The 144,179-nt window shown below is 40.2% G+C and overlaps 3 protein-coding genes across 18 annotated transcripts; 2 read left to right on the top strand and 1 right to left on the bottom strand.

The window, feature by feature from the left end:
- Window positions 1-48,445: 48,445 nt before the first annotated feature.
- NXF3 (nuclear RNA export factor 3) lies at window positions 48,446-74,792 on the top strand. 14 transcript variants are annotated; one of them, XM_078363834.1, is made up of 21 exons: window positions 48,446-48,681; window positions 63,436-63,509; window positions 65,705-65,873; window positions 66,091-66,241; window positions 66,884-66,967; window positions 67,074-67,178; window positions 67,301-67,375; window positions 67,501-67,555; window positions 67,712-67,800; window positions 68,188-68,297; window positions 69,927-69,963; window positions 70,314-70,382; window positions 70,462-70,517; window positions 70,660-70,767; window positions 70,888-70,946; window positions 71,063-71,178; window positions 71,275-71,317; window positions 71,908-71,980; window positions 72,898-72,984; window positions 73,945-74,005; window positions 74,247-74,792. In XM_078363834.1, the coding sequence occupies exons 2-21, from the start codon at window positions 63,506-63,508 to the stop codon at window positions 74,316-74,318; spliced, it is 1,623 nt and encodes a 540-aa protein (XP_078219960.1). In that variant the 5' UTR covers window positions 48,446-48,681; window positions 63,436-63,505; the 3' UTR covers window positions 74,319-74,792. The 14 variants fall into 14 exon arrangements, with proteins under 14 accessions (XP_078219960.1, XP_078219957.1, XP_078219959.1 ...); XM_078363831.1 differs by having other exon boundaries at window positions 72,802-72,984; XM_078363833.1 differs by having other exon boundaries at window positions 67,301-67,381.
- Window positions 74,793-81,361: 6,569 nt separating this feature from the next.
- BEX1 (brain expressed X-linked 1) lies at window positions 81,362-82,912 on the top strand. Its single transcript, XM_008989669.5, has 3 exons — window positions 81,362-81,437; window positions 81,831-81,909; window positions 82,287-82,912. Exon 3 carries the CDS (start codon window positions 82,292-82,294, stop codon window positions 82,676-82,678), a length of 387 nt encoding a protein of 128 aa, XP_008987917.3. The 5' UTR covers window positions 81,362-81,437; window positions 81,831-81,909; window positions 82,287-82,291; the 3' UTR covers window positions 82,679-82,912.
- Window positions 82,913-90,303: 7,391 nt separating this feature from the next.
- Window positions 90,304-139,896, bottom strand: LOC144581169 (uncharacterized). Of its 3 annotated transcripts, XR_013531698.1 has the most exons (8): window positions 127,957-128,039; window positions 127,506-127,593; window positions 124,353-124,508; window positions 122,820-122,906; window positions 113,383-113,530; window positions 113,075-113,161; window positions 112,800-112,957; window positions 90,304-91,955 (listed from the first exon to the last, which is right to left on the bottom strand). XR_013531698.1 is itself a non-coding variant. In XM_078363823.1 (4 exons), exons 2-4 carry the CDS (start codon window positions 136,813-136,815, stop codon window positions 124,265-124,267), a joined length of 474 nt encoding a protein of 157 aa, XP_078219949.1. In that variant the 5' UTR covers window positions 136,816-136,852; window positions 139,768-139,896; the 3' UTR covers window positions 124,134-124,264. The 3 variants fall into 3 exon arrangements, 2 of the variants coding, with proteins under 2 accessions (XP_078219949.1, XP_078219950.1); XM_078363823.1 differs by lacking the exons at window positions 90,304-91,955; window positions 112,800-112,957; window positions 113,075-113,161; ... (1 more) ...; window positions 122,820-122,906; window positions 127,506-127,593 and adding exons at window positions 136,640-136,852; window positions 139,768-139,896 and having other exon boundaries at window positions 124,134-124,508; window positions 127,957-128,010; XM_078363824.1 differs by lacking the exons at window positions 90,304-91,955; window positions 112,800-112,957; window positions 113,075-113,161; ... (1 more) ...; window positions 122,820-122,906; window positions 127,506-127,593 and adding exons at window positions 136,640-136,852; window positions 137,836-137,955 and having other exon boundaries at window positions 124,134-124,508; window positions 127,957-128,010.
- Between the last annotated feature and the right edge of the window lie 4,283 nt (window positions 139,897-144,179).

Genomic DNA, 144,179 nt, shown 5'->3' with positions numbered 1-144,179 from the left:
AGCACTATTCAGAGAATGAAAAGACAAAGCCACTGACCAGGAGAAAAATATTTTAAAATCATATATTTGATAAAGGACTTGAATTCAGAATATAGAACATCTCACAAAACTTCATGGAACAAAACAGACCTTCTCCAAAACAAATATGCAAGGGATTTTAGTGGTTACTTTATTAAGAAGATCTAAAAATGTCAAATAACCACACTAAAGTATGCTCAACGTCATTAGTCATTAGAAAGTTGTAAGCTATAATTAGATACCATTATACTCCTATGAGAATGGCCAAAATTAAAAATACTGACCACATGAAGCATTGGCAAGATTGTGGAGATTAGAACTCTCATAAACTGCTGGTAAGAATAAAAAAATGGTGCAATGATTTTTGAAAATAGTTTGGCAGAACTTAAAACTATCATATGATTCAGCCATTGGACTCCTAAGTATTTATTTTAGAAAAAAAACATGTATCCATGTAAAGATTTATGTTCATGTCAGCTTTATTTGAAAGAACTCATTGGAAATAACTCACATGTTTATCATTAAGTAAATAGATAAATTATTATTTATCCGTATAATGGAATACTATTTAGTAATAAAAAAGAAACTTCACACAAGCAAAAAATGGATAATCTAGACATAATTATGCTGAATTAAAAATGTCCAAAAAAGGAGCACATTCTGTATTATTCCATTTATGTAAAACTGTACAAAGGAAAATTAATTGCAACAGAAGTTGATTGGCTGCCTAGGAATGAGCAGGAGTTGAGGGGAGGGAGTCAGAGGCTATAGATAAATGAGTGGGGAGATTGTTATACCAATGCACATGAGGAAGCTTTGAGGGTGATAGATATGTTTATTATTTTGACTACAGTATTAGTTTCATAGTATGTGTGTATATATACATGTCAAAACTTACTAAAACATACACTTTAAGTGTGCACATTTGAAATGTATTTGTATTTTTATGTCTTTAATGCAATTAACTTAATCATTAATAAGAGTCCCATTAATATGCTCTAATCATATTAACAGGTCCACACTATGGCTTACCAAATTAGTTCACATTACATTTGACTGAAATCAAAATAATTATTTACAATGCAGTGTATCTAAATATTTAGGGAAAGTTGATACACGTGTCCTTTGAAGGACATAACTAAAAGTATCATTCCTGGAAAATAATCATAATGATGTTTAAGGATATATGGTTATTTTAGGGAACATGGCTGAGTAACATTATAATAGGGTAAACTGTAGGGTAATTATTATTTTTGAAAATACTGAATTATTGTGCCTGACATTTTTTACTAACACTTGATAAATTCCTGGATTCTTAAAAATGTCATTATAGGGTGCATAAAAATGGGACAACTGTAAAAGAATGCATATTACAATCTCAAATTATTAGGAAGCCCTTTCCACAAACTGTGTATTTCAACATCCATTGGAGAGAGACATAGAGTCATTTACTGTTATTTATACAGCCAGAAACATGTATGTGAATTTATTGCAAATTTATGTTAAACATCAGGTTCTTTCCTCAAGCAGGTGAATTCATTGCTTTCAAATAGTGTATCTATAAGATGGGCACAAAGGGCTACTACAAAGCATGTAGCTGCCGATGGAATGAAATTTCACTTGCTAAACCTTTTCTCCAATGATAAGATTCAAGAAGCTGCTCTACTTTTAGAGTATTTTAATATTTTCTAATCTGATATCTTATTTTTGGAATGTTAGGTTACTTCTCATTTTTCTCTATTATATTTCTGTATAAATGGCATAGTTCATATTTATGCCACAGAATATATCTTGAAATAATTCTACAGTTTGAAAACCAACTTTGATGACTATATGTGTTTATGCTGCATCTTATTTAAGCAAAAAATGTGGGGCCATGAGAACTTCATACACTGCTGTGAGGACAAATTGGTACAACTAGTTTGTAGAGACCTTTGCTAATATTTATGAGATAAGTAAGTGAGGACCTCATTAGTTGCTGTATGCTTAGTGGCAGACTGCAGAGAGTCTCAGGCACATGTGTCCTAGGAAACCTGTGCAAGATGGTTATAGCAGCATGATTCATCATGTCAAAACAGCCCCAAAGTCACCTTATTAGAGAAATCTCAGAAATACTATTTTCAGAGGAAAAAGGTATGAAGGGGCACTTACTCTATAATAGCACAAATATTTATAGCCAAAAATGTGCAATTACATATTTTGCATAATTATCTCACAACAAGGCTGCGAGGAAGGCATCATTATTTCCAGTTTACAGATGACCAATTCAGATTCACTGATGGAAAATTAATTTTGCAGAGGCATCTAGTAATGATCCCGAGTGGAGATGTAACTTTTACTCAAAGGACAACACACGGTCTCCTTTTATAGATAATGACCATCTAGGACTTAAACACTTGTAGTTTTTTATGGTGATAGAATTGCGTCCTTATGGGTTCTCACTCAACAATCTCTCTCTCTCTCTCTCTCTCTCTCTCTCTCTCTCTCTCTCTCTCTCTCTCTGTAGATAGAGTCTCATTCTGTCACCCAGACTGGAGTGCAGTGGTGCAATCTCGTTTCACTGCAACATCTGCCTCCCAGGTTCAAATGATTCTCCTGCCTCAGCCTCCCATATAGCTGGGACTACAGGCACGTGCCATCACACCAGGCTAATTTTTTTACTTTTCATAGAGAGGAAGTTTCACTATGTTGGCCAGGCTGGCCTTGAACTCCTAACCTCATGATCTACCTGCCTTGGCCTCCCAAAGTGTTGGGATTACAGGCATGAGCCACTGCACCCGGCCCAACCTCTCTCTCTTTGAAGAAACTGATACTGCAGATGAAATCCCAGTGCAAGGTCCTATAGGTGGTAATGGGTCTGGTTTGAGGGTCAAGGGCTTGTGACTCCTGCCTCCTCTTCATCTGCACTCTTCTCTTCATTAGAGACTCAGTGGGAAACTGCTTTTCCAATATCAGTGTAGAAGATCAAGTGAAGGGGCAGAAAATGATAGGGGATTGGTTTGATGATCTTACCTCACCCCAATACCTTAGTAAACCATCCTGCAACATAGAAATGGCCCCAAAGGTTCACGTATAATGCAAGTGTGAGCACATCCTCCATCTTCCTGCTCCACTGCCAGGTGGTTTCTGTGGCAGTTATGCTGCTTGGTTTAGATAACAGTCATCACTTCTCTGGGAGGGTGGAAAAAGGGAGGCCTTGATGACCATTCACTGAAGTTCTACTAGGTGCTATCTACTCTGTATGGGATTTCTCATTTACCCCACAGAAAACTTGTCTAAGGAAGGAATTGTGAGTCACCTTTTACTGATGACTGAGTGTAGGCTTACAAAAACTGAAAAAGGATTCCAGTGTCACACATGAAGTAAAGGATCGGAATGGGATTCCAGCTCTTGCCCTTATCACAATATACCGTGTCATCTCTCTAGATTCAATATCACCCATAAGGGGCTAAAAATTGCTTTAGGGTAGAGGAGTGGGCAGTAGGCATTGCAATGGCTTGTGGCTCTGCAAAGGTCCACAATACATAAACAAATATACACTATATTTGTGGTATTAACATTTCAAATTAGGAGCAGAAGAGGGTTGATAAGGAAATACATCTAAAATGTTTATTCAGAGGGGCAATTATGGAAGAAGATTGAGAAACCCTGCATATAGTTCTTCTGCAGACGATGTTCCACCAAGGCTTAGGGACTGGTATTTTATACTCTCCTGTAGATACTTAGTCAGCAACCCCTCTTGTATGATGGGGTTGCTGAGTAAGTATCTACAGGAGAGTATAAAATATAATAATGATGATAGAAATGAAATCCTTCCCTTTGGTCCAAGAGACCTGAGCCTGGGCACCATGCTAATTGACTGGATTTTAAGGTGGCAGATAGGCGCTCAGTTAGAACAATAGGTGTTTCCTCTGGGACACATTATCTAAGAAGATAGGACTCAGTCAGGAGGGAGATTCAGGTTAATTTTAGTTTATAAATATAAATGTCTTTATTACTTGAAATGCTGTAAACAGGAACATTTATTAAAATAAAAATTTGAAAACACAAAGTACTTTTAAACATATAAAGAAATAATGTATTCATGATTTTATTGTTTTGGAAATATATTCAAAGAACACCAATTAGGAGAGAAAAGAAACCGATTACAATTTGTAACAATGGATCTGTATGTGTAAGTGCATATTAGTGTGAGTTTCTGTGGCTGAAATTTGATAATATCTGTGTGCTTCTGTGTTTCAAACTCTATCACCCTAAGCAGTCATGGACTCTGGAACATGTTACTTGGGTTCAAATCCATGATGTGTCACTTTCTAAGTGTTCATGGTTAAGCAAAGTACTTTACCTCCAAGCTCTTCATTTTCTTCATCTGTAAAATTAGAATGAAAAATGTTAGGCTGTAGTTTTGAGAATAAATATAGTTACTTGGTGCAACAATGTTAGCTAATTTTAATACTTGCATATTTTACTGTCTGTAAATAAATAAATTTTGCATATTTATTTCGTATTCTTGCAAACAATGAAGCTATGATATAGATGGTTGTTTATTGATGTTGAATGATATTCAATATGTGTTGCTCGTGAAGAAAGGCAGGTTATAAAATTTTAATTAAGATATTTTATTTTAAGACAGAAATATCATGACTCTACTTGCAGAAGAAGAACAACAGAAATGGTAAATATCTGGGCAAATATAATAGACTATTCTCCTTTTGTTTTTTAAAATAAGTTTGTTGAAAGCAAAAGTATAACATTGTCTGATAGGGTTTTCAGTGACTGTAGACATAGTACACGAGATTTATAAATTTTTATGGCATAAGCGGGAGGGTATAGGGACTTATAAGATGATAAGATTTCAACAAATCAATTAAAATGGTAAAATTTTGATTCTAAAATTCTAAAAGACTGTGAAAAGTTAAGACAGTACTTTATATTAAATAGAGTGACCACTCAAAGTGTTAAAGAAACTGTCAAAATCATCACAGAAAAACTAAAATGGGCTATAAAAGTGTACAAATAAACCGAAGGAAGGATGGAAAGAGGAAATAGCGAAATTAAAAATGGAGGAAATAAAGAGAAAATAAATAATTAAATGATATAGGTAAATACAAATATTTGAAAAATTACATTAGGCCAGGCGCGGTGGCTTAAGCCTATAATCCCAGCACTTTGGGAGGCCGAGGCGGGTGGATCATGAGGGCAAGAGATCGAGACCATCCTGGTCAACATGGTGAAACCCCGTCTCTAATAAAAATACAAAAAATTAGCTGGGCATGGTGGCGCGTGCCTGTAATCCCAGCTACTCGGGAGGCTGAGGCAGGAGAATTGCCTGAACCCAGGAGGCAGAGGTTGCGGTGAGCCGAGATCGCGCCATTGCACTCCAGCCTGGGTAACAAGAGTGAAACTCCGTCTCAAAAAAAAAGAAAGAAAGAAAGAAAGAAAAATTACATTAAATGTAAAAGGCTTTTTGGTATAAGAAAAATAAATACTGTATTTAGTCTTTGTCCCCAGTTCTTGGCACAGAGCTCCTAAAATCTTCAAAATGTTTCATACACTAATGAGATGGCTCTTGCAGGGTGAGGGTGTAGAAACCTTCAGGATGCAAGCTGGTTGTAAGAAAAACCAACCAGGTAACTAAAGTTTTAGAACTTTCAGCCCCACTCCCTTGACATCAATAAGGTGGAGAAAGTAAGTGCAAGTCGCCAATGGCCAGTGATTTAAATCAGTCATATCTATATAATGAAGTCTCCATAAAAGCCCTGAACAATGGAGTTTGGGGAACTTCCAGACTGGCAAACATATTGACCTGCTGGGAAGATGGTGTCCCCCAGAGAGGCCATGGAAGCTCCACATCCATCCTCCCCACCCTGCCTAGCCCTATGCATTTTTTCCATTTAGCTGCTCCTGAATAGCCTTTATGATATACCAGTAATAGCAAGTAAAACATTTTCCTGAGTTCTAAGAGTTCTTTAGAGAATTATCAAATCTGTGGTGGGGAAACCTTAGGTTTCCCCAAAAACCCTTGAATTTGTAGGTAGTTGGGCAGAAGGGTGAGTTGCCTGGAGACACTACTTGTTTGTGGCTGACATCTGAACTCAGACAGTCTTACAGGACTGAGCCTTTTAACTTGAAAGATCTGAAGCTAATTTAGGTAGATAGCATCAGAATTGAACTTTATTATTGGGCACTGAGCTGCTGTTGAAAAATTTAGAACTGGCTGTTGGTTCTAAACAGACACTTGACACACACTTGATGTGAGAAAACACCACACAGGTCTAAACGTACAAATAACGTGACAGAAATTAACTTGTTGTTGCATCAATTGTACAGGGAGGAGTGTTGAAGTCTCCTAATAACATCATGAATTTGTCTATTTTTCCTTTCCTTGCTACCAGTTTTTGCTTTGCATATTTTGTAACTCCGCTGTTTTCTGTATATACATTTAGGATTACTATATCTTCTTGGTGGATTGACACTTCTATTTTATAATATTCCTCTCTGTATCTAGTAATTGTCTTTGCTCTAAAGGTTACTTTATCTTAAATCAATATAACCACACTCTTGCTTTCCTTCATTTTCATAATGTACTTTTTTCATTCTGCAATAGTCTGAATGTGCCCCCCAAAATTTATATGTTGAAACTTAATTGCCAGCGTGAGCCTATTAAGAGGTAGGGCCTCTAATGAATGGGTTTAGCAACCTTATAAAAGGGCTAGAGGGAATTAGATTTGCCTTTTTGCCCTTCCACCTTCTACCATGTAAGCATACAGCTTTTCCCCCTTTAATTACGTGAGAATATAGCAAGATGGCCCTCACCAGGCAATAAATGCCAGTGCCTTGATCTTGGACTTCCCAGCCTCCAGAAGTGTGAGAAACAAATTTGTGTTCTTTATAAATTACTCAGTCTTAGGTATATTTTTAATAGCAGCACAAACGGACTAGCACACATCCCTTTGCCTTCAACCTATGTCTATAATTTCATTTGAAGAGAGGTTCTTATAGCAGCATCTACATGATAGATAATAAAAAGATATTTAGATGATTTTATTTGCATTCTTTACATAATTAATGAGTTAGAACACATTTTTTCATGATTATTGGCCGTTTATATTTCTCTTTTTTTGAGACAGGATCTTTCTCTGTCTCCTAGGCTGGAGTGCAGTGGCACGATCATGGCTCACTGCAGCCTCGACCTCCTGGGCTCAAGCTCCCCTCCTGTCTCAGCCTCCTGAGCATCTGGGATTACAGGTGTGAGCCACTGCACTGGGCCTTTTTTTATTCTGTAAGTCAGATAACCTTGTTGGATCTCAATTTCCTACTTTATAATGACAAGGGAGGGTGTTTGGATCAGTGCTTTAGAAAGTAGAGTCCCAAGACAACTGATATTAGGAGGAACATGCATTCTCTAATAAAGGGACACATGTCACGCTGAGGATGAATATTTGAAGGGACAGTTTCCAAATACAGATCAGAGATGGACAGACTATTTAATAGATACCAACAAATCAACCTGGGAAGAGGTTGTACTAAGTAACACCCCCACCAGCAATATGAGACAGTGATGTCTCCGCATGCACACCTCGCTGGAATACTCAATAGTTTTTTTTCTTTTTATACTTTGATAACATGACAGGTGGAAATTCTCTCACCATAATCATATTTAAGTGAATATCAAGGTAATTTTTAAAGAATTCCCTAGTAAACAAATACTCTGTTAATCATCATTATCACTATTTTTCAATGCAAAAGGGTCCAGTTACATATGCAGCCAAACAGACACAATAAGCAACAAGCACATGAAGTTGCAGGTTCTCCTAGGGCTACTGCTGACATGTGAGTCCATGACAGCGTTCAAGGCCTTCCCTCTATGATTGGATGCTAGCATTATGAGTTTCTTCACTCCTCTGTGGCCTTTCTCGCAGGACTCTACTTGTGGAGTCTAAATGGCACTACCTCTCCGGGTATCAGTATGGCAATACTTATCAACAGGATACATAATTGCACACCCTTTGCACCAACAATGTTTTAGAAGGTTATCTTCAGGATATAGGGAAGGATATTGATAAGGATTTGGTTAAAAGGATTGCCATCTTTTTTTTTTTTTTTTTTTTTTTTTTTTGAGACAGAGTCTCACTCTATCGCCCAGGCTGGAGTGCAGTGGCATGATCTTAGCTCACTACAACCTCCGCCTCCCAGGTTCAAGCGATTCTCCTGCCTCAGCCTCCTGAGTAGCTGAGACTATAGGCACATGCCACCATGCCTGGCTAATTTTTAAATTTTTTGTAGAGATGGGGTCTCACTATGTCACCCAGGCTGGTCTCAAATGATCCTCCCACGTTAGCCTCTCAAAGTGCTGGAATTACAGGCATGAGCCACTGTGCCTGGCCAGTAACAGCATTTTGAATTCATTATGTTCAAATAAAATTTTATCATTTACCAGAGTTTTGAAAGGACACTTTCAAGACTTTATTATAAAGAAATGCTTACTAAGATATTTTCAGGTATATTAACAAGAACATTAAATATGTTATTGTTTGTAATAGAAAATGTGGTAAAATGACTATATTTCCATTGCTAGGGTACTGGAGAATAAATTTTGAGAGTATTTTTTACAATGAAACACTTGGTCCTTGTAAAAAAATTAAGTGAAATTTTGTTGCAAAGTAATTTAAAGTGCTAGCATAGAAATGCATTTACATGGAAATATAATTATATTAAGTGTGAAAGCAAGTTTCAATGGTCACAAATAACCGGGATCCATTTTTGTTTATATGAGTCTCTACCAATTTATCCAGAGGTCTAACAGCATAAAAATAAAAATTACCCTTTTGTTCAACCTACAAAACATAGAAAGAGGCTTCACTTTTTGTCTGGATACCCAGGGTATGTGTACTTTCTTCCCAGACTTCCAGAAAGCTGTCTGGCTTCTTGTTCATGGACGTTCAAGCAAAAATTACAATACTTCCTTTGCGACCCAGCTTATGAATCTTGGTATAAAATATTCTAATACTCTCCGAAAAAAAATGGATAGGCATAAAATAAAGGTATAAAACCATATAATGAAACACTGGGTAGTAGCAGTGAACCTTGGTTGTGGCCGGTGGGCAGGCACAGAGCAGCAGAGGGCAGGCAGGAGGTGTCTGAGAGAGGATCCGGAATCATTGAGGGGTCTGGGCAGCTGTGTCCACAGTGTCCTGGAGAGGGGATGATTGAAAGGAGATGGGCGAAGTTCTGAGAAACTTGCATAGGGATGGGGTAATGGACAGTGAATGTCCTGCTTTCTGGGAGGGAAGGCCTGCCTTACAGTGTGGACATCTCAACCTATACTCAGGAGGGAAGAGATAAATCAGTGAATGTGATGTAGATTTGAAGTCAACAGCTATTGGAGCTGCTTTAGTATACACATGAATTTTCCAAACAGAATTTTCATTATAGTAAACAAAACATTCCAAATCATTTCTGACTCTCCACAAACCGTATTGTTCCCTCCCTCCCTCCCTCCCTCCCTCCCTCCCTCCCTCCCTCCCTCCCTCCCTCCCTCCCTCCCTTCCTTCCTTCCTTCCTTCCTTCCTTCCTTTCTTCCTCTCTCTCTCTCTCTTTCTTGACAGAGTCTGGCTTTGCTGCCAGGCTGGAGTGCAGTGGAGTGATCTAGGCTCAATGCAACCTCTGCCTCCCATGTTCAATTGATTCTCCTGCCTCAGCCTCCCAAGTAGCTGGGACTACAGGCACCCACCACCACACCCAGCTAATTTTTGTATTTTTAGTAGAGATGGGGTTTCATCATGTTGGTTAGGATGGTCTTGATCACCTGACCTCATGGTCTGCCCACCTTGGCCTCCCAAAGTGCTGGGATTACAGGCATGAGCAACTGCACCCAGCCTGTACTCCTTTTTTTTTTTTTTTTTAAATGGAGATGAATGTAGTCTGGTGGTCACAGCCAGGATTGCAACTCTGACAGTCCCAGTCTAAGGAGTAGGGAGAAATGGAGTTGGGGATCTTTTTAAAAAATTATTTATTTATTTATTCATTAGATATGAGGCCTTGGTATGTTGCCTAGGCTGTTCTAGAACTCCTAAGCTCAAGCTATCCTCCTACCTTGACTTCCCAAAGTGTCGAGATTACAAACACGAGCCACTGTGCCCAGCCAGAGTTGGGGATGTTGATTTGATGGTATCAGGCCAGTTTTCTGGAATTTTTAACTGATTGGCAGCAATCTCTCTGTATTCATCATTTTCTAAGACATCTGAACCTGAGATTGGAATCCAGCTCCAGTCTGAACTAAAGATAAAGCAACAACACCTCTGAGGTGGGGCAATCCAGCTACAGGAGACATAGAAATACACACACACACACACACACACACACACACACACACAATTCAAGTTTTTATCTATTTCATTTTCCTATGAAATTAAACAGAATGAATGCTTTTCCAAAGTAATGAATATATGTACACATATATGCACATTACCATTTTCATCACCAAGAAGGGTTGTTGAATGAGGACCCATGAAGCCACAATGACAGGGGAGTGGAATCTGACCATTTCTCAAGCCTTGGGCTCCCATCTCTTAAAAGGGAGGGTGCTCAGTGTCTTGTAAAAATGACGAGGCATAGGACCTCATTCCAATCCTGTCAGTTATGTGGAGAGGTGACTTAAGCTCTATAAGCTTTGATTTGGTCATCTGTGAAATGGAACTGACCATACCATCCTTACAAAGCTGTTCTGAGAGTCAAATGAGAAAACTTTTCCAGACTCTATGGCATAGAATGGAACTTCAGTGGTGAATTAAATGTTGAGAACAGCAGTAGGGGCTGGCTGAGACTCAGGGCTAAGGAGGCATTCTGAAAAATTATTTCTCATTGTTTTCACTTATAAGAATATAGACATGTAGATAAAGGAAGCAAATATCTTTCTGATATGACTTGATTTCAAAATTTTGGAGACAGAAGGGTTTCAATATGCTTGTGTGTTTCATAATCTCATAACTGTTCAATATCATGCTTTGGAGTGGATCGAATCCAGTTACTATGCTGGAAAGACAGGTATGCCTGTAAACTCACTTGGTTATCTCATGAACACACAGTACCAAGGAAGCACTGTGTGTTGTTTGCCTAAAGGTTGCTCCTGGACTGCTCAGAATGTTAATATATTTAGGAAAATGCTGGAGCCATTCTATAGGCATCAGTGCAGGATCCTATTGTGATGTTCCTGGATAATGCATCTCCAGCAACATCACAACAGGATTTCAGCCATCTGTTGCTTCTCTGAGAGACAAAAATCCAAGAATGAATAGCATTTCTTCAACATACAATAAACTATTCTTACATTCACCAATTCACTAAAAATGTATTGGGCTCAAAATGCATACTATTCCACTGGAGGCATCTCATTAGCTCACTTAATAGTAAATATAATAGAGTAAGAAGGGAAATTAATATGTGGACAAATTCAATGTTTAAATCTGATGTGAGATGGCTTCTGCACATTAACTTTTAAACTTGCTAAATTTTCAAGGAATTAAAGATTTTAAAAAATTCTTCCTGGGCCATCTTTCATTTCCTGCACACATAGATGTTTTTCTCGGTTTCTATTTTTCTGTCTCTCTCTTCCCCTTCAAAGACAAAATTTCAAAAAGAATTTTCTACATTCCCTCTTCATATTCTTTGCTTCCCACTGACTCCTTATCCCACTGTCCTATAGGTTGTTCCTTCAGAATCACAATGAATGTGATCTCACCAAGGTCTCAATCTACCTTTTTGTTACTACGACTAGCTCTGAAAGTCTACCTCTAGACAAAGAACCAGAAAAGGAGACATATAGCAAGAAAGCAAGCTTTTATACTCTAACTGCCCTAATTTAGCAAAGGACCATGGAATAAAACACAGCTCCACCCCCACAATGCCAGCAGACCGAGTGGGGAACATTGATTCCATACTCATCGGATTGTAACCAGGCACCCATCTCCACCCTTTTGGGAGATATCAGAAAAGACTATGTGGATAACAAGTACTTTCATCCTCATCTGGTAGAAATTAATAACCCCCAGTGGTGTCAGTGGACACCATGCAGGGAACCTGACTTGCACCCACACCCAATGATAATGAGATGCCCCTTCTCTTCTTTTCTAGGCTGGAGTTACCAGAAGTTGAAACTTTTATGACCATCCATTAATAAGGGGCTTTCTTATCTTCACAGGGTAGTGGAAGCTACACGGAGAACAGTTACTGTGTCTTCCCCATCCTGCCTGGGTGGTGTCAGTGGAGGCCTGGCAGGGAGTGAAATTTCACCTCTGCCAAGCAGTAACAAGGAGCCACTTTCCTTCCACTCTTACACCTGCCCCCTCCACAATGTTAGGGGGGAATGCTGAGTGGGTAACCTAGACTTTTATCTCCATCCAGCAGTAATAAGCTCTCCCCATTCCCCTCCACACACACCATGTCGTCAGTGGAGACCACATGGGGAATAGCAAGGAGGCGTGCTACCCTTCCCAGCCAGAGTAATGTAGATGGAGCCCTAGTAAGAAGCCTGAAATCCATCTCTCCCAAGCAGTAATAAGGAACCACTTCCCACCCACCCTCCAGCCCCTGTGTCAGAGAGGTTTGAGTAGTGAGTCTGGGGTTTCATTTAAATAAGATCTAGAGATTCATAACATGATACCCAAAATGTCTAGGATATAATTTAAAAATCCCTCTTTTATATGAGAATCTGGAAAATCTAAAATTGAGAAAGAAAATACAATCAATGAATACCAACACCAAGATGACACAGATGTTAGAATTATCCTACGTGGATTTTAAAAGCAGTAATCATGAAAATGCTTCAATGAGCAAATAAGATGTTCCAAACCAATTGAATGCTTGAAACCAATGAAAATACTGAAGTCTTAACAAATAAATAGAAGATATATAGGAGAACCAAATGGAACTTTAGAACTAGAACATACAATAACTGAAATAAAACTTAGTGGGCTGGGTGTGCTTGGCATGCACGTGTAATCCTAGCTATTCAGGAGGCTAAGGCAAGAGATTCATTTGAGCCAAGGAGTTCAAGACCATACAGGGCAACATAGAGACCCCATCTCTAAAATAAAATAAACGCTCAATGGATTAATGCAACACCATAATGGAGAAGAAGAGAGAAGAATCAGGGAACTTGAATATAGAACAACAGAAATTAATCAATCTGAACAGAAAAGATACAGTAAAAATATAGAACAAAGCCCCAAGAACCTATGGGACTATGACAAAAGATGTATTTGTGGCATTTTGTGTTGGAAGGAGAAGAGAAAGAGTACATGAGCAAAAAAGTATTTGAGGAAATAATGGCAAAAGACCTTCAAATTTAGCAAAAGACATAAACTGAGAGGTACAAAAGCTGAGCATACCCCAAAAATGATTATCCCAAAGAAATCCATGAAAAGACACACCATTATCAAACTTTAGAAAACTAAATACAAAGGAAAAACTCTTAGAATCAGGAAGAGAGAAATAATGCACTGCCTATAATTGAAAAATACAGCACATTTCTCATCAGAAACCATGGAGAACAGAAAGGAGTAGTGCATCATTTTCCAAGTGCTTAAAGAAATGAAACTGTTAACCTCAAATCATAATTTCAAGTAAATTATCCTTATTCAAGTAAATTATCCTTCAGGAATTGAGGATATACAAGTATTCTCAAATGAAGGAAAAACATTTTTTAACCAGCAGACATACCCTAAAAAAACGGCTTTAGCCAGAAAGGAATTGATAAAAGCAGTGCTCTTGGAACATGAGAACAAAAAGATGGGTAAATACAATAGTTTTTCCTTCTTCTCTTGATATTTCTAAATTCTGTTTGATGGTTAACTAAAAAGTATAACACCATATGTTTGGTTCTCAATATATGTAGAAGAAATATTGAAGACTATACTACTATAAGTGGCTGATGACAAAGAGACTTTATTGGCCTTGGCATTGGAAAGAGCTGGACATACACACACTTGCCACTGTTCAGCATACATATTACCCAAGAATACATGAAACAATGAATGAATGAGAAGTATACTGTGATGGGGCACACATTTTCCCCATATTCTGAATAAACAGTATCTGAACATCACTCCCTTGGACACTTGATTACTTTGGCCTCAAAGATGTTTCCTCTTCCCTTAAAAAAAGTCTCTATTGGAAAGTGACACTTTCCAGATGTTCCAAACTGTGCTAACACCACTAATCAAATATTGCCAGATCCACTTGCTGTGCAGGAAGTGGATTCTGTTTCTTAAATGCTTCTTTCCCTAAATCAAAGGACTCAGGGCAACCCAGGAATCATCTCCTGCATCTTCATTACTCCCTACCATGAGAAAGCTGACAGAGACATGAATCTAGAGAGAAATCAAAGGGGGATATGGGCCCACATGGTAAATCACTGAAGGCATCCAAAAAAGATACAGAGTGATAGGGCCAATTTTGCATGTGGGAACATGTGCAGATAACATGGCTGAAACCCAGTAACAAACCATCACATCCCAGGGGAAATCCCATGCAGAGAAGCTAGAGAATACAGTTGAAAAGGTCAGGCAGTGTGTGAACAACAGAAAAGTGCACATTTAAGTAAAGTATAGTGAACCCATATGTTTACAACAGTATGGAGTTGCCCAATGGTAAAGGGCTGTTTGGTCAATACATACAGCTCTGTTAGGGTGGGATTATACATTTAACTTTATAGAAATAACTGCAAAAATGAGATACGTAAAAGATAGTAGAGGTAAGTGTTAACTTGTGCCCAATCTTGTCAGAAACTTGTTGAGTTGTGATACAACTCATTGTGAAACAGCAGTGGCGAGGAACAAACCTCTTAAACACTGACCTGAGGAAGGAAGTGGCTTTTCATTTGGCCAGGAGCTATGGGGGCTATAGCCTCATGCATCGAGCTCCCCAAGCTGCAGCTTCTCTCCCCTTTTATAGGCTTATAATGCTAAAGGGGAAACTGAGGTGGGACTGTGTCATTGTGCATTTGCTATATGTCTGACCTTACAATTTTTTGGCTTCATTGATTTGCTAATTCATATGTAGCATGAGTAGGGACCAGCAGGAGAGGGGACTTACAGAGACAAAAACAACAAGCTGTTGGCAGAGGTGTTTCCAGGAGGGAGCCTGACCCGTGGAGACATGGGAGCATGAACCATTGCTGGGCTCCAGCTGGCAGGGATAACATTCATTTGCAGCTCTTTCAAGGTTAACAGATAGCAAAGGCGCTGGGAACTCAAAAGGGAGTTAGCTTCCCAGCTCTTTGTTATTTTATTTCATTTTTTTTTCTTCTTCACCCTCCTTCCCATCTGGAAGCAGGGAGGGAAAGAGGTGAAATTGATGGAGGTGAGGGGGTCTCCCCTCTCACCTCCCCTTTGAGAATGTCACTTACCTTTTTTTTTTTTAGTGAGAATTCTCATTCTTACCTTCAACCTAACTGTCGGCGTTATCTGGTGGGACGGATTGGTAGTGGTTCATGTAATAGGCCTGTACTGATTTTTTTTCTTGGACCACAGCAGTAATAAATCCTTTTATCATTTGAAGGAGCAAGGGCATTAAGCAGGGGAGCAATATGCATGACCCTATTATCAGTAACACACTTACAATAAAGGTCTTGAACCCTCCTATAGCATGAAACCGATTCCCAAACATTGATTCAGGGTCAAACCCATGCCAGACCTGTGTGGGCACATGTGCCAGTTTTGTCGTCCCTTATAATATTTTCAACTACCTCACCCTTGTCATCTATTTGCAGGCAACAGTTGGTTAAGATGAATTTTCCACATACCCCTCTTTCAGCAGCCGATAACTAATCTAAAGCCAGTTTATTCTGGTAGATGACTTTCCTCATCTTGGTCTCCTGTCATGCCAGGTCAGTTAGAGCCTGGCCAGTTTTATTGGTCAGGATTTCTAAGACAGTTTGCAATGGAATGATTTGATTAAGCATGTGGATTGGGGTATGATAGCCCCATGAGGGGGCCATCCTCTGCCCATGTAGCTGGTCCATAGTATTGTATTACTCTCTCAGGGGGCCATTCATCATCTTTCCAGTCACCTATGACTAGGCTTTGCTTATCTCATGAAGAATAGGCAGGAAAACCTAACAAATTCCCAGTTTTTATGGGTAATAGAAAGAAAGAGGGCTTGATGTTGCCAAGGACAAAACGGCCCATCCACTTGTCTAGCAGTTTGGTCTAGGCCCTATGCCCACATATCCAGTACAAGCCAGGAGGTGCTACCCAGTCCCAGTGGAGTTCTGGGTAGGCCCAGGTGACCTGTAAGGTGGGAAACTGTTGGAAGGGATTGGTCTCTGTTCTATTTAAACTTTACCAAGTGACAATTTTCTGGTTCCATTATATAGCTTTTGTCCCAAACAGTCCAGCTTTCCCATAAGGACTGCCATACCCCTTCCTATTCTGGCCAGACAATATTGTCTAATGATGGAGGTTTTTAAGATCCATAAGCTGTTACTCAGGCCCTTTTCCACATAGGTTGCATTAGGGGCAAGGTCAGCAGGCACAAACTTGCATGCTTCCCATGGCCACTGGTCCTCCATGGTAGTTCCTTCACACACATAACAAGAATGCACTTTTAAAGTCTTGATCACATTTTCAACTAACTGAAAGAACAAGTTTCTTTCTTTCTGGGGGAGTTCTGGAACTGGTTTATTCAATATATCATTAAAAAGTTTGAAACACTGGGTGGGGTGATCATCTTTGGATATCTCCCCAAATTAGAATGTTTACTATGGGGTCCAGTCCTTTTCCATCAATTCCCATTATTACAGATTCCCCGTTCCTCCAGCCAGGATCCAGAGGATTGGTGATTGTCAATTTTAATTGGTTACAATGGCCAGAGGTGCAGGAGGAATTACTCCTCCCCTTTTGGAGACAGACTGAGTCATTTTTATCATTTTTCCAAGTGGCCCAGGTGACATATGACCAGTAGTCACACCTACTTCTGCATGGCCATCAGTTATGACAGATGTATTTATGCTCTGCCATATAGCTTCTCTCCCAAGCAAGAGAGCTGCACCCTAGTCCTTATTTGTTACTACTGACAGCAGCACAAGCATCCAATTTTATGGATTTTATTCCTTAGTTTTTGTAATTGCTTTACTTGTATCCCCTAAAAAGGGACCAGTTCTTAGCCTTATTTCAAATATGGTGGACATGGTAGGTTTACATAGGTTATAACATACATTAGGTTGGTTGTTCCCTGGGCTGCATACTCGGTATTGGGTAGCATTATATAAACAAGTTCCTTTGAGAGTTCTGGTGCATTCATAATAACTGTAGAACAAGAGAATTGTAGTAAGAGAGTTCTGGTGCATTCATAATAACTGTAGAACAAGAGAATTGTAGTAACTGTTTGTCTTACCTTAGTAACCTCATGTATGCACTGGACAATCCTCAGATGGGGGATTTACTTCTACCAGGGGAGCAAAGCTACAAGTCCATAGTCCAAAGAGAAGGAGTACCTGTCCTACAGAGGCAGTCCTCATGCTTCAGCCATGCATCGACCAGTCAGCTTCTGGGGTGTGACTGGAGCAGGGCTTGTTTTCTTGGTTCTCCTTAAGGTAATCTTACATGAGTTATGGAAATCTGGCACTTTCCAGGTGTGTGGTGCTGCAGGTTTCACATGGCTGTGATGGATCCACACAGGAACTCCCTCAACCTTCAGGGCAGTTGGAGTTGTCAGACTGACAGTTTGGGGTCCTTTCCACCTCAGTTGTAGGGGGCCTACATTCCAGTCCTTGATCCAAACTTGGTTACCTGGTGAGAAAGGGTGAACTGGGGAGAATAAGCTGACAGGGCATCTTTCATTAACCCATTCAGACACCTTCTCTGCCACCTTTCCTAAAGCCTGTAATTGCCAACATAATTCAGTTTCCCCTAATTCCCGGGAGTCCACTTTGGGAGCTCAGTGAATGAGGCTGTATCCCCCCGCAGCTCCCAGCCAAATAAAAAGCCACTTCCTTCCTCAATTTGGTATTCAACAGGATTGTTACCCGCTGCTCTGCTTCAATTGAGCTGATGAAAAGAGCTGAGGCAATAGAGGTAGAGAAGAGCCTTGTGGAAAATCTCAGGGAGAATGCAGAGAGAAAACAATTGAAAACATAGACAGTGTGACCTTGTGGAGAGAGTGTTCTGGTTAAGAATGTGACTCTAGGAGAAAGGCAGAAACTCACTGGAAGATAGGGGTCCCTGGGACCTGGGGTCAGTGAGAAATTAAAGTGGGTGTAAATTTACAGAGAGTGTCGGTGCTCAATTAGTGGTAAATCCTTCTGCTTGATGTATACTTCCCACTTTAATGAAGGTTTAGGGTGCTGACATCAATCATTTTACTATTGTCAGTGCTCCTGTTTCTTCCCTGCCCCCATGGACCAGTGAGAGGCATACAGGGCACTTCCTTTCTCACCATATTTGTGCAATTTCAGGGTATAAAGGTAACCTGCAGCATCCCATTGAAACAAATGTGTCCTTCACCAATTGGTCCCAAACCTGGATGGCCTCAGACCTAGAGTTTCTTGTCAGTTATCTCAGAGCCCTGTCTGCTCCCCTGGTCCAGTCAGTCAGGCTGGACTCCTCCCATCTTCTTTTCTCCATCTACTCCCAACAAGTCCTGTCCACTGCACCAGGCCTAGCCCCTCTTTGAGGAGTCTCTGATGATTCCAGTGAGGCCCCCCTGTTCTTGTATAATAAGGTGATTCTACAGAGGTCACCATAACTTCCACAAGGACCCACAACCTCTTTATCCCCTGGGCCACTGGAGGTGTGAAGAGTGATGGATGCTTAGTGAACAACTGTGTGACAGTTTAGGTAAAGGCAAGAGAAGAAACTCAAGCTGGATAGTTCAAGGACCGGATCCCAGGAATAGTTCTTAACTCTTCCTCCAGTGTCCGTCCCTGCACACTCACCTCTTTCTGAGGCTCCAATAAGGCCCCAGAGCCCCAGGTCATGTACATACCTGATGTGAACACAGAGGGCCCCAACAAAGTGCAGGAAAAGCACAATTATTCAATGGAAAAGGAGGGAAGACCTTCTCCACCCCAACTCCTTTGCAGTCCATAGACCAGAGATAGCACTGAATTTCCTACATAATATAGCTGAGTGTGGTTCCCTTCTTATACTCCCAAATACACATCAAACTGTAATGATGCTACTGAGGCTAAGAGACATAATCCCCGTTAAATAAGGTTGGAATGGTGTTACAGACTGAAGGATATTAACACACACAAAACTATTGAATAGGAGTGTTTTATATGAAATCTCATTTAACTCCATTCAAGAACAATTTTTTTGTTTTTTTGAGATGGAGTCTCTCATTGTCACCCAGGCTGAAGTGCAGTGGTGTGATCTCGGCTCACTGCAACCTCCGCCTCCCAGGTTCAACTGATTCTCCTGCCTCAGCCTCCCGAGTAGCTGGGATTACAGGTGCCCAGCACCATGCCTGGCTAAGCACCAATTATTATCCACATTACTCAGATAAGGAAACTGAAGCTAAAAGCTAAGTAACACAACCCAGGAAAACAGCCTTTTAAATTATTGTTCCAGAACTCAAAGCTTAATATTACAGAAAAGATTAAGCTTTTCCACCCTTTGTCCTGTGAGCTAACATTTGATATACCTTATTATTTTATTTATTTCTCTGTTTATTTGTTTGTTTTTTCTTTTTTTTAGACAAGGTCTCACTCTGTCATCCAGGCTGGAATACAGTGGTGCAATCATGGCTCACTGCAGCCTCAGACTCCTGGGCTCAAATGATCCTCCCACCTCAGCCTCATGTGTGGCAGCCACCACCACACCTATGTTTTTAATTTTTTTCTCACTATGTTGCCAGAGTTGGTCTCAAACTCCTGCATTCCTGGTTTCAAGTGCTCCTCCCACCTTGCCCACCCAAAGTGCTGGGATTACAGGCATGAGCCACCATGCCTGGTCTATTTTTTATTTCTTATTTTTTTTGTCGATTTTTCCCCCCATATTTTCTAAAGATACACCTTAAAGCGGCTGGGCACAGTGGCTCGCGTCTGTAATCCCAGCACTTTGGGAGGCCAAGGTGGACAGAACACATGAGGTCAGGGGTTCAAGACCATACTGACCAACATGGAGAAACCCCATCGCTACTAAAAATACAAAATTAGCCAGGTATGGTGGCACATGCCTGTAATCCCACCTACTCGGGAAGCTGAAGCAGGAGAATCGCTTGATCCCAGGAGGTGGAGGTTGCAGTGAGCCGAGATCATGCTGTTGGACTCCAGCCTGGGCAAGAAGAGTGAAACTCTGTCTCAAAATAAAAAAGAAAGATATACCTTAAAGCATTATTATTAATTAAAACAATGTGCTGGCCTGGCATGGTGGCTTACACCTGTAATCCCAGCACTTTGGGAAGCAAAGATGGTTGGATCTCCTGAGGTCAGAAATTCGAGACCAGCCTGGCTAATGTGGTGAAACCATGTCTCAACTAAAAATACAAAAATTAGCCGGGTGTGGTGGTGTGCAGCCGTAGTTCCAGCTACTCTGGAGGCTGAGTGAGGCAGGAGAATTACTTGAACCTGGGAGGCAGAGATTGCAGTGAGCAGAGATAACTGCCATTGCACCCCAGCCTGGGCAACAAGAGAGAATCTCCATCTCAGAAACAAACAAACAAACAAACAAACAAACAATGGGCCAAAGTACTTTTTAAATTCTAAAAACCACCATAAAGTGTAAAATGCCATTCACATAGCAAAAATTAAAAATAAAAAGCATGTGACCAAGTGTACACCACTGTACTCCAGCCTGGGAGGCAGAGTGAGACTCCATCTCAAAAAAAAAAAAAAAATGTTGAAAGTGAAAAGTTTGTAAAATTGTAACTTTTACTCAGATACAGGGTTTATATGCTAGATGTGTGATATACTCTTAGACATAAATCAATTCAAATCTTCAATAAACACCTGGAAATATGCCAAACCAAACAAATTAAAATAAATGAAACTGAAGCATATTATGTGAAACAGATAAGTTATAAAAAGAAAACATAAGATATGATTACATTTTGCAAAAGAATATATATCAACATGACTGTATAGGTATGGGTGTGATTATAAGAAAGATTCTGGAAAATAGGCCTATATAAATTAACAGAGATTACATTTTTTACAATGATGGGCAGAAGGTGGGCCAGAAGAGGAAAACATAATAATTTCTAAATATGCATTTATATATTCTTTTATACCTATTAAACAATGAAAAGTCAAAATCGGTAATCTGATAAAGTTATGAGATAAAGTTTTGTAAAACAGGAAAATCTGCAAACCAAGGCACAAAATGGCAGTGTAGAAATACATTTATTGATTAAAAAATATGTGCAAATATTTCTCCACGAAATAGCACATTAAAAAAGTTTCTTTGATAATAATTCAATGTATGTATGTTGGTTTGAGATGAAGGATACTTTCATTTAAATTTGCATTTCTGTAGGATTTAAAATATGGAAGTTTTATGAAATAAGAGAAATATAAAACTTTGGAATGATTACAAATGTGATGCTCATATATTTACTGCTTTGTAAATATATTCACGATATATGTTTCATGAGTAAAGAAGCAGATCACAACGATTTGGCAGTATTTCTGTGTGTGAGTGTCTTTATTTCTCAACTTTCTTCACAACAGTTATTCACATACCAACTTGTGAAGCTTTCTGTTTGGTTCAATAGGGACTAACTTTAAGTCCTAGGGTTTGAAGACCCCAGGATTGGCCTAGATATAGAAGAATTTCTGCCAGTGAAGAATATTTCAGAAAGCTTTGTTCTATACAATGAAATTCATTCACCTCCCTCACTGCCCACATCCTCTACCCCTTGCCAAATCCTCTGGTTGACTTTCAGTTCTGCAATACTGACTCTGAGCACCAGGTGGCATTGTTCTCCATTTTCTAAGGCATCCCCCCCCCCCCACTCCCCCGGCCCACCGTGAAAAGACATTTTTAATAAACAGAAACAAAACATTTTCTTCAACGTACATTATGAAACAATAAGTACACGGTGATTTCAACCCTCCTTGAAAAATACATGTATATAAAAAGATTTGGGAGATACATACTTAGTTCCTTTTTCTGCTTACTTCTGTATCTACATCTCACTAACTTGTTAATATGTATTGGGTGTCTACTGTGTGGCCGGTACTATCAGTCCAATTCTATATCTGCATCCCAGACCTCCCTCTCTTGATATCTAGACTTGCACCACAGGGAGCAAGATGAATGCTAGTGCCCACCTCATGGGGTGGGGCGATGTGGCATCAAACACACCATTCCAAGCAAGTTTAGTCAAAGGTTCCCCCTAAGTCTTGGAAACTCAGCACAGAAACAGGAAATGATGTGATTGAGTGGAGAGAGGTTACTACTTTGGAAAACTGAGGCACCTTGTAAAGCAAATATTTATTCTCTTGCATAGTGCCAACAGACTAGTGCCTTCTCCTGACAGGATCGCTCTCATAGCGTGAAGGATGAGGCAACCTTTGTATGGTTTTGTATTTGTTCTTCTCGTGGGTGGGTACTAGAGAGTTTACTTTTTCCATTATTCCTTTGTTAGTTCTGAGTGGTTCTGTGTCTGCCTTATCCCTAGGAAGGGATCCTTCCCATTTACTTATGAAAACAGCTCATCTGTGATGATGTGGAGTTTCTGCTTCACTTAAGACCTCCTGTCCCAGTTAAGGGGGCCTACCCATGATTGCATTCTTCTTGTCATTCAGAACTTATTTCAAATGTAATATCCTGAGAAAGAGCTTCACTGACATTCCCACCTATGATAATCTCTGTCCTGGTCATTTTCTGCTATATTTACGTGTTTATTTTCTTCAAAGCATTCATCCCCATATGAAATCACCCTGCTTATTGATTTGTTTACCTGCTTATTGCCAGTTTTCCCAAATTAAAATGAAATCTCCATGGATTCTACCTGTTTTGTTCCCTGTGCCATTTCCTCAGTTCCTAGTTTAGTGGCTCACATATCAATCACTGGATAAGTATTAAGTGAAAGAATTGTTATCTATTTTACACACTGAAACATAGAACTATTTAAAGCTGAGTGGCAGAAAAAAATAACAACAAAATTAAATATCAGAGGATTTATGAGAAGTCTTTGGTGCAAATCTATAGTGTGCTTTTCAAATTTGGATGTGTATGAAAACCTATTGACAAAATTACCCAAAAGGTAGACACCAGACACCTCCTATCTCACCATCCTTGTTTTGATTTATCACATCCAGGATAGGCCTATGACTCTGCAGGGTTTTTTGTTTTATTTTGGTTTTTTGTTTGTTTGTTTGTTTTTGAGACAGATCTTGCACTGTCACCCTGGCTGGAGAGCAATGGTGTGATCTGGGCTCACTGCAACTTCCGCCTCCTGGGTTCAAGCGATTCTCCTGCCTCAGCCTCCTGAGTAGCTGGGATTACAGGCACACACCACCACACCCACCTAATTTTTTGTATTTTTAGTAGAGACAGGGTTTCACTATGTTGGCCAGACTGGTCTCGAATGCCTGACCTCATGATCCACCCACCTAGGCCTCCCAAAGTGCTGGGATTACAGGCGTGAGCCCCCACTCCCGGCCAGCAGTTTTTTACAATGTTAATTTTACATCTACCATGTAATCCAGCTTTGCACTCTTAAGAATTTAGAGAAAGAAAGCATATGTCTATGGTAAGACTTATACACAAATCTTCATAGCAGCCTATTTACAAGAGCCACGAATTGAAAATAAGCCAAAATTTTCTTAACAGTTGAATAAATTGTAGTATAGCCGTATACTAGAATACTGTTTGGCCATTAAAAACAATAAAATTGACTGGACATGGTGACTCACGCCTGTAATCGCAGCACTTTGTGGGGGAAGGAAGAGGTTATACTTTTAAACAACCAAATCTCATGAGAACTCACCCACTATACAGTACCAAGGGGGGAAATGGTGCCAAATCATTCATGAAGGATCCACTCCCATGATCCAGTCACCTCCCACCAGGTCCCACTTCCAATACTGGGGATTGCAATTGAACATGAGATTTGACTGGGGACGCAGACCCAAACCATATCACTTTCACACCCTTCCTTCCTTCCTTCTTTCCTCCTTCCCTCCTTCTCTCCTTCCCGTCTTCCCGCCTTCCCTCCCTCCCTCCCTCCCTCCCTCCCTCCCTCCCTCCTTCCCTCCTTCCCTCCTTCCCTCCTTCCCTCCTTCCCTCCTTCCCTCCTTCCCTCCTTCCCTCCTTCCCTCCTTCCCTCCTTCCTTCCTTCCTTCCTTCCTTCCTTCCTTCCTTCCTTCCTTCCTTCCTTCCTTCCTTCCTTCCTTCCCTCTTCCTCTCTCTCTCTCTCTTTTTCTTTTACAGGGTCTGACTCTGCCATCCAGGCGGGAGTGCAGTGGCACAATCATGATTCACCAGAGACTTCCCCCTGCTTTAGCCTCTCAAAGTGCTGTAATTACAGGCATGAGTCACCGTGCCCAGCCGTGAGGTCGTTTCTATAGCAACCACCATGGGCAGGCTGGTCCTGCAGGGTGGAAATGCCTCAGCTCAGCCCACTGCTTCTGTGCCATTCTCTAAAAACAAAACACCTGCCCTCTTCAGGCTGCCACGTAGGTAGGCTTACTAATTAGAAGAACTAGGCTGGGATACAAGCAACTGGCAGAACTCTGCCCAGGTGGTTGGAACAAAGCATGTCCCTGTTTTCAAGAGTTTTATTTGCTTTAAAAGTGACACAGCAGGAGTATTAGCAGTACACAGAAATGCAAGGAGGTATCCTAGAGTTCTTGCACATAATCTAGCCCACTGACAGTGAATCATTACTTCCTATAGAGTTACACCAGGAGGCTCATCTTGTCTGCTTGTCTCTTTTCCTGTGATGTTATGATTGATCACTGGGTCCAGGTGCTGTCAGATTTAACCATTCATTATAAAATTTCCCATAAGCTTTTCACCTCATATGTTTTTTGCATACTTTGAAGATTGTTGCTAAAACTGCAGTTTATTAATGTTTGCACAAAGGTGATGTACTAATTCTACATTTTCTTCCTTATTCATTAGTTGTAATTCTTTGGCTGGGCACAGTGGCTCACCTCTAATTCCAACATTTTGGGAGGTTGAGACAGGAGGACCGCTTGACCTCAGGAGTTGTAGACCAGCCTGGGCAACATAATGATACCCCATCTTTGTTTAAAAATAATAACAATAGGCTGGGTGCAATGGCTCACACATGCAATCCCAGTACTTCAGGAGGCTGAGGAAGGAGGATTGCTTGAGGCCAGGAGTTCAAGATCAGCCTAGGCATCATAGTGAGACTTTGTCACCAGAAAAGATTAAAATAAATAAAAATTAGCCAGGCATAGTGGTGCACGCCTGTGGTCTCAGCTACTTGGGAGGCTGAGATGGGAGGATTGCTAAAGCCTAGGAGGTCGAAGCTGCAGTGAGCCATGATCACGCCACTGCACTCTAGCCTGGGGAAGATGAGACCCTGACTCAATAACAATAATAACTTTAAAAAGAAGAAACTGTAATTACTTTATAAAAGAAATTTTCTTTTTAATGACAACTATTAGGTTATGCTGAGAATGGTATGCACAGTAAGGGTAGGATGAATGCTTTAATTCTTTTGCAGTGTATTTCCACTTTTCAAGATAATGCATTATTTTCCTAGAAGCCTGCATAAGTGAGCAGTTAGCTTATTTTCTGTATTTTTCTTTTAGAATGTCATCAGAAGTTCATAGACATTTATGTATTTGATGTGCTGTAATCCATTGCAGTCATTTTTGTTTTTTACCAAATTTTTTTCTGTTTGGCCAGTGGGAGCCCCTTCAGCTTGGCTTCTAAGTATTTTTTGGCATGCTTTCTGGCATGATAGTTTGGTCCAGAATTATCTGTAACAAACCCTATTCTAGACCTGAAATCATATGCTTCTCAAGGAAGTTCAGTTCTTTTTAGCAGAAAATTATTTTAGAGGAATCAATCTGAGCAATACGGTTTCTCATTGCTGCTGAGTTGATCGTTATTTCTTACCTTTGCAGTGCATGGATGCTGTAAATAGGTATTATATTTTAAAAGACTATACATCATCAGCTTCCATCCTTGCTGCTCTTCATCCTTAAAGTAACTGAGTTTTTTATTGTATTTAAATTTATCAAACTTAAATTTAAATAGCCATGTGTGGCTAATGACTACTGTATTAGAAAGCTCTACACATGTCTTTGCACCTTGCTTTTTTCAGTTAACTAGATATCCTAGAGATTACTTCATATCATTATAGAGAGTGAAAGTTTATTGCTTTTATAGCTGCATAGTACAGCACTCTCTAATATAGACACACATTAGATTATTCAATCATCCTCCTATTAATGAACATTAGTCTTTCTCCTAGTTTTCTGCTGTTCCAGATTTTCAGCCATGAATAGCCTTGTATTTATGTACCTTTTTATTTTTTATTTGGAATAGATTCCTGGGAAAGCGAGATCTCCTTACAAGAGTAAATGCCTATGCAATTTTGCCATGTAGCATCACATCCCCTATATAGGGTTGTCCTATCAATCCAGTCACTGCATGATGGTGGGTAATATGGTAAGACAAGTGAATTTCATGAGCATAGGTCCATTGTCTCTTCATTTGCTGTGAAGCAAGCTCCTTGATCAGAAGCAATGCTGTATGTAATATCATGACAGTGGATAAAGCATTCTGTAAGTCCATGGATGGTAGTTTTGGCAAAAGCACTGCATGCAGGGAAGGCAAATACATACCCAGAATATTCCAGTAAGAACATACACTACAGTAAGAACAAAATGCTGTTCCTTGATGAAGAAAGTGATCCAATGTAATATATCTGCCACCAGGTGGCTGACTGTTCACCTTGGGAAATGGTATCATACTGGGGACACAGGATTGGTCTCCTTTGCTGGCAGATACTCAGGAGTGGTTGTAGCTAAGTTGCCCTTGCTGAATGGAAGTCCATGTTTCTATGTCAAGCATAAAATCCATTTCTGCCACCATGGACACTTTGTTCATAAGCCTATTGGGTAATGACAGGAGTGGCTTGGCAAAGAGGCTGACTGGCATCCACAAAATGTGTCATGTTATCCACTTGATTATTAAAGTCCTCCGCTGCTGAGGCAACCTTTCATTAACATTCACATTGGACAAAAAAATATTTTCATATTTATCCTGATTTATGGAAATTTATTCACATATCTCTTCTCCAGACTTTCATGTCACCAATTTCCCAATGATTTTCCTTCCAAACCCTTGACCATCCAGACAAACCATTGTTCACAATTCATGACTTCCACTCACCGGAGATTGACAGTTCTTTCAGCAGTTAAAAATGTGCAACTTTCTTTTGGTCTACATGGTTTCTGATGGGAAATTTGCTATCCTTCCTATCGTTTTTCTCAATGCATTATTTCTTTCTCCCTGCTTTCAAGATTATTTTCTTTTTGTTTTTCTTCTTTCTATCTAAGACAACAATGACACAAAATTAGATAGTCTGTTACAGTCCCCCAGGTTGTTGTGACTTTATTCTATTATTTTTTTAGTTTACTTTCTCTCTATTGTTCTGATTGGGTAATTTCTGTTGTCTTATATTCAGGTTCAGTATATATTTTTCTTTTATTTCCTTCTGTTGAGTTCATCCATTTGATTTTTATTTCAGTTATTCTATGTTTCAGGTGATGGTTAATTTTATGTATCAACTTCACTGGGCCATGATTATCAGATATTAGGTCAAATGTTATTCTAAAAGTTTCTGCAAAACTATTTTTTGTTTTGTTTTTGTTTGTTTTTAGATGGAATTAACATTTAAAACACTTGCTTTGAGTAAAAAAGGATTACCTTCCAGAATGTAAGTGGGCCTCATCCAATTAGTCAAAGACCAGAAGAGAACAAAGATTGATCTCCCCTGAGAATTATACCAGCAGACCTTCCATCGACTCAGGACTTCAGCCCTCCTTGGATCTTCTGGCTGCCGGCCTACCCTACAAATTTTGGACTTCTCAGACCTCTACAATCTTGTGAGCCAATTTATTAAAATAAATCTCTCCCTCTCATATTGGTTCTGTTTCTCTGGAGATCCCTGATTAATATGTTTCAATTCTAAAATTTCTAATCTGATAACCAATACTACTTAGTGACTAATGGGCAGGTAACATATACAGCACAGATATGTATTCTCAAAATACTTCTTAATAAAAAGCACATATTTTACAAAGAATAAAAAAGAAAAAAAAAAAGGATGATTCATGTCCTGGGCAGAACTGAGTGGGATGCTGAGAGATTTTAATCACACTATTCAGAACAATACAAGATTTAAAATGTGAATTATTTATTTCTGGAATTTTCCACTTGATATTTTTGGACCACAGTTGAACGAGGGTAACTGAAACCATGGGAAGTGAAACCACAAATATGAGAGGACTACCATAATTACTAATTGGAACATTTTTATGGTAACTTATTTAAAATCATTGTCTGATAATTTCAACATCCACGACACCTTGGTGTTATTATCTGTTGATTGTCTTTTCTCATTCAGGTTCAGATTTTTCTGATACTTAGATAGAAAAGGGTTTTTTTTTTTCATCATATCTAGAACTTCACTTTTTTTTCAGGGTTTGTCTGATAATTCTTGCTATTTATACTGCCACGTAAAGTTGATAATCAGCATGTCTAAATTTATTTATTTATTCTTAAATTGAAACAGGGTCTCACTTTGTTACCTGGCAGTGGCATGATCTCAGATCACTGCATCGTCAACCTCCCAGGCTCAAGTGATTTTCCCGTCTCAGTCCCACAAGTAGCTGGGATTACAGGCATGCACCACCATGCCTGGCTAATTTTTTGTAAAGACAAGGTTTTACCATGTTTCCCAGGCTGGTCTTGAACTCCTGGGCTCAAGCAATCTGTCAGCCTCAGCCTCCCAAAGTGTTGGGATTACAGGCCTGAGCCATAGCTCCCAGTCAGCTTGTCTAAGTCCATTGTAAAAGTTAATGCTATTTTTATTAAATTGCATTAAATCAATACATTAACTCAGGGAAATTGGCATCTCCATGATATCCACTTGAATGAATCAATACATTTCACCCATAATGTCACTACTTTGATATATTTGAAGATGGCTATTCAGAAGAGCTGGAAATACAAGAATAGCTAAAATCTGTCTTTTGTGAAGGAGCCTTGCATTTGTGGAGAAAGTCTGCCTTGATGTAGGTAACCTTTCTTTGGGGAAACTTCCCTTGTAGGGATCTAGGAATGATTAACTGGGAGTTTGACACCTCAGAACTTTGAAGTGCTCCCCTAGCCCTACACAGATACAATGAAAGAAGATAGAAGCCTCACTCGCAGAAGTTGTTTGAGTGCAAATTCTGTCCAAGCGTTTATTGGATTTTATGTTACATGGAACCAAGGGATGTCCCTAATAAGACAGCCTTATAAACAGATGCAGGAACAAAACTGAGCAAACACACATACATACACACACAACACACTCATGTAGACACATACACACACAAGTACACAAATGAACAAAAACATCATCTGCTGTGTAGGACAAAAAAAAAAAAAAAAAACTTCACAGTTTTAGCCCAGGCGTATTATAGTACTAAACAAACAAATGACAAATCCAGCAACAAAGGCAAACTTCATTAGGAGAAACAAGAAGCCAGAGTAGCAAATACATGTTTTCTACAACATCTAGGTTTCAATAAGTGGTTACAAGATCTACAAAGTAGAAATAGTTGACTGTAGCTAGAGCTGCTATAACAAAATGCTATAGACTGTGTGACTTAAACAGCAGACATTTATTTTCTCACAATTCTGGAAGACGAGAGTCCAAAACCAGGGTGCAGTAAAGTCATTTTCTGTGAGAGCTCTCTTTCTGGCTTATAGGTGTCTACCATCTCATGCTATGTGCTCACAATACCTCTTCTTTTTGCAATCACAGAGAGAGCAAGCAAGAGCAAGCTCTCTGATGTATCTCTTATAAGGGCACTAATTTCATCATGAAGATCCCCCACCCATTATCTCATCTAACCCTAATTACCTCCCAAGGGCCCCATCTTCAAATGCCATCACATCGGGGTTTAAAGCTTCAACATGTGAATTCGGAGAAGATACAAACATCCATAAGTCAAGAAAAGTTGTCTTTGCATGTCTTAAATGTTGGACAGAATGTTCTCTACCTTCTTGAATGTCTCATAATCTCATAAAAAAATCTCTTCTTTTTTGTTCAACATCATGCTTCTGAGCACACCCGAATCCAGATTCCCACACTGGAAAGACAACTGTGTCTTTGAACTCATCAGGTGAACTTAGTGATAGATCTCACCAGGAACACAAGGCATGGTTTTTGTCTAACTGCTGCTCCTGGACTGCTTTGTTCATTAATAAATTTATTTTTTTAAAAAATTCTGGACCGATCCCACAGTCACCAGTGCAGTATCCTCAGGCCATGGATTATGCAGTCACATCACACCAGGATTTCAGCCATTTACTGCCTTCCTGAGAGGCAAACATCCAGGAATTATAGCATTTCTTAGATACAGAATTGCTCATTTTTTCATTCGCTAATAATGAAATATGTGTTGAGCTCAAAACCCATATTATTCCATTGTGGAGACATCTCATTAGCTCTGAAGTGAAAATAAGAGAGTAAGAAGGGAAATGTATGTATGGGCAACTTCAAGGGTTAAATCTGAGATGAGATGGTTCTTTCACATTAACTTGTTTTCTTTTTTGTTTGAGATGGAGTTGCCTAGGCTGGAGTGCAGTGACACAATGTCAGCTCACAGCAACTTCTGCCTCCCAGGTTCAAGTGATTCTCCTGCTTTAGCCTCCCAAGTAGCTGGGGTTACAGGCACCTAGTATCATGCCGGGCTAATTTTTGTATTTTTAGTAGAGATAGGTTTCACCATATTGGTCACGCTGGTCTCGAACTCCTGACCTCACGGTATCTGTCTGCCTCGGCCTCCCAAACTGCTGCAATTACAGGCATGAGCCACTGTGCCCAGCACACACTAACTTTTAAACCTGCTCAATTTTCAAGGAATTGCATCTGACCATGATGTCTCACCCCTGTAATCCCAGAACTTCTGGAGGCTGAGTGTGGAGAATCACTTGAGGCCAAGAGTTCAAGACCAGCATGGGCAAAAAAGTGAGACCCTGGTCTCTACAAAAAATAAAAAATAGTTAGCAGGGCATGGTTGTGCCTGCCTGTAGTCCCAGCCACTCCAGAGGCTGAGGTGGGAGGATCACTTGAGCCCAGCAGGAGATGTAGGCTGCAGTGAGCTATGATGGCTCCACCGCATTCCAGCCTGGGAGATAGAAGGAGACCTTGATGTTTTGTTTATTTGTTTCCGTTTGTTTCTTAAAAACGAATTGGATATTTTTTTTTATCCGTTTTTGGACTCCTCATCCTATTAAGCCACAGGTCTGTGTCTTAGTGTTTCTAGTTCTTTCTTTCTCCCTTCCCCTTCAAAGACGCAGTTCCAGAAAGTGATTTCTACATTCCTGTTAATATTCTTCATGTCATACTGACTTCTTATTTACACTACAGGTACACTGTGGCTCCTGTACCCCTAGCTCTCACCAAAGTCACAGACTCTCTTTTGTGACTAGATCTGGCTATTTTGTAGACATATATTAAGATACTGAATGTTACTTTTAGTGACATTTGCAGGCTGCCTCTTTCTCTTAACAACAAGTCTTTGACATTTTTTTTTTTTTTTTGGCTCTGGAGCAGGATGTACTGGACACAAATTCATGCTGTTCTGCTCCCTAATTGTGCAGTCTCAGGCAAAGTCTTCATTTTGTTTGTCTCTCTGGTTTTTCATTTACAGAATAAGAATAACATTATGTCTGTCTCAGAAGGGCACTGTGACCATTAAATGAATCAATACATAAAAACCATTAGCACATAAGAAATTTTAGCCTAAAGCTATTATAACAAGTAACTACAAACTTCAGGTTTAAGGCATCAGCAATTTATTCTCTTACTGTTCTTGAGACCAGAACTCTGAAACCAAGATGTCAATGGGACCTGAAAGTTCTAGGGGGAAATTCTTTTTTTTCTTCTCACACCTAGTGGTTCCTGGTTTACTTGTTTTGTGGCAGCATGACTCCAGTCTCTGCCTCCTTTTTTTTCTTTAGGGTCTGACTCTGTTGCCTAGGCTGTAGAGCAGGAGTGCAATGGACCAATCATAGCTCAATTCAGCCTTGAATTCCTAGGCTCAAAGGATCCTCCCACCTCAGTTTCCCAAGCAATGAAGACCACAGGCACATGCCACCATGCACAGCTAGTTTTTCTAGTTTTGTACAGATGGGGGTCTCACTATATTGCCTAGGCTGGTCTTGAACTCCTGGCTTCAAGTGACCCTCCTGACTCAGCCTCCCAAAGTGCTGGGATTGCAAGCATGAGCCACTGTGCCTGGCCTCTGCCTCCATCTTCACATGTCTTTCTTCCTATGTGTGTCAAGTCTCCCTCTTCTTTGTCTTATATATACACCAGTCATTGGATTTAGGCACCAACTTCCATCCAGGATATTCACATCTGGAGATCCTTAGCTTAATTATACCTGCATAAATCTTATTTCTAAGTAAGGCCTCATTCACGGATATGGGGGTTAGGATTTAGAGATACCTTTTTATTCTTTTTATTTAATTTTATTGTTAGAGACAGGGTCTTGCTATGTTGCCCAGGCTTGTCTCAAACTCCTGGCCTCAAGCAGATCCTCCCACTCCAGCCTCTCAAAGTGCGGGGATGACAAGCATCAGCCACCACACCCAGTTTGAAGTAACCTTTTTGAGTGACACAATTCAACCCACTACAGTGATATAGGAGGTTGCAAAATTGCATGTAACATGATATGCTATTTTCCGTGTATAAATACAAATACATGTATGCATAAGTATACAAATACCTGCATAAGAAAACTTCTGGAAGAATATAATGCAGATGCAAACATTAACAGGCCTGATCTTTGAGTGTCATGTTTGTAGTAAATACAATATCACAAACAAAAAGAAATTAATTAGGGGATGATTTTCTTCCTCAGTTCCACTATCCTCGGGTATCTCATCCTACAAAAAAAAAAGAACCAAAACTCATCCATTGTATGAATATGTATATGTTTCTTTTCCTGCTGCTTCAAATCTGTATGATCTCTATGAGATGTTCATATTTAAGTCATACATGTTGTGGGAGGGAGAACACAAGAGAGGCTAAACATATATTTACTTAGGCATTATAGGGCTTTCTATAGGTTTTCTCTTTTTTCCTCACAAAACCTGTGTGAAATAAATATTTAATATGCCTGTATTACAGATGACAGAGATCTCTACCTTCAGGAGACCAGGTATGAATCACACAGGAGGTAAGGGCCCTCACTGTCTCTTACATGGCAGGGGCCTTATATTGGTTTGATGAAAATTTGGATGAAGGCTGGTTAATATGATGCTGGTCTGGTACTCTGCCACACAGGAATGGCTGGTGTCTTCAAAGAAATCCCTTGCTATGTTTTCATTTCAAGTTGGTAACATTTGCACTGGAACCCAGGCCTGTTGACTCCCAGTCCTATGCTCTTCCTTCCATGCTATTATCCTCATACTGAGTAAAGTTTCTGTCTATTCCTCACTTCTACGCCAGAGTCAGTTCATTCACTTTGTGCGCCAGTCTCAGGAGGGCCATGCTTTTCCCTGACTCAACACTGGAAATAATCATCGCAATCAGAGAATAGCAATTTTCAAACTTTTCTGAGTATTATTGTATTGTCAACAAAAGTTAAAAGATATTTGAAAGAGTGCACACCCTTTGAGACTGCAATCACTCCTCTAGTAATGTTTCCCAAGGAAGTGTTTAACCATGTACACACAGACTTAGACATAGAATGCCTGTCCTTATAGATTGCTCACTTCAGTTCTCTGACATGGAATGAGTTTAGAGGAATAGAAAGATGTAAGGGGAAAACAAATCAGGGACAAGGAAGAGGGAAACAGCTTCACATACTCATATTCTCTGTTGTCACAGCTCTATGGTTCTACCAATGGTTTTGATCATAGACAAAGAGGGAAATCCACCACTACTGAATGATTCCCACAGCTCTTGAGATATTACCCACCCACAAGCAGTCTCATGTTCTATATAGCCCTCATCTGACTTTCTTCTCAACAGAGGACAATGGTTCTATTTCCGTGACTCAGACCCTAGAGGCTCTTGTAGTAGTCCAGTGCTCTCTGAAAATGTTTTACAGTAGGGATGAAGATTGAGATTACAGTAAATCTTCACTTTGACAGTTGTCCATAGGTTCTTCGAAATGGCATCTTTAATTGAAAGGATGTATAATGAAACTCCTTTTACCACAGGCTAATTGATATAAACAAAAGTTAAGTTCCTGTGGCATACATTCTGATTATAAAAACATCACCAAGCATTTCTATACACCAGTAACAGACTAACAGAGAGCCAAATCATGAGCAAACTCCCATTCACAATTGTTATGAAGAGAACAAAATACCTAGGAATACAACTAACAAAGGATGTAAAGGACCTCTTCAAGGAGAACTACAAACCACTGCTCAATGAAATAAGAGAGGACACAAACAGATGGAGAAACATTCCATGCTCACAGTTAGGAAGAATCAATATCATTAAAATGGCCATACTGCCCAAAGTAATTTATTGATTTGATGCTATCCCTATTAAACTACCAATGACTTTCTTCACAGAACTGGAAAAAAAAAAACACCTTAAATTTCATATGGAACCAAAAGGGATCCCGCATAGACAAGACAATCCTAAGCAAAAAGAACAAACCTGGAGACATCACATTCCCTGATTTCAAACTATACTACAAGGCTACAGTAATCAAAATAGCATGGTACTGGTACCAAAACAGAGATATAAACCAATGGAACAGAACAGAGGCCCTGGAGGCAATGCCACACATCTACACCATCTGATGTTTGACAAACCTGACAAAAACAAGCAATGGGGAAAGGATTCCCTGTTTAATAAATGGTGTTGGGAAAACTGGCTAGCCATGTGCAGAAAGCAGAAACTAGACCCCTTCCTGACACCTCACACTAAAATTAACTCCAGATGGATTAAAGACTTAAACATAAGACCTAACACCATAAAAACCCTAGAAGAAAACTAGGCAAAACCATTCAGGACATAGGCACAGGCAAGGACTTCATGACAAAAACACCAAAAGCATTGGCAACAAAAGCCAAAATAGACAAATGGGACCTAATTAAACTCCAGAGCTTCTGTACAGCAAAAGAAACAATCATTAGAGAGAACTGGCAACCAACAGAATGGGAAAAAAATGTTTGCAATCTACCCATCTGACAAAAAGCTAACATCCAGAATCTACAAAGAACTAAAACAGATTTACAATTAAAAAAAAAACCCATCCAAAATTGGGAGAAGGATATGAACAGACACTTTTCAAAAGAAGACATATATGAGGCCAACAAACATATGAAAAAATGCTCATTATCACTGATTATTAGAGAAATGCAAATCAAAACCACATTGAGATACCATCTCATGCCAGTGAGAATGCAATCATTAAAAAATCTGGAGACAACAGATGCTAGAGAGGATGTGAAGAGATAGGAACACTTTTACATGGTTGGTGGGAGTGTAAATTAGTTCAACCGTTGTGGAAGACAGTGTGGGGATTCCTCAGGGACCTAGAAATAAAAACTCCTTTTGACCCAGCAATTCTGTTACTGGGTATATACCCAAAGGATTATAAATCATTCTATTATGAAGACACATGCACATGTATGTTCATAGCAGCACTGTTTACAATTGCAAAGACCTGGAACCAATCCAAATGGTCATTGACGATACACTGGACAAGGAAAATGTGGCAAATATACACCATGGAATACTATGCAACCATAAGAAACGATGAGTTCATGTCCTTTGTAGGGTCATGAATGAATCTGGAAACCATCATTCTCAGTAAACTGACACAAGAACAGAAAATCAAATACCGTATGTTCTCACTCATAGGTGAGTGTTGAACAATGAGAACACATGAACACAGGGAGGGGAGCATCACACACTGGGGTTTGTAGCAGGGGACCAAGAGAGGGACAGCTGGGGGTGGGGAGGTTGATGGGGGGATGGAGGCAGCAAACCCCATTGCCATGTGTGTACCTATGTAACAATCCTGCTTGATCTGCACATGTACCCAGATCCTAAAGTACAATAAAAAAAATCACCAAATGTTTAAATAAAGACCAAAACACTTCTAATATTGAACACAAATAAATGTGAGCTGTACCACTGATATGGTTTGGATCCATGTCCTTGCCCAAATCTCATGTCCAAATCTAATCCTCAATGTTGGAGGTGGAGACTAGTGGGATGTTATTGGATCATGGGGGTGAATTTCCCCCTTGGTGCTTTTCTAGTAATAGTGATTAAATTCTCCTAAGAGCTGGTCATTTAAGTGTGTGGCACCTCCTCCCCTCCCATTGGTCCTGCTCCTGCCATGCAAGACTGCTCCTGTTTCACCTTCCACCTCGAGTAAAGCTTCCTGAAGGACCCCCACCCAGAAGCAGATGCCATCTTGCTTCCTGTATAGCCTGCAGAACTGTGAGCCAATGAAACCTCTTTTCTTTATAAATTACCCAGTTTCAGGTATTTCTTTATAGCAGCGTGAGAACTGACTAATACACCTGCATTTAAGAAAGATTACTAAGAACAAGTAAGATAATTATCTACCCAATTATTCCATTTCAGTGTCACTGGTTGCTGGAGCCTATCTTCAAAGCTCAGGGTGCAAGGCAGGAACCAGTCCTGGACAGGATATTATTGCATCACAGGGCACACACGCACACACACACACTCATACTGGGACCATTTAGACATGCTAGTTCACCTAACATGCAGATCTTTGTAATGTGGGAGGAAACAGGAGTACCTAAAGAAAACCTAGGCAGACATGGGAAGAATGTGCAAATTTCAAACAGATATCAGTCCCAGCCAAAAATCCATTTTTCCCTCTTCGGTGTTATAATAAAACAACATTGAACAAAATGACAATATTTCAGGGCCTGCTATATTTCAGCACTGTAGAAGGGTAATCTACTGGAATTGTAGTACATACAAGGCTGTGCGTTTCCAACATTTTCCAGCCTGTGGAAACCCGTTGAATTCTGTCGTGATAGCCAGTGCCTCCCTATGGTCCCCAGAGTCTCAAATGGAAGCGACAAGAATAAGAAATATGCCACTTATAATGTTTTTAAATTTTCAACATTATAATTTAAAACTACTACTACAGCTCACTATTAAAAACACCAAACAGGCCAGGTGTGGTGGCTCACAGCTGTAATCCCAGCACTTTGAGATTCCGAGGTGGGCAGATCACGAGGTCAGGAGATAGAGACCATCCTGGCCAACATGGTGAAACTCCGTCTCTACTAAAAATACAAAAATTAGCCAGGCGTGGTGGTGCGTGCCTGTAATCCCAACTACTTGGGAGGCTGAGGCAGAAGAATCACTTGAACCAGGGAGTTGGAGGTTGCAGTGAGCCACGATCATGCCACTGCACTCCAGCTTGGTGACAGAGCAAGATTCTGTCTCAAAAAAAAAAAAAAAGGCAATGGCCTAGGAAGCTTCAAATATCAGTGCCAAAAAAGATTAAGGCAACCAGGGCCCACGTGGCTTCAGGAGGCAGTAGTAAAAGCGTTAGAGCAGTTTGGGGTTTCGATACTAATCAGCCATTCAAAGGGTTTTCCTTGATTTACTTAACCTCTGCTAATTTCTATACTCTGAAATAAACTATGGACCAGCACAATGACTCACTCCCGTAATCCCAGTACTTTGGGAGGCTGAGGTGGGAGGATCACTTGAGGTCAGGAGTTCGAGACCAGCCTGGCCAACATGGTGAAACTCCGTCTCTACTAAAAATACAAAAAATTCACTGGGCTTGGTGGCACATGCCTGTAATCCCAGCTACTCAGGAGGCTGAGACAGGAGAATTGCTTGAACCTGGGAGGCGGAGGTTGTAGTGAGCCAAGATTGCACCACTGCACTCTGGCTTGAGTGACAGAACGAGACTCTGTCTCAAAAAAAACAAAGAAAAAAAAAACTATGAATTTAATATTAGATTGCTGAAATGAAGGTTAGGATTAAAGTAGTTACAATTTTGAGTACCATTTGCTTACATTAGTTTTGTTAACATTAATTTTCCATCCTTCACATCACCTATCCCAGAGAAAATACCTGTTGCTCTGACTGAACCCCTCCCTATCTGTTGCCACCTTAAAAACCAGTCAGTTCACATAATCCTCAAACCAAAGTCTGCTGGTCCTAGGGTGATGATTTCACTCCCCCCACCATTATCATGATCAACAACAGGATTATTAGATTAGCATCTATGCAGGTGTATAAAATGACTTGTCCCTAAGTCCTAGTGGTTAATCATCTATAAGAGAGGCCACTGGGTATGTAAAACATTTCTCAATCTTCTTGCAATATCACCTCCCTTAGAATGATTTTTATACATATTTTCCTTATCAACTACTTTCTGCCCAGATCATGAAATTTTAATACCACAGATGAAATGTTAACTCCTTATATACTATAGACCTTCGTAGTACCAAAAATCATTCTGAAGTCTATCAGCCCTTTATCCTCAAAAGTCTATTTTCAGCTCCTTACTGATAATATCACCCCTCTTGGGAATGAATGAAATACTGTTATGAAAGCAAAAGCTGGAACCCCATTCCTGCGCTTTATTTGATGTGTGACACTGGAATGCTTTTTCAGCATCTGTCAGCCTGCCCTTGCTTATCTGTAAAAGGGAACTCATGATGCCTTCCTTAGAAAACTGTTCTGTGGGAATAAATGAGAAATCCCACACAGAGTAGATGGCATCTAGTAGGATTTCAACAAATGGTCATCCAGGTCCACTTTTCTCCTCCCTCCCAGAGAAGTGATGACTGTTATCTAAATCAAGCAGCATAACTGCCACAGAGACCACCTGGAAGTGGAGCAGGAAGATGGAGCATATGCTCACACTTACATCATACATGAACCTTTGGGGCCATTTCTGTGTTGCCGGATGGTTTGCTGACGTATTGGGGTAAGGTGAGAAGATTTGTCATTTCTTTCCCCTTCTTTGATCTTCTAGATTGATATTGGAAAAGCAGTTTCCCATTGAGTCTCAAAGGAAGAGAGAGTGCAGATGAAGAGGTGGCAGGAGTTGCAAGCCCTTGACCCTCATACCAGACCATTACCACTTACATGACCTTGTGCTGGAATTTCACCTGCACCATCAACTTCCTCAAAGAGAGAGAGGTTGTTGAATAAGTACCCATAAGGGCACAATCCTAGCAACATAAAAAACTACAAGTGTTTAAGTCCTAGATGGTCATTATGTATAAAAGCAGACCATGTGTTGTCCTTTGAGGAGAGTAAGAGTTACATCTCCACTCCTGATCATTACTAGATGCCTCTGCAAAGTTGATTTGCCATCAGTGAATCTGAATTGGTCATCTGTAAACTGGAAATAATGATGCCTTCCTCATAGACTTGTTGTGAGAGAATTATGCAAAATATGTAATTGCACATTTTTGGCCATAAGTATTTGTGCTATCTTAGATTAAGTGCCCCTTTGCACCTTTTTCCCCCTGAAAATAGTTTCTGAGATTTCTCTAATAAGGTGACTTTGGGGATGTTTAGATATTATGAACCCTGACCATTTTTGTACCGGTGCCCAGGCTGCTCGATTCTATCCCTGGCTCCGTCAGTTTGTGTGGTGAGCAAATTCTTTGCCATCTAGCTCTGTGCTTAGCAGCAAGTACGTTGTAGTCATATACATCCATGAAGAGAGCATAATCATACCTCGCTAGTAGGGTTGTCATGAGGATTAAATTCAACCACTGAAGTGAAGAACGTGGAGCTGGACCCTTTAAACAATGTAATTCATCAATATTAGTTGCCCTTCCTCTCTGGATCAGGAAACTAATGTGGCTTGTAACATGACCCCTCAGGTAGGATCCCTTCACTTGCATGCATATCAGAATTAGCTTGGAGAGCCTTTTAAAAACTTTTAGCAGAAACTCACTTGTTGTTGGAAATAAGACTTCTATATCAAAGTTCATTCAAGTGATTAAGCTGTAGTAATATGGGCCTCAGAAAGTAGATATTCCTCTGGACACCTAAAGTGTTATGTGAAAGCCCATTTCCCCTTCATTCTACCAGTACCAGGTATGACCAGCTTTTGCCTTTACTGCCACTTTGATCGTTCATTTCCTTAGACCTGCCTATTGGAAGAGCTCTCTCGGATGATTGCTAACCTAGGGATTCACAGCTCTTGTTCCTCCATAGTGTCTCCCGTTACAAGAGCTCAACATGAAAATATGGCATGCTTCTATGATGTGAAGCCTGAAGGTAAAATGAGGGGACACAATATAGCTTATTATCTGGAAATAGGATTTTGATTTTTATCCCTGACCCCAAACGTTATGAATGAGGTGATGAGATGGCAAGTGACTGATGATGTTCTGTTCTTCACAGGATGCCATCAGCCAGAGATGGAAGCTCCAGTGCGAGCTCCTGGGGCTGCCTCTACTTCTCTCACTCCCTGAATTATTTCCTGTGGACTAAGATTTGTGCTCCATTTGTGGCTCTGATGGTCTTTGTGTGTGCCGTCTGTGAAGGAATGGGCTGTGGGGGAGGGGAATGCTAGGGAGGTGTCAGTTATTAGGGAAGCCCTGAGAGGAGGGGATCCTGATGTAAGAAAGGAGTGAAAGCCATGGCCCTAAGTCAGGTTAGTCTGGCACATGTCTGTTTTTAAATTCTTTTTAAAGAAATTATTTTCTCAAAAAAGAGACAAGGGCTCACTATGTTGCCCAGGTTGGTCTTGAATTCTTGGGCTTGAGTGCTCATCTTTTCTTTGCCTCCCAAAGTGCTGGGATTACAGGCGTAAGCCACCACATCCAACCACATGTGATGTCTAATAATAGTATTACATTTCTCCTCCTCAGAGGCATCTGAATTTTCTGTCAGGGTATGACCCTGCCATGTTTGTGTGCCTTGTAAACTGGTTTCTGACATTGTGAGTAAGGACACCATTAGTGTTGTTCTCAGAAGGCGGGGTGGTGGCATGAGGATGGGAGTTGTCGAAGAGGATTGAATTTTTTGGAGAACACAGGTGATCAGAGCAACTTTGCAGACCCCACTAATGGGAAAAAGAGCAGCCTCTTCCAGCTAAGAGGAGGGCAGGAGAGACAGCTAGGAGGGCAGCAGGGGCCTCTTAAAGCAGAAACCATACAGTGGTACATGAGGACCTGGACCATCAACTCTGGCTAAGTGAGATGCTGGCCTGAGATGTTAGAGCACTTTTACATGCTTTCATGAACTGGAGCTAGAACACAGGCTTGCTGATTCCCAGCTCTCTACTCTCCTCATGAATTACTGCAAGCTACCTTTTCAAAGGAAAGGCAGACTTCTTTCTCACCATACTGAAGACAGAATTCCTTCATCTCAAAAAAGGGGATTGACACCGCTCCCTTAAAGAGTAGTCCTGAAGGTAAACTGACATCTTGTGTGTGCAGTAAATAAGCTCAGTGCAAATATAATCCCGTTCATGTTAATGAGACCCTGGGGTGATTGGAAAATGGAGGGATCAGCCAACGGTGCAGTTAGCTCAGAGCACGGAGTGCTTGGCACACAGGACTAGAAATGTAGGCTGGGTCCATGGGGAAGGAGTTGTCCTTGGCAGAGAGAGAAGGTGGGCTGCTTTTGAGGATGTTTTGAAGGCATGATTATCTTTTTCCACTTTCCTAATAGCACCAACATTATCTGTAAACATTTTTTCTTTCAAGGGCTATATTTGGCTCTGAGCCTCTGTTGCTATGCAACAGGCTCCTCTGAGCTCACAGCATGATTCAGAGATACTGATCTGGACAGCTGCATCCACAGAGTCCTGGAGAGGGCATGACAGAGAGTGGGTGGGAGAAGGCCTGGGAAGCCTATGCAGGAATGAGGTCCAGACTGTCTGGAACAGCCTGCTCTCTGGGAGGGGCCATCTCTACAGTGTAGGCAAGTCAGCCAACACTGGTGAGGGACAGAGCAAGTAAATGAGATGGATTAAATGAACCAAATATATGGAGTTAACATAAAATGAAATTTATGTTTAGTCTTTTAATATACATAGGAATTTTCCAAACATAATTGGCAAAAAACTCTCCAAACTGTTTCATGAATTTCTCTAAAGAATAACATGTTTTGTCATTTCTATAAGTAGAGACTTTAAGGCAATCCTAAGCAAACAGAACAAATCTGGAGGCATTACATTATTAGACCTCAAATTATGCTATAAGGCTACAGTTACCAGAACAGCATGGTACAAAGTAGGCACAAAGTCCAATGGAATAGAATAGAGAACCCAGAAATAAAACTGAATACTTCCAGCCAACTGATCTTCAACAAAGCATACGAAAACATAAATTGTTCTACTTAAATAGTGTGCAGTAGGACAAATTTTTTAAAAAACATAAATTGGAGAACGGACACCCTATTTAACAAATGGTTCTGGAAAAACTGGCAAGCCATGTGTAGAAGAATGAAACTGGATCTTTATCTCTCACCTTGTAGAAAAATCTACTCAGGATGGATAAAAGACTTAAATATAAAACTATGAAAGTTCTAGAAGACAACATTGAAAAAACTCTTATAGACGCAGGCCTAGGCAAAGGATCTATGACTAAGACTCCAAAAGCAAATTTTAAAAAATTAACAAAAAGAAGTAAATTGAGCCTAATTAAACTAAAAAGCTTCTGCACGGCAAAAGAAACAATCAGCATAGAAAATAACCCACAGAATGGGATAAAATATTTGTGAACTACACATCTGACAATGGACTAATATGCAGAATCTACAAGGAATTCAAACAAATCATTGAGGACAAAAAACAAAGAATCTCATCAAAAAGTGAGCAAATGACATGAATAGACATTTCTCAAAAGAAACTATACAAATGGCTAATAATCATATGAAAAATTCTCAACATCACTAATTATCAGGGAAATGCAAATGAAAACCACAGAGTACCACTTTACTTCTACAAGAATGGCCATAATTAAAAAGTCAAAAAGCAATAGATGTTGGCATTGATATGTGGAAAAGTGAACACTTATACACTGCCAGTGGGAATGTAAATTAATACAACCTCTGTGGAAAACAGTATGGAGAATCCTTAAAGAGCAAAAAGTAAATCTGCCATTAAACCCAGCAATCCTGCTACTGGGTACCTACTCAAAGGAAAAGAAGTCATTATAGAAAAAAGCCATTGCCTATATATGTTTATAGCAGCACCATTCACAATTGCAAAGATGTGGAACCAACCTAAGTGACCATCAATTAGTGAGTGGATAATCTATCTGCACTTTGGTATAGGCATCTACAGTCGACGCTGTCCCTCACAGATTTTTGACCAATGAGGAGCCCGGATACTGTGGAAACAAGGAATGAAAAGGCTTATGGAACCCTGCATTACCATCTCAAGGTGGCCAGCCAATTTAGGACCATCCCACTATCAGTGTTCTCTAGCCAAAAGATCACCAGGAGCACACCTGGTGCCAAACCAAGTTGGGGTTTTACTTGTAAACCAAAAAGTATCTGAGATAGGTCTCAATCATTTTAGAAGTATATTTTGTCAAGGTTAAGGACATGCCTGTGACAGAACCTCAGGAGGTCCTAAGAACATGTTCCAAAGGTGGTCAGGCTACAGCTTGGTTTTATATTTTTTAAGTAGACATAAGACTTCAATCAATACATGTAAGCTGTACATTGGTTCAGTCCAGAAAAGTAGGATAACCTGAAGTCGAGGGTGTGGGGAGGTGGATGGAGATGTGGTCGGGGGAGTGGGGCTTCCAGGTTATAGGTGGATTCAAAGATTTTCTGATTGACAATTGGTTAAAAGAGTTTATCTGAAGACTTGCAATCAATAGATGTGAGTGTATGGGATAGATAAGGAAGTGGTTGTGGAGACCAAGGTTCTTATTATGCAGATGAAACCTCCAGGTAGCAGGCTTCGAAGATAATAGATTGTAAATGTTTCTTATCAGACTTTAAAAGGGGCACTTCGGGAGGCAGAGGCCGGTGGACCACCAGACCATGTGGCCAACATAGTGAAAATGTGTCTCTACTAAAAACAAAAAAATTAGTTGCGCATAATGGTGTGCACCTGTAGTCTCAGCTACTCAGGAGGCTGAGGCAGGAGAATCACTTGAACCTGGGAGACAGAGATTGCAGTGAGCCGAGATCACACCACTGCACTCCAGCCTGGTAACAGAATGAGACTCCATTGCAAAAAAAAAAAAAGTTCCAGACTCTTAGTAAATTTTCCCCTGGATCAGGAAAAAGATCTGGAAAGAGAAGGATATTCTCTACAGAATGTAGATATTCCCCAGAAGAGACAGCTGTGCAGGGCCATTTCAAAATGGCCATATGTAAAGGAATATGTTTTGTAGTAAAATACTTTGATTTCTTTCAGGGCCTGCTATCTTTCATGCTGGTTTTGTAACAACCCAACAGATTCACCTTGCCTACTGCCCAGAGAGAGCCAAGTAATGAGACAAGGAAATTGCAATGAGGAAAGAAATTTAGGCAGATCTGGCTGTGTGGGAGACTAGAGTTTTATTATTACTCAAACCAGTCTCCCTGAGTGTGAGAGATGGAAAAGCTCTTCAAAGTTTATATCTTAGACTACATTATAAGGAGTTACGATCTCTTGCTCTATGGCCATTATCCACTATTAACATAAACATACACCCATGTATATATATTCTCTAAACCAGCTACATCTTAAATCAGCTACCTTGATTTACTCCAGCATGTCTGAACAGAACTGGGCAAGCTCCAAACCCTGGTGCATGCCATTTCTTATTTGGAAACCCTCCTGACCTTCTCCTGACTAGCTTCATCTTCTTTCTCCTTATCTATTCAGGAAATTTACAAGTTTTTAGCCAATCGGGTCAAGTATAGAATGTGAGGTCCCATTCCGGCCAATGGAAACTGGACATAGCAGTAGGGCGATTGTGTTAGGTTATGAAAGTTATAAATGTCCCTGTCTCCCTTGTTCAGGTGAGCTCTCATGGCAAGACCGCCAGCGGGTTGCACCCTTCTTGCAGGAAGTAAACTAGCCTTGCTGAGTTATCCACTGTTTCAGTGTGGATTTTTCCCAATGTTATAAACCCATTTCCAACACTGAGCATTTGGGAATCAGCGTTTTTAAGGATAATTTGGTTGGCAGTAGGAGGGGCAGTGAGTCATGAGTGCTGATTGGTTGGATGGGAGATGAAATCATAGGGAGTCAAAGCTGTCCTCTTGTGCTAAATCAGGAAATCCTGCTTAGGGGCCACAAGATCAGATAAGCCAGTTTCTTAATCTGGGTGGTGCCAGCTGATCCATTGAGTGCAGGGTCTGCAAAATATCTCAAGCATTGATCTTAGGTTTTACAACAGTTATTTTATCCCTAGGAACAACTTGGGGATGAGAGCTTTTAAGGAGAACTTGGTGGGTAGGGAGAAACCAGAGAGCCGGAAGCTTCCCCCGGGTTGGGGGAAACCAATGAGCTGATTGGTCAGGTCAGAGATGAAATCATAGGGAGTTGAAGCTGTCTTCTTGCACTGAGTCAGTTCCTGGGTTGGGGCCACAAGATCAGATGAACCAGTTTATCCATCTGGATAGTGCCAGCTGATCATCAAGTGCAGGGTCTACAAAATATCTCAAGCACTGGCATTAAGTTTTACAATAGTGATTTTATCCCCAGAAGCATTTGTTTAATGAGAATATAAACAATGATGATATCTAACCAGTGGTTAATGGTATATTTGCTTGCTTCTTCAATTTGTCCTCTTTGTCAAATATATTTACATATTTTAAAAATACATTCAAAAGAATATTTCACTAAGTAAATTGTTTCAAACCTTCAAACCTGCAATTCTACCTCTGGAAGGTTCCTATGGACTTTATCATGCAAAACTATGTCGGCTAAAAAGAAGATATTGTCATTTTATTCCTCTCATGAGATCTTTTAGAGAAGGAAGCATTTATCTAATCTTCTTCAGTTTCAGTTTCAACAGATTCTCATAAATACATGCTCACTTGTACTCTATGGAACAACTCTGTGTTTCCTTTGCTCATCCGACTTATGTCCCAGGCATCTCCCTCAAAAATGGAAGAGGCAAATCCTAAGGCCAATCTTTTTTTTTTTTTTTTAAATTTTTTATTGGATTTTAGGTTTTGGGGTACATGAGCAGAGCATGCAAGACAGTTGCGTAGGTACACACATGGCAGTGTGCTTTGCTTTCCTTTTCCCCTTCACCCACATTTGGCATTTCTCCCCAGGCTATCCCTCCCCACCTCCCCCTCCCACTGGCCCTCCCCTTTTCCCCCCAATAGACCCCAGTGTTTAGTACTCCTAGGGCCAATCTTTAGATAAGACATTTAAAAGCTGTAGAGCCTTCAGTCCATTGTGTGAAGTAACAACCATGAGAAATTATGAACTCACACTCATTGGACCCCTTTCAAATGAAAAATTGTATCTGTGTTACTGGTCGAAGAGATCTGAGTTACCCTGAGTTACCAGCGGCATATCAATATGGGTCTGCAGCAACTTCAATTCCTGCCTCCTCAGAAAAAAGAATTCAACCGAGGGGCATAAGGCAGAAAAAGAGACTAAGGGAAGTTTTAGAGCAGGAGTAGAAGTTTATTTTAAAAGGCTTTAGAACAAGAAAGAAAGGAAAGTTCACTTGGAAGAGATCCAAGAGGGTGTTAAAGTACAAAAAGAGTATTTAACCTTGATCCTAGGACTTTATAGGTACTCCTCTTTCCTTTGATTCTTCCCTTACGGTGGGCTTCCCTAAGGGAAGCATGCACAGTGCCTTTCTTACCCTTGGGAACTGAGCACTCTCAGTGTGCTTAGGAAGTTGTATGCAAGCCCATTTGAGACTTTCTTCCCTTTTCCAACGGAGTGTCCCTGAGAGGTCATATGTCACCATTTGTTTCTTAGTGTGCCTGCCCAGGAATTTTCTTCTCTCTGGTATCTGGTTTCAATTAACACATTTATGCTAATAGCTGTATATCATCAAGAAATTGTCCGTCCCTGGTGCCCTGGCACCAGCTGCTGAATTATCATTTCTAGAGAGGCAGTGTGGTACTTGTTGAACCATCACCTGACATTCCTAGTGGTGGGGGGAGAGCCCTCTCCTGCCCTGCTCATGCCTATCTACCTGTAACATCTAGAAATGGTGACGGTGGTGGAGTTAGGTGGCTAATGATAATTAAAGCATTAGAGTATATTTGAGGAGACTTCTCACAGAAAGTGATGTTTAAGCAAAGACCTGAGGCTAGGGAACACCAAATAAAAATTATAAGAGTTCATTGTTTTGGACTAACCTTTTGCACTAGGCCCCAACAGCATAGACTGAAAACCAAAATGGAGTAACCTATGTTAAAATTTCTTTTTTTTTTGAGATGGAGTCCGGCTCTGTCACCCAGGCTGGAGTGCAGTGGCACAATCTCAGCTCACTGCAACCTCCACCTCCTTGAACCTCCAAGGTTCAAGTGATTCTCCTGCCTCAGCCTCCGGGGTAGCTGGGATTATAGGCGCCAGCCACCAGGCCCAGCTAGTTTTTGTATTTTTAGTAGAGATGGGGTTCTGTCATGTAATCCACGCGGGTCTTGAACTCCTGACCTCAGGTGGTCCACCCTCCTCTGCCTCCCAAAGTGCTGGGATTACAGGTGTGAGCCACCGTGCCAGGTCTACCCACACTAAAGTTCTATGTAACCAAACCCAGACTAAGTTGCTCTATGACCTTCCAGAGAAAGAGATAGTCTATTTTATTACACACTAGCCCATTTTAAATCTTCAATTGGCATGATAATGAAGTTCCCTCTGCTTTAATTCTCACACAAAAAGGTAGCCTGAAGTTACCTGAGGTTAACTAATCAGTTTTTTTCCTACTGTTCTACTTCTCTCTTCCTTCCTTATGAGAAAAGTATCTTTGAAATGCCTAACATGATCTTTGTTATTTCTTTCTGCTTTCTTCAGCCTGTCTCTGTCTATAAAGTTAACCTCTTCTCTTCACCTCATGAGAGCACTTACTGTATTTTACGGTATAAAGTGTGACCAGATTCTAGAATTGCAAATAAAGCCAACTGAGATCTTTAAACGAAATTTGTTGTAATTTTATCTTTTGACTGATCTGACAATCATGAAGTGAACTGTCTTCCCCATGAAACCCTGAAAGTCTTGAGTAAGTCCCTCTCAGGTCTGAGCTCAGCTCTCTTTGGCATTTGAGATCCCTGATATTTTTATACCAAGGTTAGTTTGTGCTATGAGAAAGCATTTGACTTTGGAGTACATAGGGTTAGTTTGTTCTGTTGCAGAGCAGGGTTTGCAGTAGCTGACAAATTACTGGCAAGGACTGCAGTTTTTTGCTCTGTTTGGAGATGTTTCATGTGTTTTCTCAAGATTATGGTAATACAGAAATGTGGGTTGCACCACATTTGCAGCTAGAAAGGACTGCAGTTTTAAGGTAACTGACGGTAGTGGAAGTGAGTGGTTATTGCTGCAGGGGAGTGATCTCCAGCTTTCAAAATTCACAGGTATGTGGGTTTTTTTCTTCTGCACTTAGGTAAGGGAAGCCTTAGTAAGGGAAGTGGGTCAGACAGAAACTATAAAATCATTGGCGGCCAGGTGCAGTGGCTCACGCCTATAATTCCAGCACTTTGGGAGGCCGAGGCGGGTGGATCACGAGGTCAATAGATCGAGACCATCCTGGTCAACAAGGTGAAACCCCGTCTCTACTAAAAATACAAAAATTAGCTGGGCATGGTGGCGCGTGCCTGTAGTCCCAGCTACCCGGGAGGTTGAGGCAGGAGAATTGCTTGAACCCAGGAGACGGAGGTTGCAGTGAGCCGAGATCGCGCCATTGCACTCCAGCCTGGGTAACAAGAGTGAAACTCCGTCTCAAAAAAAAAAAAAAAAATCATTGGCTAAGTTTGACAAGAATATCCTGTAGCCAAAATCATCTTGGCTCTGAGAAACCCAAGATTCAATGTAAAAACGGGATACCTAATTTCTAAAGATCTGAGTAATTCACATTTCAGTAGACCTGTCTTAGTTATATAAGATTTCTAGCCCCAGGCAGGACTTGGTGGCTCATACTCATAATCTCAGCACTTTGTGAGGCTGAAGAGGGAGGACTGTTTGGGGTCAGGAGTTTGAGACGAGCTGTCTCTAAGACAAATAACAATAATAATAGTAAATTAGCTGAACCTGGCAGCACATGCCTGTAGTCCTAGCTACTCGGGAGGCTGAAGCTGGAGGATTCCTTGAGCACAGGAGTTCGAGGCTGCAGTAAGCTATGATTGAACTACTGCCTTTAAGTCTAGGCAACAGAGTGACCCTCTATCTTAAAAAAAAAAAAAAAAAGAAAAAAAATTCTGGCCCCAGAAGCAACAAATTTTTACAAAAGTGACAAAATTTTACTAAAGATAATCTAGTATTACGATGGCCATTATGTGAAACATCATCTAAGAAAGTGTACTTGAATTCTTAGCCTCTTGAAGGCAGAGAAAATGGGATTCCTTTTGGCATTTAGAAAGCTGGAGGACAAAACAGGACTCTAAAATATTTTCTAAAAGATTCACTGTGAAAAGCTAGTAAAAAGCTAAAAACCCAAGATATCCCCCATAAAAAGGACTGTAAAATTTACCTAACTCTTTGTGTCCCCTTTAACTTATGTTGCCTGGAATATTCCTAGTGTACTAACTGTCTGAATTGCATTTCCTCTCGAAAAAAAGGAAAGTTAAACAATTTCCTTATAAGGTAGAACCACTTCAAAATTCTGGAGATAGTCCCCTATTTACTTATACTTTCTGGACAAAAAATGGAGGGCAGGGCCATAGTTTAAAATTTTCCTAAACCCAAAAGATCTTCAAAAGTTTTCTGAAGAATTCAGGCCAGAGTCTGAGACAAAGTCTTGCTCAGCCACTCAGCATGCTGATGCTGAAGTACAACGGCCTGATCGTAGCTCACTGCAACCTCAAACTCCTGGGCTCTATCAATCCTCCTGAGGTCACTGGATTACAGGCATGAGTCACTGTGCCTGACAAAACAAAATTCAAGGTCTTAATTGTAACTTTTTTTTTTTTTGAGATGAAATTTCGCTCTTGTTGCCAAGGCTGGAGTGCAGTGGCACTATATTGGCTCACTGCAACCTCCACCTCCTGGGTTCAAAAATTCTCCTGCATCAACCTCCTGAGTAGCTGGAACAGGCATGAGCCACCATGCCCAGCTAATTTTTTATTTTTAGTAGAGATGGGTTTCTCCATGTTGGCCAGGCTGGTCTTGAACCTCAGGTGATCCACCAGCCTTGGCCTCCCAAAGTGCTGGGATTACATATGTGAGTCACCACGCCCGGCCAACAACTTTTATTTTTTTAAACAGTCTCATTCTCTGACCAGGCTGGAGTGCAATGGCACAATCTCAGCACACTGTAGCCTCTGCCTTCCAGGTTCTTCAAGGGATTCTCATGCCTCAGTCTCCAGAATAGCTGGGATTATAGGTGTGTGCCACCACACTCAGCTAATGTTTATATTTTTAGTAGAGAAGGGATTTCATGCCGGGCGTGGTGGCTCACGCCAGTAATCCCAGCACTTTGGGAGGCTGAGGTGGGTGGATCACCTGAGGTCAGGAGTTCAAGACCAGACTGACCAATATGGTGAAACCCCATCTTTAAAAAAGAAAGAGAGAGAAGGGGTTTCACCATGTTGGGCAGGCTGGTCTCAAACTCCTGACCTCAAGTGATCCACCTGCCTTGGCCTGCCAAAGTGCGAGCATTACAGGCATGAGCCATCATGGCCCTTAATTGTAACTTATGATCCCTTATAATACTTGACCTCTATCACCTAATGCAATTGGTGGGGTCTGGGGAGACCAAAAAGGGATAAAAGAGGGAAAACTGTCTTCTCTTGAGAATGATATCTGTAAGAATTAAAGAAAGAGGAAAGAAACATGAAAAGTTTATTTTAGAGAAAACAAATCTGAGAAGGGTGTCTCGCCAATTTAGGTCAGAGGCACACTTTCTTACAGACTAGGAGTTTTTAAGGATCCAGGGTGGGAGAGTTTATCAGAGTCTTGGACTGCTTCTGCGTCTCTTTGTTGTGCTTATCTGGGAGGGAGAGTTGTGTGTCTGTTCCCATACATCTTTCTGCAGCTGCAGGCATTACTGCCCCCCACCCCAGTCTGCTTTTAGTTTCCCTATCTTAGTGTACCCGAAGGGAAAGGAATGTGCTTATTAAGGCGCATTGGTTTACTGGGGCCCATTGTATGAGGGTGAAGTTTGGCAGTTACCCAAGAGACTTTTCTCCCACCTCCCTCTGTGCCAGAGCTGTCTTATCTGTGTTTTACTATCTGCTCTTTCTGGCTGCTTGTAGTTAGAAAAGAAGTGATTTCCTTGGAATGCATGAGGCTAGAAAGGGAGTTGGAACTTAAAGTGGCAGTGTTTGTCAGAGATGATGGCGCTCCTGCTCTGTCAGTATCAAGAACCTGACAAACTCCATCTGGTCTACTTATGGTCCAGGCAAAGTGAGAAAGACTCAAATGACCTTTTGAAAGCCATTCCCAATCAACAACCTAGAATGACTTCTAGGCTTGTCCCAGAGCACCTCTCCAATAAGGGACCCCTAAAACAGTAGTTTCCAATGTATTGTTGCCATTTGTGCAAACAACTAGAACATTGAAAAAGGGAATGCCCCCAAAGAGTTCCAAGAAAGCCCCCGAAAACAGGCTGCCCACCCCCTCTGATAATAATCTTCATGTTAACACCAGGATTTATAGGCCCCCAAGGAATGCTCAGGTTAAGTTTCTACCAGTTATTCTTTGTCCTGTTCATTAAAGGGCTCTTCCTTGAAGTCAGTAATCAAATTAACAAAACATCTCAATTGAAAAGACTAACTATGAAATGAAATCTTTACAACTGGTTGGGCTCAGTGGCTCATACCCATAATCCCAGTGCTTTGGGAGGCTGAGTTGGCAGGATCGCTTGAGGCCGGGAGATCAAGGCCAGCCTGGGCAACATAGGGAGACTCCCTCCCTACAAAAATATTAGCCACACTTGGTAGCCTGCACCTGTAGTCCCAGTTGCTTGGGAGGCTGAGGTAGGAGGATTGCTTGAGCTCATGAATTTGAGGCTGCAGTGAGCTTTGATGGTGACAGTATACTCCAGCCTGAGTGACAGGGAGAGAACCTGTTTCTAAAAATATATATAAAATAAAATACAACTTTATGACATTTAGTTGGCTATTTTGAAACTCTTAGTAAAAGAAATTTACATCTGTGAAGGAAATCCCCATTAGTAAGGTTGTCTCCCTTTCTGCACCTAAACCACTAGATACTCTAAAAATGGGAAAGATAGTGGCTTAGTTTACATAACAGCCTTACCTATGGTTAAGATGCTTTTTCTAGCCATCTTGTCTTAACTGGAGCTTTACCTCTGCCTTTTTTTGGGACAAATAATAGGGTTTCTATTAATCCAAGATTCTATAATGTTCTAAGTATTGTAAATTGTTTTGTTTTATGTGAAAGTCATCATTTTTTTGGAAGTGCAAATTGTAGCGTTGCCTAACTATTGCTTAGGGCATTGGAATGAGTGATTGAAAGATTGATGTCTAAAAGGGGAAAGTATTTCAAAATTGGCAGCTGAAGAAGCTAACAAATCTGCTTCTGTTTTTTTCTACATGTCTATGTGTGTTAATGCTTATATAATATTTCTCAACCAAAATGTGTAAGAGATTGTAACTGATTGACTTAAAGTGCTTAAATCAAATATTTTGTCAAAAAATTGAACTTAAATGCCTTTTAGCTTATGTGACTTCAGTACATTTTTGGTAAATAAGAGTATTTGAAAAACAATTGTGTCTTCTGATCAGCAAAAACACCCATGTATTTACCTTTTGGGGTTTTTTTGTTTGTTTTTTATTTTTTTTGAGACAAAGCCTCCCTCTGTCACCAGGCTAAAGTCCAGTGGCTCCATCTCTGCTCACTGCAACCTCTGACTCCCTGGTTCAAATGATTCTCCTGCCTCAGCCTCCCAAGTAGCTGGGATTACAGGCATGCGCCACCATGCCTGGATAATTTTTGTATTTTTAGTAGAGACAGGGTTTCACCATGTTGGCCAGGATGGTCTCTGTCTCCTGACCTCGTGATCTGCCCACCTTGGCCCCACAAAGTGTTGGGTTTACAGGTGTGAGCCACCGCCGCTCAGCTGGATTTTTTATTAAATGGCCAATGCCTAACATTTTTTTGCTGTAAAATTTATTAACAGGATAACTGGAGATGGTGGTTAGTTTTATTCAATGTCTCACAGAATTTTCATGATCTTGTGTCAGGTCAAATCAGCCTGGTTGTGCAAATTCCTATGTAGGTGGTGGGCGGAATGTTTCAAAATGACTCAGTGACCAATTAAATTCTTATAAATCCATAGTTTACTCCAAGGCTTTCACACACCACAATCATGCAAATACATTCGAAAGACACAGACTGTTAGAGACAGAGAGAAGGAACACAGCAAGTAGTTCAAGAGACCAGCATACTGACTGGGATTGGGTGTGTGGGGGGGATGCTTCTCTTCTCTCAGAAGTGCTTCCAGTAACTGCAATAGATGGAAAAGAGGCCTCTGAGTTCTCATGGGCAGAGTTTCTGCAGGTGTCTGTAATGGTCAATTTCTTTGTGGTTTTTATGGTCCTCTGTAGGAGTGTCTAGTATCCATACCCATCATCTTTAGCTACCTTTTGACTTCACTTTCTTGTCAGGTCTTGTGAAAGTAGGTAGCTAGACAGTCATGAGCAGGGCAGGAGAGGGCTCCCCATCCCTGCACCACAAATGTCAGGCTGAAGTAGGAGCAGTTGCAGACAACCCTCTCGAACACGGAATTGGGAAGGAAGTGGTGTTTTATTTGGCCAGGAGCTGCAGTGGCAGAGATGCCTAACAACCAAGCTCCCCAACAAAGAAAATCCTTGCCCTTTTAAAAGCTTACAACTTTAGAACTTAGATGTGAAAGGGTCTTGAGCTTACAACTCTAGAAATTACATGTGAAAGGGTCTTGACCCATGAGGTAGGTATGGGGAAAGTGAGTTAGGTGGGGGTCTGATGGTGTTTAAGTAAAAACAATGCCTTCTGGAAAGATTCCTCCATATCATATCCGTGATCTATAGATGGGATTGTGGTTAGCAGTAGGGGTCTTACTCTTGACCTGGCGTGCAGCACCAACTGGTCCCTCCTCTGGCTAACTTCTAACTTCTCCTTTTGAGATGCAGTGTAGAAGCCTGAAGGGGAAATGGCCTTAGAAGCTGAAGAGAATTAAAGGCCTGCTTGGACCATCAGGTGGTGGTTCAGCAGTTGTCAGACTGCCTCTCTAAAAGTGATAATTGGTCACAGGCACCAGGAAGAGGCAATTTCCAGATGATCCAGCAGTTGTCACATTAAAATGCAATTGGTTGCAGGTGCCAGGGAGAGGCCATTTCCCAATAGATTAAAACACTTGAAATTGGTAATCAGCAGCTTCCAATAAAATCTCAGGTATTGGGCAAGTGAGCCTGGGCATGCACATTAAGTGACAAAAAGGTAGAGTATGACCTTCTGGGGGCATTCCACTGGAAAAGGGAAAAAAGCCTCAGGGGTGCATGTGTACAACTCCAGTAAAGGCATTGTGCATGCTCACCTCCCAAGTGCAAGGAGGGCACTGTGCATGCTGGTAACTCAACCTAAAGGAAGAATAAAGGGAAAGGGCTGCAAGACACCCAAAGTAGGCCAGCATATAAAACCCTAAGTCAAAAGGTCAAATGCTGCACTTGTTCTTCAAGTTGCCCATTAGGGCCCCTTCCAGGTGTACTTTCTTTCATCCCTGCTCTAGAGATTTTTAATAAATTTTTACTCCTGCTCTAAAGCTTGTCTTGGTCTCTTCTTCTGCCTTATGCCCCGCAGTCAAATTCTTTCTTCTTAGTAGGCAAGAACTGCAGTTGCTGCAGTCCTGTATGGATTAGCTGTCAGTAACTTAAATATTCGCCATCCCAACAGTGTCTGGCCACAGCAAGTGTCATCACTTCATTCCACCATACATATGCTTATCACTCAGAGCTCAGTAGTTTCACTATAAGCTGAGTCATTTGTCAAAAGTGGCTCCATTTTGAGAGATTTAGGATCACGAACATTATAGATCACAAGAAAGGTCACTAAATATGTAAGTTAGGCATAAATGTTTATAAATGAACACTTCATAATTTCAGAAATCTTTTTGGTAACTTAAATCCTTAAGTAAATACTCATTAAATGTTCAGGTTATTTCTAAATAAGTTAGAATACTAAAACATTAATTACTAATCATGCACTTTGGTATCTTGCTTTTGTATGGTATAAAGAAGCAAAATCTATTTGGGTCTGTTAATAAACATTTAAAAATTTGTTCTGTGAGAAAGTACATGCTTCTAGAAATTATGAAATAAACTGTAGGGGCCAAAGGAAGACCTCTCCTTCACTCTGTGAAGGTTTGCTGAAAAATCAACTCACGAAAGGCAGATTAATAGCAGAAATGGCACACACATTTATTGACTTGCGTGGAGAGAATCACAGAGTGATTTTCTCAAAGCCTCCCCCACCCATGGAGTACAGAAGCTTATATACTATTTTGAGGTTACAGAAAAAAATGGGGACTTGGAGCATGGCCAAAAAGGTTATGGTGATAAATCAGCTTATAGCTATAAGACAGGTTATGGAAGGGAGAGAAGTAGAGGCCTGGCTGGCAAAGACTGTCTTGTTATGCAGATGAAACATTATAGGTAGCAGCCATAAGAAACAATAGATAGTAAATACTTCTTATAGACCTTTAAGGTGTCAGACTCTCAGTTAATCTCTCCTAGATCTGGACAAAGAATGGCTTCAGAGAAATTTTGGCTGCATCAATGCAGATTCTTTATAGATGCAAATCTCCTACAAGAAAATAGATTTGTGAGGCTTCTTCTGCTCATCGTGTTAATGGTGAAGGGTTTCCGGGTTCTATGGGTCATGAACAAGGAATTAAAAGAAAACCACAAACAAAGCAAGGAAGGAATGAAGGGTTTTATTGAGAATGAAAGTACACTCCACAGTGCGGAGCTGCTCTGAGCATAGGAGCTCAAAGGCCCCTTTAACAGAATTTTGGGGACTTTAAATATCGTCTGGAGGATTCCATTGGTTACTTGGGGTATGCCCTATGTAAATGAAGAAGATGAAGTTATGTTACAACGTCATTTACTTGGCCTACACCCTATGGAGAGGCTATTTCCTGTCATAGCTGAAGTGTGAATCAGCCTTATGTTCCCTGCATGCAGATCCTATTTTCCTGCCTCAGTTGGCTGTCTGGACTGCCATCTCAAAATATGTCAAATAGGTATATATCGGGGTGAAATATTTTGATTCTCTTCAGTATATTCATTAAATATTGGCATGTGACACAGTTCAAATTGTCTACTTCCTACATTTTCACAAGAAAATAAGGTTACTAAGAATTTTAAATTTTAATTAATATATATATAATTAAAACTACTAGAAATAAGAAAAGCAATTTATTTATGCAAAGTGTACAAGGAAAGTAAGGTGTGTTTTGGCAAGAGAAATTGTAAAAAGACATGAGAATATATTTTTGTTAAAAGAGCAAATTTCATCTAATTTGGAGATTTTTAAAAGAATATTTCGAAGTATAGCTTTAGGAAGCATCAACAAAAAGAGTCAAACTCTGTAAAATATTTAAAGAGATTTATTCTGGAGGTGCTGAGAACCTGTGCCCAAGGAGATCAGGGTGCGACTTGGTTTTATACACTTTAGTGGGACATGAGACATCAATCAAACACATTTAAGAAATAAATTGGTTTGGTCCAGAAAGGCGGGACAATTCCAAGGAGGTCTTCCAGGCTATTGGTAAATTTAAGGCAAATTTAAACATTTTCTGATTGACAATTGGTTGAGTTTGTCTAAAGACCCGTGATCAGTAGAAAGGAATGTCTGGGTCGTGATAAGAGATTACAGAGGCCAAAGTTTTGCTATGCAGATGAAGCTTTTAGCTAGCAGGCTTCAGAGAGAATAGGTTGTAAAATATTTCTTGTCAGACTTAAAGTCTATGTTGATGTTAATGCTGGAGAGGTATAATGAGGCTATTCAACCCCTACTTCCCCTCGTGACCTAAGAGCTCTCACTGAGGAAAAAGTCCATTCGAATGGTTGAGGGGCCTTAGAATTTTATTTTTGCTTTACTGAAGGGGATTAAAACAAGGAGGGAAGGAACCAGTAAGTAAAAGATGCCCAAAAAAAAAGAAGTTTTAAGTATGAAGATGCAGTTTTGGTAACGAAAGATGAAAAAAGTAATTGTTTCTTTTGCTTAAGAGAACTTTGTGTAGTCAAAATGATATAGGGAAAAGGAAAGTTGTAAGGGTTATTGCCGAGTTTAAAGTGAAGAAACTGAGGCCAGTATAAGAAAATTAAATGCCAGCTTATTCAGCTCCTGGGCGAGGTTCTATGGTCCAGGGAAAGGGGGCCAGAGAAGTCACGCCGACTTCCTGGGGCATGGGGTTTTTGTGGCTATGAGTAACAAGCAACAGCAGGGCGCTCTGATTGGCTCTGGGGGAGTGGGATTGGGCCACTATTGGTTGTTGGGTTGTCGGGCGGGCTTTTTGATGCAAGATTTGGTTAGGGTTGCATCAGCTGGAATTCCTGGCTGGACGGCTGGGTGCACAACTGGGTGCTGAGTGCAGAGCTGGGTGTTGAGTGCAGAGCTGGGTGGCTGTCTGGGCTCCTGATGAGGCGTCCTGCCTTACAAAAGTAAATTTTGCAAATTATAGAAAGTTCATGGAATGGAAATCTCATGAGAGAAATTTTATGTGTCATCAGGTTGCCTAAAATTAGAAGCTAATTATAAATAATACAAAGTTTTGCAAAAAAATTAAGCATTAATACAAAAAATGCACTATGAAGGCAAGGTTTTGGGCTCCTGTGTTGGTATAATTGGGTTTTCTCAGAACATTGAGCTGTTTTTAAAAGAAAATTGTGAGAGGTTTTTCTCTACCTTTTAGATAAATGGCGTAGGGAACAGAGATTCTGTGTTTAATCAAAATAATTTATTGTGCTTTGTGCCTATGAAATCTTTTGTCACTTTTATTTTATTTCATAAGGACTGTGATCCTATTTTAATCAAGTATTCTAGACCTTTGATAGTTGGAAAATTTCTTAAATATCAAAATTAAGTAACTTTGGGATATTGTAACAAGCCCTAGAACTTCCGAAAGTAACTGTAAAAGAGATAGTCAGCTTATCTGTTATGTTAATTTATATGAGAAGCACTGTCTAAATAAGGAATGATGGTTAATCTTCTTTGAGTTATATTTACATGGATATATTATTAATATGTGTTCTGAAACTGTATAACATTCTTGGAAATCTGATGTAAATGCTATCAGTCACAATTTTGATTTAGCAATAACCAAATTCTTTTTGTCAATTGCATCATTATTGTAATAGACTCTCATCAGGTTTTTAACAATGGCTATTTTCAGACTTGATGTCCACAGTTAATAGCTTTATATTGATGGCTTTTTGAAAGCATCTCACAAGCAATTATAATCCTAAAGTGTCACAGCTTCAAGGAGATTCATAGGAAGAAGGAAAAGAATTCTAACAAGTACAGGTTTTTAATAACTTTGAGTTCATATGATTAGACTATATTTCCATAATTATAATGAAAAAATTAAGTTTGTGAAACTAATGACCAAGATTAGAGCAAGAATTACATGAGACACAATGAACTGTGTAAGGTCTTTTAGGCTGACTGATGGTGCCACAGTTGCCATGGTAACCTCTATGACCTGCATGGACTCTCCAGCCTGGAACTAGAAAGTCTGAAGTAACTGGAAAACCATGAAAAAGGGAAGAATGATTAACCCCTGTGCCTAATTAACTTGAGACATTCTTCTATTGTTCTGTATTCCCACCTCAACTGATAAGGCAAGTGGACTTTGTAACTGACCTTGGTCAACCTCGTGCCTCCAGACCCTACAACCCCCTCCCAGCTTGAAAAAACTGCCCTCAACTGTAACTTCTGTAACTTTCGACTGCATACCTCAAACCTATAAAACCAACTCCTATCCCGCTTCCCTCCGCTGACTCTCTTTTTGGACTCAGCCCACCCACACCCAGGCGATTGACAGCCATGTTGCTCACACAAAGCCTGTTTGGGGGGGTCTCTTAATTCAGAGTGCACATTTAACAAACTGATGAAAAAGAGTTATGGGTTTTTAAGGTTTCTTTATTTGATACTTTGCTAGTTCTTATAATATTTTTTCCAGATTTAAGGAAACCTTTTTTTTTTTTTAAGATGGGGTTTCACCATGATGGCCAGGCTGTTCCTGAACTCCTGACCTCAGGTGATCCACTCTCCTCAGCCTCCCAAAGTGCTAGGATTATAGGCGTGAGTCACACTGCGCCCAGCCAAGGAAACCTTTTTTTCTTCTTTTAAGCTATCTGTAGCTTACAGCAATTTGGTAAAATATACTTCTGTAAACAAAAATGGAAGCATTTGCACACATTGACCACACAATAGCTTTTTGTTTGTTTTTTAATTGAGATGGTGTCTAACTGAGACGGAGGTCTCACTATGCTGCCCAGGTTGGTCTCACACTCCTGGACTTAAGTAATCCTCTTGCCTCAGCCTCCTGACTTGCTGGAATTACAGATATGCACCACATGACCACACAAAATGTTTCCTTACAGCTATCTGTCAAACATGAAATGATGTCTCTGTAGCTGAAACAACTCAAATAAATGCATAGTAACAATACAGAATGGCTGGGCTCCCGTCTAAAACCAACCCTCAAACCTGGAGCCTTGACCCTAAATAAAAACAGCTGACCCCATTTTTCTGCCCAAATTATTGTCTTTTTGGCCTGCCCTGCCCCTTATTCTGTGCCCATAAAACCAGACCAGCTGGCAGAATAAAAAAAAAAAAAGAGCAGCAAAAGCGGCTGATGCAAGTGGTTGGGGATATAAGCTGCTGAACATTGGGGATGCATGTGGCTGAATGTCAAAGACTACAGATAGATGTGGTTAACGTTAGATGGTGCAGCTTTGGAGGGGAGCTTGGCTGGAGATGGCTGGGCTTCAGGGAAAGATCACCTTCTTCATGCACCACCCCCTTTCCAACTCCCCATTCCTCTGAGAGCCACATCCATTGTCCAATAAAATCTTCTGCATACACTACCCTTCATTCCATTCATGAAGGGGATTTTTCCTGGATGCTGAACAAGAACTCGGGTGTCAAAAAGGGCAGGTGCAGGACACTGTCACCCTGACCCTTCGCTGAGCTGTAACACTTAGCCATCCACGGACTACAGGTGGAGTGAAATGAGAGACTCCATTTCCTGTGTACAAAGGACGTCAAGGCCAAGAAAAAATCCTGTCTTAGTAATGAGGAGGACACTCACTGTAACCTATAAATGGCATGTTGAGACCAGAAACCCAAAATGATGGCAACTGAGAATAATACTGATGCCATGAATTTTTATCACATTCTAACTTACCAAAAGAGGGGGAATTGTCAAACAAAAATTATAGAAAGCCATTGTTTGGACAGGAGGCATTAGCCAGGGCTAAGAGGAGAGGTCAGAGCTGATCTGAGACTAGCCAGATACATCAGGAAGGAAATACTTTATGATCTGGTTCATTCTTTGGAAATTCAGTGTGGAAATCCGTTACCTAACAGTTGTGTATGTTGGAATAGATGTGTAGAAAAATATAAAGAATATGTATTACATGTAAATAAATCTTTTAAATGTATATACAAATTAAGTGATACATATCTGAAAAACAAGTACCAGTCTATTTGCATTGTATAATTACATTGAATATCTTGGATATCTATAGGTCACTGTGAAGGGATTTTATAAATGAAAAGTATGGAATGATTTTATTTTCTAAGTATACATTTTTAGTGTTTAATATTTTGTAATTGGGAGATTCACTGAGAAATACTTGAAAGTATTGAATAACAAATTGATGAACAATTTCACATATATTTACTATTTTTGTGCAGCAATAATAGAATGCCATAGAATGAGTAATTTATAAATAGTAGAAATTTATTTCTCATCGTTCTGGAGGCTGGAAAGTACAAGATTAAGGCATCAGCAGATTTGGTGTCAGGTGAAGGCTTGCTCTTTGCTTCATTGATGGCACCTTTGCTATGTCCACACATAGCGGAAAGGGCAAAAAAGGATGAACTTGCACTCTCAAGCCCTTTTGTAAGGGTACTTGTCCCATCTATCACAGTGGAGCGCTCATGACCTAATTACTTCCTGAAGACCCTACCTCTTAATATTGTTGCATTGGGGATTAAATTTCAACATGAATTTTGGAGAAACACAAACATTCGAACCATAGCATTTACCATTTTATAAAAATTTTCACATAATATTGTTTTATAAAAATATAAAGATTTAGGCTGGGTGTGATGGCTCATGCCTGCAATCCCAGCACTTTGGGAGGCCGAGGCAGGTGGATCACTTGAGGTCAGGAGTTTAAGACCAGCCTGGCCAACATGTTGAAACCCCTTCTCTATTAAAAAATACAATAATTAGCTGGGCATCGTGATGCACACCTGTAATCCCAACTACTTGGGAGGCTTGGGAATTGTTTGAACCTGGAAGGAGAAGGTTGCAGTGAGCCGAGATTGCACCACTATACTCCAGTCTGGGTGACAGAGAAAAACTCTGTCTCAAAACCAAAAATAAAACCAAGAATAATACAGATTTAAACTCATGACTTCACAGTTTGTGTAGGTGTATGCTTTTTCTGTGTTACACTCTTTTCACCTCAAATGTTCACACACTGTCATATGCAGATATTTCTTCAGCTTACTCAGGGGCTAGACTTTCTCTCTCAGGGCATTGAGCTCCAAGAAGGGACTCCAGACAATGTGTTACTGGCACAAGGTATCTGAGTCACATGGCACCAAAATATGTTACTGGTGGTAAATATTCAAATATGTATGGGTCTGCAGCAACCTCAGGTCTTGCCTCCTCAGAAGAAAGAATTCAACTGAAGTACATAAGGCAGAAAAGGAGACCAAGGGAAGTTTCAGAGCAGTAGTGGAAATTTATTTAAAAGCTTTAGAGCAGGAAAGAAAAAGAAAGAAAGGAATGCTTGAGCCCACTCATTCAGTTCCTGAGATCTTATTGGAAGCTGCCAATAAGATGTTTTTATCTATTGGGAAACTGCCTCTTCCTGGTGCTGGCTGAGATTAGCTATTATTTCAGAGAAGCAGTGTGACAACTGCTAGGCCATTACTTGACGGTCACCTGAAATTCCTGGCGGGTGAGGAGAGCTCTCTCCTGCCCCACTTATGCCTGACTAGCTACCTACTGTAACAAAGTGGTGAAAAATTCCAGAAAGTTCTGGCTGATGCCCTAGCCCACAGAGGGGTTCCTACTTTATTCCCGATCTCTGGCCTGAGACTTTAAGAGCTACATTTCTGGCTCTAATCATTAGGAGTATCCATCTAGACTTGACTTTTTTCTACTTTCATTACAGTGACCCACTAAACTTTTGCTATTGACTTATATCTTCCTGGTCTGTTTTTTGTTTTCTTTCTCTAGGATGGGCTACAGTTAATTCCAGCCACACAAGTGTTTTCAGAACATTCTCTTACTTTGCCCTAACTTAAGCAAAACCCCAAATATTATAAGAGTTTAGAAAAACTGTGCATAGAAGGGTCACCCACCATTCCATGGTTCTCATTTCCACTTTGTTTCTCCAGGTAACATCTGAATCATTCCAGACAAGCTCCTATACCTCACTAAAGCTCAGCAACTTCAGGAAGTTGGTGATTCTGAGTTCAGAGTCATCTTGTGAGGAATACATGGAGAAAATAGCAAGTACAAAGCTTGGGCTACAATAGGCACTCAGAGTTCTCTGAGTCTGCAGAATAAAGTAAATGAATACAATGTAATGCACTGGAGGTGACCAGCAAACTGAGTTCTTTGTGTTTGTTTCAATAAGTATCTGGGTTCTAGGCCTCATGATTGAGATTATTGCCAACCACCTTTGCAGGAGCGGTTACATTAGAAACAGCTCCCAGGGTGTCCGCTGGTAGAAAACTTAGAGGGCAGTAAGAACAGGAAGTTAATTCTCCTCAGACTCCTAGGACACGCCTCTTTATGCTTGGGGATGGAACTTGCTGTAAGGACTCCATTTTGTCCCAAGGCCTGAAGAAGTGACTTGGGACTTGCTCTTGCCTTCCTCAGCAGCCCTCCTCAATCTTCTCCAAACTCCCATCTCCAGGCCACACAGATTCTCCTCAAGAGAGCCCTGTGAGGACACTGGTAAAACATCGCTGCCTTCAGGACACATCATGGGTGAGTTGGCCAGCATGAGGCTGGAGTCTGAGGTCTCTACGGGGCAAAAGGGACTGAGCCTCCTTCCCCACCTTACCCCAACCCATAGGACACCCAGCCAGTCTCCCTTTAGATGGTGGTGGGCAGTGACAAGGACCCAGGCCTGAATCTTGTAGTCTTCTCAGGGCCTGGGTTTGAGGTATGAGGAGGGTCACCTGGGGCAGAGGTTGGTAAAAATTAACATTCCTTGGATGTACACTAGAGGTGGTATCAGGGCAGGGAATACATCTTTAATCTTAACATCAACCATTCAAGGTACATTGCATTACCCCCCACCCCTACAGCAGAAGTTTGTCAAGGCTTGCTTTATGGCCCAGCATATGACTTATTATGGAATGTTCCATGTGTAGTTTTTCTTTTCCTTTCTTTCTTTTTTTTTTAGCAATATATATATCCTTGTCCTATACTAATCCAGTGTGAATTAGTTATTTTCTTTTTTTTGAGATGGAGTCTCACTATTGTCACCCAGGCTGGAGTGCAATGGCATGATCTTGGCTCACTGCAACCTCCATCTCCTGGGTTCCAACAATTCTCCTGCCTCAGCCTCTCAAATAGCTGGGATTACAGAAGCACACTACCACACCTGGCTAATTATTGTATTTTTAGTAGAGATGGGGTTTCACCATGTTGGCCAGACTGGTCTCAAACTCCTGACCTTAGGTGACTCACCCCTGAAATGTTTTTCCTTAAAGCATATATTGTTTCCTATTATTTTTTGAGATGGAGTCTTGCTCTGTCATCCAGGCTGAAATGCAGTGGCTTGATCATGGCCCAAAGCAGCCTTGTCCTCCCTGTCTCAAGTGATCCTTCCACCTTGGCCTCCCAAATAGCTGGGACTACAGGCACATGCCACCATACCTGGCCAATTAAAAATTTTTTTTTTTGTAGAGACAGGGTGTCACTGTATTCCCCAGGCTGGTCTCGACTCTTGGGCTCACACAGTCCTCCCACCTCAGTCTCCCAAAGTGTTGGGATTATAGGCATGAACCTCCATGGCCAGTCTATTAATATTTTTATACTGACTTAATGTTTTGTTGCTTTTGGAAACTTTTTAACCAGGAATTCTTTAAACACTTCTCTACTGTTCCCTCTCCTTATTTCTGGGTTTGGAACTTGTGTTAGATATGCTAACCACATTTTTTTTTTTTGAGACAGAGTATTGCTCTTGTTGCCCAGGCTGGAGTGCAGTGGCATAATCTTGGCTCACTGCAACCTCCACCTCCTGGGTTCAAGCAATTCTCCTGCCTCAGCCTCCCGAGTAGCTGAGATTATGGGGCATGCACCCTAATTTGGTATTTTTAGTAGAGACGGGATTTCTCCCTGTTGGTCAGGCTGGTCTCGAACTCCTAATCTTAAGTGATCTGCCTGCCTCAGCCTCCCACAGTGGTGAGACTACAGGTGTGAGCCACCATGACTGGCCTATCACATTTTTTAAATTCTCTCTTTCACTCTTTTGGTAATTAATTTCCATAATTATGTCTCTCCAAGATTCATTCTGGATATTTTCTTCAGCAATGTTTTCATTTATCTGATTCTTCTTTGAGGCAGGGAACCTTTGACCCTTGAACCATAATAGCAAACTTTTAGGGTAGATTTTTTAATTCTCCAAGTAGAGGTGGGAATTGAGGGTTAGAGATGATAAGCAACCTGTCCCAGGCTCCCCAGCCTGAAAAAGGCAGAGCAAAGACTATCATTATAGATTAGTATCACGTAAACCCAAACCCTTTCTGCTGTGCTCATTTTTTCCTTGGTTGTGAATGTTCCCCAACTATCATCTCCCAGGAAATGAAACCACAGTAAAGTCTTTCAACTTTTTTGGCACTGTGATATATTTCTTTGTAGATTATAGAAATCGCTAGCCTGGGCAACACAGGGAGACCCCATTTCTAAAAAAAAAAAAAAATTTAGCCAGATTTGGTGGCATGTGCCTATAGTCCCAGCTACTTGAGAGGCTGAGGTGGGAGGATCTCTTGAGCCACGGAGGACAAGGCTGCAGTGAGCAGTGATTAAACCACTGCACTACAGCCTAAGTAATAGAGCCAGACCCTGACTCTAAATAAATGAATGAATATCAGTGAATTTTTTCATTATTCATTATATTTTCCCAAGGTTTTTTTCTGGCATTCTAGGTGTTGATGTGCCATTCTCAATTTAAGGTCACAGTGATCAAGTTGTTCGAAGAAGAGCAAGATGTTTGGATATGTACCAAAGGAGATTTAGCAATGTGTCTCAACCAGTCAGTCTTGGCATGCATTCTTCATCCCATCAGCAGCAAGATGGAGATGCAGCAATGCAGGGTGCACACATGGAATCTCCAGTAAGATAGTAAGTGACCAGTCAGCATGGCTGGAATGTACCAGCCAGTGAAATACATAACCCTGTAGCTGAATATGTCATTCTTTCCAACCTGACAGAGAGAAGGAATGACAGAACTCAATTGATGGTTGGGCAAACTTCATTATATCCCTGGCATCAATGGAGCAAATGTATATAAAACACTTTCTGAGCATATGTGAACTATCTTTTCTCCACTTGCTCACAGCACTCCCTATGCCATTTCACCCTTTCATCGGAGAGGCAGTTTTCTTAAACAAGACCAAACCCATGTCAACATGGAGAGAGAGCAAAAACCTCAGAGAAGAGTGGAGGTGAACAGGCCTCATGGGACCTTAGGGAGCTGGTTCAAGATCACAGTGAGTGTCCTGGCAAAATGGATCTAATGTTCAGAAGGAGAACGGGGGAGTTGTGTTGGATTTGTGTAGATACTAGATACTTTTGTAAGGGCAGGAAAGTTTGTAATTTGTCCTTTATTACTAGGAGTTAACATCCTAGATCATCTAAGAGTAAATTCTGAGAAGTAATGTAAACAGAATGGACTGATTGCAGACAGAATGGAAGAGGTCGTTTACAATCAAAGGAGGAAATGAATGCTAAGGAGACAGAGTATCTCCACACCAGATGCTTCAGTTTGGCTCAAACTAAGTGTACGGGGGGTTGAATCAGTGGGGTCTTTGTCAAAGGGGCAGGCCTTGGTCTGCTTTAGGTAGACTCTTGTGGGACTTTATTAAAGAAAACTTATTTTAAACATCTTAAATTATTTTAAGAAAACTTTGAATAATAAGGAAGGGTATTTAGGCAATCCATGTGTGGTTAGAAATAGTAGATGTTAGAAATAATGAATGAAATAATAATGAAATACGTAAGTTAGCAATAATGGATGTTGTCCTATCTTAAATTATTTTAAAGTCTGAAATGAACATGTTTGGGTCCAATTTTAATGTTTAATTCTATTATGTCAGTCTTCTTTCCTCACTCATTCTTTCTTTCACTTCCAGATTCCATTCGGCATAAAATACGATGAGAAATGGCTGCTGAATTTGATTCAGAACAAATGCAGTGTATCCTTCATCCCAGTTGAGGTAAGAAAGGACTGTGAGGGAGACAAGAAAGAACAGGATAGGTAGGGGACTGGATGAGCAGAGACTCTGGCCTCATATTTTATTTCTCTCGCCACTCTCTCTGTAGTTTCACTATGAAAAAATGAATGCCACCTTCTATGTGGAGAATGCCAGCATCGCCTCTGCACTGAAGAATGTCAGTGGCAAGATTTGGGATGAGGATAATGAAAAGGTGTGTCAAATGAATGACTAGGGCTAGCATTGAGCGAGAGTGCAGGGCAAGGGTGAAGTCTTGCTTGATCTTGGGGCTCAGAGTTCCTAGTGTTTACCCGGCCCCTCTTGGGCTCTCTGCAGATATCAATCTTTGTCTGCCCTGATGGTATACCCCACTCTGTGCAGAGGGAGCTAAAGCCGGAAAAGGTGGAGCAGGTAAAGGTAATACAGACTCAGGGCAAGTTGTTTACACAAAGCCAGACCCACAGCTTCTTGCCCATCTATTGCCCCCTTCACCACCTCAGCTTCAGAGCCTCTGAATCCCATCTCTAACTCTGCAGCTGGCCGTGAACCAACAACAAGCTCTTGATATCCAGAAACTCCCCATTTACTCAGGTATGGCTGAGAACAGTGATTCTATGGCAGATGAGGGCAGAGGTGTCTGTGTGAGATGGAAAGTTAGGGATGGCAACTTGGGGAGGGGTCAGTACTGTTGCTGTACCAGCCGGGTCCCTCCCTGCCTTCTGGTTTTCTCCTCTCTGCTTCCTGGAGACTTTATGACCTGTGATACTAAAATGGCACCGAATCCTAGAAAGGGCGTGGCTGCCTCCCTGCATGCCCATGAAGAGAACATACCTAAGGTGAGGCTCATGCTGGGATTGAGGGTGAAAGTGGAAAAGATTAGCTGGGAGGCTAATGGGTCTAAGATATCCCCTGTTGGGGCCCTTCACTCTTAAATCTTAACTCATTGCTCACCATAGCTTTTGCCCTTGAACTCAAGCAACAACAAACCCTATCAGATGCTTGGCATTATGCCGAAGGCCCCCAACATCAACACCCTGAATTTCTTGAAAAATGAAATGAAGTGTAATACTCAGATATTTCTTTGAAGAAAAGTGGGAGGAGGGTTCATTAGGGTAGTGACAAGAGGCAAGGCAGTAGATTTGTTGGCAAGTGGGGAGACTGAGGGTGTAGGGCCCTCCAGCTGCTCTTTCCTGGGTCTATGTGGTTCTTCTGCATAATTACAGGTGATGTCTTCAGGGGAGATGGACAAGTGGAAAGGGATAGAGCCAGGAGAGAAGTGTGTGGACAGAAGCCCAGTGTGCACCACCTTCCTGAATAACTCCAGCAACATAAAGTCAGTTGTACCCTCTGTCACCACCTAGGGCCCTCCCTGTGCTTGATACTGCCCTTCTGCAGGAGGAGGCAGTCCTGGTCCTCTGGGAGGACCGACCCTCTCCTTCCCCATCGCCCCATGTCTCTCTCTGTGTCACTCACTCATCTGTGCTTAGAGGTCTCCTTTCCTTCCTCTGACATGCTCCCCTTTTCACCTGCTCTGGGTGGCATTTCCTGCCTGTATCCACCCAGCCTATTCCAGCATGCCCTCTGTGAGAGCGCTCCAGGAAGGAGGGCTCCCCCACCTCCCCAGGACCAGCAATATTCTGATGCTGGTGCCTTGGAGCAAGAAGAGTCTCCCAGCCCAGGTCTTCATGCTAAGGCAGGTCTTCCTGCCTCCATGCTGAAACGGGATTTCTCTCCCATGTCCCAAGGGAATTCTCCTTCTCTTGCTCCAAAAAGTTTCCTGCACCTGTTCTGAGCTAGCATGGGATCTTCCCTGCCCCATGCTGAGGGCCGAGGCTCTGGGTGGCTGCTCTCATGCCATCTCTTCCTCTGGCCCAATGCCAGGAGCTGGGCCCTCCCTGGGGAGAAACCTGGGTTTTCTGAGTCAGAAGACCATAAGTGGGCCACCTTCCTGAGGCAGTGGGCAGAGGAGGTTGAGGAGACAGAAGGACAGGTCTCTCGGGGCACTGCCACTCCTTCCCTCCATACCTCACATAGACCTGTCTGGGCCCTCAGAGGAGCCCGAGACAGGTAGCGTTCCTTGGTCAAGGCACCAGCACATTGGGGCACAGGTGCCAGGGACCATCAGAAGAGAATGCAGTGGTCGGAAGAGAGGGTCCACAGACTCTGAACCCCATGCTGAGCTGGGGCCTGACCCTTCACTCCTCCTGGGAGAAAGTCTCCTGTCCCCGTGGCTGCTCTGTCTCCCATGCCCAGCTCAGACTGAGCTCAGACAGGTGAGAAAGGCTCCAGATGCATCCAGTGGGCCCCAGCCCAATAGGTACATGTTTTCCTTTCCTGCCTCGGTCCCCAGGGCCAGCCAGGGGGCCATGAGGGAAAGGGCTGCAGCAGGGGAGCCCTTTTCTCCTCTCTTCCTCCCTGAAGTCCACCCCCACAGTAGAGCATCTTTCCCTTCCCTTTGCTTTGCATCCTGCTTCTCCTTTGTCTCTCATCTCCTATGTCTCCCCCGTCTCTCCCACCCCTACCTTCACCCCATTTCTACTGTCATCCCCCCACCTTTCCCTTCCTGCCTCCTGAGCCCAGACTCACTCACCTCCCTGTCCCAGCACCCTGGGCCATCCCTAAGGGCTTACCTGCTCTTGGCCAGGGCCAGGCCAGGCAGGTTGATGGGCAGCCAGTGAGGTAGCAGAGCCCTGGGTTCCCACCCCATTTCCTGCTCCCTAAGGAGCCTTCCATGGGGACTTGGACAAAGGTGAGGAAGGGAAGGAAGGAGGTAAGGAGAGAGGGAGGGGAAAAAAGTCATGAAAACTGGGCTCCCAGTGTGCCCAGGGCTGCAGGGTCAGGGACTCCAGAGTGTAGGTGGACACACAGTGCTGTGTCTCTGATGTAAGTATGATTGCTCCCATGAGGAGGACAGCTCCACAGTTTCACTTACTGTTGTCTATTTTGTTTTGATTTTCGGCAGCTCCATCCTGGAATTGTTCCCCAAATTATTATGCTTGGTAAGTGTATTCCTTGATCATTGACTTTTCTAATTGGCACTGATGCTGCCCCCAACTGCCTGAAACCCCTTTAGCTATTGTCCAAGTTACATTATTTGATCTAACCCTTAAACCTCAAGGGAGGTGGGGAAGGTGATATAGACCCATGTAGAAACTTGACAGTCTTCTTCACACAAATTCACAACAGGCTTCAGGTGGCGGCAATCCCAACTGTAGTCTTGCCCATGTAAATTCCAGAATGCTTTCACACCTGATCTCTGATCTCCTCCTCTCCTGGGTCTATCCTTTTCCCTAATTATGCAGTGCCACCTCCCTGCTTTGCACTATTGACTTCCTCTTGCCTTCCCCAGGATGGCCAGCAGTCACCTGGACCAACTCTATGTGGTCTTGAAGCCCACAAGAGGTTACCAACCTGTAAGGTGAGAAGAGAGGATCCAGCAGGGTGGTGCATGAGGAAGTGGGGGGTACCATCTATTGGTCCTGGGGACTCTATTCCAGGGAAGCTTCTTTGGATCTGAGATGCTGAAGAATCTGGTCCTGCAATTCCTGCAGCAGTAAGTATCCCTGGGATTCTGAGGAAACAGAGGGCTAGGTCAGATGAGGTTACCCAAGTACACGTCTGTCCACAGTGGGACTTTCAAGTCTCATTTGGCACCTAGGCCACAGAGATAGCATAGCCTCATTGGTCCCCAACAGGTATTACTTGATCTATGACTCTGGAGATCGACGGGGTCTCCTCGGTGCTTACCATAATGAGGCCTGCTTCTCCCTGAGCATTTCCTTCAACCATGGGGACTCAGCCCTGTGAGTATCACAGCTCAGACCCTTGTCCAGGTCTGTGTGACTCCCCTGCAGAAAGATATCAGCTCCTGGAAATGCCCGCACTGGCCAGACTACCCACTCCTGCTCCTCTTTTTCTCCTAGGAGTATCTTGTTCAAGTACTTCAAGGATAACAGGAATATAAAAATGCTCCAAGACCCCTGTAAGTGTGTGATGGAGAAGACTGGGCAGGGTAAGGGGGTGTGACGGGAAGAATCAAAGGGGCCAAGGGTCAGGGTGTGGCAGCCCCCCAACCTGTGCTTCTCCTCTCCTCTATAGACCTTCGGGGACAGTTGCTGAAGCACACAAAACGTGACATTGTGGACTTCCTCAGTGCATTGCCCAAAACTCAGCATGACCTCAGCTCCATCCTGGTGGACATGTGGTACCAGACGGTGAGTAACTGCTTCCTCCCTCGGGCAGGCCCAGAGAGCCAGAGGTGGGTAAGGAGGTTAATGAGGATCCTGAGCACCTGAGCTCTTCCTTTTCAGGAATGGATGCTCTGCTTTTCTGTCAATGGGGTGTTCAAGGAAGGTGAGTGTCTGTAGAGTCCCCTCCCCAGATCCCCGCTGCTTCCCGCCGCCGGCTGGGCTCCCTCTCAGAACTCTCCCAGCTTCCCTGATTTTGTCCCTTTCCCTCCTGTTCTTCCCTCCACGTTTTCCCACCCCCACTGTGCCCGCAAACCACCCTGGTCTGAACTAGGTCCATGCCTGTCTGCCCTGCTCAGCTCAGGCGTGCTTTAAGGACACAGACTGTGGAGTTTGACAGCTCTCATCCCAGGTTCCTACCCTGTGAACTTGTGCTGGTTACTTAACCCTTCAGTTGCCTCATTTGCAAAATCGGACCAACAATAACCCATCTCTTGGGCTACTGTGAAATAGGAATCAAGTGAACTTGTGGTTTTCACGGGGCCCCACACATGATAGGGGCCCTATCACTGGGAGCAGATTGTTCCCGTTGTTGCCCTCCCCATTCCTGCCATGTCCTCCTGACTCCATGTGAACAGTTGTCCTGGTCTACCCCCCATTCTGTGTGAGTGTCAAGCGAGACTCTGACTGGGGATCACCGTGTGAGCATGTAAAGCCTGTACAACTCTAAGGTGGTGGTGTTTGTTGTCTTTGAAGTGGAAGGACAGTCTCAGGGTTCTGTTCTCGCCTTCACCCGGACCTTCATCACTACCCCTGGTAGCAGTTCCAGGTTAGTGCTGTGCTGTGGGTGGGAGCACCCATCCCAGCCTGGCGCCGGTGGTGTGGGAATGTGGTGATTCAGTCCTCGGGTTGTTCTCAGTGTTGTAAAAAACCGACAGTCTAGTCTAGTAGTTAAGAGTGTGGGCAGGTGCAGTGGCTCATACCTGTAATCCCAGTATTCTAGGAAGCTGAAGGTGGGAGGATTGCTTGAGGCTGGGAGTTTGAGACCAGCCAAGGCAACACAGTGAGACACTGTCTCTACAAAAAATTTAAAAATTAGCTGGGTTTGCTGGTGTGCATCTATGATCCTGCCATTCAGGAGGTTGAGGTGGAAGGATCTCTTGAGCCCAGGAGGTTGAGGCTGCAGTGAGCTGAGATCACCACTGCACTCCAGCCTGGGTGACAGAGTGAGACCCTGTCTTGAAAAAGAAAAAAGTATGAGCTCTGGAGTCAGAGCATGAGTTTTCTACTGATGCAATACTCACTATGTGACTTTAGTCAAGTCATATGACCTCTTTGTAGTTCAGAATCTTCCTTTGAAAATGGTGATTACACTGTCCACTCCCTTGGGCTATTGTAAAGGGCAAATGTGAGTGCAAAACCATCCTTAGATTGTAGGTAAACCTACAAAACTGGTGAAGCATGTAGGCAATCTTTTCAAAGGTGGGCTCTGTGGGAGAGTTAGAGGGTACCAGCCAAAAAGCTACGAGGCAGGCACAGTAGTGGTATCAAAGTAATTGGGTTGCTGAACAGGAGGAAAAAGATTTTTGTTGGGGGTAGGGAGATGGATGTCTCTCTCTCCGGCTACCTGATGGCCCATTTTTTCTCAAGTTTATGCATCCTGAATGATGAGCTCTTTTTGCGGGGTACCAGCCACCAAAGGACCCAGAGTGCCTTGTTCACCCTAGTGCCCACACCCTTCTCCAGCTCCATGCCTGCCTTCTCCCAGGAGCAGAAGAAAATGGTGAAGGGTTTCTCTGCCCAGTCTGGGATGAACTTCCAGTGTTCTCAAAAGTGAGTGCTGAGTGTGTATGGTGACTAATGATTGGTATGAGCTGGGAGGAGCAGGGGAGTGAATAGTAGGAACTTTCAGGTAGTTGGTTTTGCTTATTTATTTCACTCAGTATCACACTGTACATTTCCCTCTTGGTACATATTCAGCTACCTAGTTATATTGAACAGATGTACAGTACTTCTCTGAATTCTGTCAATCTAGAAAAACGACAAGAAAAGTCTCAATCATTTTAGGAGGTTTATTTGCCAAAGTTAAGGTCTATGCCTTTTAAAGATGATTTTAAGGGCTCCAAACTTAAAGGGGAAAGGGTATGATATTGAGAAATACACAATTTTTTATATAAGGGCTCAAAAAAATTGTGTATTTTTTATATAAGGGCTCAAATTGAGTCTTTGGCTCAGTGAATCTGCATTTTTTTTGTAGGATGACATAGACAAATGGGGTGAGGGAACAATCAGATATGCATTTGTGTCTGGTGGACAGGGGGGTGACTGCACCTATAAAGATAAGCCATCAATTTACGTTATCATGGTGCAATTTTAACAGAAACACCTTACAGTAAAGATCTTGCAGCTCACAAGGAATTTCCTTGTGGACAAAATATGGGGGAGGTGAATAGCTTTTCATTTTGTAGCCATCTTATTTAGGAACCAAAAGTGGAGGCAGGTTTGCATGACCCAGTTCCCAGCTTGGCTTTTCCCTTTAGCTTAGTGATTTTGGGACCCCAAGATTTATTTTCCTTTTACAGTTCATTGGATCCTGTTCCTTTGTTGGTAGACATTTGGCTTTTCTGGATTTTTTCCCCCCATGACACACTATGTCACAGGGTTCCTTCTGCTGCAATAAATTCCAGTAAATGCTGACATGTTTCTGTTGCATAGATTAAGAAATGGCATTGTGTTGTCAGAGTGTCTCCACTTAGACCCTAATGGATGTTACCTGTCCTTCCTCCACCATAGGTGCCTTCATAACAACCAGCAGGACTACAGCAGAGCTGTTCCAGTTCTTGCACCACCCAAGGTGAGGTCTAGGAATTCAGACCAAGTGAGGAGGGGCTGGGTGGCCTAGGGGTGGAACTTTGGGCTTCCAACTCCGCTGATCTCCCAACTCTCTCCTGCACTTCCTCTTGGTTAAGAGCAAGATCCCAGAGAAGGCCCTCATACACACTGACCTAGGATCCTGAAAATAAAGCCCTAATAAGAAATCCTTAAGTGTCATAATCTTCAGCCTCATCTTCTTCCCTGTATTTTTGTTCCAATAGGTGTGCGTCCCTATGACTGAATCAGGAGATCTGGCTGGGGCTGAGAAGCCAAAGCCCAACTCACAGAGCTGACTCTTATCCTTCCAAATGGGCCAGTTGTTCTGTGAACTTGTCCACCCCTGTCACCCCTAGGATCTGTTTCTTTTCACGGTAAAGAATGATGTTGCCTGTTACATCAAATCCCTGCAAAATCCATTTGATTCAGACATTATTATCTCTGTGTTGAATAGAAGTGGCATGAGTGGCATTCCTTTCTTATTCCGGTCTTTGAGGAAAAGCTTTCAGTCTTTCACCATTGAGTATGATTTTATTCATGGGTTTTTCATATATGGCTTTTATTATATTAATATGATTTCCTTCTATTCTTAGTTTATTGAGTGTTTTCAATTGTAAAAGGGTATAACTTTTGTGAAGTGCTTTTTCTAAATCGAGATAATTATGCGCACTTTCCCCCCATTCTGTTAATGTAGTTCATTACATTACTTGATTTTTATATGCTGAACCATACTTGTATTGCAACAATAAATCCCACTTGGTCACCATGTATAACCTATTAATACCTGTTGAATTTAGCTTGCAAGTATTTTGTTGAGGATATTTGCATCAGTATCCATAAAGGGTACTGTTCTATAGTTTTCTTGTAATACCTTTGAAATTCTTTTAAGAAGTTATATTTACACTGCACTGTAGCCTATTAAGTGTGCAATAGCATTATGTTTAAAAAATGTAACTATCCGGCCGGGCACAGTGGCTCACGCCTATAATCCCATCACTTTGGGAGGCAGAGGCGGGTGGATCACGAGGTCAAGAGATTGAGACCATCCTGGTCAACATGGTGAAACCCCGTCTCTACTAAAAATACAAAAAATTAGCTGGGCATGGTGGCATGTGCCTGTAATCCCAGCTACTCGGGAGGCTGAGGCAGGAGAATTGCTTGAACCCAGAAGGCGGAGGTTGTGGTGAGCCGAGATCGTGCCATTGCACTCCAGCCTGGGTAACAACAGCAAAACTCCGTCTCAAAAAAAAAAAAAAAAAAGTAACTATCCTAAGTTTAAAATACTTTATTGCTAAAAAATGCTAATGATGATCCAAGCCTTCAGTGAGTCATAATCTTTTTGCTGAAATAAAAAATGGTCTTACCTTAATGTTAATGGCTGCTTATTGATCAGGGTGATGGTTGCTGAAGATTGGGTTGGCTCTGGCAATCTCTTAAGGCAACAATAGTTGGGTGAAGTGACACATGCCTGTAGTCCCAGATACCTGGGAGGCTGAGGAGAGAGTATCCCTCGAGTGCAGGAGTTTGAGTCCAGCCTGGTTAACCTAGTGAGACCCCTGACTCTTAAATTTTAAAAAGACAACAATGAAGTTGTTGCTGCATTGATTGACTCTTCCTTACGTGAAAGATTTCTCTGTAGCATGTAATGCTGTTTGATAGCATTTACCTACAGTAGAACTTCTTTCAAAATTGGAATCAATCTTCTCAAATGCTGTCATTGCTGTATCAACTAAGTTTATATCATATTTTAAATCCTTTGTTGTCATTTCCACATTGTTCACATCATCTTCACCAGGAGTAGATTCCATCTTGAGAAACCACTTTCTTTCCTTATCCATAAGAAACAACTTCTCATCCATTTAAGTTTTAACATAACATTGCAGCAATTTATTCACATCTTCAGGCTCTACTTCTAATTCTAGTTCTCTTGCTATTTCCACCACATCTGCAGTGACCTCCTCCACTGAGTTCATGAAACCCTTAAAGTCATCCATAAGAATTGGAATCAACTTTTTCCAAACTCCTCTTAATGTTGATATTTTGACCTCCTCCCATGATTCAGAAATGTTCTTCATAGCATTTAGAATGGTGAATCCCTTCCAGAAGATTTTCAGTTTATTTTGTCTTAATCCATCAGAGGAATCACTATCTATGGCAGCTGTAGCCCTATGAAATGTATTTCTTGAATAATAAACGTTGAAAGTCAAAATTACTTCTTAATCCATGGGCTGCAAAATGGATGCTGTATTAGCAGGCATGAAAACGATGTCAATTTCTTTGCATATCTTCATCAGAGCTCTTCAGTAACTAGGTACATTGTCAATAAACTAATATTTTGAAAGTAATCTTTTTTACTGAGCAATAGGTCTCAAAAGTTTATTTAAAATATCCAATAAACCAGGCTGTAAAAAGAGATGCTATCATCCAGGCTTGGTTGTTCCATTCCAGAGCACAAACAGAGTAGATTTAGCATAATTCTTTAGGATCCTAGGATTTTTAGAATGGTCAATGAGCATTGGCTTCAACTTAAGGTCACCAGCTTCATAAGCCCCTAACAAAAGAAAGTGAGTTTGTTCTTTGAAGCTTTGAAGCCAGTCATTGACTTCTCACTAGCTATAAAAGTATTAAATAGCATCTTCTTCCAAGGGAAGTTTGTTTCATCTATATTGAACATTTGTCATTTAGTGTAGCCACCTTCATCAATTATCTTAGCTAAATCTTCTAAGATTTAGCTGCATTTGCAGCTTCCATATCAGCACTTGCTGTTTTACCTTGTGCTGTTATATTATGGAGATAACTTCTTTTCTCAGACTCCATGAACCAGCCTCTGCTAGATTCGAACTTTTCTTCTGCAGCTTCTTCACCTCTCTCAGCCTTCATACAACTGAAGAGAGTTAATACCTCGCTCTGTATTAGGCTTCGGCTTAAGGGAGTGTTGTGGCTGGTTTGATCTATTATTCAGATCACTAAAACGTTCTCCATATTAGCAATAAGGCTGTTTTGCCTTTTGGAAATCACTCATGTGTTCACTAGAATAGTGCATTTAATTTTCTTTAAAAATATTCCTTTTGCATTCACTACTTGGCTAACCGTTCAGTACAAGAGGCCTAGCTTTTGGCCTGTTTTGTCTTTTGACCTGCCTTCCTCGATACACTTAATAATTTCTATCTTTTTTTTTTTCTGAGACAGAGTCTTGTTCTGTTACCCAGGCTGGAGTGCAGTGGTGTGAACTCAGCTCACTGCAACTTCCACCTCCCAGGTTCAAGTGATTCTCTGGCCTCAGCCTCCTGAGTAGCTAGGACTATAAGCATGTGCCACTACTCCTGGCTAATTTTTCTATTTTTTCAGTAGAAATAAAGTTTTGCCATGTTGGCCAGGCTGGTCTCGAACTCCTGAACTCAAGTCATCCACACCTTCTTGGCCTCCCAAAGTGCTGGGATTACAGGCGTGAGCCACTGCGCCCAGCCAATGGAATCGTTTTGACAGTCCAAAAGTAAAACTATGTGACTAATCTCAACTGAATTTTGGCAAGAGTGCCAAGACAATCCAGTGGAGAAATAATTGTCTTTTCAACAAAAGGTGCTGGGGCAATTGGATAGCCACATATAAAAGAATGGTTACACTCTTAGCTCCCACCTTATAAAAAATTAATTCAAACTGGGTCAAAGACCTAAATGGAAGAGCTAGAACTATAAAATTCTTAGAGGAAAATATGGGGATAAATATTTGTGACTTTGGATTACAAAGGATTCTTAGAGTCAAATGACTCTTGAATTCAAAAGATTCTTAGATATGACACCAATTCCAGGAGTAGCAAAGAAAAAGAGATAATCTAGACTTAATCACAATTAAAAACTAGTGTGTGTGTGTGTGTGTGTGTGTGTGTGTGTGTTTGTGTGGTGTGTTTTCCTTTTGAGACAGAGTCTTGTTCTATGAGTTAGGCTGGAGTGCAGTGGCACAATCTCGGCGCACTGCAACCTCCACCTCCCAGGTTCAAGTGATTTTCCTACCTCGCCTCCTGAGTAGCTGGGCCTACAGACATGCACCGCCAGATCCAGCTAATTTTTTGTATTTTTAGCAGAGATGGGGTTTCACCATGTTGTCCAGGCTGGTCTTGAACTCCTGACCTCAAGTGATCTACCTTCCTCGGCCTCCCAAAGTCCTGGGATTACATGCATGAGCCACCGTGCCCGGTGAGACACTATTTTGTTTCAAAAGGCACTATTATGAAAGTGGTTAAAAAATTCACAGAATGGGCTAAAATATCTGCAAATCATATATGTAGTGAAGGATTTCTGTCTAGAATATATAAAAACCCTTGCAACTCAATAATATAAAGAAAAATAACTCAAATAAAAAGTGCACAAAGATCTGAATAGACATTGATCCAAGGAGGATATACAAATGACCAATAAGCACATGAAAAGGTGCGCCATATCATCAGTCATCAGGAAAATGCAAATCAAAACCATCATGATATACCGCTTCACCCCCACTAAAATGGCTGGAATCAAAATTTCAGATAATAACAAATGTCGACAAAAATGTGGAGAAATCAAAACTGTCATACACTACTGGTAGCAATGTAAAATACTCAGTCACTTTGGAAAATCGTTCAGCAATTCCTCAAGTGAGTAATCATAGTGGCATCATAAAGCTTGAAAACATCATGCTAAATAAAAAAACCAATTTCTAAAGAATACATATTATGCAGTTTCATTCATATGAAATATCAAAATAGGGAAATCTATAGACAGAAAACATATTAATAATTGCTTTGGTATGAAGAGCATGGGGGAATAGGGGAGTGATAGCAAAAGAATAGGAGGTCGCTTTTTGAGGTGATGAAAATATCCGTGGTGATGGTTGCATGTATCTATGAATATACTAAAAAACATTTTTTGCACTTTAAATGGGCAAATATTATGGTTTGTAAATTATATCTCTATAAAGTTGTTTTAAAAAATATAAATTGAGGCCGGGCATGGTGGCTGATGTCTATAATCCCAGCACTCAGGAGGCCGAGGTGGGCGGATCACCTAAGGTTAGGAGTTTGAGACCAGTAGGGTTAACATGGCTGAAACCCTATCTCTACTAAAAATATATTTTTTAAATTAGCTGGTCATGATGGCATGCACCTGTAGTCCCAGCTACTCCAGAGGCTAAGGCAGGAGAATCCCTTGAACCCGAGAGACAGAGGTTTCAGTGAACAAAGATCGTGTCACTGCACTCCTGCCTGGTTGACAGAGTGAGACTCCATCTCAAAAAAAAAAAAAAAAAAAGATAGAAATTGAAACTTAACCAGCCTTGGTTACTTGGTTATTATTTGAATAAGAGAGACAATGTAGAGCAATTCAAGGATAATGGCGTTTCCGGATTGGTCAATGGGTGGGTACTAAGGTAGAAAACAAAGGAAAATAAACAGGTCTAACATAGGAAGAAGTGACGAGGGAGAGAGAGAGAGAGAATAATAATAATAATAATAATAATAATAATTAAGGGGTTCCACAGGCTTCTGAGTTGAGAAAGCCAAGTGTAGTAAGAATGGTCAGTGGAGAGTGTTCCTCAGGCCCTAGCATAAATGAAGAGGTATCAGAGTGGGTATGGACTGGCAGATAGTGACCCTGCAGCAAGACTAGACACTTTCTGGGTGACCTGGAGGTGACAGAGTTAGGGTGAGAGTCCCAGTACTCTGCACTACCAAAGCCAGGTAAGAGATAGCAAAAATGTCCCAAAGAGGCTTTTCCCTGGGATGGATGAAAAAGAGAAGAGAGCAGGCAGGTTTGAGAACTGCTCCCCACTCCTGCCACCTCAATTACTTCTAGGCTTTTCTTGGAATCTCTCACCACAGGGCTGTAGAAAAGCCCTATTCTGGTTTCCAGAATGGGAAGAGACATCCCAGCTATGCTGAGAAGTGAGTCAGTAGGTGGGAATTTGGGGAAGAAATGGAGGGAAGGAGCCAAAGTCATATATTAAAGTCACCACCTGGGTAACCTGTCGATTTATATTTTTGGAGTAAGCAACAGAATTAGGAGTATGGATGTAGGAAATGAGAAACTCTGGAATATAGCAGTGGAAGACCAGCATCTTCCCAACCTCTTGTCAGGGCAGGGATGATCTATCTCTGCATTACTCAACCTGCCTTGGCCTCACAGCTCTTCCTTTTGCTTAGGTCTTCAGACCATCAGTATTAGTAGTCATTAATTTTAGCAGGTGGCATTAGTTGTCAACAAATGCTTTTTCATATTTAATGAATGCCTATTATAATACAATAAAATAGAAATGTTTATTAACAAAACTTGAAATTTGTCCCAGAAGGATAAAAAGGTAGATTATTTACATAAAACGGCCAAGATCTGACAACAGAACTGCTTCCTGAAGACTTACTTCGCAGATTATTTTCAAAACACCAACTCTCTTCAGGAAAATTTTCTCTCCTATTTTTCCAAAAAATTTTCAAACAAGAGCGAATGTTCTAAAACATTCTAAAATTTCTCTGGGTGTGGAGCCCAGAGAAAATATTTTCTGTGTGGTATAGATGAACATAAATAAATATATATATAACAATAAATATATACATTTAACAATAAATATATATATTAAATATATACATTTAATATAAAATATATATATAATATATTTATATATATTAAATATATATAAAAACCCTTGCAACTCAATAATATAAAGAAAAATAACTCAAATAAAAAGTGCACAAAGATCTGAATAGACATTGATCCAAGGAGGATATACAAATGACCAATAAGCACATGAAAAGGTGCACCATATCATCAGTTATCAGGAAAATGCAAATCAAAATATATTTACTATATATTAAATATATATATATATATTTACTTTCCCAGGTTGAAGTGTTTCTTTCAAAAATAAAATTTGATTATTTTCAATTTTGTGAGGCATGCTGATTTTTAAAAAGGAAATAAAGAGAAATTATTAGGAAGCATATACACAGCCAGGGAGGAGAGAAAGCAGAAAAGGCCAAGGCCAAGGCCATAGGATGGCGGTTTGGGGTGGGGGAAAGGAAGGGTATACAGAGCCTCCCCAGTAACTGAAGATGGGTAAACTCCAACTGCAAGGCGATGATGCCACTTGCGGGCCCTCAGATTGGAGAGGACGGAGATGAGTGACTGGGCCGTGCGCACTGGGGCACCTCGCACAAATGGGAGGAGGGGGCTGTCTGTGTGTTCCAAGAGGGGAGTTTCAGTTGACTGGCTGCCGGCCCGTGGGGGTTGGTGGGTAGGAGGTTGAGCTTGGCAGTGACGCGCAGCCCTCACGTGACCGGGAGCTGCAGAGCTACGCAGCCTTCGGTGCAGTCGTCACTCGCGTCTGGCTACCAGCTCCCCGCTGCCCTGCGCTCGGCGGGCTGGCATCCGGCCCCGGGAAAAGCGGAGAAGGTAAGGGCCCAGGGCCCGCGTGCCCTAGCCTGGCCGGCAGCGGCTCACGGACCCCGGCCACGGGGGCAGAATAGCACAGGGGGTTCCCGCCAGCTTACCCCACACCCCAACATTCTTGGGAACATGGGGGTTCTGGGGTGGGCAAGCAGGGGCGGCTGGGGGTCCAGGGGCAGCAGAGCAACCAAGAGCGATGGAAAACCACCCCGGAGACCTTGCAGGAAAACGGTGACCACCACGGGGGGGTGGGGCGGCCGAGGGTCGGGGCGGGGAGCGGGAGTCGCGGGGCGCTGGCAGTGAGGAGGGCCCGGGCCAGGGAAAGAGGTGGGTGGCGGAGGGTGCTCGCTAGCGTTCCGCTGCAGCAGCCCCCACTCCCGCACCCCGGCCCGACTTCAGGTCTACGAGGCTAAGTGTCCCGGCGGCGCACCTCGCGGCGAGAATCCGGAGGAGGAGAAGACCGCAAGGATAGGCCCAGGTCGGTGCGAGGGACGGTGGTCTGGGCGGGTGCGGAGTCCAGTTTGTGGTCCCCTCCCAACTCCCCCATCTCCCGTCCTCCATTTTGGTGCCTGCCGAGATCTAGGGATGGATCTGTAGGGAAAATGGTGGGTTTGCGGGGAGGGAGGGGAAAACACGAGAAGTGGCGGCGGCGGTGGCGGGGGGGGGGGGGGGGCTCGAATTAGGGCCCCCTAGTGGGCGCACGAAGCCTCTCAGGTGGGATACATGAAATTAAACAAAACAAAACATGTTGATATCCGTGACGCTGAATCCTGAAAATGAGTAGTCGTGCCTCTGTCCTCGGTACTGAAGCGTTCACCAGCTATTCAGCCCCTTCTCTCTCCTTTTGTCTCCTAGGAGTAATGGAGTCCAAAGAGAAACGAGCGTTAAACAATCTCAGCATGGAAAATGCCGACCAAGAAAATGAAGAAAAGGAAGAAAAGAAGCAAGTTGCTAATAAAGGGGAGCCCTTGGCCCTCCCTTTGGATGCTGGTGAATACTATGTGCCCAGAGGAAATCGTAGGCGGTTCCGTGTTAGGCAGCCCATCCTGCAGTATAGATGGGACATGGTGCATAGGCTTGGAGAACCACAGGCAAGGATGAGAGAGGAGAATATGGAAAGGCTTGGGGAGGAGGTGAGACAGCTGATGGAAAAGCTGAGGGAAAAGCAGTTGAGTCATAGTCTGCGGGCTGTCAGCACTGACCCCCCTCACCATGACCATCATGATGAGTTTTGCCTTATGCCCTGAATCCTTATTAGGGAGACAGACCCCTGCTTTCGAAATTTACATGTTCATGATGTGCCCTTGTTGTAAACCTTTACCTGTCACTTGTTTACGTGGGTCTCCTATTACCAGCTTCTAATTGAATATTGTGTTTCTGACCCAGTCTGTAAGATTTTTGTTAACAGAAGAATTTTACCTATTGCATGGAAAGATGTTCATTATATATTGTGAAGTTAATAAAGCAGCTTTAAAAAGTAATCTCTGTATTTTTTATTTAAAAATTTATATTAATCAACTTAATACATGAAAAGTACTGAAATTAAACATACCAAAGGATTAATATAGGGACTCATTCTGTGAGATGGGTTAATGTATTTTTTATATTTTCTGTAATTTGAGAAGAATTGAAAACATTTTTAAATAACCTTTGAAAGTGGTAGAGTCGCTTAATAAATACTTGCTGATCAGCACTATTCAAAATAGCAAAGACATGGAATCAACATAAATGTCCATCAATGAGAGACTGAATAAGGAAAACGTACATATACATTATGGAATACTATGCAGACATAAACACAAAGAAATCATGTCTTTTATGGGAATATGGATAGAGCTGGAAGCTATTATCCTTAGCAAACTAATGCAGGAACAGAAAACAAATACTACATGTTCTTGCTTATAAGTGGGAGCTAAATGAAAACTCATAAATACAAAAAAGGGAAAAACGCACACTGGGATCTGTGGGGGTAGATAGTGGGAGGAGAGAGAGGAACATAAAAGATAACTATTGGGTGCTGGGCTTAATTCCTGGGTGATGAAATAATCTGTACAACAGCCCCCCCACCTGTCCATGACACAAATTTACCTATGTAACAAATCATCACATGTGCCCTGGAACCTAAATTAAGGTTTTTTTAAACAAAGAAAAAAATACTTGCTGATCAAATTTGGATCTCTTAGTCAGGTGAATAAACCCAGGAATTTGTATGAATTGGGGTGGCATTTCCTTCACATGACTGGAATGAGGTCATTTGTGTAAGATCTGTGTTTACCTGTGTTTTCTCCTATCCACACCTAATATACAAGACTCCCATCCTCAGATATTCCCTTCAGATATTTAGCAGATTGCTCAAAGGTAGGTCTCACTAGTCCAGCATACCTCCTATTCTCAGAATTGAAATGTCTGTTGGCCATGCTGATTTCTTCCTGATGAAGCAGGCACTTAACAAAAGTAAAATTAATAATGACTGAGTTAGGAGCTATGAGTTTTTGTCTGGGTTCAGTTCCTAAACAAGTAAATAAATTTGGATGTATAACTTTGATTACTTGCCATTACTAAAGAAACACTGGGTTCATTTAGTAATGTCATAGTGTTTCTAAAACTATGCTAATCTGCCACCTGTGTGAGAATCACCAGAGGACTTTCTTGAAAATGTGGTTTGTACAAAGTTCTAGGGTCCTAACCTAGATCCCCTAAATGGGACTTCAGAAGTTTTGTTTTTAGCAACCTTTCCTGGTGATTCTGATGCAAATTAATGTCTAAATTGCTTCTGGTATGTATATATTTACTATGATAACAATTTTTAAAAGCCATAATAATTAGAAGACTATAAAGGTGAATATCTGAATTCAGTTGAGGGAAGCATTAAAAGGTAAAGGATGAGATCATTAAAAAAACATTAGACTTACTACATAATTTGAATTTTGTTATCTTTTGTGGGATAATAGGTGACTTTTTGTTCTCAACTGCATTTTTCTTTCTTTCCTTTTTTTTTTGAGATGGAGTTTACCTCTTGTTGCCCAGGCTGGAGTGCAGTGGGGCAATCTGGGCTCACCACAACCTCCACCTCCTGGGTTCAAGTGATTCTCCTGCCTTAGCTTCCCGAGTAGCTGGGATTACAGGCATGCGTCACAGTGCCTGGATAATTTTGTGTTTTTAATAGAGATGGGGTCTCTCCATATTGGTCAGGCTGGTCTCGAACTCCTGACCTCAGGTGATCTGCCTGCCTGGCCTCCCAAAGTGCTGGAATTACAGGCATGAGTCACCGGGCCCGGACTCAACTGTGTTTTTCTCAAAGAACATGGATTGTGTCAAAAAGAAATACAAGCAAACGACAGAGCTTACAAATGCAACTGAAGCACATAAAAATTCTCAAGTACAGAACTGAGATATGTAAATTTCATGTTAGCCTTGGATAGAGCATTCGTGCCTTGGTGTAATTATCCCTCCTACGGAGTGTAGGTAAAATCACTGTCTTAATCAATAAAATACAGCAAAAGTGACAGGATGTCACTTCTGTGATTATGTTATAGAAGACTGTGATTGCCATCATGCTAACAGATTCATTCTCTCTCTTCCTCCGTCCTCCCAATCACTTTTGCTGGCTTTGATGAAACAAGTTGCTGTGTTAGAGAGGCACATATAGAAAGGAATTGAGAGTGTTCGCCAGCCAACAGCCAGTGAGGAACTGAGGTCCTCAGTCTAACAGCCCTCAAGGAATGGAATCCTGCCAAAACCACAAAGGTGAGTTTGGAAGCAGATCCTTTTGTGTATTTTATTTATTATTTTGAGACACAGTTTTGCTTTTGTTGCCTAGGCTAGAGTGCAATGATGTGGTCTTGGCTCACTGCAACCTCTGCCTCCCAGGTTCAAGCGATTCTCCGGTCTCAGCTTCCCAAGTAGCTGGGATTACAGGTGCCCGCCGCCATGTCTGGCTAATTTTTGTATTTTTAGTAGAGATGGGGTTTCGCCATGTTGGCCAGGCTGGTCTCAAACTCCTGAACTCAGGTGATCTGCCCACTTCTGTCTTCCAAAGTGTTGGGATTACAGGTGTGAGCCATTGTGCCCTGCCAGGTCTCATATATTTTAACCTCAAACTATGTAAGCTAAAACAAAATAAAGTATATGCTTAAGCAACATCAAGTTAAAAATAACAGGAAACACCTAATGTAAAGCCTTCTACTGGGAAGCTGACAAAAGAATGTGTGTTTGCAAAACAGCCACAGATACAACATAGGTACGGGGTCAGAGATTCTGAAAGTCTAGCAAATAATACCAGAAAAGCTGGTCTGTTTATGCAACAAAAATTTAAGTTAGCCTGAGGATAACGAAGGGGCACCACACACAACTGAGTAACCCCAGACAGTCATTTGATACTCTGATGTCTGCATTTTTCAGAAGTCTTGTCAAATAGTTACATGTACTCAGCTTTGTCAAAGTAACTTAACTCTAGAAGAAAAAAATATCTGCGTGGTGGTTCATGCCTATAATCCCAGCACTTTGCCAGGCCGAGGCAGGTAGATCACCTGAGGTTAGGAGTTCCAGACCAGCCTGGCCAATATGACGAAACTCCATCTCTACTAAAATATAAAAATTAGCCAGATGTGGTGGTGGACGCCTGTAGTCCCAGCTACTCAGGAGGCTGAGGCAGGAGAATTGCTTGAACCCGGGAGGCGGCAGTTACAGTGAGCTGAGATCATGCCATTGCATTCCAGCCTGGGAAACAGAGCGAGACTCTGTCTCAAAAAGAAAAAAAAAGTGGCTGAAGGCAGATAAAGTAGGAAAGATGCAGGTATAAATCACAAGATTACCAATCACTGTTACCATTGAGTAAATACCTCCAATGACAACCTGTATTACAGTGCTATTAGAAGAAACATGGGACTGAGACAACAGGATAAATCAACAAGCATAAGAAACCATGTCATCATCCAGTTTGATTGAATAAGGGATGGAATAGTTACCAAGAAGTCATTTTTTTTTCCTCAAGAAGCACAAAATTTAGGAGACTAATATAAATGCAGTAGGCCCTCCATATTTGTGGGTTCTGCATCCATGGATTCACCCAATCAGGGATCAAAAATACTTGGAAAAAACAAATTCTATGAAGTTTCAGAAAGCAAAACTTGAATTTGCAATATGCTAAGTACTACACTGCATCTGCATTTAACAAAGTTATATGGAGCCATTGTATAAGGTATTAAAAGTAATCTAGATGTGGTGTAAAGTTTGCAGGAGCATGTGTATAAGTTATGGGCAAATTCTGTGTCATTTTATTTAAAAGAACTGAGCATCTGCAGATTTTTATATTCCTGGGGGTTCTTGAAACCAGTCCCCCATGGACATTGAGGGACAACTGACTGTACATGGAGGATATAATTTGTGAGTCTTTTGGGCCTCACATTTTGGAAATGAGGATGTCCTGAAAGAGTTATAAATGAGTAAATCTGATAGATGACAGATATGATTTTCCATCTCTGTGTCTAAAGCAGGGAAATATTTGTGAATATGATACTGAAAAGATTGGATCTAGCTAACGTCATCTGGAAGTAGTCCATGGAGGGGGGGCAATGGAAGTGCTTCAAGAAGAAAAATTATAATAATAGGTGCCGGGTGCAATGGCTCATGCCTGTAATCCCAGCACTTTGGAAGGCTGAGGTGGGCAGATCACAAGGTCAGGAGTTTAAGACCAGCCTGACCAACATGGTGAAAATCCGTCTCTACTAAAAATACAAAAATTAGCCAGGCATGGTGGCATGCACCTGTCATCCCAGCTACTCAGGAGGCTGAGGCAGGAGAATGGCTTGAACTCAGGAGGCAGAGGTTGCAGTGAGGTGAGATGGCGCCACTGCACTTCAGACTGGGCAACAGAATAAGACTCTGTCTCAAAAAAAAAAAAAAAAAAAAAAAAATGATTGATCACAATAGTATGCTCCCAGGAGCAGAGGCTTGAAGATTCTTTAAGCCGCTTGGGTTTGAAACAAAACTTGAAGACCAAGGACAAACTTTAGATGATTTTAGGGAAAGGAACTATGAAATAGATGGCACAAGTGTTGGGTAAGAGGCAGCTTAAGAGAGAAGGAAAGATGCAAAAACAAGGCACAAGATAATGCAGAATGAGCTGAAGGGGATTCTGCCGGTAATATTTGACTAGCCCGGTGAATAAAATGCAGAATAGACGAGAACAGCTACTAATTAATGGATACTTGAGGTACTAAAATTGATTTTTTTTAAAGAATAAAAAGTAATTTCATCCCATGGGGAATTTATAATAAACCATCCCAACAGAAGTAGAATATAAAATTCTTATGAATGTCAAAGGAATAAAATTCACCACACAAGCTATGAAGCAATATAATCAGCTGAAGGAGGTAGTGAGAGTTTGAGTTCTGAAAGATAGTATTTATGAACCAAAGGAAAAGGTAGATGGGCAGATATAAAGATAAACTTTCGATCAGATGCCTTAACAAAGACAAAGGCAGTCGTGTATTGATAAACGTTTAACAACTGAGTTTTCGTTCAACTATTTGTAGTGTTAGTCCATTTCCACTATGTAAATGCTCCTACTACGTTGATTTCTAGCTACCAACATGATGTCACTTAATGCAGAGATGTGAAGAGATGTGCACAATTTGCTGTCAAGAACATGCCACTTGCTTAAAGGCCTCCTTCATCAGTGTGATTAAAAGGGGAACATTCCCATGCAAAGAAAATGAAAGATGAAGGTGAGAAAAGGAAATATCTGTTGTAAAGGAGATGTAGGATGAGCATAAAGGAGGTGGAGATGAAAGAAAAAGAGATCAAGACAGACAGAAGTCAGCTGTATGCAGTACTCTTATGAACAAAAGGGCCAAGAAAATGTGTGTGTGTGCGCGTGTGTGTGTGCGCGCGCGCATGTGTGTGTTTGTGAAGCGGGTGGAGGTGCAGCAGTGGAGAGGGATAGATTGGTTGATTACCCAGACATGGATACTCATACGCAGTTTAAAGGAGTGTTTGTAGAAGCGTGGACTCTGGAGTCAGGAGACCTTACTTCAAATACTGGGACCACCACTTAAAAGCACCGTGCATGACCTTTAACAAAGTTGGTCAACCTCCCTTAGCTTTATTTCTCTTACGTGTGAAATGTAGAAAGTGTTTGGCAAGATGCCTGCCATATACTAAGCTCACTGTTAATGTTATAAAGCATGTAAAATGAAAAAAAATTTTGATTCACTAAAAATAAGTCATCTAATCTTTCAAAGTTAATAACATTAGTGGGTTTTAAAAAGTATTTATTGATCCCAGATGTCAAAATTTGGCCTGAAGAGGATCAAATCTGACAAGCACATAGTTTGTATCACACAGTGCTGTATGATTTTTGAATCACTGCTGATATTTAATAATTGATAAATTCCACAGGAAAATCCAGATTTCATATTTTCTTGAAAAACCGGGAGTTTTGTAAACCCTGGGGTTGCATTCCCACATTGCATCAGTTGACTGGAGGGAGCCTAGTGGTGGTTTCAATCCTTTAGAAAAGCAGGTGTTTCCGCTTTACTTTCCTTACTCAGCTTCGTGGCCCCTAGACTCATTTCAATTTGTATTATTTAATTCATATAAACTGCATTTCAAAAGTGATATAAAGTAATGGTTCAGCAAATGATTGAGATTCAGATCCATTTAAAATTCAATACTTTTTATGTTCCAAATCTGCAGTTTACCATAAGGTAACCATGTGGCTATTGAGAACTTAAAAAGTAACTAATGCAATTGAAGATGTGCTAAAAGTATAAAGTACACACGGGATATTAAAGACAGTACAAAAAGGTGAAATATCTTTTTTTTTTTTTGAGATGGAGTTTCACTCTTGTCATCCAGGTTGGAGTGCAATGGCATGATCTCAGCTCTCTGCAACCTCCACCTCCTGGGTTCAAGCAATTCTTCTGCCACAGCCTCCAGAGTAGCTGGGATTACAGGTATGTGCCACCATGCCCAGCTAATTTTTATATTATTAGTAGAAACAGGTTTCACCATGTCAGCCTGGCTGGTCTCGAACTCCTGACCTCAGGCGATCCACCCACCTCGGCCTCCCAAAGTGCTGGGATTACAGGCGTGAGCCACCACACCCAGCCCCAAAAATGAAAAAGCTTATCAGTAATTTTATATTGATTATGTGTTGAAATGATAGCATTTTGGATATACTGTGTTAAAGATATTATTAAAGTTAGTTTTGTCTGTTTCTTTTAAATTATGTTTACTATAAAACTTAAAATTAGATTTATAGCTCATAATGTATTTCTATTAAATAGCACCATTCCAAGTAATTTTAAAGATATACCATGTTTTTAAAATTAAAAAAATCATACTTTAAAATGTCTGATAAAAACGATAAACATTCATTTTGGAAAACACAAAGAAACATAAAGAAAAAAATTAAAAATCTTAATTCTACTAAATATTGTTAAATATTTCAGTTTCTTTTTGTTTATATTTTTCTACATGAAATATTTATACATCGAATCTTATTCTATAAAAACTGGATCATATATATATCCTATTTTTCACTTAACAATTTAACATAACCTTTTTGCAATATCTTTAAGAATTCTTTGAAACAAAGTTGCTAAATGGATTAAGAAATTGACTACAATAATAAAATGGGAGAAAAATATAGATCATTATTTAAGTATGTTAAAGGCATTTCTCAGTATATGACTGGAAATTAAACAAAGTAATTGATTTTATTACATAAAAATAAATTTTGTATAGTGTAAGTACCATGTAAAAACAGGCAAATGAAATATTGAAAATGTAACATATAGGAAAGACAAAGGATTAATATTATAACTACATAGTAAATTGAAATCAAAGAAAGGGGAACACACAAATATGAAAATGGATGGATAAAGCAGTAAAAAATTTTATGATTGACTAATAGACACTTGGAAAAAATGATCAATTTCATCCACATCTTAGCTCAAGCTGCTATAACAAAATACCATGGACTAGGTGACTTAAACAACAGAATTTTACTTCTCACTGTCTGGAGGTTGGAGTCAGAGCACCAGCATTGTTGAGTTCACTGAGCGTTTTCTTCCCAAATTGTGTTATAGATGGCTTCCTTTTTGCTGTATCTTCACAGGCAGAGAAAGAGATCCTGTGTCTCTTCTTCTTTTTATAAGGCCACTAATCTTCTTCTGAGAGCCTCACTCTCATGATCTAATCTAACCCTAAGTACCTTCTAAGGGTCCTACATCCAAATACTGTTACATTGGGGATTAGGGCTTGAACATATTAGTTTTTGGGGAACACAAATATTCAGTCCATATTAGCTAGCAATCAAGGAAATACAAATGAGAGCAAGTAACATTTTGAAGTATCAATTTGGCAAATAATTTTGATAATAACATCAGCCAACATTTATTGGCCACTTATGATCTAAGTGCTTTACATGCCTTATCTCATTCAATTTCCCTAACCACATAATTTGCTTATGGATACTACTATGAGGAGATTGGACCACACATCCAAAGACACGTTACTATATACTTGTGAGGGTGGAATTTGAACATAGACAGTCTGACTTCTGAATCTATGACATTATTAATTATTTATACCTAGAGATGAGGGTTCAGAAAAATGGGCACTTTTATTCAGTACTGGTGAGAATGAGAACTGGTACAACATTTCTGGAAGGTAGGTTGGAAATAAGCATTAAAATACTTCTGTAACCTAGAAACTTTATGCCTAGTACTGTACTATATCAGTTGTATTATTTGTAGTCATACAAATAATCTGTATCTGGGCTTTGAAAATATCTAAGTGTGCAAGTATGTAAATATATGCAATAATAGGATGCTTACTTTAGCATTTTTGAAAAACCAAAAAACTCAATAAGACTTCAATGCTTATAAATAATGGGAAAGATGAGTACATTAAGATGTAATAATATTTGGAAAAGCTATACAGCCATTATAAATAATGGAGTAGTTCTGAGCAGAACGAAATGGAAAACTCTTTAGGAAATATTATCATGTCAGTTATATTGCATATGGAATTTTAGCTGTATATAAAAAATAATCCCCTCAAACTAGCTTAACTATTAAGGAAGTTTGTAATTTCACATAGCAGGAAGAGCAGAGGTAGGTAGGACAGGCATCGGGGGTGGGCACTGATTCGGTAACTAAATAAAGTCATTAAAGATCCAGGTTCCTTCCATCTCTGGTCAGCTTCTGCTATGCCTGGTGTCAGCTTCATCCTAAGGCTGGAATTACCCCTAATGTAACAAGATGGCCATTTGTGGTGATAGAGTCTACATTCTTCTTTGTTTCTGTCCCCAGGAGAGAGAGAAAACCTTTCCTAACTATGGAATAAAAGGCCATCCCTTCAGTCTGATCAGGCCATTTTAAGAGGGTTGGCCATCCTCAACCAGTAATGGCACTTAGGTAAATTACAGGTATTGACAGGTTCAGAATAATTATGACCTGTCCCCTGAAGTTTGTGGTGAAGTGGGATGGTGTTGACATCCAGACATTTGGAGTTCTGTTAGGGAGGAAGAGAGAAATTCATGTTAGGTAGGTATAGATGACATTGGGAGCCTCAAACATAGGAATCGTTCTGGACTCTATGGACTCCAAGAGGACCTGGTAGGTATACAGCAAGAAAACATGCTGAATAATATTTGGAAGGAAAGGAGGCAGGACATAAATAGCTGAAGCAATCCAGAAAGTGCCAACACCTGGGGAAGGAGAGAAAAAACTAGATAGATAGACAGAGAGAGAGAGAGAGAGAGAGAGAGAGAGAGGCTACATAATATGACTCAATAAAAGCTCCCCAGCTGACAAAAATCTGAGGGATCCCTGGAGGCCCGAGGTTAAAACCGGAACAAGGAGCATTTTTTAGGGTACCAGCTCTGACAAGGCCACTCACTAGAGCTAAGTGGAAGTCATGTGGGTCTATGAATATAGGATGCCCACAAACCAGTCAGTGAGGGGCAAAATCAAGAGAAGAGAACTGTAAATAGATAAATTATTTAGAGTTGTCACTTTTATCACATGCACAGAACCTCCCTTCCCATAGTCTTGCCCTGCTCTGTGGACCATGTTGGGCATTTCTCTCCCTCCAGGAGTGGGTAGAAAGTCAGCATTGAATGTTGTTGCACAACATCCCTGAAAAGCAAACACTTTGTCTCAGCTTTGAATCTTGCTGAGGTTTGCAAGGACTTCCACTGGGCACTGTTTGTTCACTTGTTAGGCTCATGATATCCACCCCAGCCAGGCTACTCTCTTTACTTCACTAGCCCTTTCCAAAGCACCTCAAACAACAACAACAACAAAATACAACAAAACAAAAACCTCCAATCCAATCCACCTTTCTAGATTGGACCCAGATTCGTCTTCCTCACAACAGCTTCTCTGGCTCTATGGATAATCCCCTTCTTTGACTTTTATTGAGCTGAAAGGACCCCATAGCCTTTCATTTTTTCTTCCAGCAGTAGTTCATATGCAACAGTGGACCTGTGCAGGCATCCCATGTTATGCTCCCATTCCCTACCCCATGATGCCTTGCATTATGTTTCATAATTGTTTTGTATCTATCAGTGAACTGGTCTTTCGGTTTCTCCTCTTACCCTTCTCCAATCCAGTCTCTATATGGCAATCCAAGGAACATTTTAAAAGAGAATTAGAGCATATGCCTCCCCTCAATTATATCCAATAAAATGCCTTTGTTGCATTCAGGTAGTTAGAAAAATAAAACCCTTCAGGTTCTCTAAGATCTAGCTCTAGGCCACCACGCTGACTCAGGTGCTCTTTCCCTTCATTGCTAAGCTCCAGTCACACTGCTTTCATTTAGTTCTAAATGGTCAGAGGACTTTCCTGCCTTAGAGCCTGTGCATTTGCTGTTTCTCCTGGGAGGGTAACCACACTTCCATCCTGGCTAACAATTATTTACTCTTTAGGACTCATCTTAAATATCATGCCCACTGAGAGTCCCTCTTTCATTTTCTGGTTTCAACCATCACATTCTTATCCTTCTTAGAACCTGGTTCTATTTATTCACCAAAATTTGGAATTGCATGTTTGCTTAATGTTTCTCTTCCCTACTAGACTGTACATCCTTAGAAAACTAACACAGGAATAAAAAGCTAAATAACACATGTTCTCACTTATAAGTGGGAGCTAAATGATAAGAACTTATAAACACAAAGAAGGAAACAGCAGACACTTGGGTCTACTTGATGGGGGAGGGTGGGAGAAGGGAGAAAACCAGAAGAGATAAATATTAGATACCAAGCTTAATACGTGGGTAATATAATAATATCTACAACAAACCCCCATGACACATTTTTATCTATGTAACAAACCTTCACATGTACTCCTAAACCTAAAACAAAATTTTTAAAAAAGAAATAAGAGCAGAAAACTTTTCAAATTGGGGACACATATAAGCATCCACGTACAAGAAGGTCAAAGTCTCAGATCAGATTCAATACAAACGAGACTACATGAAAACATGTTATAATCAAACTGTCAAAAATAAAGGACAAAAGAAGACCCTGAAATTAGCAAGAGAAAAATGCAAATAACATATAAAGGAGTTCCAATAAGGGGGCAGATTTCTCAGCTGAGATTCTTATAGGCCGGGAAAGAAGAGGAAAATATATTCAAAGTGCTGAAAGAATTAAAAAAAAGAACAAAAAATCCTGACAACCAGAGATGCTGTACCTGACAAAGGCATCCTTCAGAAGTGAAGAAGAGATAAGAACTATTCTAGAAAAACAAAAGCTAAGGAAGTTCATCACCACCAGAACTGCCTTACAAGAAATGTTAAAGGAAATTTTTCTAGCTGAAAGAAAAAGATGCTAATCAGTAAAAGTTAGTGAAAAGTCCTATTCAGAATACTCACACACTATAATGGTGGTGTATAAAACACTTACATTAGGTTGTTGCAAAAGTGATTGCAGTTTTTGAAATTACCTTTAATGACAAAACCCACAATTACTTTTGTACCAACCTAATATCTTGAGTATGAAGATTAAAAGGCACAACCATTAAAATAATAATAGGTAATCATTTGTTAAGGGATATACAATATAAAAAATGAAAACTATGACATAAAAGTTTAAAATGTGGGAAAGGTGGAGTAAAAGTAAAGAGCCTTTTTTGTGTGATCAAAATTGTTATTATTTTAAAATAGTTCATTATAACTCTAAGATATTTTTGTAAGCCTCATAGTAACTACAAACCAAAACCTATTGTAGATTTCCAAAATATAAAAAGTAAGCAAAAGATAAAGAGTAAGGATTCAAATCATTTTACTAGAGAATATTACTTAATCACAAAGGAAGATACCAAGAGAGAAAGAAAGAAACAAAGAATTGGCAAAACAACCAGAAAATAATTAACAAAATGGCAATAACACATATATAACCCACAGGCAACATCATACTGAATGGAGAAAAGTTGAAAGCATTTTTTCTAATATCTGGAATAAGACAAGGATAACTTGGTCAGTCTGGGTTCCAAGGGGAAAAAAAAGAAAAAAAAAAAGACAAGGATATCCTCTTTCACCACTCTTATTCAACATAGTAATGGAAGTCCTAGCCAGAGCAACCAAGCAAGGGAAAGAAGTAAAAAGCATCCAAATTGGAAAAGAGGAAGTCAAATTATCCTTGTTCACTGACGATAAGATCTTATATCTAGAAAAACCTAAAGACTATACCAGAAACATTTATATTTGATGAATGAATTCAGTAAAGTTTCAAGATAGAAAATTAAAAATATATAAAAATCAGTACCAGAAATAATCTAGCTAAGAACCAAATCAAGAAGGCAATCCTACTTAAAATAGCTACAAAAAGCTACACAGAACTATATTTAACCAAGGAGATGAAAAATCTCTACAAGGAAAACTAAAAAACACTGATTAAAGAAGTAGATAACACAATCAAATGAAAAAAATCCCATGCTCATGGATTAGAAAAATATTGCTAAAATTATGATACTGCCCAAAGCAACCTACAGACTCAATGTTATCCCTATTAAAATATCAACTTATTTTTTTAATCAAATTAGAAAAAAAGCAATTCTAAAATTCTTATGGAACTAAAAAAATCCTAAATTGCCAAAGCAATCCTATGCAAAAATAACAAAACTGGAGGCATCACATTATCTGATTTCAAATTATACTACAAGTCTATGGTAACCAAAACAGCATGATATTGGCACAAAAGTAGACACATAGATCAATGGAACAGGATAGAGAACCCAGAAGTAATGGTGCATATTTACAACCAACTGATATTTGACAAAATCAACAAGAATATACACTGGGAAAGGATACTCTTTTCAATAGATGGTGCTGGAAAAATTGGATTGTCATTTACAGAAGAATAACACTGGACCACTATTTCTCACTATATACAAAAATCCACTCAAGATGGATTAAAGACTTAAATATAAGACCTGCAAGTATAAAAATGCTAGAAGACAACCTAGGGAAAACTCTTCTGGATATTTGTCCAGGCAAAGAATTAAGACAAAGACCCCAAAAGAACAGGCAACTAAAACAAAAATAGACAAATGAGACTTAATTAAATTTAAGAGCTCTGTGTAGCAAAATAACTTTTTAACAGAGCAAACAGCCAACATGCAGAATGGGAGAAAATATTTGCAAACTAAGGACCCAACAGGGAGTTACTATCCGGAATTTTCAAGGAACTCAAACAATTCAACAACAATAACAACAAAATTATCCTATTAAAAAGTGAGCAAAGAACAGGAATAGCTACTTTTCAGAAGAAGACATACAAATGGCCAACAGGCATATGAAAACTGCTGAACATCACTAATCACCAGAGAAATGTAAATTAAAATCACAATAAGATATCATCTTACACTAGTTAGAATGGCTTTTTTTTGAATGGCTATTGCTAAAAAGACAAAATATAACAGACATTCATGAGGATGCAGAGAAAAGGGAACTCTTATACACTGTTGGTAGAAATGTAAATTAGTAAAACCTCTATGGAAAACATTATGGACACTTATGTTGAGAGGAGAGACTCCCTCGACTCCTTCAATTTCACCTCCTCCCTCCCCAACCTTCCAGATGGGAAGGAGGGTGAAAAAGGAAAAAAGAAAAAAAGAAAAAAAATATCAAAGACCTAGGAAAATGACTCCCTTTTTAGTTCCCAGCGCCTTTGCTGTTAACCTTGAAAGAGCTGCAAATGAATGTTATCTCTGTCAGCTGGAGCCTGGCACTGGTTCAGGACCCCACGTCTCCACTGACCAGGTTCCCTCCTGGAAACACTTCTGCCAACAAACAGCTTGTTGCTTTTGTCTTGTCTCTGTAAGTCCCCTCCCCTGCTGGTCCCCACTCACCCTGCATATGAATTAGCAAATCAATGAAGCCAAAACATTGTAAGGTCAGATATCCAGCAAATGGACAATGACATAGTTCCACCTCAACTTCCCCCTTGACGTTGTAAGCCTATAAAAGGGGAGAGAAGCTGCAGCTCGGGGAGCTCGGTGAGTGAGGCTGTCGTCCCCCCAAAGCTCCCGGTGGAATAAAAAGCCACTTCCTTCCTCAGTTCAGTGTTAGAGAGGTTTGTTCCCTGCTGCTGCTTCATTCTAATAACTAAAAATAGAACTGCCAGTCAATCCAGCAATCCCACTGCTAGGCATCTACGCAAAGGAAAAGAAAGCATTACATCAACAAGATAGCTGCACCTGTATGTTTACTGCAGCACTATTTACAATAGCAAAGATATGGGATCAACCTAACTATCCATCAATGAATGACTGGATGAAGAAAATGTGATATGTACACATAATGGAATACTATTCAGCCATAAAAAGAATAGTCATGTATTTTGCAGCAACATGGACAATGAACTGGAGTCCATTGTCTGAACTGATACAACACAGACACAGAAGGACAAATACCACATGTTCTCACTTATAAGTGGGAACCAAATAATCCATATACATGGATGTAGAGTGTGAAATTATAGACAATGGAGATTCAGAAAGATGAGTAGGTTGAAGGGGTATGGAAGATGATAAATTACTTAATAGGAACAATGTATATTATTCAGATCATTGACACCCAGAAAATCCTGACTTCACCACTACATAATCTATGCATGTAACAAAATTACATTTGTAGCCCATAAATTTAGATAAATAAAATTAAAATAAACAAAATGGCAGCAGTAAGTCTTTACCTCTCAATAATTACTTTGAATGTAGATGGATTAAATTTTTCAATTAAAAGACAGAGAATGGCTGAATGGAAAAAAATGAATACCCAACTATATGTTACCTACAGGAGACTCACTTTAATTTAAGGACACAGACTGAAAGTGAAAAGATGAAAAAAGATATTCCATGCAAATGGAAACAAAAATAGAGCAGGAGGAGCTATACTTAGGTTAAATAGACTTTAAGTACAAAACTGTAAAATTAGACAAAGAAGGACAGTATGTAATAATAATGGTGTCAATTCATCAAGAGGACATAACAATTGTCAGTATATTTGCACTTAACATAGGAGCACCTAAATACATAAAGGAAATATTAATGAATCTGAAGGGCTAGATGGACTATAATACAATAATAGCAGGGACATTAAGTCTGACTTTTTACAAGGAATATATCCAGAGAGAAAATCAACAAGGAAAATTTGGACTTAAACTGTACTTTAGCCTAAGGGTAACTATCAGGCATATAGAAAGGATTCTGTCCAACAGCAGCAGAATACACATTTTGTTTAAAGCTCACATAGAGCATTATACAGAATAGATAATATGCTAGACCTCAAAACAATCTAAAACACATTTCAAAAGACTGAAATTATATAAGTATCTACCACTATGGCATAAAACTAAAAATCAATAACCAACATTTTTTGGAAACTTTGCAAATAACGTGAGAATTAAACAACATACTCCTAAACATCAATGGATCGATGAAGAAATAAAAAGGAAATTTTTAAATATCTTGAGATAGAAATGGAAACACGTATAACAAAACTTACAGGATGCAGCAAAAGTAGTTCGAAGGGGAAAGTATAGAGCAATAAATACCTGTAACAAAAAAGGAGAAAGATCTCACATGAACAACCTAATATTACAACTCAAGGAACTGGAAAAAGAACAAATTAAGCCCAAAGTCAGCAGAAGGAAGGAAATCATAAAGATTTGATCACAAATAAATTAAATAGAGACTAGAAATACAATAGAAAATACCAAGAAAATGAAGTTAGTTTTTTGAAACTGTAAACAAAAGTGACAAAACTTTAGCTAGACTAAAAAAAGACAAATTACTTAAATAAAGAAAAGCAAGAATGAAAAAGAATATATTATGATTGATACCACAGAAATGGAAAGGATCATAAAAGACCATTATAAAAAATTATACACCAACATATTAAATAATGAAAAGAAATGGATAAATTTGTAGACCCATACAACCTAGCAACACTAAATCATGAAGAAATAAAAAGACTGAGCAGAACAATAATAGTAAGGAGAATGAATTAGTAATAAAAAGTCTCCCTTAAAAAAAGGCTCAAAATGAGTTATAATCCTTTGGGTATATACTCAGTGATGGGATTGCTGGGTCAAATGGTATTTCTGGTTCTAGATCCTTGAGACATTGCCACAATGTTTTCCACAATGGTTGAAATAATTTACACTCAAATCAACAGTGTAAAAGCATTCCTATTTCTCTACAGTCTCGGCAGCATTTATTGTTTCCTGACGTTTTAATAATCACCATTCTGAATGGTGTGAGATGGTATCTCATTGTGGGTTTGTTGTTGTTGTCGTTGTTTTAAGACAGAGTCTCACTCTGTCTCCAGGCTGGAGTACAGTGGCATGATCTCGGCTCACTGCAACCTCTGCCTCCTGGGTTCAAGCAATTATTCTGCTTCAGCCTCCCGAGTAGCTGGGACTACAGGTGCATACTACCGCATCCATCTAATTTTTGTATTTTTTAGTAGAGATAGGGTTTCACCATCTTGGCCAGTATGGTCTCGATCTCTTGACCTCGTGATCCACACCCCTTGGCCTTGCAAAGTGCTGGGATTACAGGCATGAACCACCGCACCCAGCCTCATTGTGGTTTTGATTTGCATTTCTCTAATGACCAGTGACAATGAGCATCCTACTATAAAGACATATGTACATGTATGTTTATTACAGCACTATTTACAATAGCAAAGACTTGAAACCAACCCGCATGTCCATCAATGATAGACTGGATAAAGAAAATGTGACACATATACACCATGGAATATTATGCAGTCATAAAAAGAATGAGATATGTCCTTTGCAGGGACATGGATGAAGCTGGAAGTCATCATTCTCGGCAAACTAACACAGGAGCAGAAAACCAAGCACCACATGTTCTCACTCATAAGTGGGAGTTGAACAACGAGAACACATGGACACAGGGATGGGAATGACACACACTGGGGCCTGTTAGGGGGTGGGACAAGGTGAGGGAATGCACAGGGGCATAAAACCTAGATGACAGGTTGATAGGTGCAGCAAATCACCATGGCACATGTATACCTATGTAACAAACCTGCACATTCTGCACATGTATCCCAGAACTTAAAAAAAAAAAAAGAAAGAAAGGCTCAGGACCTGATGCTTTCACTGCTGAATTCTACCAAACGTTTTGAAATAAACTAATATTAATCCTTCTCAAAATCCTTCAAAAAATTAAAGAAGAGGGAATACTTCCAAGCTCATAAACTCATTTTAGGAGGCCAGCATTATGGTGATATCAAAGCGAGCCACAGTCACTATAAGAAAAGAAAATTGTCGGCCAATATTTCTGATAAACATAGATGCAAAATTCTCTGCCTTTTGGATTCAAGTGTTCTCCTGCCTCAGCCTCCCCACTAGCTGGGATTACAGGCATGTTCCACCATGCCCAACTAAGTTAGTATTTTTAGTAGAGACAGGGTTTCTCCATATTGGTCCGGCTGGTCTCAAACTCCTGACCTCAGATGATCCACCCGCCTTGACCTCCCAAAGTGCTGAGATTACAGGCGTGAGCCACAACACCCAGCCGAAATTCTTGCCACTGCAATTAGGCAAGAGAAAAAAATAAAAGGCATTCAAAATGAAAAGGAAGCAGTTAAATAGTCTCTGTTTGCAGGTGACATGATCTTATATATATGTGTGTGTGTATGTGTGTATATGTATATATGTATTATATATCTAAATAATATATGTATGTTATTTATATTATCATATAAATATAACATTAATATAATAAAAATATATACATATATACATGTATATATGTATATTATATTTATATAACACAAATATAATTTACAGTATATTAAATATAAATACATGTATATCCATATGTACATGTATATATTATATGTATATATAATATGTTATTGTATTTATATAAGTAATATTTATATACATAATTATATTTTAGGGTATTACATATATAGAAAACCCTAAAATCTACCAAAAAACTTTTTTTAAATTTATCATTATTTTTTAGGTAGAGTGTGACTCTGTGGTCCAGGCTGGAGTGCAGTGACACAATCTTGGCTCACTGCCTCTGCCTCCTGAGTTCAAGCAATTCTTATGTCTCAGACTCCCAAGTAGCTGGGCTACAGGCGTGAGCCAGCATGCCCAGCTAATTTTTGTATTTTTAGTAGAGACAGGGTTTAACCATGTTGGCCAGGGTTGTCTCAAACTCCTGGCCTCAAGTGGTTTGCCTGTCTTGGCCTCCCAAAGTGCTTGGATTACAGGCCTGAGCCACTGCACCTGGCCCCTAAAAGTCTGTAAACCAGACAGACAAATTCAGTGAGGTTTTAGGATACACAATTAATGTTAAGAAGTCAATAGCATGTCTATACTCTTACAACAAATTATCTGAAACATAAATCAAGGAAACAATCCCATTTACAATAGCTACAAAGGAAGAATATTTAAGAATACATTAATGTGAGCTCGACTACTGCCTAAGATTGAAAAAAGAAAAAGAATAAACTTTGCCAAGGATGTGAAAAAAACTGTACACTGAAATCTATAAAATGTGAATAAAAGAAATAGAAGAAGACAAATAAGTGAAAAGATATTCCCTTTTCATGGATTGAAAGAAGTAAGTAACATTGGCAAAATGTCCATACTACCCAAAGTGATCTAAGGATAAAAAGCAGTTCCTATTGAAATTTCAATGGCAATTTTTTTCATAGAAATAGAAAAAACAATCTTAAAACTTACAAAAACACACAAAACACCCCAAAGAGCCAAAGCAATCCTGAGTAAAATAAACAAATCTGAAGTGATCACACTACCTGACTTCAAAACATACCACAATTCTGTAGTAAACAAAACAGCATGGTGCTAGCATAAAAACAGACTCATAGGCAAATGGAACAGAATATAGGGCCCAGAAATAAATCCATGCATCTATGGTCAATTAATTTTCAACAAAGGTGCCAATAATACACAGTGAAGAAAGGATAGGTTCTTTAATAAAGGATGTTAGAACAACTGTATATTTGTATATCTATGCAGAAGAATGAAACTGAACCCTTATCTCACACATTAAAAATAAAAAACTCAAAATGGATTAAAGAGCTAAATGTAAGACCTGAAAGTGTAAAACTACTAGAAGAAAACATATGGGTAAAACTGTATTGCATTGGTCTGAAAATAATTTTTGGAATATAGACCCAAAAGCATAGACAAAAAAAGAAAAGAAAAGAAAAACCAGACTACATCAAACTAAAAAGCTTCTGTACAGCCAAGGGAACAAGTAACAGAGTGAAGTGACCATCTACAGAATGGGAGAAAATATTTGCAAACTATACATCTGATAAAGGGTTAATACCCAAAGTATGCAGGAAACTCAAACAACTTTATAGAAAAAACAAATAATCCAATTAAAATACGAGCAAGGGACCTGAATAGACATTTCTCAAAAGAAGACATACAAATGGCCAACAGTTATATTATAAAAATGCTCAAAATCACTAATCATCAGAGAAATACAAATTAAAACCACAATGAGCTATCACCTCACATCTGTTAGACTGGCTATTATCAAAAAAACAAGAAATAATTACTGGAGAGGCTACAGATAAAGGGAACACTTGCACACTATTGGTGGGAATGTAAATTAGTACAGCCATTCTGGAAAACACTATGGAGGTTCCTCAAAAAATTAAAAATAAAACTACCATAAAATCCAGCAATCTCACTACCAGGTATGTATCCAAAAAAAATGAAATCAATATGTCAAAAAGATATCAGCAGTCATATGTTCATCACAACATTATTCACAATAGCCAGGATGTAGAATCAACCTAAGTATAAGTATGTATCAATGCATGCATGGATAAAGGAAATGTGATATAGATAGACAGACAGATAGATAGATATAGATAGATAGATACACGTGCACACAGTGGAATATTATTCAACCATGAAAAGAATGAAATCCTATCATTTGCAGTAACATGGATGGAACTGGGAGATTTTATGTTATATGAAATAAGCCAGGCACAGAAAGACAAATATTGCATGTTCTCACTTATATGTGGGAGCGTAAAAAGTGGATCTCACAGAGTAGAATGATGGTTAACAAAGGCTGGGGAAACATAGTGTGGAGGGAGGGATGAAAACAGGTTGGTTAATGGGTACAAAAATACAGTTAAATAGAAGGAATAAATTTTAGTGTCCAATAGCACACTATTGTATGTACAATATTATACTATTGTGCATTTCAAAAATATCTAGAAGAAAGATTTGGAATATTTCCAACATACAGAAATGATAAATATATGGAGTGATGAACATCTCAATGACCTAGATTTAATCATTACACATAGTGTGCATATATCAAAATATCACATGTACACCACAAATATGCACAAGTACTATGGATTAATAAAATGATTTAAATTCATAGATGCAGAAAGTAGAATGGTGGTTACCAGTTGGGGTAGGGTTTGGGGTTGGAAGATGTTGGTCAAAGAATAGAAAATTGCAGTCATGAGCAATAAATTCAAAATATTAATTATACAACAAGGTGACTATACTTAGTAACAAGGTATTTTATTCTTGAAAATTAAGATTTTAAGTGTTTCCTCCACAAAATTGCAAATAGTGATGTGATACATATGTCAATTATCTTGATTTAGCTGTTCCACAATGTGAATATATTTGAAAACAACATGTTGTATATAATAAATATGTGAATTTTTGTCAATTAAAAAAATGAATAAAAAATAAAAATTATCCACCTTGATAAGAACCAAAAAAAGCCAAATAATTCACTAAGTGGTACATTTATATGTTAATTTTATGTGTATACAATATACTCCATTAATAAGTTTTAAAATATTAAGCACACTATGTAGGTATATCTAGTATATTTTGTGTTCAGTCAAAGAACTAACTTAGTCTATTATTTATTCTATATTTTTTCTATCTTCTTATTTACTTGTATCTTTATTCTGTTTTCTTTAAGTATATTTCCCATATTTTCTTGTAATAGATGCTTAATTCATTTGTTTTCATTCATTTTTATTTTTCATGTAAATATTTAGTGGCATAAAGTTTTATTTTCTCTGACTTAGTTAAATAACTTAGGTTCTGATATGTAGTAGCTTTATTATATTATTTAAAAATTTTTAATTTGATTTTAAGTGCTGGGATACATGTGCAGGACATGTAGGTTTGTTACATAGTTAAACGTGTGCCATGGTGGTTTGCTGCATCTACTAACCCATCACCTAGGTATTAAGCCTTGCATGCATTAGCTATTTATCCTGATGCTCTCCTTCCCACTGCACCCCTGACAGGCACCAGTGTGTGTTGTTCCCCTTCCTGTGTCCATGTGTCCTCATCGTTCAGCTCCCACTTATAAATGAAAATGTGTTTGGTTTCCTGTATCTCTCTTAGTTTGCTGAGGATAGTGACTTCCAGCTCCATCCATGTCCCTGCAAAGGACATGATCTTGTTCCCTTTTATGGCTGCATAGTATTCCATGTTGTATATGTACCACATTTTCTTTATCCAGTCTATCATTGATGGCCACTTGGGTTGATTCCACATTTTCACTATTGTGAATAGTGCTGCAGTGAACATACGTGTCCATGTATCTTTATAATAGAATGATTTGCATTCCTTTGGGTACATACGCAGTAATGGGACTGTTGGGTCAAATGGTATTTCTGGTTCTAGATCTTTGAGGAATCACCATTCTGTCTTCAACAATGGTTGAACTAATTTGCATTCCCACCATCAGTGTGAAAGTGTTCCTATTTCTCTACAGCCTCACCAGCATCTGTTGTTTCTTGACTTTTTAATAATTGCAGTTCTGATTGACATGAGATGGTAACTCATTGTGATTTTCATTTGCATTTCTCTAATAATCAGCAATGTTGAGCTGTGTTTTTCTTTCATATGTTTGTTGGCCGTATAAATGTCCTCTTTTGAGAAGTATCTGGTCATGTCCTTTGCCCACTTTTTAATGGGTAGTTTGTTTTTTCTCGTAAATGTGTTTATGTTCCTTGTAGAATCTGGATGTCAGATGGATAGATTATAAGCATTTTCTACCATTCTTGGGTTGTTTTTTTATTCTGAGGATAGTCTCTTTTGCTGTGCAGAAGCTCTTTAGTTTAATTAGAACAGATTTGTCAGTTCTTGCTTTTGTTGCAACTGCTTTCGGTGTCTTCGTCACGAAATCTTTGCCCATAACTATGTCCTGAATGGTATTGCCTAGATTTTCTTCTAGGGATTTTATAGATTTGGGTCTTAAATTTAAGTGTTCAATCCACCTTGAGTTAATTTTTGTATAAGGTGTAAGAAAGGGGTTCATTTTCAATTTTCTCCAGATGGCTAGCCAGTTCTCCCAGCACCATTTATTAAATAGGGAATCTTTCTACAGAATCAAATAAGAGCCAGACAGAAATTAATATTAAGTTTGGAATTGTTCATATAAACTGGCATCTAGGAAATATCAGGTGTCTTAAATAACAACATGGTCAGTGGAGGGCAGTGGATCACATCACCTGGCACTGATAGTGAATCAAGCAGGGTGATAGGCATGGGTAGGGCTTTAGTGTCAGGGCAGGAGAGTGGTCCCACCTAGCTTTTACAACCCTGCTGCAGAGAGATGACTTACAGGTTTATCAACTGCCACCACCCCACTACCATACCCCTCCCCCCAGACCTCTAGCCCCTCATTCTGCTTCAGTGCTTTCCTTTCCTTCACTTCACTCTACCACTGATAGCTCCTGTGTGTCCAGGATCAAGACACGTACACACATTCTTTCTTTGCCAGGCATATAAAAGTTTGGCCACATTTGGAAAGTCTTCCCCTCTACCTTCACTCAATCACCCCGTTCCCCCTTAGGCCCTCTGTTATTTGGAGACCACTCTGCCAACTCTTGAAGTCCAACTCTCTGAGTAAACTTCTAATACCACCTAGTGTTCCTCCTACCGGAATACTGTTCACCATGTCAGGTTATAAATGTTGGTAGAAAGACTGATAACTGAGCCAGAGTCTGATCAAACTTTGGCCTGAGCCGGGGCATGGATCACAGTTCTAAAGGTCATTTATATCTATATGTCTGAATCCTCAGAAGGTCAAATTCAGAAGGCTTTCACTACACCTAAAGAGCAGGTTTTTGTACCTGACCATAGGGGAGGTCACATAACCATGAGAACCACCTGACCAATATGGTTCAGGGGCATTCAATCTTTACATGACTGAGAGGACTCAACCTCATGTGAGCATGAGTTGGTACATGAAAATAGGATCCACGTGACCAGCACCAATAGGTCACCTATGTGACTTCCAGGACCACATGATGTGAAGGTCATAAAAGAGCAGGATCCACAGGACCCACAGCATTAGGATCCCACAATCTTTACATAACTCAGAGGGCTCAGCCTGCCACTTGAGTGTGGTAGGAGAACATGACCATAAGAAGGTACATAACCATAGTATTCATATGACCAACAGTGGTGTGGCACCAATGTGATTTCAAAGGGAAATTGGGGGCTTTCCACTTGAAGGTGGTGGCTGTATTTGCCCATTTTGCATTGCTATAAAGTAATATCTGCAGTGGGGTAATTTACAAAGAAAAGAGGTTTATTTGACTCACAGTTCTGCAAACTGTACAAGAAGTATGATGCCAGAATTTGCTTCTGGTCAGGACCTCAAGAAGCTTTCATTTGTGGCAGAAGGCAAAGAGGGAGCAAGCATATCACAAGGCAAGAGAGAAAGCAAGAGAGAGGGAGGGGTGCCAGGCTCTTTTTAGACCATCAGCCCTCACATGAACTGATAGAGTGAGAAATTCCTCATTACCATGAGGATGGCACCAAGACACTAATGAAGGACCTGCCCCCATGACCCAAGCACCTATCCCTAAGCTCCACCTCCAACATTGGAGGTCATATTTTAACATGAGGTTTGGAGGGAACATACATCTAAGCCATAACAATGGCCTCATGATTCTCATGGTTTAGGAGCCCGCTGTGCTCAAGTGACCTATAGGGCTAAGCCTTTCACATGACAGTGGAGTGGGGTCCACAGGGCTACAATATTCACCTGACTCACAGCATTAGCAACCAACAATGTTCATGTGCCTGAAAGGGTCCTTGTGATCTGCATGTCTCATGGACCTTTCTGTTCATGAGACCTGGAGATTTAAGATTGCCCACATTATTAGGCTCCCTATTGAAGCTGGTGGTTCCAGGTGACCTTCCATAGCACACAAGCTTGGGCTTTAGGTGCCCTTACTCCTCTTTAATGTACTAATTTTATGCTTTTTAAAAAATAACACACGAAATTTAATACATAGCAAGTTAATAACTAGGAGTAAAATAGGTTTTTTTTTAAAAAAATAGACATATGCTAAGAAGTACTGCAAGAGCCTAAACAATGCCTATGCATAAGTGTTGTTGATTTAATCTCAAGCAGGCCTTAAGTAAATTAAACTTCAAAACTCAGCTTTAATTAATTTTGGAAAAAAAATATGTGTAGTAATTACTATGTGCCAGGCACTTTAAATTTAATTGTGGTAACTCTATGAAGTAGCTTCTAACATTATTCCAATTTTGTATATGGGGAAGTTGAAGCACAATGTTGAGTTATTTGCTTAAGAAATTAAGAAGTCACAGACCTGTAAGTGGTGAAGCTAGGAGTTATCCCCAAGCAAACTCGCTCCAGACTCTTTAGTCTGATCACCCACAGTTACCCCTGCCAAAAAATTAACATTAATTCAGCCTCACTAATATAAACTTACTGGAAAGCTATTCCCAGTTATTGAAAATTTGAGATCATGGATGATCTTTTTGGAGGTCTATTTAAATAATTTCAAGTTCTATCAGTAATTAGAACCAATTATATACAATTAAATCAAAGACCACAGGAAATGTATAGATACAAATGTATCATTAGTATTATTATTTATATATGAAATAGAGTATGAAATCCTAGATGTTAGTTGAAAACTTCTTTTTTGAAAATAAACACAAAAAAAGGAAATATTGCAAAGTTTAAATACCATATCTGACTCTTTTTTTAAACATAGGAGCCTTCAGAATGATCATATCTAATTCTTGCCTGAATTAAAAGTGTATCTAAAAGAATAAAATCTGAATTAATTAGACTTAATTGTATTTGTATTCTGTCTGTACCTCCCCAGAAAGGAGAAAGGAAAAAGGGAAGTATATACATTATAGATTTTAAAATAATTTTTCTAGCCACCTCTTTTGCTCATTTGTGTGGGAAATTTCAGCTTCGTCTGTATGTCTAGAATAAGTTTCACCTGGTCTTTCAAGTTAACTAGCTTAGGCAAACTCAGTGCTGTACAAGGATTGATGTTATTTTAGTAGGTCCCTGCAATGTGACATGGCTACATAAATTAGCTGCAGAAAACTCAATAGACCAAATTTTAAACATTGGCTAAAATGGAATATTCTAGTAAGATAGGAGATTATATTTGTGATTCTAAGCCAATTGAAGGAAGTTGTGATTTTTTTGGAGTGAGGAATAGGAAGAAATAACAGTGTTTGTGCAGACACATTGGTCTTAGATACTTTAGGAAAATTATTTATTGGATACTGTGCATGCAAGGTATGAAAGTGGGGCTGCATATTTACAATAGATCCTATTATAAGTTGTATTTAAGAAGTATCTATATACAATCAAAGGATAGAATCTGACATAAAAATATGATTTCTGTCCCAATTCTAGTTTCTATAATTACATACATATAGACAGATTAGCAGTGTAAGACAGAGCAGTGTAATATCTATCCCACCTATGCTCACGTGAAACTTACATACATTGATGGTGATTGGGATTGACTTCTATTACCAAAAGACAAACCCTGGAGTTCTAATAATAACTTAAGAAAGATTTTGCTCCTGCCTGATTCTTACCATTAATTCTTTCTCTGAGATGATTATCGGGAATCTGTTAGGATTTTAAAAACATATTTATTTACACCAGTGGGGAGATTCTGTCAGCACTCTCCAATATACATTTGAAGGGAGAGTATGTCTTTGGATAAACATCTATATGAACATGGTTTATATGTGCTAGGCAGTTTAGATGCTGCATTTATTTAGGTGAGTCAGATCGCATTTTGCATAACATGTTTTGGCAAGATTCTACCAAGGGTGTTGAATGTCCAAATGTAGACAAATCTTTCTCTCTCCAAGACACAATTCATTTCCTTGTCTGTAGACAAGGATTATATTGCAATGCTATCAGTTACCGGAAAGCTAGGGCTCTAAAATACCTTCCATAGAGTCAGAGTCAGATAATGTGAAGGCTGTGCTATAGACAATATGTTTTAAATGAAGCACACATTTTCCCCTGCATCCTAAACCTTGGCTTAATTGAAAGTGATTTTGCTAAGAGGTTTAATAAATGGTGGTAATAATTTTTTATGGTGACTTCAGTATCATCTACCTTTTTTCTTTCTCAAAGGATTTCCATGTATGCAATGAAATCATGTGAAATTACAATGTTTCATAATTTGTCATGTCCACTCCTAGTTACATACTCAAGAGAAATGAAAATATATGTCTACATAAAACTTGTACATGAATGTATGTAAAAATCATTATTCATAATAGCCAAAAAGCAAAAACAACCAAAATGACTAAGAATACATGAATGGATAAACAAAATTTGGCATATCCACACAATAGAATGTGTTTTCGCCATGAAAAGGAATGAAATTCTGATAAATGCTACAACATGGATAAATATTGAACACACTGTGCTAAGCAAAGATGCCAGATGCAAAAGATCAAACATTGTATGACTGCAAGTATATAAAATGTGCAGAATAGGCAAATGAATAGACACAGAAAACTTAGTTCTGATTGACTAAGTCTGGGGGCTGGGCACAGGGATGAACTATATTCAACAGGATGAGACTTTTAGGAGTGATGGCAATGTCTAAAATTTGATTATGAAGATAGTTGTACAACTTGATACATTTACTAAAATTCATCAAATTTTATACTTAAAATGTGTGAATTTTGTTGTCTGTAAATTATTTTGCAAGAAAGCTATTAAAAATATGGTATTGACCTGGTCTTCTGCTGTACCACAGTAACGACCAACATTTTCATTCAAAGGCCTTGATGCACATGTTTCATATAAACATAATGTATATAAAACTGTAGCTGTATCCCAGCCCTGCTGACTCAATGTTCTGTGTTCCTCCAAGCAGTGACCTTACCCTTTTGCCACACAACAGAACATAGCTAGGCCTGTTATGTGTTGAAGTCCTACTATCTCCCATAGGCACTTGACAGGTTTTCTCATCTATCCCTTGGGAAGAAGATAATGTGATGCATCTTATTTCACAGATGACCAAGCTCCTTCTCACAGGGACTAAGACCCTCTCCAGAGAAGTGGCAGAATTGGAATGTGATTCCATCTCTTGCTCTCCCCACAATATAGCCAACAGTTTCCTTCTTCCCATTTGGAAGGTGATAGCTTTACACTTCCCCAGTATTATGCCCTATGGATCTCACTCAATAGCCCTTCATGATGGTGGAGAAGAAATATTGCCCTTTAAGCTATGAAACATATTAGGTCACATGGATTGGCTGGTGCTTGTGGCCCCTCCTAGGCCCACTGACCCCACTCCACTGACATCAGGTTTGCACATGTGACCAGATGTGACCAATGAGCTATGAGGGGAAATGGAGCATGCCCCTCCAAAGCCAAAGTGATAAGAGCCATCCATCTAGGAATCCCACAAGTACACTTTCTCCTTCGGCCTCAGCCATGTCCCAGATATCTTATGAGGTAGTTTAATTCATTGAATACTCCATTTTAATAATCCCCCCAATTATTGAAAATGACAATTTAAATGATGACAGGAATGCTTGGTAAAAGGCAAGCTAAATGATTTATACCCAAATTTGGCCTGCTAGAAGATCCCCTCAACTCACATGCACTGACACTGAGTCTACACACATTTTACCCACATCACATAGAGAGCAGATTGCCAGGCTCTGGAAGCAACATCTGCCTTTCACTCCACTACTGTCTCCAGAAGATCTGTCTTCATGCTTTGCTTTTCCCTGGAGATTTATCTTTACGGAGCCACAGGAACAACCCAGATACTCAGTCTATGGCCACTCCTAACGCTCACTCTCCAAGGGCTCCCAAAAAGGGCAGGAAAGCTACACTGATTCTACACAAATGGGGTTACAACATTTCCCCATCCCACCTACACTGCATGATGCCACAACACAGAAGAGGCACCAAGTATTACACATGATGTGGATCCATGTGAGTTTATTTTTCTTTCTGTTGTCATGTTTTCAGAAGCTCTTTAGGATACAATTATGCTGCTTAGCACTATGTAGTTTAGATTAAAGTCATCTCTGAAGCAGAAGCTAGAAAGGGCTGTGGAAAGGAAACTAACACTTCAAAGGCCTATGATGAGACTGTGTTAGCCACTTCAAATACTGTTTCTCTAAGTCCTTACAACTTTTCTGTAAATTAGGCATCAGTATTCCCTGCTTAAACCCATTCCTCTCCAGAGGCAGGCTCTCCTAAGGGTCATGGAGGTTAAATATATTTTAGGAGGTTACACACCCAGTAAGAGGCAGCATGGTTCTTCTAATCCAGGGTGGTCAGACCCCCAACCTTGGGTTCTACCATGAATCTTTGCAGGTAGGTGTAGGTAGTAACATTTGCCCTGCTCTAAAGCAGGTTTTCTCAACCTCGGTACTACTGACATTTTGGGCTGGAGAGTTCTTTGCTGTGGGGACTGTCTTAGGCATTGGGGGATGTTCAGCAGCCTCTCTGGTGACTAATCATAAGATTCCAGCAGCACCCCCACGTGTGACTACCAAAAATGTCTTTGGACATTTCCATGTACCCGGAAGTGGGGTATACAATTGCCCCTGTTCAACAACCACTGCCTTAGAAATAAATTTCCATAAGTATTTGAATACATGAGTCTGGACCCCAGAAGAATGTTCCATGATAAAGACACAGTTTGAGGGCTTCTGAAGCCTGACATATAATAAATACTCCATAAATATTTGTTAAATAAATGCATATGGCATATAGAATCGAGGATCTTCAATCTTTTTCTGTCCTTACTTGAGTTCTTCAAATTGAAGTAGGGTCATTCTTATAAATTGTATCAAAATCTTCAGTTTCAACCCAACATTTAGAGCTTAGCTTTTGTTTCCCATTATAAAAGTCATGTTTTAAATTGTAAAACATGTAGAAATTGATTACATGAGCAGCAAGTAAAACCAGACCCCCAAAAAGTTTCAACATCAAGACAGCTGAACAAAAAGCATGAAGGTCCATTTAGCCTACATGTCTATGCTGGACACCATGCTCAGCACTTTAACGACATTAACATATTTGAGCTTCACAACAGCTCTTTAGGCATTTTCCTCATTTATGGATAAGGAACTGAAGGTACAAAAACGTTAAGAAACTTGTCCAGGGTCACATGGCTATTAGGCAGCAGAGGCAGTACCCTAGCCCAGACTGTATGGTGTCAAGGCACATTGGTATTAACCACAATGACATCCTAACACACAGCAATGCGTATCTCTAGAGCCTCAGTCAAGGCCCAGCACTCTGGGAATTTTTGCTTAACTAACTGCACTGACACAGTGATTAAGAATTCTGGTGAGCTTGCAGCATGACTGTTAAAATAATTATATGTACTTACCTGGAAAAGCATTTTCCTTCCAGAAATTCCAAGTGTTTTGCTGGATATAAATGGCATTATTCTCTGGCCCAGGGTTAGCTGGCTGAGAAAAGGCCGGTGGGATCAACTTTGACAGGTAAGGTAACAGGAGATGAGGTGACTTACCCACGGTCATCCCAGAGTTGTGAGGTGAGGTCTCCACCAGGACCCAGGGAAATCTCCTGGTTGGTACTGCTGTCCTAAGTGACACGAAAATCATCTTTGATTCTGTGTTGTACCTTATCTTTCAAAGCCCCAATGGAAATGTCCTTCTTTGAGGTTATCTGTGGAGATAATGAATAAGGGAGCACAACTTAGGTGAATCAAGAGGAGACAGGGCAATAATTTTTATTCCTTTTCCCTCCTCCAGGGGAAGAGAGCAGAAAACAGCAGGAGCTTACCAGCCACTTCTACCTTCACCTCCTTCTCCACCCCTTTGCCCCCACTGTTTGTGACAGTATGGGATGTAGACAGGGATCCACAGTACCCTGAGAAAGAAAAGAAAGATGGGAAGTACCTGACCATGAGAAGGGTGGATCAGGCAACACAAGTCCTGGAGCCCGTGCCCTGGGTGTTGGCTCACTCACCAAGTGCTCTCTTTTCACCTCTTTCTGTTATGCCTCACCATCACGCTACCACACTGCAATGAAGTTCCCACATAAGAGAAATATATACCCTCCAAGGAAGGCTAGCAGGGGAAGTGACTTACCACTGAGTCAAGAACTGGTTTGGGAGTTCTGGTTTGAGTCTGATACCAGGATGCAGAGACATCTCTGATCTCTCTTGCTCCAGTGTCCTGCCCAGCAGACATAGTATGAGGCTTTCACCAGGCCCCTCAGGAGTGCAAAGGAAACACACTTCTCTCATATACAACAGGGTGGGAGAAAATAAGGGGTATAAAAAACAGGAAACAGAAAGAAATGGGGTGAGTGATGACTTCATTCCCTTACCCTTAACTCTATTTATGAAGTCTATGACTCAGTTGGATAGAGATGGTGAAACCTCCTTTTTTTCCCCCCAGCCCAATTCAGACACTCATTGTATCACAGAGACATGGCACTGATTCAAAGCGAAGTTAAAAACCTATGAGTGATTTCTTTCTTCTCTCCACATGCTTTCCAGGCATGTGGAAAATAGTTACTGTACACTGGAGAAACTTAACACCCCAACTTAATTAAATGATGAAGTTTAACATCACCTGTTATATCATGTAGGTATTATGACTCACGAATATAATGTGACAAGAAGGTCACTTCAATTTAATGATATTCATTCTCAAAACCTATAATCAAGGTCTAATCATGAGGAAAACAGCAGACTAAGCCTGTACTCTTCAAGACTGTCAGGATTATGAAAATAGGCAGTTCCTCAAAAGGATAAACAGAGAGTTACCATACGACCCAGAAATTCTACTCCTAGGCACACACCAAAGATAAATGAAAACATATGTTGACATAAAAACTCGCATACAAATATCTGTAGAATCATCACTCATATTAGCCAAAAGGGAAACAGCTCAGGTGTCCATCAACAGAAGAATAAACAAAACATATCTGTGGTTCCTGGGGCTGGAGGTGTGTGGGGATTTAGCTGCATTCAAGCATGATAGGAATTCTCAGGGTGATCGAATCATCTAAAACTTGACTACAGTGATGGTTGTAACACTGTATACATTTACTAAAAATCATCAAATTAAACCTTTAAAATTTAGAAATTATATTGTCTATAAATTACATGGATAATTTTCTTTCTTCACTTCTGGGCCTGAATTTGGGAGGGGAGACCAAACACAATGTAAAAACATGAAGGGGCAGAAGGAAGTGGAGGGAAATGTGGTTGTCAGCACACACACACACTCACACACACATACAAACCCACATGCATACATACTCCCACACACTCCTACATCAACCAGGCTCTGTTATCACTGTTATCACAATAGGAGAATTCTCCCAAGATAGTTACTGGGCTCCAAGGGAATCCATTCAGCTTACTGGTGCAAATAGCCATGTGAACTCTGTCCTTAACTGCAGCCTTTAGCAATGTACAAACTCTGAAAAGATGCCACCAACACAGTGTAAAATATCAGGACATGATGAATAACTTGGGGTTGTAATAATTGAATATGTTACATCCACAGGATGACATTTTAGAAGGCAGCAATAGCAGCTTATCATGAAGACAAAGATGAGAAGTGGTTTATTGTCTGGTTAGCAATGATTCACATTATTGCAAACATGGGGAAAAAGAGACTTTCTTACTGAATTTTCAGGAATATATCTTAGTAAGAGTGTTCTCAATGTATTGTGTTACAGTAATACAAAATTGTGTAGATTTCATGGTTTTCAAAAATATTTTCAATCCTTATCGAAGGTGGGAAGACAGCCAATCGGAAGCAGCTGCAGTCAGCAGTACACAATGAAAGGAATGAAAGGAGCAAATGAATCCAACATCTTCAACTGAGATATCCGAGTTCTCACATTGGGACTGATTAGCCAAACTGCTTAACCCATGGAAAGTGAAGAGAAGTAGAGTGATGCGACAGCCTACCTGGAAGCAGCATGAAACCAAAGTAACCTCCACCCTTAGCCAAGGGAAGTGGTGAGTGAGTTTGTGACCTTCCCAGGGAAACCATGCTTCTCCCACAGATCTTTGCAACTGTGGATCAGGAGATCCCCCTTGTGAGCCCATGCTACCAGGACCTTGGGTCTGATACACAGAGTCTCAGCAGAGCAGCCACTCAGGCACACCCAGAGGTCCAGGAGTTTTGCATACTTGGGCCTTGGGATCTGTGGCAAGATGGAAGAGGTGTCTGGGTATATCCCTAGGAAGAGGGCCGAGTCTGGGGAGCAAGCAGCGTTGTTCTGTGGTCCCCACTTCCACAGTGCCTCATGGGTTGAGACCCACTGGCTTGGAATTCCAGCTGGCTGGTGGCATCAGGCTGGAGCTTGCCTGAGTTGGGACTGAGCTCCCCTGGGGAATGGATGGCCGCCATCTCTGTGGTTCAGTAGACTCAGTCATTTCAGCCTGTGGCTTTGAAGAATAAAGGCAGTCCAGATGAGGAGGGGTCCCCAACAGCACAGAACAGCTGCCTTGCTGGATTGTAGCCAGACTGCTTCTTTTAGTAAAACCCCATCCATTCTTCCTTACTGGGTAAGACCTCCCTGCAGGGGCTTCAGCCACTCCAGCAAGGTTCCAGGCAGAGCTCTGATCTCTCCCTGGGACTAAGCTCCCACAGGAAGGGGCAGCTGCCATCTCTGAGGTTCAGTAGACTTAACCATTCCAGCCTGCTGGCTTTGGAGAATACACACTGCCTGGATGAGGAAAAGTTCCCCCAATGCAGAGGACCTTCTCTACCAAAGGGCAGTCAGATTACTTCTTTGGGTGGGTCCCTGATCCCATTCCTCCTGACTGGGTGAGACTTCCCAACAGGGGTCTCCAGCCACCTCCTATAGGTGTGTTCGGCCAGCAATAGGTCAGTGTCCCCTTGGGACAGAGCTTCCAGAGGAAGAGTCAGGCTGCCATCTTTGCTGTTTTGCAGTCTTCACTGGAAAAACCTCCAGGTACAGGAAAACTGAGGCAACTAGGATCTGAAGTGGACCCCTAGCAAACTTCAGCAGCACTACAGAAGAGTGGTCTGACTATAAAAAGAAAGACAGAAAACAGCAACAAAAATAACAACAAAAGACCCCACAAAACCCCATGCATAGGGCAACAACTTCAAAGACTGAAGTTAGATAAGCCCATCAAGATGAGAATCAATGCACAAACGCTGAAAACTCAAAAAGTAAGAGTGCCTCTTCTCCTCCAGATGACCACAATACCTCTCCAACAAGGACACGGAACTGGACTGAGGCTGAGATGGCTGAATTGACAGAAGTAGGCTTTAGAAGGTGGGTAGTGACAAATTTCACTGAGCTTAAGGAGTATGTTCTAACCCAATGCAAAGAAGATAAGAATCATTATAAAATAATACAGGAGCTGATAGCCAGAATAGCCAGTTTAGAGAGAAACATAACTGACCTGATGGAGCTGAAAAACACAACATGAGAACTTCTGAACTTTGTTTATTCTGTTATTGATACTATCACAACTATCAATAGCAGAATAGATGAAGCAGGGGAAGAATCTCAGAGCTTGAAGACTATCCTTCTGCAACAAGACAAGCAGATGAGAATAAAGAAAAAGGTATGAAAAGGAATAAACAAAACCTCCAAGATAATTGGGATTATGTAAAGATACCAAACCTATGACTGATTGGGGCACCTGACAGATATAGGGAGAAAGGAACCAAGTTGGAAAATATACTTCAGGATATCATCCAGGAGAACTTTCCCAACCTAGCAAGACAGGAAAACATTCAAATTCAGGAATTGCAGAGGACCCCAGTAAGACACTCCACAAGAAGATCAACCCCAAGACACATAATCATCAGATTCTCCAACGTCAAAATGAAAGAAAAAATGTTAAAGGCAGCCAGAGAGAAAGGCCAGGTCACCTACAAAGGGAAGCCAATCAGACTAAGAGAGATCAGTAGATCTCTCAGTGGAAATCCTATAAGCCAGAAAAGATTGGGGGCCAATATTCAACATTCTTAAAGAAAAAATTTCCAACCCAGAGTTTTATATCTGGCCAAACTTAGCTTCATAAGTGAAGGAGGAATAAGATCATTTTCAGATAACAAATCCTGAAGAAATTTGTCAACATCAGGCCTGTTTTGAAAGAGATCCTGAAGGAAGTGCTAAATATGTAAATGAAAAACCATTACCAGTCACAACAAAAACACACTGAAGTACACAGACCAGTGACACTATTAAGCAGCTACATAGACAAGTCTGCAAGATGACCACCTAGCATCATGATGACAGGATCAAATTTACATATAACAATACTAACCTTCAATGTAAACAGACTAAATGCCCCAATTAAAAGACACAGAATCGCAAGGTGGGTAAAGAGCCACTACCCCTCAGCATACTGTCTTCAAGAGACCCATCTCATGTGCAAAGACACAGATAGGCTCAAAATAAAGCAATGGAGTAAAATTTTCCAAGCAAATGGAAAGCAGAAAAAAGCAGGGGCTGCAATCATACTTCCGGAAAAAAAAGACTTTAAACAAAGATCAAAAAAGACGAAGAAGGGTATCACATAATGGCAAAGGGTTCAATTCAACAAGAAGAGCTAACTATCCTAAATATACATGCACCTAATACAGGAGCGTTCAGATTCATAAAGCAAGTTCTTAGAGATCTACGAGACTTAGACTCCAACACAGTAAGAGTTGGAGACTTTCACACCCCATTGTCAATATTAGACAGATCACTGAGATAGAAAATTAACAAAGATATTCAGGACCTGAACTCAGCTCTGTATCAAGTGGACCTGATAGATATGTAAAGAACTCTCTATCCCAAATCAACAGAACATACCTTCTTCTCATATTTACTCTAAAATTGATCACGTAATTGGAAGTAAAACCATCCTGAGCAAATGCAAAAGAACTGAAATCCTAATAAATAGTCTCTCAGACCATAGCACAATTAAATTAGAACTCAAGATTAAGAAATTCACTGAAAACCACACAACTACATGGAAATTGAACAACTTGCTACTGAATTCCTCCTGGGTAAATAATGAAATCAGGCAGAAATCAAAAAGTTATTTGAAACTAATGAGAATAAAGGGACAATGTAACAGAATCTCTGGGACACAACTAAAGCAGTGTTAAGGAAATTTACAGCACTAAATGCCCACATAAAAAAGCTGGAAATATCTTAAGTTAATGACCTAACATCTCAACTAAAAGAACTAGAGAATCAAGAGCAAAAAACCCCTAAGGCTACCAGAAGACAAGAAATAAGATCAGAGCTGAACTGAAGGAGACAGAGACAAAAACAACAACAACAATAACAAAAAAGCCTTAAAAAATAAATGAATCCAGTAGCTGGTTTGTTGAAAAAAGTAAAATAGACTGCTAGCTAGACAAATAAAGAAGAAAAGAGAGAAGAATCAAATAAACAAAATCAGAAATGATAAGGGAAATATCACCACTGATCCTATAGAAATACAACCAACCATCAGAAAATACAACAAACACCTCTATGCACATAAACTAGAAAATTTAGAAGAAATGAATAAATTCCTGGACACATACACACTTCCAAGACTGAACCAAGAAGAGGTTGAATCACTGAAGAGACCAATAATGAGTTCTGAAATTGAGGCAGTAATAAACAGGCTACCAACCCCCACCCCCACCCCCCCCAAAAAAAGAAAGTCTGGGACCAGACAGATCCATAGTTGAATTCTACCAGGGACACCAAGAAGAGCTGGTACCATTTCTTCTGAGACTACTCCAAACAATTCAAAAGGAGGGACTCCTCCCTAACTTATTCTATGAAGCCAGCATCATCCTGATACCAAAACGTAGCATAGATACAACAAAAAAAGAAAACTTCAGACAAATATTCCTATGAACATCTATGCAAACATCCTCAATAAAATACTGGCAAACCAAATCCAGCAGCACATCAAAAAGCATATCCAGCATGATCAAGTCACCTTGATCCCCAGGATGCAAGACTGATTCAACATATGCAAATCAATAAATATAATTCATCACATAAACAGAACTAAAGCAAAAACCACATGATTTCAGCATCAATAGATGCAGAAAAGGCATTTGATAAAATTCAACATCCTTCATGCTAAAAATTCTCAATAAACTAGGTATTGATGGAACATACTTCAAAATAATGACTCATGTATAACAAACCCACAGCTAATACCATACTGAATGTGCAAAAGCTGGAAGTATTACCCTTGAAAACTGGCACAAAACAAGGATACCCTCTCTCACCACTCCTATTCAACATAGTTTTGGAAGTTATGGCCAGGCAAGAGAAAGAAATAAAGGATATTTAAATAGGAGGAGAGGAAGCCAAATTGTCTCTGTTTGCAGATGACATGATCTATATATATAGAAAACCCCAACATCTCAGCCCAAAAGCTTCTTAAGCTGATGAGCAACTCCAGCAGTTTCAAGATACAAAATCAGTATGAAAAAATCAAAAGCATTCCTATACACCAACAACAGGCAAGCAGAGAGTCAAATCATGAGTGAACTCCCATTCATAATTGCTACAAAGAGAATAAAATACCTAGGGATAGAGCTAACAAGGGAAGTGAAGGACCTCTTAAAAGAGAACTACAAACCACCACTTGAAGAAATCAGAGAGGACACAAACAAATGAAAAAGCATTCCATCCTCGTGGATAGGAGGATTTATTATTGTGAAAATGGGCATACAGTCCAAAGTAATTTATACATTTAATGCTATTCCCATTAAACTGCCATTGATATTCTTCATAGAATTAGAAAAAAATATTTTAAAATTTATATGGAACCAAATGAGCCCGAATAGCCAAGACAATCCTAAGCAAAAAGAACAAAGCTGGAGGCATCACATTACCCAATTTTAAACAATACTACAAGGCTACAGTTACCAAAAAAGCATGGTACTGGCACAAAAACAGACATCTAAACCAATGGAACAGAACAGAGAACTCAGAAATAAAACCACATCCCTACAACCATCTGATCTTAGACAAACCTGACAAAAAGAAGGAAAAAGATTCCCTATTTAATGAATGGTGCTGGAGGAACTGGCTAGCCATATGTAGAAGAAAGAAACTGAACCATTTTCTTACTCTATATACAAAAATCAACTCAGGATGGATTAAAGACTTAAATGTAAAACCCACATCTATAAAACCCTACAAGAAAATCTAGGCAATACAGTTTGGGACATAGGCACAGGCAAAAATTTCATGATGAAAATGCAAAAAGCAATTACAACAAAAGCAAAAATTGACAAATAGGATCTAATTAAGCTAAAGAGCTTCTGCACAGCAAAAGAAAGACATCATTAGAATGAAAGACGACCTACAGAATGGGAGAAAAATTGTGCAAACTATGCATCAATGGTCTAACATCCAGCACCTATAAGAAACTTAAATTTACGAGAGAAAACCAAAGAACTCCATTAAAAATTCTACCAGACGTACACAGAGGAGCTGGCACCATTCCTTCAGAAACTATTCCAAACAATACAAAAAGAAGGAATCCTCCCCAACTCATTTTATGAGACCAGCACGGGGTGGGGGGAGGATAAGCCCTAAGGTAGAGTATTGGGAATAGCCTAACCATTACTCATCAACCCTCACAATGACTTACTGTGGCAGAGCCTCCTAACACAAGACCCCACTCTGCCTCAAGACCTTTAGTTTAGCTGGGGCAAAGCTGGCTGCTGTGAAGAGGGGAGAGAACAGCACTAACTGAATGTTGAGAAGGGAGAAAATGAGTATGTGGTCTCAGATCAATAAGCAGTGAGGTGGGAGGCAGCAGGAATATAGGCTGTAAGTGGGAAATGTATGTTCTCACTGCAGAGATGAGGAATGTTAGTGTCTTCCCACTTGCAAGATGTGATAGAACCTATGTATAGAATGATTTTAATTCTGCCAAAAATAACTGAATAAGACATAAAAAACAAACTCTGAGGCACCCACATGATGAGACACCAGGTGCTTAGGCAGTCCCTAGCAAGCAAAGGGCAGTGTAAGACAGGCAAGAGTTGTCTGAGAGAGGATCAGGTGCCACTGACAGATCTGAGCAGCTGTATCCACAGTGTCCTGAAGTCTGAGAGGGAATGGGAGGAGATCTGGGAAGCCTGTACAGGGGTTGGGTAATGAAGTGTGGGCACTCTGCTGTCTGGAAGGGACCTCTCTACAGTGCGGACACCTCAACCTACACTAAGGAGAGAAAAGTTAAATCAGTGAGATGTAGCTTTAAGGTCAACAGCAAATTGAGCTGTTTTAATACACATGTGAATTTTCCAAACAGAATTGACATCATAGCATGTGAACTATTACAAGATTTTTTTACTTTTTACAAAATATACTCATTTTTATTAAAGCAGAAAAAGCAAATGAGAGTTGGATGTCACCTGGTGGCCAGAGACAGGATGGAAGCTTTGAGAGCTTCAGAACAGTGGGCTCAGCAAGGGGGCGAGAGGAATGGAGGCTGGAGGTTAACTCCAAGGTATCAGACAAGGTTTTCTGCAATTATTCAGCTGGTTGTAGCAATCTCTCTAGATCCACTATTTTCCAGGATATCTAAAACTGAGAATTCAGAGTCCAGCCCACCTCTGAATTCAAGGTGAAACTGCACTTGTGAGTGTGTATTTGGAGTGATAGAACCACATACACAGACACATACACACTCACCCAGTTATCTCAAAGTTTAATCAACTTTCTTTCACCATAAAATTTAACACAGTGAATGCTTTTTCAAATTAGTGAATATATGTGCACATGACATTTGTCAACCTGTTCATTAGTAATTTTCTTGAATTTGAATATTTTTATAAGACAAAATTTCAAACAATATACAAAAGTGTATTCCTAAATTGAACTTAATCTGCATCTTTCACTTGCCCTTCCCCTAACCCTTAACCCAAAAAACTTTGCGGTCAATAAAATAAGTCTTTCATCCCAGACATGTTTCACATCATGCCTCTGAGGAGACCCAAATTCTGCTCCCTGGGCTGGGAAGAATGCTATTGAACCTCAGCTGGTGAGCTCAGTGATAGGTCACATGAAGGAAACAAGGAGTGGTGTTTGCCTAATGGCGGCCCCTGGACTGCTCAGTATACCAGTATATTTATAGAAGAATTGTGAACATGTCCAGCAGTAACCAGTGCAGGGTCCTCAGATCATGCATTATTCAGCCACATCACACCAGGATTTAAGCCACCTGCTGCCTTCCTGGAGAGGCAAAGATTTGGCATTTATTTGACTCACAATTGTCCATTGTCCATTCTCTCACTAATAACTAAATACATATTAAGCTCAAAACTCATACTAGTCAACTGGAGGCCTGTCATGAGCTCTAAAGTGAAAATAAGAGCATAAGAAAGGAAATGTGCTGGTTTCAGTGGCTCACACCTGTAATCCTAGCACTTTGGGAAGTTGAGGTTGGAGGATCACTTGGGCCCAGGAGTCCAAGACCAGTCTGGACAACATAAAGAGACACCTGTCTTTACTAAAATAAAGAAACAAAAAATTAATTGGGTGTGTTGGTATGCACCTGCAGTCTCAGCTACTCGGGAAGCTGAGCTGGGAGGATCGCAGGAGTCCCAGGATATTGAAGCTGCAGTGAGCCATGATCGTGCCACTGTACTCCAGTCAAAGAGATGAGAGAGGAGAGAGAGAGAGAGAGAGAGAGAGAGAGAGAGAGAGAGAGAGAGAGAGAGAGAGAGAGAGAGAAATACATGAGCAATAAGATAGCTTCATCACATTAACTTTTTAAAATAACTTCTTGTCTATATTTAAGATATGCAACATGATGTTCTGAGATACACGCAGAAAGTAAAATATTAGTTACTGTATAGTGAAGAAAATAAACACATTCATAATATCATAGTTACCCATTTTTTGTGTGTGGCAAGGAAAGCTAAAATCTACTCATTTAGCAAAAATCCTAAGTATATTCACTTTAAAACTTTCTCAAGTTTCAAGGAATTGAAGTTTATTTTTAAAAATTTCCCCATTCATCTAGAATCTCCATCTCTTTCCCTTCAAAGTTAAAGTACCAAAAAGAGTTTTCTATATTTTCCCCTAAAATTCTTCACTTCCTACTGCACTGTGGCTTCTGTCCCCAGGATTGCAATGAACATGATCTTACCAAGGTTGCAATCCACTTATTTGTCACTAGGTCCAGTTTTTCATGTAAATGTATTAACCTATGAAGTATTACTTTTAATGAGCTGCTAAAATATGCATGCTTGTGTAGTTGCTTCTTTCACTTAACAACAGAGCCTCAACAGTTTTTCAGGCTCCTTAGTTTTTCATCTACAAAATGGAGATCAGCCACAGTTTCTACCTTGTAAGGGTGCAGTGAGGATTGAATGACTCATTACCTAAAAAGCACTTGGCATATAATATATCATAGCCATGTTTGTTTCTATTTTTCTATCCTTATTGACCATTAGTATCTACTATCTCTATGGTAAAGACTCATGTTTACTCAGAATCAATGATCTTTGAGGTATGGTTTAAGTGAGACAAGCAGGTAATAAAACTAAATGTAGAATGAGATCTTATATTTTGTAGATAAGTATATAAACATATTCATTTCTGCGTAAGTTTACAAGTGCCTGCATGAGAAAATTTGTAAAAGAATATTATACAGATATAAGCATTAGCAGGTATTTTCTTTGAAGTACTCTCAAGATATTTTGAGAGCAGGTATTCTCTTTTGTTTTAGAGTAATGCTGTTTATTTTTTCTTATATATTTATAACTGCAATAAATATAAAATGTTCTTTCAATTACACAAAAAAATTAAGTGTTAGGAACACGCAAGCATTCTCTACCCCACCCACAGGAAAGACACACACATTTAAAATGGAGACTATCCCTGAAGCACAAGAATAAAAGATACTGAGGGAGCCTCTTCCAAGTATACCAGGATATATTTCCCCCAATTCCAAACCAAAGCAATAAGTATCAATATTTTATACACCATGACATTCTAGGATTTAAAACTTAGTAGTTTTAAATGTTTGTAGTATTGTGCCCTTGTAGATACACATTCAACGACCCCTCCCACTTTGAAGTACCCAATGGTGCAGATGAAATCCTGGTTCAGAGTCCTGTAGGTGGTAATGGGTCTGGTATGAGGGTCAAGGGCATGTGACTTCTCTCTCTTCTTCATCTGCACTCTGTCTTCATTTGAGACTCCATAGAAAACTGTTTTTCCAGTATCACTATAGAAGCTCAAATAAGAGGGCAAAAAATGACACAGAATTAAAGAAATGGTTTGATGATCTTTTCCCTCTTCTCGTATTCCTTGACAAAGCCATCCTGCATCACAGAAATAGCCCCAAAGCTGCATTTATAAACGAAATGTAAGCACATGCGACTTCTTTCTGTTCCATTATCAGCTGGTCTCTGTGGCAGTTATGCTGTTTGGTTTAGATGACAGTCATCACTTCTCTGGGAAGGAGAAGGAAAATGGGCCAGGATGAACATTTGTTGAAGTCCTACTAGGTGCCATCTTCTCTGTATAGGATTTCTCATTTACCCCCACAAAACAGTTTGTAAGTAAGGCATCATGAGCTCTCAGTGGTTCCCTTTTCCAGATGACCATGGGCAGGCTGACAGAGGCTAAGAAAGTTTTCCAGTGTCACATATCAAGTAAAAGGCAGGAATGAGGTTCCATCTTTTGTCCTAATTAAAATGTTTCATGCATATTAAACAGAGGATATGTTGCCCCCAAATGGGCTGAAAATTGTTTTTTAAAGGCTAGAAGGATAGTAGACATTAAAATGGTTTGTGTGGAGTCAATGAAGATCACTTCAGAGCTTTAAATAAATAAAGAAATAAATAAAATGGTTTGTGGCACTACATAGGACCAAAATAAATAAACAGTTAACACTACATCTGTGGTATTAAACTTCCACATTTCAGGCAAGAAGGGATTAATAAGGAGGAAAAACATGTCTAATAAGGCTCGTTTGGATAATGAAAGAAGGTTGGGAAACATTTAATGTGCCCATTGGTCTCTTCTGTAGATAATGGGCAACCAAGGCTTAGGGACTGGACATTTCACACCACCCCATGGATGCCTACTCAATAACCTCTTTCGATGATGATGATGATGAAGATAATGATGAAAATGAAATTCACTCTCTTGGGCCAAGAGACTTTCATATAGGGATTATGTTAATTGGCTTTTAAGGTGGAAAGCAGATGGGGCCAGTCAGAACAGGCATTTCTTCTAGAAAGGTATCATATTAATGTTTTTAAAACAAATGTAACCTAATGGTATTCTAAGTAGTATTTTAATTAATCTTAACCTTTACTCAAGTACCATAATTAAATGCCCATTTTATATCAGGTTATAGAAAGTTAGGAGAGGTTAAGTTAATCAGGAAAGCTTTGTTGTTAATGTCTGAAATTTCTCTAAAGCTTCTACTGTAGATCTTCATAACCTTGTGCTCCAGCAGAGCTTTCAGACTGACATCATGAGCTACATGGAGTCTAGGCAGAGCCACTGCTCAGGCACACATGGAGTTCCAGGGCCATTGGACTGCTGAGCACCCCAGCAGCAGCAGCTGCAGCTCTGGCAACAAGAGAGGTCAGGCTCCCTGGAATGCCCCCAGTACAGGGGCTAAATCCATGGTGCTGAGGAGCAGGTGGACTGCAGGCCTCACCTCCACTGCACCTGGATAATGCCCACTGGCCTGGGTCCCTAGCATAGCCCCTCCAGCCCTGCTTGAGCTCTAGGGCCAACAGCAGCCCTGTACTTCCCTGGGTTGGAGCTCTCAGTGGTAGTAGATGGGTCCACCAGTCTTGGCAGGGTGATTTGAGGATGAATGCAGGCCCCCACCACAGCACAGCACAGCACAGCACAGCACAGCACAGCACAGCACAGCACAGCACAGCACAGCACAGCACAGCACAGCTGTCTTAAAGAAAAGTGGCCAGACTTTTCCACATAGATCCCTGTCCCCACTACCTCTCACTGGGTAGGGCCTCCAGACTTGGGACTCCAGCCACCCGACCCATGTCTGGGCTCTTGGGCCAACAGCAGCTCTGTACTTCCCTGAGACAGAGCTTTCAATTGTAGCAGGCAGGTCTGCCATTTTTGTTGCTCTGTACCTTCTACCTCTGTTGCCCTCAGGCTCAGGAGGGAGCAAAAAGACTTAGGACTAATGCAATCCTCCAGCACAGTGTAGCTGCTTTTTGGAAAAGAAGCCAGATTCTTTTCCACACGGGCCCTGGCCCTGTTACTCCTCAGTGGGCAGAGTTTCTCAACCTGGGCCTCCAGAACAACCACCCTGTCCCCACACAAACATTTCAGTCACTGGCAGCTCTGTCATTCTCTAGGGAGGAAATCCCAGAGAAACCCACAGCCCCTCTCTCATTGCAGCTGCAGTAGTACTGCCCTTACTGCCTTTGGTCTGGGGAAGGAACAAAGGTCCAAGTCACATCCCTGGCACCTCCAGCACACCACAACCACCATATGGGGAGGAGCCCAGTCTATCTTCCCTGTGAAGCCTCACTCTATACTCTTTAACAGACAAGGCCCCTGGCTTGGAACTAAAGGGCAGCTACTCCACTCCCAACTGAACATTCCCACTGGTAGTGGCTCTGTGTTTTCCTGGGGTGGAGTTCCCAGTGGCAACAGACAGCCACTCTACAACTGCCACTGCAGTAGTTTTGAACTTGTTGTCTTTGGACTGGGGAAAGAACAAAGAACCCGAGGGCATTACTCATGTCTCTAGCATGCCACAGTCACCATATGGAGAAGAACCTTGTCTCTCTTTCCTGTGAGTCCCTGACCCCTTTCTTTTCACTAAGAAGGGCCCCCAGCTCAGGCCCACAAACTCACATTAGCAGATGCTCTGCATTTCTCTGAGGTGGGGCACCCACAGACAACTGAAAGCCCCTCTGCCACTGCCACTGCAAAGGTACTGCCCTTGATATCCTTGGACTGGGGAAGAAACAAAGACCCCTGAGTGCCTCACTCACACCTCCAGCATGCCGCAGTCACTGTAAGAAGAGGTCAGTCTGTCTTCCCCATGGCTCCCCAGGCTTGAGTCCACAATGCAACCACCCCACACCAGGCCAATCACTCTGATTGAGAGTGGTTCTGCATGTCTCTTGGATAGAGCCCCAAGAGACAAGTTAAAGGCCCTCTGTCATTACCACTGTCAAGGTCCCTGTTTTCCCCCATGCCATGGAGGGAACATAAAGGCTGGGCTTACCCTGGGGCTGCAGTATGAAGTCTAGGAGTGCCAAACCCAGATCTGCAGCCAGCACTTGAGTGGGAAAGGAGCCCACACTCTCAGAGCACTGAGAGAGAGAGAGAGAGAGAGAGAGAGAGAGAGAACACAGCTGCAAATGTGGGCAAATATGGAGTAGTCATGTGACTGAACAAGAGCCTACCTACCAGCCAGCACACTTAAGCACTATCTACTGGATCACAGCCCAAACATCAACACAAAAAATTCTTTGTTAATATATCCCCTGTGAAATAAGGACAATAATTCAGCTACAAATAAAGACCCTGCACAAAACTTTGGCCCTCTGAAAACATTGAGAAATGAAGCTGACTACACTCAAAGTACACCACGGTTAAGGGAACACAAGCCCACATACATGAGAAAGAATCAGTACAACAACTCTGGCAACTCAAAAGCCAGAGGGTCTACTTACCTCCAAATCACCGCACTAGTTCCCCAGCAGTGTTTCCTAACCAGGCTGAAAAGGCTGAAATGACAAAAATAGAATTCAGAATATGGATAGGAATGATCATCAACATTCAGGAGAAAGTCAAAACCCAATCCAATGAATAAAAGGAATACAATAAAACTATACAGAAGATAAAAAATGAAGTGCTGTTGTAAGAAAGAACCAGGCTGGGCATGGTGTCTCACACCTGTAGTCTCACCACTTTGGGAGGCCAAGATGGGCAGATCACTTGAGGTCAGGAGTTCAAGACCAGCCTGGCCAAAACGGCAAAACCCTGTCTCTACTAAAAATACAAAAATTAGCCAGGCGTGGTGATGTGTGTCTGTAATCCCAGCTACTCAGGAGGCTGAGGCAGGAGAATCGCTTGAATCTGGGAGGCGAAGCTTCCTGTAAGCTGAGATTTCACCACTGCACTGCACTCCAGCCAAGATTCTGTCTAAAAACAAACAAACAAACAAAGAAACAAACAAACAACCCCCCCCGCAAAAAAAACTGATTTGATAGAGCTGAAAAACTCACTTCAAGAATTTCATAATAAAATCACAAGTATTAAAAGCAGAACCTACCAAGCTGAAGGAAGAATCTCAGAGCTCAGTCAGATGAAATAACTCAGTCAGACAAAAACAAAAGACAATAAAGAAGAATGAAAAAAACCACTGAGAAATATGAGATTATATAAACAGACACAACCCATAACTCATTGGCATCCCTGAAAGAGCAGGAGAGAAGGAAAGCAACTTGGAAAGTATATTTGAGAATATCAGCCACAAAAATTTCCCCAAGCTCACTAGAGAGGCCAACATTCAAATTCAGGAAATGGAAAGAATCCTGCAACATACTATACAAGACAATTATCCCCAAGGCACGTAGTCAGATTCTTCAAGGTCAAAATGAAAGAAAAAATATTAGGAGAGAGATCCAAGATGGCCAATTAGCAGCAGCTCAGGATCGTAGCTCCCAGTGAAAGCACAGAGAGTGAGTGAACGCCACACTACCAGAAGAATTTTTGTTGTCCACAGACCAGGAGATTTTCAGTGGAGGAACCCCACAGGTCGCCAGCACAACTCTTTTAGCTGGTAAGGCTGTTTTGCTGGCGCCCTGGCGTGGTGGTTCTCAGTGCGAAGTATACAGGACTGGGTGTCCTTTTAGTTGGTGTTTGGAGCTCTAGGAAGGCAGAGTTGCCCATTCAGCTGACTGAAAAGGGGACTGAAGTGGAGAGCCAGAATGGGAGATTCCCGGGCAGAAAAGCTCCATGAATCTCAATGCCACTGTTTCAGCCTGCGCAGTGGGTCACTGCAGGGGAAATTACACAGATTCCAGTGCCTTTTCAGTGGGTGACTGGAACACCTGGGAGAGAGTCGACCGTTCAACTAAAAAAAAAAAAAGAAGAGGAAGCTCTGAGACAGGGAGCCAGGTGATCGGGCTCGGCTGGTCCCACTCCCACAAAAAAAAGCAATTGGAAGCTCTGAGGATTGAGAGTTTCACTGCAAGCACAGATGAACCTGGGAAGTTCCAGCTCTGTGGGGGAGGGGCATCTGCCAAAGGAAAACTAAGAAACAGAAAAAACTTTATCACCAACAAGCTGGACATCCACTCAGAGACCCAATCTGAAAGTCAGCAATTACAAAGATGACAGGTGGATAAATCCACAAAGATGGGAAGAAACCAGTGCAAAAAGGCTGAAAACACCCGAAATCAGAATGTCTCTCCTCCTACAGGGGATCGCAGCTCCTCATCAGCAAGGGAACAAGGCCTGATGGAGAATGAGTGTGATGAATTGACAGAATCAGGCTTCAGAAGGTGGATAATAAGAAACTTCTGTGAGCTAAAAGAACATGTTCTAACCCATGTTCTAACATGTTCTAATGCAAGGAAACTAAGAACCTGGATAAAAGGTTTGACGAAATGCTAATGAAAATAGACAGTTTAGAGAGGAATATAAGTGAATTAATGGAGTGGAAAAACACAATACGAGAACTTTGCGAAGTATTCACAAGTTTTAACAGTCAAATTGATCAAGCAGAAGAAAGAATATCAGAGGTCAAAGACCAACTTAATGAAATAAAACAAGAAGACAAGGTTAGAGAAAAAAGGGCAAAAAGGAATGAGCAAAGTCTCCAAGAAATATGGGACTATGTGAAAAGACCTAATCTACATTTGATAGGTGTACCTGAATGTGACAAAGAGAATGAATCCAAGCTGGAAAATATTCTTCAGGATATTATCCAGGAAAACTTTCCCAACATAGCAAGGCAGGACAATACTCAACTCCAGGTAATACAGAGAACACCACAAAGATATTTTGCAAGAAGAGCAACCCCAAGGCACATAATTGTTAGATTCACAAGGGTTGAAATGAAGGAGAAAATACTAAGGGCAGCCAGAGAGAAAGGTCAGGTTATCCACAAAGGGAAGCCTATCAGACTCACAGCAGATCTCTAAGCAGAAACCTTACAAGCCAGAAGAGAGTGGGGGCCAATATTCAACATCCTTAAAGAAAAGAACTTTCAACCCAGAATTTCATATCCAGCCAAATTAAGCTTGGTAAGTAAAGGAAAAATAAATGTTTTTGCGAACAAGTAAGTACTTAAAGATTTCATCACCACAGAGCCTACTTTACAAGAGCTTCTGAAAGAAACATTACATATAGAAAGGAACAGCCAGTATCAGCCATTCCAAAAACATACCAAAAGGTAAAGAGCATCACCATAATGAAGAATCTACATCAACGAATGGGCAAAACAGCCAGCTAGCCTCAGAATGGCAGTATCAAATTCACACATAACAATACTAACCCTAAATGTAAATGAACTAAATGCACCAATCAAAAGACACAGACTGGCAAATTGGATAAAAAACCAAAACCCATCAGTGTGCTGTATACAGGAAACCCATCTCACATGTAAGAATACACAAAGGCTCAAAATAAAGGGATGGAGGAAGATTTACCAAGCAAAAGGAGAGCAAAAAAAAAGCTGGAGTTGCAATTCTCATCTCTGATAAAATAGACTTTAAAGCAACAAAGACCAAAAGAGACAAAGACGGACATTACATAATGGTAAAAAGGATCAATGCAACAAGAAGAGCTAATGATTCTAAATATATATGGACCCAATACTGGAGCACCCAGATACATAAGGCAAGTTCTTAATGACTTACAAGAGACTTAGATTCCCACACAATAATAGTGGGAGACTTTAACTACATTGTCAATATTAGACAGGTTGACGAGACAGAAAATTAACAAGGATATCCAGGACTTGACCTCAGATCTGTAACAAGTAAACTTAAACTTTTACAGAACTCTCCACCCCCAATCCACAAAACGTACATTTTTCTCAGTATCACCTCACACCTATTCTAAAAGTGATCACATAATTGAAAGTAAATCACTCCTCAGCAACTGCATGGCATTTCACAGGTTTAAATGAAATATTGGTTGGCTGCTTGTTATTTTCCTTCCTGTCTGCATTGTTAAGCATGTTTATTGGCATAAAAGAGGTTTTTAATGCCCATTCTTAGACTGCATTCTAGCCTGGGCATTAGAGCAAGATTCCTGTTCTCTCCCCCGCTTTCTCTTCCTCTTTCTTTCTCCCTTTCATTCTTTTTTTCTTGCTTTCTTTTTTCTTTCTTCTTTTCTCTCTTTTTTCCTTTCTTTCTTAAAAAAAGAAAAAGAAAGAAAAGAAAAAATATTAAAGGCATCTATAGAAAAGGGACAGGCCACATACAAAGGGAAACCCATCATGCTAACAGTGAACTTTCAGCAGAAACCCTACAAACCAGAAGAGATTAGGGGCCTATATACAACATTCTTAAGAAATTCCAACCAAGAATTTCATATTCCATTAAACTAAGCTTCATAAGCAGCGAAATAAATCCTTTTCAGATAAGCAAATGAAATGCTAAGGGAATTCATTATCACCAGACCTGCCTTACAAAACATCCTTAAAGTAAGGCTAAATATGGAAAGGAAAGATTGTCACCAGCCACCACAAAAACAGATTTAAATACATAGACCATTGACAGTATAAAGCTATCACAAAATCAAGTCTGCAATAATAACCAGCTAACAACACAATGACAGGATCAAACTTGCACATATTTATATTACACTTAAATGTAACCACGCTAACTGCCCCAATCAAAAGGCACAGAGTCCCAAATTGGATAAAGAAGTGAGACCCAACTGTAGGCTGTCTTCAAGAGACCCCATTTCACATGCAGTGACACCTTAAGGCTCAAAATAAAGAGATGGAGGAAAATCTTCCAAGCAAATGGAAAACAGAAAAAAGCAGGGGTTCTTATTTGAATTTAAGACAAAACAGACTTTAAAGCAACAATGATCAAAAAAGACTAAGAAGGGCATTACACAATAGTAAAGTGTTCAATTCAGCAAGAAGACCTAACTAGCCTAAATATATATGCACCAACAAAGGAGTACTGAGATTAATAAAACAAGTTCTTAGAGACCTATGAAGAGACATAGACAACCACACAATAAAAGTGGGAGACTTCAACGTCTCATTGATAGTATTAGACAGATCATTGGGGCAGAAAACTAACAGATATTCAGTGCCTGAACTCAGCAATTGGCCAGATGGAACTAACAGACATCTACAGAACTCTCCACCCAAAAACAATAATATACATTCTTCTCATATGCATGTGTCACATACTCCAAAATCAACAACATTAATTGGCCATAAAAGTATCCATATTGGCCAGTTACAATGGCTCATGCCTGTAATCCCAGCACTTCAGGAGGCCAAGAGTGGATCAACTGAGATAAGGAGCTCAAGACCAGCCTGGCCAACATGGTGAAACCCTGTCTCTACTTAAAATACAAAAATTAGCTGGGAGTGATGGTGGACACCTGTAATCCCAGCTACTCAGCACGCTCAGGCAGGAGAATCTCTTGAGCCTGGGAGGCGGAGGTTGCAGTGAGCCAAGATCATGCCATTGCACTCCAGCGTGGGTGACAGAGTGAGACTCTGTCTCAAAAGAAAAAAATCCTTATCAAATAAAAAAAAATCATGCCAAACACACTCTCAGACCACATTATAGTAGAACAAAAATAGAAATTAATATTCAGAAAATTGCTCAAAATTATAAAATTACATGAAAATTAGGTGTTCTTTAATAACTCTTGGGTAAACAATGAAATTAAGGCAGAAATAAAGAAATCATTTGAAACTAATGAGAACAAAGATACAACATATCAGAATCTTTGGGACAAAGCTAAACCAGTGTTAAGTGGGGAAGTGCTAAATGTCCACATCAAAAAGTTAGAATGACCTCAAATTAACAACCAATCATTACACCTAGAGTAACTAGGAAAACCAACTTCAGAGCTAGCAGAAGACACAAAATAACCAAATAAGAGCTGAATTGAATAAAGTTGATTTGTACAAAAACACATAAAAGGTCAATTACTCCAATTGCTTCTTCAAAACAATAAATAAGATGGATAGACTGCTAGGTACATTAATAAAGAAGAGATAAGATCAAAATAAACAAAATCAGAAATGACAAAAGGGACATTACTACTGACTCCACAGAAATACAAAAACAAAAAAACTCTCACAGACTACTTTGGACACCTCTATGCATAAAGACTAGAAAACCTAGAAGAAATGAATAAATTCCTGGAGACATACAACCTCTCAAGATTGAAACAGGAAGAAATGGAATCCCTGAACAGACAAATAGTGAGCTCTGAAATTGAATCAGCAATAAAAAGCCTACAAACAAGAATAAGACCAACCGGATTGATGCACTGTTGAATTTTACCAGACGTATAAAGAAGAACTGAGACCATTCCTACAGAAACTATTCCCAAAAATAGAGGAGGAGATACTTCCAACTCGTTCTGTGAGTCCAGCATCATCCTGATCTAAAACGTAGCAGAGACCACAACAAAAACTTTGGGCCAATTTCTTTGATGAACATAGATGCAAAAATCCTCAACAAAATACTAGCAAACTGAGTCCAGCAGAACATCAAAAAGCTAATCCATCATGATCAAGTAGGCTTTATCTCTAGGATGCAAGGTTGGTCTAACATATATAAATAAATAAATGTGATCCATCACATAAACAGAACTAAAAACAAGACATAATCATCTTGATGGATGCAGAAAAGCTTTCAATAAAATTCAACATCCCTTCATGCTAAAACCCTCAATGAACCAGTTGTTGAAGGAACATACCTCAAAATAAGAGCCATATAAGACAACCCCACAGCGAATAGCATATTGAACAGCCAAAAGCTGGAATCATTCCCCTTGAGAACTGGATGCCCACTTGTGCCACTCCTATTCAACATAATTCTGGAAGTCCTAGCGAGAGCAATCAGGCAGGGGAAATAAATAAAAGGTATCTTAACAGGAAGAGTGGAAGTCAAATTATCTCTGTTTGCAGATGATACTATTCTATACCTAGAAAACCCCACAGTCTTTGCCCCAAAGCTCCCTGAACCTCAACTTCAGCAAAGTTTCAGGATATAAAATCAATGTACAAAATCAGTAGCATTTCTATACACCAACATCCAAGCTAAGAGCAAAGTCAAGTATGCAATCCCACTTACAATTACCGCATACACAAAAGTACCTAGAAATAAAGTTAACCAGGGAGGTGAAAGATCTTCACAAAGAGAATAACAAAGCACAGCTCAAAGAAATCGGAGATGACCCAAACAAATGGAAAAACAATGCTCATGGATAGGAAGAATCACTATTGTTAAAATAGCCATGCTACCCAAAGCAATTTACAGATTCAATGCTATTTCAAACTACCAATGACATTCTTCACAGTATTAGAAAAAAACTGTTTTAAAAATTCATATGGAACCATAATAGAGCCCAAATAGCCAAAGCAATCCTGAGGAAAAGTAACAAAGCCAGAGGCATCATGTTACCTGACTTCAAACTACGCTACATAGTATATCTGACTCCTGACTTCAAGAGGCTACAATAACCAAAATAGCATTTTACTGGTACAAAATAAAACACAGAGACCAATATGACAGAATAACGAGCCCAGAAATAAAGCCACACACCTATCACCATCTGGTCTTTAACAAAGTTATCAGAAACAAGCAATGGGGAAATAATCCCCTATTCAATAAATGGTGCTGATATAACTGGCTAGCCATATGCAGAAAATTGAAACTGGACCCCTTCCTTACACCACAAACTAAACTCAAGATAGATTAAAGACTTAAATGTAAAACCTAAAACTATAAAAAGTCTTGAAAAAAACCTGGGAAATAGTATTCTAGACATTGACCCTGGTAAATATTTTATGATGAAGAAACCAAAAGCAATTGCAACAAAACAAAAAATTAACTTATGGAACCTAACTAAATTAAGAGCTTCTGCACAGCAAAGTAAACTGTCAACAGAGTAAACATACAACCTACAGAATGGGAGAAAACATTTGCAAATTATGCATCCAACAAAGATCTAATATCCAGAATCTATAAGGAACTTCAACAAATGTACAAACAAAAAACAACCCTATTAAAAAGTGGGCAAAGAACATGAACAGACACTTTTCAAAAGAAAACATACATGTGACCAACAAGCATATGAAAAAATACTCAACATCACTAATCATTAAAGAAATGCAAATCAAAACTACAATGATATACCATCTCACACCAGTCAGCAGGGTTAATATTAAAACGTCAAAATTTACAGATGCTAGCAAGGTTGTGGAGGAAAGGAAATACACACTTCTGGTGGGAATGTAAATTAGTTCAGCCATCAATGGAAAGCATTGTGGTGATTTCTCAAAGAACTTAAAATGGAATTTCCATTCAACCCAGCCATCCCATCATTGGGTATATACTCAAAGGAATAGAAACTTTTCTACTATGAAGTGACATGAACACATTTTACAGCACTATCAATAATATCTAAGACATGGAATCATCCTAAATGCTCATCAATGGTAGACTGGATAAAGAAAACGTAGTACATACACACCACGGAATACTACACAACCATAAAAAGAATGAGAGCATGTTCTTTGCAGCAGCATAGATGGAGCTGGAGGCCATTATCCTAAGTGAACTAATATAGGAACAGAAAACCAAATACCACACGTTCTCACTTATAAGGAGGAAATAAACTTTGAGTACACAGGGACACGTGTACTTGAGAGTAGAGGGTGGGAGGAGGGAGAAGAATGAAAAACTACATATCATGTACTATGCTTATTACCTGGATGATGAAATAATCTGTACAGCCAACCCCTCTGACATGCAATTTACCTGTATAACAAACCAGCAAATGTACCCCTGAGCCTAAAGTAAAAGTTAAAAAAATATTAAGTGAATAAAGTAATGAATTATACTTGAATATAAAAATAAAAGAAATAGGAACTTTCATACTGGTGTATTAGTGTATCTGATAAGTATTATTCTGATTTCATTATGTTAACATAACATTTTAGAGTATCTGAGGTTTTAAAAGGATGCTTTCAAAAACTTATTAAGAAATTCTTGCCAAGGCATTTGTGTATATGAGCAAGTGTTACACATACCATCATCTGTTATAGAAACTATGGTAAGGGAGCTTAATTTTCACCACTAGGGAACTGGGGAGATAAAGTACCCTATTGATGATACTGGGGAAATAAAGTACCGTAATGATGGTCTTGAGCCCACCAATATCCCTGGGAATACTTGGAATGCCCGCTTTTCCACGCAGAGTTCCAGAAAGCTCTGTAAGGTGGGCTTGGGCCACAGCCTCTCCCTCCCACCTTTCTTGCTCGCGATGTTGTAGCTGTAGTTCAGGCTTCTGTCACCAGAGGGAGTCATGGTACCACCGTTATCGAACTCCTCTATCAAGAAGCGTCTGCAAGAAACAAGTTGTCTCTCTTGTTTGCATAAACTTTCCCAAAGGCAGCACTCTGATGTGAATAATGGTCATAGTGATGGGTACCTGGGATGGCAGTTAAGATTAAAGGAGATGAGATGTTGTAGGGAACCAGCCACCACACCCCACCCGTGGGTATCCCGAGTTTGGTGACAACAAAGGAATGAGAAAAAGACAGATTAAGAATGAAAGTGAGACCAGGGGACAATCAGTTGTACTGGAGGTAGGGAAGGCCCCGGGCTTAGGTTCTCTACAACATGTATTGAACACAGTCACTTTTATCTATAGTGCAGGTGGTAGGGTGAATTGGTGAAGGGAGGCTGGGCATCATACATAAAATTGATAGCAGTGGCAGTGGCGGTTTGTGTGTTTCTCAAGAACTAAAAGCATATGCTTATCAATATACGATGCAGCTGGTGGGAGCCGGCTTAGCAAGGTGCCTACATGTCTGGTTACATTGGTTACATTCCAGTGCTTCAAGGGAGTGTTATGTCCTTGGGCACTATGTTGAGAATATCAGAGGTTAGGACACTCTGTTCCTGGGAACATGCTGGCAATAGAGAGGCCTTCCTCCTCAGAGGCCTCCGCGGCTTTCCGCAGTTTATTGTTCCTGATTTCTTTTACACATTACTTATAACCAGTTTATGTAGGCATACAGTAAACCCTTCCTCCATTGCTGCTTCCCCCAACAAGATATAAAGTGCATTTGCTTACACTTAGTAAGCATTCAGCTCAGTGCATGTTACAGTGGTGTTTCACAAGATGAAACACCAGTTTATATAAAAATATTGAACGCATATTGTAACATAATTTCTAATGTTATTATAGAAATTTATTTCCATGATAATATAGTAATAAAGATGTAAAGAGGGCTACAAAGACTTGAACGAGTATTCTGGATCTATTTTTCTTTCATTCAGGTCTCTGATTTTTCAGGGTCAAAAAATAAAAATTAAAATGACCTTTTTCTTCTGATATAGAGCTCTCTTTTCAGCTAAGAGACGACAATTTCTGTCTTGAGCTCATCAATATCCCTAAGAATACTGGGAATGCCGGCTTTTCCACCCAGAGTTCCGAAAGTTCTGTAAGGTGGGCTTGGACCTCAGCCTCTCCCTCCCACCTTCTTGCTCGCGATGTGCTAGCTGTAGTTCAGGATTCTGTCACGAGAGGGCGCAATGGTACCACCATTCTCGAACTTCCCTATCAAGAAGGGGAAATAACAATACCTCCTTTAAAACGCAGCTTATGAATCTGATTACAGAATAATTCTAATTCTTTCAGAAAAAAACGTGATGATAGGTGTAAAATAAGTCTGTATCCATCTATGGCATCAACAATGAAACACCAGACAGCTCTAGCGCATGTTGGCAATCATTAGCATTAATAGACCAGTGCAAGGCAGGCAGAAGGTGACTGAGGATGGGGTGCCCAAGGGGGTCCTGGGCAGCTGCCTCCATAGTGTCCCGGAGAGGGGATAAGTGAGAGAGAGTGAGAGGTCTGAGAAGCCTGTACAAGGGTAGGGTAACTGAGGGTGAACACCCAGGTCTCTGGAAGGGACCCCTCTACAGTGTGGACACCTCAATGTACACTGAAGTGGGAAGAGATAAATCAGTGAATTCGATGTAGATTTGGGGTGAACACCAAATGAGACTGTTTTTAATATGCATGTAAATTTTCCAAACAGAATTGTTATTATAATAAATATTTTCATAACATTCATTACTCTGCAAAATATACTACTGTTAATTACAAAACGACAAAGGTGAAGATAGCTGTGATGCCTCCTGGTGGCCAGATAAATTATTGCACCTCTGGGTATAGAGTGGCGGCAGCAGAGGGGAGGGAGGAATGGAGGGTGGGATCTAATTAATGGGATCAGGCACAGTATCCTGAAATTTTTGACATACCTGTCACAATTTGTGTGTATCCATCATTTATCTGGGTTATTTTTTAAAGTATATTTTCTGGTATATATAAACCTTTTTCTTTCATTTAGAATTTCTCAACATCAATAATATTGTTACTTAAAAACTATACGGGTTATAATTAAAAAAAAAAGTTTAACACTCTGGGATCATGTAATGGCAGACCCCAAGGAGATGAGATCATTCGCAGCCCCAAAAGGTGGAAGACAAGATGAGAAAAACTTTAAAATAATTCAAAATTAACTGTTGATAGGGAGATAACAAGGGTATGTTTCTGGTTTACTTAATCAACCCTAAAGTAAGTAACCTTATATGAATAATGGTGATAATATTGGGTAATTTAAATGATACTTAGGATTATAGAAGATTAAACACATTTGAAAAAAATTTGAGGAGTGCCTACTATCCCTTGAGGAAGATTAGAGCATTCAGAGGCCTGGAGGCATCAACTCAAAATAGAAAAATCCCTTAATATTTCAAAGTTAGCTGCTGATATGGAGAGAACATGTTGTCTCTCTTGTTTGCATAAACTTCCCTAATGGAAGCAACCTGATGTGAATAATGGTCATAGTGATGGGTACCTTGGATGGCAGTTAAGATTAAAGAGGATGAGATTTAAAGTGCTTTGGCTTACAGTAGTTCAGTGCATGTTACTTTCCTTCTTTCCAGCTCATCTGTCTCAAGGCCAACAGCTGAGGTTCTGCCTGATCCCATTCCTCACCACTTCAAGGATCAGCCAAGTCCTGTGGCTCTACACTCAGGTCTCTTGTACAAAGCACAAGATTTCACCTCCTCTGTCTTCCTCATTACTCAGAGGGTTGTGGAGTGGGGATCTGTGGGGGCACCATAGCAGGGGAGTGGAATCTGATAATTTCTCAAGGTCTGGACTCCCATCTTCTAAATGGGAGGCTGCTCAGAGCCATCTAGGGACGGTGAGGGATGAAATCTCATTCCAATCCTGGCACTTACCTGGGCAGGTGACTTAGGCTCTGTGAGCCTGAGCTGGGTTATCTGCGAACCGGGACTAACCATACTCATCCTTAAAGACCCGTCCTGAGGGGTAAACAAGAAAACCTTTTGAGAATATATGGCATGAAGTTGGACTTCAATGATATTTAATTGTTGGGACACAGCAGTAGGGGCTGGCTTAGCCTCAGGGCTAAGGCAGGCTTTGTGAAAAATCATTTCTCATTATTTCTCCTTATAAGAAAACAGATATAGTTGAAGAAAGCAAATGTTTCTGTGATATGCCTTGAGTTCAAAGTTTGTAGACAGCAGTTTCTCTACTTCTTGGGTGTTATCAGAAGCTTATAAGAGCTGTTCAACATCATTGTCCTGAGCTGACCCAAATCTAATTTCCCTTGCCTAGAATATAGGCATGTCTTTGAACTCACCTGGTGATCTCAGTGACAAACAGCAAAGTAAGCAAAGTGTGATGTCTGCCTAATGACTGCTTCTGGAGTGCTTAGTATTTTAATGTATGTACAGGAAAATTCTGGACCCATTTTGCAGTCATCAGTGCAGGAGTCCTCAGGTCATGTATTATCCAGCCACATCAAACCAGGATTTCAGCCACCTGCTGTCTTCCGGAGAGACACAAATTCAACAGTTAGCAGCATTTTTTGACACATAATTGTTTATTCTTTTGTTAGCTAATAACTAAATGTTTATTGAGCTCAGATTTGATGGTATCCCAGTGGAGGCATCTCATTGGATCTAAAGTGGAAATGAGAGGGTAAGAAAGGATGTGAATACATGGGCAGCTTCAAATATTAAATTTGAGATCAGATGGTTCCTTCCCATAATTTTTTCTTTTGAATTTTTCTAGCAGAACATTACTGTTTAAATTTGATCAAAATTCAAGTAATTGAAGATTTTCAAATGTCATTTGTTGGACTTACCAGCATCCATTGCAGGCACATGATGGAGATACCTCTTCTAACTGTCTCTATTGCTCCCTTTCTTTCTGTCTCTGTCTCTTCCTCTTTCTTGGTTTATTTCTTTTTCTTTACATTCCAAGTTCCATAAAGAGTTTTCTATATTCCCTGTTAATTTAGTATTCTCCACTTTCCACTGACTACACTGCACTATGGCCTTTGTCCACAAGTAACACATGTGAATTCAAACACCTCTCAAGTGACTTTCTTGTGAAATTAAAAAAAATAATAAAGGAATGGAGAAGTATACTCATGTCAAACTACCATCACACAAAATAAGATCAGGTTCTAAATGAGATGCATCCCTAAAACAAACAAGGGATTTGAACAGTGGTTTGGACATATGAAAACTAACGGGATGGAATCACTGTCTTCTTTAATCAGCTTGGCCCAGATTAGGTTCTAGCTGTACAGGGTAATCCCACATGAGTTACAGTTTCAGTTAAATAAAGTAGTCTGGACAAGCAGAAGGTGTTTCATGAAAGAATACACTAGGTCATTGTTTTAGGCTAGTTCACTCCAGGGAAACTCTAGGTGTTTGAATACATCAGGAAAAAAAGGGGGCTTGAAAATTTTATCTGCAGATTTTATTAATGCTCCCCACAGCATATAAACTGAGGAAATGAGCCTGTCTGTTTTAGCAATTTGGAATGAGTATACATGACATGTAGGCATATATGGCAAATCCCACTGTTGAAATCTGAACATGTATTTGTTCTCTTTATGTTTCTTCTTTCCTCTTGTTCCATGAGGTAGTCGTGCATTTAGAGATAAAACTGTAAATTAAAAGTAAAATCCTAAGCCCTGCAACTGACTGAACAAACCTCCTCATGGCCAGGAGAACCCAGAAAAACCTTAAAATAGAGTTCCTGGGCATAACAGGAAGTGAGGTCAGACACAACTTGCTATACTCCCTCTCTTTTGTGGTTTAGATACCATTGACCAGCATTAATATTAAAACAGAGATCAGAAGACTGACAGAACAGACTCTTCGTGACAATAAGATATCACATTGTAAATAAGACCTAAGGCCATACCAGGCAAGGGTTAAGTCACAGACTCTACACTTAAAGAATCACCTGTGTTCTAATTGACACAAGATTTCCTTTTCATTTTTCTTCAGCAGTTAAACAAGTACTGGCCTCAAGATAAGCAATATTAAAACAATTTGCGACTTATCTACCACTAGATGCTGATTCCCAGTCCCTGTTCCACCAACAATAACTACAGTTTTGATTAGACAAGAGACTGATTTCAATAACTTTCTCCTGATTAGAAGAAAATCACCAACCATGGACTGGTTCTGGCCAGTTTACAGATGCCAGAACTTGAGTGCCTTTGTATTCTGAAAAGTTCTTTTAACGTATAGGGCCTAATTTTAGTACATTTAAATGTGAAGTCTCCATTCCAAGGTGAACCTGGTCCATATGTATAATAACATACACTTTGTTCAGTATCCATATGTCAGGACCCCCTTCATGAATATTCATAGCTCTTCCTATAATGTGTTGAGCATGGATCTTTGTCCAACCCCTTCAGCTTAAATTCCTCTTATCTCTCACTCACTCAAAAGTGCCTGCCTCGGGGCTTCTTCCAGTGGCTACACTTCACAGCCTGTCAGAACGGCCACCCTGCAGGCTGTAACCTTTTATGAGATATAAAGCTATCCTTTTAAAAATTTATAAATTGTTGATATTTCAGTTAATAAAGCCATGCCATTAAAAATACCATATTTTATGTATAGATTTATACAAATGTAATAAAAATATAGAGAAATGTCATAAAAATATAAAACCTAAATTCTGCATAGTGGTTACCTGTGAGGAAGAAGGAAACTGATGTTATTAGAGAATACTTCAAAGTGAGTTTTAATTGCAAATGATGTTTTATGTTAACATAGAAGGTTCTTATATTCTATAATTTTGAGTATTTCTGAAATATTTAATAAAAACTACTGTTTCTACGGATATTTGATTCTGAATTGAAAAGAGATCCATACTAATGTGAAATTTTAGGGAACGTAATGAAGTTCAGAGATAAATTAATCAACAGCCCCGTGGCTGACAAATTTTTTAAAATGTATCATTTTTGTGTATTACATCCCATTTGATTCTCTATTCAGACATATTTAGTGTATATGCATTACACATAGATTTCATTTAACTGCAGACTTAACATTGCTAAAGATCATTAAACTAGCTATTAATTGTGCCCAAATATTCTACCCATTCTATCTGACTCCAAAGCCACACCTCCCCACTATTGTGAAATAAAATATTTTCCTGGGAAAAGGTTGATGCCAGCACAGAGGTGACTCCCCATGGTACTGTACATAAGGACAGATCTGGTATTTGGGGCCCAGGTCTCCTGATATCATCTGTTTCCCAGCAGACCCTTCTTCATGGTCTGTCATTCTGTGTTGCCTCATTTCTGGGCTGAAGGAGAGGCTGCAATTCCAATGTTCAAATAGAAGGTAAATGAAGATGGTAAAAAAAGACATCAAATAAAAAGTAGTGAGGAAATTATTTTCTTTCTCCTCCACTCCATGCATCAGGTAACTTCTACAAAGAAAAGACAGAAAAGCTTTTCTATCACAGAAATATGTAAACATTTTATTTCCTGCTGCTTCAACTGTAACTGACCTCTAGTAGATGTTCATGTAATCTACGTCTTTTGTGGAAGACAAAACACAGGGAAAGCCAATACATGTATTTGTTGCAGCATTACATGTTAGACACTTCACATAGGTTTAAACATTGTACATTTCTTCCCACAACAGCTGAACGAGGTATGTATCAATATGCCCATGTTACAGATGCCCCAGATTAGGTAACTTACTATTACACTATTATCAGGTCATATATCTAAGCAGAAGCAGGAATAAGATCTACCAAATATATATATATACACATATATAAGTATATATATAGATAAATATACTCGTTTATATATAATATATATTGCATATATTATATAATACACAAAACAGGCCCACTTACATGTATTATTTAGCAAACTGAGATCAATATTTTCATCCAGTATAATAGGCTAGGACATAAATCTGCGTTATTTTAGTTCTTCAGTTGTTATAATTTCAGGTGTCTTTTTTTTTTTTTTTCTGAGTCAGAGTCCTGCTCTGTTGCCCAGGCTAGAGTGCAGCTTCACGATCTCAGCTCACTGCAACCTCTGCCTCCTGGGTTCAAGTGATTCTGCCTCAGTCTCCCAACTAGCTAGGATTACAGGCAGCTGCCACCGCGCCTGGCTAATTTTGTATTGTTAGTAGAGACGGGGTTTCACCTTCGTGGACAGGCTGGTCTCAAACTTCTAACCTCATGATCCACCCACCTAGGCCTCCCAAAGTGCTGGGATTACAGGAGTGAGCCACCATACCCAGCCAATTTCCAATGTCTTTAAAAGTTTAAAATTCCTTTTATCAAAAATAAT

Source organism: Callithrix jacchus, chromosome X (assembly GCF_049354715.1).
Source record: "Callithrix jacchus isolate 240 chromosome X, calJac240_pri, whole genome shotgun sequence".
Taxonomy (NCBI): Eukaryota; Metazoa; Chordata; class Mammalia; order Primates; family Cebidae; genus Callithrix; species Callithrix jacchus.
This window is presented reverse-complemented; position numbering and strand designations above follow the sequence as displayed.

Bases quoted from the DNA above. Each gene is read 5' to 3' on its own strand.
- NXF3 (XM_035289111.3), top strand. The intron at 66,242-66,883 runs GTGAGTGTCCTG...TTTCACTTCCAG, and splicing joins GGAGCTGGTTCAAGATCACA to ATTCCATTCGGCATAAAATA. The intron at 68,298-69,926 runs GTCAGTTGTACC...GATTTTCGGCAG, and splicing joins AATAACTCCAGCAACATAAA to CTCCATCCTGGAATTGTTCC.
- BEX1 (XM_008989669.5), top strand. From the start codon at position 82,292: ATGGAGTCCAAAGAGAAACGAGCGTTAAACAATCTCAGCATGGAAAAT.
- LOC144581169 (XM_078363823.1), bottom strand. From the start codon at position 136,815: ATGACTCCCTCTGGTGACAGAAGCCTGAACTACAGCTACAACATCGCG. The intron at 128,011-136,639 runs GTACTTTATTTC...TTGTCATTTCAG, and splicing joins GGCTCAAGACCATCATTACG to CCTTTTCAGCCTGGTTAGGA. The intron at 124,509-127,956 runs GTAAGTAGACCC...CTCTTATTTGAG, and splicing joins ACTAGTGCGGTGATTTGGAG to CTTCTATAGTGATACTGGAA.